Source organism: Eleginops maclovinus, chromosome 7 (assembly GCF_036324505.1).
Source record: "Eleginops maclovinus isolate JMC-PN-2008 ecotype Puerto Natales chromosome 7, JC_Emac_rtc_rv5, whole genome shotgun sequence".
Taxonomy (NCBI): domain Eukaryota; kingdom Metazoa; phylum Chordata; class Actinopteri; order Perciformes; family Eleginopidae; genus Eleginops; species Eleginops maclovinus.
The window spans coordinates 26,453,238-26,574,570 of record NC_086355.1 but is presented as its reverse complement, the minus strand read 5'-3'; the positions used below and the strand labels follow the sequence as shown (position 1 = coordinate 26,574,570).

Below are 121,333 nucleotides of genomic sequence, written 5' to 3'. Positions count from 1 at the left end.
TTACATTTAGCTGTTCATCCCTCAACACTTTTGTCATTTCAATCTCCCCACACGCCTTCTTCAGTCCGGTAGTTAGAGCCACCAGACCAATAGCCCTAATATCCTGCCCTTCCTTAAACGTAATGATTACCTTTAAATCAGTACCAGGATCCTGGGCAACCTTCCTTCTCACATCTCTACCTCTCTCAATCGATTCACCCTTTTTTCCCTAAAACCACCAACAGCTACACGCTGCTCACTACTCATTCTGCTTTCTCTACCTCCTCCTTGCCCAGATCTTTGATAATTGTACACCTTCCATGCTTCATCTACAAGCTCATCCTCCTCTATATCGCTATTGTTAGAAATAATCAATATATTGGAGCGGAACTTTAAAAGATAATTCACTGTTTCTGGACGGATCATATTTGTCCACTTCCGGTAGTAATACCGGATGCTGTTTTTAGCCTCGGTTAGCATAAAGCTAATATTGTATTGTATATATGAGTAGCGGGAGAAGGACCAGTGGAGTCACATACTAAACACACCACCTCTACCTCTCACTCATTGATGCTGCAATGATACTATTGCCTGTTTAATACCTGATAAACCTCAGAAGAATTGCATAATATAATATTGTAGTTGAGAGCTCAGGACTTCGCTAACAAGATGGCGACGGTGACGTCACAAGAGCACCCGCCCCCGACGACGTCAGCCTATAGAAGAGTCCGGAGAACCCCATGTGACAAGCGGCCAACAGGATCAGCCCCCCACTACCAACCAATGAGAGCACGAGAGCACGTCTTATTTTGAAGTTGTTTATTGTATGGTCGGAAAGGGGTGGTTCTATAAAACATGTTTGTATTGTAGAACCGAACTCTCTTTTGTTCCGGACCGCCAGACAGTAACTACTGATGAGCTCCACTCAGTCAGTGGCCTGTGGACGCGTGTCCCGGGCTATTGAGCCACAGCTGTGAAACTTTTGTAAAACCTACTACTGCATCCAGTGACGTGCGGTGAAGTTCATGGCTGGTGAGGCACTGACGTCATCACAATCAGATTTGAACCTTAGAGCATCTTATTAAATGTTCATCTTATGAAAATTGTTTTAGTTTGGATATGCAATCCTCCATTCTAAAAGTAGGGTCAGGCGAGACGAAAAAATAAGCAAACGACTGCACTTGACTCAACTGTAAATTTTAGCTCGCTGTCACTTATTCTGCAGCGCACGAAGAATCACTGGACTCACTAGCACCCACTGCCATGAGGCAGGAGAACTGCGTGCCTCACCTAGTCTCTCTTCGCAGCGGTTTTGCTCAGCACAAGAGACACGTTACAGACATACAGTTGACAAAAAACACTGTATATTATATACACCAGCTAAAGTATGGAAATTAGTTAATATAGCCAGAGTGTTTGAACATTTTAATAGCGACATACAGACAGACAGCAGTTACAGTCTCACTGTATAGCATGTCAGCAGGTTGGTGCCTCACCGAGCAGCCGTTCTCAGTGTTTGAACGTGAATATGAAAATTCAGCGATTTTGGATCAAAATAATGTAAAACTGGTGAAATTAAAAGGAAAATAACTTTATAATACAAACAAATGGATAAATATGATCATTAAATTTATTTCTTCATTATTTCTTGCCTCACCTGCCTCCCCTCACCGCACGTCACTGACTGCATCCATTATTAAACACTCCTTTTATAACTTTTAAGGGAGGTTTGCTTTCTTTCTTTTAAACCGACTCCTGGGCTTCGAATAAACGAACATTTCTTACACTATACATGCCTTAAACTAATCCAGACCCAGTCCCAATTCGGTTTATGCCAACCGCCCTAACCACAAGTTCGGGTCCCTCACTCCTCGCTTAACTCCCCGTTCAGCGCTTTGCGTCACTGAAGCCACTCTCACACCTACGGAAGCCGCCAGCGAAGTGTTCATCTTCTACTATTGTTATTAACGGAAACTTGCATCCATAACGTTGCATTACTGCCACCTAACGGTTCTATGCACTACCTACAACTTCCAGAGTTCATATTTTTCACCAGTCCCGTTCCTCTCAGGTAGTCCACCTGTCCTTCTCTGCTCCACGTTCCCCACAGTCCAGTATGTCTTTAATGTTTGCTACAGAAATCCCCAGCCTCCTCATAAGATAAGATAAGATAAGATGTACCTTTATTAATCCCCATGGGGAAATTCAGTAGTTAAAGCAGCAACAGAATAAGAATGAAAAACAGTGCAGTGTGGTTCACACAGGATAATAAAACAACAATAAAATGATTAAAATGATGTACAGGTAAGTATCTGTTAAGACAAAAAACGGAATTAAGGACTTCAATGAACATATATACATTTTGTATCCGGATTGTTAAATATATTTACATTGATTGATAGGGGTAAAAGTTATTGTGCAAAAGTGCAGGCTTGATGTGCAGTCCGGGTTATTGTCAGTGAGTGACATGGTTAACCCCTTGTTGTGCAGCCTGATGGCTACAGGCATAAAGGAGTTTCCCAGGCGCTTAGTGCTGTGCCGAGGTGGGATGAGTCTGTGGCTGAACGTACTCCTCATCTTCACTAGCTCTGCATGGAGGGGTTGGGAGGGGTTATCCAGGGTATTGTCCAGTTTCCTCCACATCCTCCCCTCAGCCACCTCCTCCAGATTGTCCAGTTTAACTCCAACAACAGAGCTAGCCTTCCTCACGAGCTTGTTCAGCCTGTCAGCATCCCTTTTGTTGATGTTTCCCCCCAAGCTCACCATGGCAAAGAAAAGCACACTGGCTCCCACAGACAGGTAGAACGTCTGCAGCAGCCTCGTGCACACGTTGAAGAACGAACAGCTTGCTCTGTCCCTTCCTGAATAGAACATCAGTGTTGTCACTCCAGTCCAGTTTATTGTTCATATCCTCCCTCATAGTTCTCCTCTCTCCTTTTTCTCCTAATCCCCACTCGTTCCTGAGCTGGATAAAGTGTCCTCCCTCTTTGTCTCCGATCCCATTATGTGCTGCCATGGTGATTCTCCTGAAATACTCTTTCCCACTCAGGGGCGGATCTAGAAAAATATGCATGGGGTGGCAAGAGGGTGGCAGGAGATTTTGAGGGTTGGCATCGCCCGTCAGAAGTATATGCCTATAACAGCTGAATGCGGCAATTACCATGTTGTTCAGCAAAACACCTCGCAAATATATTTAGATCCAAAGCGTTTTGATTCAATGCTGAGTACAGCCAAACTTGACAGTCTCTTCTCTGTCATTGTAGATGCAAATATCTCTTAATGATCCTGAGAGTTGAGAAACTTCTTTCACAGGATGCACTGCTCACAGGTAAAACTACTGCTATTTTACACAATCAGACAACTCATAAAAAACATCTTGGGCAAACTCCATCAGAGTGGTAGGACTTTTCCTTCTTCTTTCTTTCTAGTACTCTCCTTGTCTGATGTAACTTGTGTTTAAGATCCTCAAAATTTGAATCATCGACGGATTTAGTGCCTGGACATCCTGCATTATGTTGCAATTTGTGTTAGAAAATCGTCTTTCTATGTCTCCAATCATCTTAGCCATAACTGGATAGTACACATTGACGCAAAAAGAGTGTTTGCTATCTGGAACTACATGCTGTCCCAAAGTGGAAGGGATAACACTACCTTGAAGGGTCCTTGTCATCTGTCTTGACCTCTTTGGCTTTTGCTGAGCTGTATCAGTGCTACTTCTTTCACACAAATCGAGCGTTTCACTCCACACTTCATCAAAAGAGGCTTCACTACGATATTGTACCAATGTCTCTTTAAGTGCTTCAGCTAGTTCAAATGCCTTAGCATAGTCCAATGGTTTAGAGTGGAGCATGTCTGACAAAAATGTATAGTCACTCAAGACCTTTCGGAACAGTACAAGGTATCCAACAAAATTCAGATCAATCTGTGCCAATATCCCCCTAGCTTCAACAGCTCTTTGTGGATGGTTCTCAGAGGCAATCTCTCCAAGCAGCTGTACTATCGCAGGTAACCTATCCATAACATCGCGACATGCTACATGCCTGCAGGCCCAACGTGTATCACTAAGCCTTTGGAATTCCCTTGGTGCACCGTCAAACATCTCCCGCTGCACTTCCAGCCATTTGTTGTGTACATAAGAACCAGATATGAACACATACATTCGTTCCAACAATGAGAAGACGTTTCCCGCATCTGTTACACTTTTGACAGAGTCTACTATGACTAAGTTTAAGCAGTGTGCACTGCAATGCACATAGAAAGCATTTTTGGCTATTTCTTTTATTTTCGCTTGGACACCAGCATGTGCCCCGCTCATCACTGCAGCGCCATCATAGCCCTGGCCTACAAGGTTTTGTTTATACTCCAGCCCATGTTTCTCAAGAAAACTTATAATCTTACCACTTAATGCAGCAGCATCCAGGCCTTCTACCACTTCAAACTCCAGAAAGCTCTTGTGAACTACACCATTGTAATAGTATCTCAGAACCAATGAAATTAGCTCTTTATTTTGGACATCTTTAGTTTCGTCTACAATAACTGCAAACTGCCTGCTTTTTTGCAACCAAACATTCCAGTATCTCGTTCTGGATTGTTTTACTGGTGTATGTTGCATTTTTAGCTTGCTGTTCAAGTCTTTTTTTTAAATCAGTGGATCATGGTTTCCCAGCAAATCTAACATAGCTTAAAAACTCCCTTTTTATCTGAGTCAGGCGTCTCCCTGTGACCCCACTGGGCTGTGTTTTCTGTGGCAGTTAGAATCAGAATCTCAGCTACTGTTTTAATGTAATTTTGATTTTCAATCACCTTTTTCTTATTTTGCTCATCCATTATTCCCATCATTGAGGTATTTTTGTCCCTCATTCTCTTGTTTCTGCCCATGCAAACATTGCATTTACATGGCTTTCAGATCGGGCATGAGAACAGAAACCACTGTCTTTCATTGTGGCCTTTTTCCAGTTACGATACCCGTCAATTGAGGTTTAAAACAGTCTTGGGGGCATCAGGTAAAGAGAAATGTCTATAGGGGAAAGAATATGCGGAGTCTTTGGACTGTGAGTACTCAAGCCATGAATGAGTTTTGAACCAGTCAGTTCTGAAGCTCCTTCTGGCTCCTCCCTGAAGGGTCTTGGGGAAACTCCCCTGTTTCAGCTGGCTCCTCACACCTGGACTTGGATATGTCTAGAAGATGGGAGTAAAACATATTCAAGCTGTAATAGAGCTTAACTGATTACACATTATATCAACTAATTATAACACAATTTGGAGCTGTCATTTATTCAATGTGTTTAACCTACAGGCTGTGTTAATGGCCTGGGTGTGTATTTTTTGTGGGTTAATTTTAGAATTTCAACCTCAGCTGCTATAGTAGGTCTAAAATACACCGTACACAAAATACTCACTATCTACCCTTTTCCTCATACTCAAAAATATCTAGTTAAAGCAAACATATTTATTTATTAATAATATATTTATTAGACTGAGGCCAGCCATGTCTCTTAAATAAACTGTTTTGCGAAATGTCCTTGTGTGTGATTTGTGCGTCTTATTCAGATGAAATATACTTTGTATTAACAATGTTCATACCATGTGGACCAACTCGACAGCCGATTGGTTGCAATGGCTTAGGAATATTCATTTCCCCCTCACTGTCTGAGCTCTGCATGCCGTCTTGTTGTCTCTCGCTCTTTCTCTCTTGCACCTTGTCTATGTGATGCTCTCCCTCTTCCATCTCTTCTTCTCTGTTGTGTTCTCCTTCCTCCTCATGTCCCTGTTCTTCTTCTCTGTTGTGTTCTCCTTCCTCCTCATGTCCCTGGTCATATACCTTGTCACTTCCCTGTCTTTCAGCTTCAATTTATTTCCTCTTTGGTGAGAAAAATTTCCTCTTCCTCTTCATTTCTATAAGATTCAAAGTTAATTTATTATGTTTTCTTTTAAATTATTGGTTATCATTACGAATAATGGTGTTCAACTTAAAATTGAATGCTGTTTGAGCAAATGCGTGTTGTTTTCCCACTTACTGTGTGCTTCAAATGCCTGCAGATTGAGGCCCAATCTTTCCCAATCCAAACTGATTCCTGAAGTAAGATCCCAAGTTATTATTGAAAGGCAGAATCGGTGTGTTTAGCCTTGACCAGGTTGTACATGTGTAGAAGTGTTCTTTTAGTGTCATCAGTGTAGTATACATCCGGTTACAAAAATAAACAGTTTCAAAATAAAATGGTTTTCAAAAAAGACAGTGTTGTAGTTACACATAATATTGATTTTTATTCCTTACAACATCCTGCTAAATGACTGATAATATAACATTTTTTCATGAATTACATTTGTTTTTTAAACAAAAGCTGCTAGCCTTACTACGTTGCACAGATCCAACCCCAGACCTAGCTAACATTACACGCACAGTAAGTTAAGTTACTGATAATAACGTTACTCAACCGGATTTGTATCGTTTCAAAATCAGCATTAACGTTATGATTCACATGGACATAATCTAACTTCTGTCTTTTCTGCAACTGGAACACATTAAGCTTTGCTTACATATATTTCACAGGAGAGACCTCTGAGCTTCTCGTCGCACTCCCAGAAAAGCACACGTAAAGTTAGCGTTATTGTTGTAGTTCCAAAGCATTGAGGAGTTCTGAGAAGTTATTATTGATTATTTTTCATTTTTTCATAGATAGTTGATCAGTCTTACCTCATTCCTTCCATCTTCTTGGGTCCGAATGCTTCCCGTTTCGCACCGTCTTCTGCTGCAATCACTTGCATTCGGATATTAGAGATTCTCTCGAATAAATGTCCAATGAGCCACAACTTTTCTTTCAAATCAACGCTGCCCTCTGGGGTGGCAAGGCTATTATTAGGGTGGCAGTTGCCACCCCATGCCACCCCGGTAGATCCGCCCCTGCTTGGTCTGTACATATCCAGAAGATGATTGAAAAGTGTAAGGTTTTAAATGTGATGCGTTGCTTGCGTGGGGTGGATTGGGGTGCAAATAGGTCAGCTATGAGAACTATCTATATTAGTCTCATTAGATCAGTGTTTGAGTATGGGTGCGTGGCTTACAGGTTTGCAGCTAAGTCACTGTTGGTGAAACTGGATGTAATCCAACACAAAGCATTGAGATTATGCTGTGGAGCAATGATGAGTACCCCAGTTAATGCAATCCAGGTGAAGATGGGTGAAACGCCACTTCATATCAGGAGGGACCAGCTAACCCTGGTATATTGGGCTAATCTGAGAGGGCATCAGCAGGACCATATTACTCATTCCTCTTCGCTACATTGTCAAGAAAGAGATCAACGTCAAGGTATAAGCTTTGGATGGATTATTGATCAGAAAGCAGCAGAAATGGAGCTCCAGTTGCTGAATGTGTGTCCTACAGTGTCCTTGTCAGTAGTTCCATTATGGTTACTGGAAAATCCAGTTATAGATTTCAGAATTAAAAAAGTGTGAGGAAATCAATAGTTTTATAGTAGAGTGTCATATTAGAGATATGTATGGGGACAAAATGGTGATATTTACAGATGCATCAAAATTAGAAGATGGAAAAGTTGGAGCTGCCATTGTAATTCCTAGTCTCAAGATCTGTAAAAGAAAAAGACTGAATAATGATCTTGCTGTTTATACTGCAGAGTTAGTTGCGATCCTCATGGCTCTGGCCTGGATTGAGAGTAACATTCAGTGGCATGGGGTGCTAATTGCTTCAGATTCTGCATCTGCACTGATGAGTATTCAACACAGAAGTTCTCAATCCAGACAGGACATTGTTCTAGAAATTGCACAGATGATAAGTAGGTTACAGTCTGATATCAACGTCAGTTTCCTATGGGTTCCTGCTCAGTTAGGAGTCAGAGGAAATGAGCAAGCAGATAAAAACGCTAAGAAAGCATGTGAGTCATCTGAATTCACCATGAATATAAGTTTTATTAAGGCTGAAATTAAGACCATAGTTAAGGCCAAGTCTAAGAGGAAATGACAAAATGATTGGATTAATGCTATCACCGGGAGGAAGTACTATAGTGTACAAAGGTATGTTGGTGAAGCAAGGTCAACATCTAGAACTACTCGAGAGGAAAACATAATCTCTAGGATGAGATTTGGGCATACTGGGTTAAGTAGTTCTCTATTTATTTTAAAGAAACATGCTGATGGTAATTGTAGTGTATGTAACAGTGCAGAGAATGTGGAACATGCAGTAGAATACTGACAACCACTCATCCAGGAGCTGGAGTCAGAAAGTGAGCCTTAAACATAAATACAATCCTGCAGAAAAAATCAAGTGAGGTTTGCTTCAGTTTAGTGTTTAATGTCTTGAGAAGAACTGGTCTGATCAGTCGAATTTAGAATTAATATTATTATTGTTATTATTTTTGTATTATTATTATTCCTAAATTTTTATTATTTTATAGGTATTATTATTTTGTTTGTTTTGGTATTACTAGTATCCAGACTCACACTCCATATCGGTAGGTGGCGGTAATGCCTCCAAACGTTGTTTGCCAACCGCCAAGAAGAACAACAACAAGAACACTTCGCTTCATGACTCTGTAGTTTATGTGGTTACCAGCTTCACAAACCAGTGACAGAAACAGATCATTAAAATGCTTTGGTTTGAGGGCTCCATTCCTGATGCTATTAACTTGGCTAAACAGCGGAGTTCCGTCTTTGTCGTTGTCATTACAGGTATGTGTGTGTTTGTCTACTAGCCAGATAGCTAATGCTAGCTGCATAGGTAAAGATTCATCTAGAAACGCTAGCCAGCTAACGGTGGTAGCTGATAGTGCTAAGCTGCCTCTTAAAGTAGCATAGTGAACCAGCTGTCACACAGTGAGTAGTGTATTTACGCATGTTGGAGGAACATAAGCCAAGAAGATAGACATGTACACAGTAAATGTCACGAGATGTGCCATATATACATATATAGTTCATAAGAACCTAACCGAAACTAGCCAAGCGAACAGTTTTGGCAGACTGGGTTGCAGTCGAATGATTAACAATCAGCTCTTGTGTTTTTTTCTCTAACCACTATTCCTTAAAATCATGGAAAGATGTCACGGGGTTAAGTAAAGAGGATTCATTACGACTTGGGAAATGACAACTGCAGAGCTTTGAGACTCTGACTGCACGGACTGCACTGACATTATCAAACGTGTTTATGATGAGCCAGCGGATGTTATTCTTGTGGCACTACGGTGGGGAGCCAATCCTCCGAACAGTCGACTACTATAAGAACACATAGATACATGCACCCTGTGATGTTATGGAGTTGTATTATGCGGGCTATATGAACTTGGACAACAGTGAAAAATCTATTATGTATTACCAAGGTCAGAATTGAAATTTAAAGTGAAACTTATTGTTGATCACACTCACCTTTAAACTCTGGTCCACATCATGTGGCGTTAAGTAGATTTACTCAAGTACTGTAGTTAAGTACGATTTTGAGGTACTTGTAATTTACTTAAGTATTTCAATATTGTGCTACATTGTACTTTTACTCCACTACAGTTCAGAGGTACATTGTGTACTTTTAATCCACTACATTTATTTAATCCCTTTAGTTACTTTACAGATTTGGATTAATGATGTGAAATATAATCAACCCTTAAATCAGACTTTAGTTCCACTTGGAGTAAATTCAGCAGCTACCCTGCAGTATACAAAGCCATTAAAACTAGCTGCACCTTTACCAGCTTTGAGAACACTTTAATGATCAATAATTATAAAACATATCAGATATATTATTCTGAAATGGACCAACCTGCAGGCCTGCGTTAGGCCTACACACTATGACTATGTGTATCAAAACATGTTTTCAAAAGTTTAAGAAACCCCACACAACTTGATTTACACTATGGAATGTTGACTTTATTTGATCCATTTTACAATAATAAATATTCATATATTGCATCTGACTCCCTAGCTGACAGCATGGCTACAGTTGCTCTCATTAAATGATAACTTGGAAATGTTATCCTATAAGTTGAAACGTCACCAGTGTGAGTGGACTCATCATAGCCTCCAGGCACTAGCATAAGCATTGGCGGTGTTCTGACAGGATCGTTGATATACTGAATGACTTGTGTGTCCTCAGGGGGAGATGAGCAGTCAGCACAGCTGATGTCCAGCTGGGAGGATGACAGAGTCTCAGAGGCAGCCCACAACAGTTGTGTGGCTATCAAAGTCAATGCCAAAAGGTACTGATGTGTTCACTTAAATGCATTACATTTAATTTTAGTTGCAAGAGAATTGAGCAAGACATTTCCATAGGTGAACACATAGCATTCTTGTCCCCCATTAGTAGAATATGATGACCTATTACTTTAAGGGACTTTGCTGTAACTTTTGTAAATTTCCCCTCTTTGGAATAAAGGCTTTGTGATTCTGAAGTGCTTACCACCTCAACTTTCCAATGTTCTGGAGACACTGTTGTTTCTAAATAGTTTTGAAGTGGACATGGTCAGTGTACATAATTAAATAAAACATGTCTTGTGTGTATTAAAACTATGCATATCTGCTACATTTCTTCCACAGTGAGCCATGTGTGCAGTTCTCTCAGATCTGTATCTTTTTGTTGTCGTAAGTATTGGTGGAGCTACTACAGAAGCCCATGTTTGATACTGACTGATCCCTGTGGGACGCTCATAGTTGCACTACCCATTTCATCACTGTTTTCAAACAAATAGGTACTGTTAGTTTAAGCCAACATTACGTTGACTAATTTACTGTGGTTTGGTTATGACGTTACGTTCTTTTTACAGGGCATTTCAGATTTGTCTTGACCACCACTTTCATTGTTTCTTTAAAGATTTTTTCTTTCACATGTGTGTGATTAGTGAAGAATAATATTTATACTGATTATGCTACTGCTACAAACGTATCATTTGCTGGGAGCTTCTTCCTTAACCCCTCCATTTGAAGATCCAGTGGTGTGCATACCCTCAAGCTTCTTTATTGGGGAGAATGGGATCCCTTTGGAGGTGATCGCTGGCAGTGTGTCCGCTGAAGAACTGATGATAAGAATCAACAGAGTGAAGCAGGTACGGCCGCAGGGAGGGGGTTGTAAGTAATGTTGCAGGGAGCTCACTGCTGGTTTTTCAAACCTTTGTTTATGTTTTCTGTAGTTATCCAAAACAACTAAACGATGAAGAATCACATACATGCCTTTTAGCCATTTCAGCGGCTCTAGGGAGGGCAATTTTGTTCACCGCTTGTTGAATCATAAAAACTGTATTTTAAGTATTTTACAACCCCGAGATATATGAATACTACATGCAAATACTGCTTATGAACTGCCACTGAAGCTACTAAATCTAATACCAAATTATTTTCTGACATAATCTTTTTCCATTTTGACAAAGATGCATGCCCAGCAGATGGCAGGTGGAACAGTACTCCCAGAGGGCAGTGGTCCTGTGGAGATGAGCTTGTTCGATAGCAGACCTCCTCACGCAGCTTCAGCTCCAGGATTGCTGGTCAGGCCGGCAGCAGCCTCACAACCTGCAGCAGCATCTGGGACTGCAGAAGGTGGGTATGCCTGGATAGCACAGTCATTGAAGTTGAAAGAGAGAGTTTTGTTAATTTAGGGCAGGGGTGGCCAACCCGCGGCTCTCGAGCCGCATGCGGCTCTTTGCCCAGTCTCATGCGGCTCCTCAGTTCATATGGAATTTTAATTGTGTGTTGTTTTTTTTTGCGCATATGTATTCAAGTTCAAAAAGGGTTAACGACACACAAATTCCAGGCCAATCGTTACACAGAGTTTTCGACACAGAAGTGCTTTAGCCAATCAGAATGCAGATCCTGCAGTACAGGAGGCCGCTTCAACTGAACTCACGATGTGACAGGGAAGGGAGAGATCTGCTTCTGAACGGCCAAAATAAAACTCAGATAAAACCGTAATAACTCAATACAAAGTTGTCAAATCAAAACGGTATCACTTTGCAGTTGTAGATGTGTGTGAGAGGGCCTGCTCACGGAAAGGTGGCCACCGACACAGAAGGACTCCCGAGTTGCTGAATCGCGATAACGAAATAAACAAGAGAGAAAGTGCATCTCTGTCAGCAGAGCTTCTGCCAGTCGCAGGGTAAAAGTTGAGATAGTTATCATGCGAGGATAATTAACTTAAATACACTTCATTTATTTTTAAATAACTGTCATGAAGCAGTATTTGAACCAACCTTAGTCATGGGTTTGTTTTAAATACAAACATTTAAATATTGTAAGCCAGATTTGCAAAGGAGTGTTCAACGCAATGAATGCCAACTTAGTTCAAAGAAGCAACATGCAGTAATATAAAAATAGTTTTCACATGATTAAGTGAGAGTGTGTGGGAGACAGTGCACACAATCTTAATGGCTGAAAATAACTGGCCTCTGGTCTTAATACTTTCTGCCAATATCATGGTGTGTGACATTTACAAGAGCAGAGGTATGTGTGTCTGTCTGTGTGACAGAGTGTGTCTCTATTGGCGTGTGTGTCTTTGAGTGTGTGTGTCTGTGTGTCAATTATTGTACATTTTTAGATTTTCATTTTCTATGTGTGAGAGATAGAGAGGGGCACTAAGAAATAGAGTGAGGGAGCACACCAGTGGTGTAGCTATACCTATTTTAGGTGAACTTCATCCCACCTAAAAAAAATTAAATCCCACCCAAATGAACATTTTTGAAATTGAAAAGAAAAATGTATATATATATTTTTTTTATGTCTCACATTAGTGTTGAGAGTTGTGCCCCCTCCCCTTACCAAGACCACACAATTCTATTGTGTAGCCTCTTCATTTTGCTCTCAAAGTGCACCAGAGTCATGCAATTCACTTTAAAATGTTTTAAATCTTCCCTGGGAAGCATGCCCCCAGACCCCCCTAGAGGATGTGAAGTCCACCCCACTCAAACTTCAAAACTAGCTATGCCCCTGGAGCACACAGAAAGGGTGAGAGCAAAAGAGAAAGGGCACGAGAGAAGTGGGGGGACATACATCCACGATGTGTGTATGATGTGGCTCTTTGCAGTAACACAGTCAAATAATTGTCTCTTCGTCTCTGACTGGTAGATCGTCCCTGATCTAGGGCATGTGTCATCTGGTGGCTTTACTGTGCAGGGCTGTTTCTTGAGGAGACTGCATGCACTCTCTCCTCATTGAAAACAATCAAAACATCCCCTGGTGATTTAAAAAAAAAAAAGCTGCTATGTGGATACTAGCCCTAAACAATCCCCTTTATCACCTCCACACAACTGGCCAATCAAGCGTTGAAATGAATGCTGGGTGCGTTAGTTTGGAAAAGTTACAGGCCCCTATTATCCAGCTTTCCAAAGCTGTTGGACAAGCTGACAAGAAGGAGTATAGTGAAACTGTTTAGTTTTTCAACCTGTAGCCAACAACGACTGTCAATCCATACATCTCAGTGGACAACAGTTGTTGAAATGGGTCTAGTGGTTAGATATGCTGCAGATGGCAGCTGCTAAATGGTTTGACACTGACTACTGACTGTTCAGGTCAGTGAAAACAACATGGGAAGGACCCCAAGTGAGAACAGCTCTCATAAAGACTGGACCAATTTCAAAACAAATGTGCCACTTAACGACAAAAACAAAGGCGCTAGGTTAAAAAACACCAAAGTTACCTTTGAAATCGGGTCGGTCAGTTCCCGGATGTCTACTTTTGTGCTGACTTCAGAAACAGAATACTTTTGTTCTGGGAAATGTACAGAGCTGTAACAAGGCTGCCACTCGAGCAGCGCTGGAACTGGAAGACCTGCCTCTTACGTTGCTAAGCCACTAGCTTAACTTCTTTAGGTTGTCGTTTTTTAAAGTTGTATTAAACTATTGTGCGGGGGACAGCAGTGTTTGCCCTGAACAACTGAGTTTCTTTCTCCCTCTTCATGAGGGGAGGCTATTGATGATCTTGTGACATTTTTGCAGCGTTGCTCATGAATATATAGGTGACCAGTGTTGGGCAAGTTACTTCCAAAATGTAATACAGTACATATTACTTCTTACTGTTTTTTTAAAGTAATAAGTTACATACCATTATTACTGTCTCTGAACTGTAATGCGTTACACTACTTTTGTGTTACTTTGAGTTACTTTCACCAAAGTAACTGAAAAAGTATGGCTTTAAATGCTAAAATGTAGTTTATTGCAGCTCATTAATTAAAGCTATCTAAGGCAGTATGTTGAAATTAAACTCATGCTCCGTTCAAGTGGGATGAATAATATGTGATACCGGAAACATTACGTCGCTGTTTGTTATTAATAACATGTCAGTGGAGCCTCTGCACGGCCTTGTAACCTGCTGTATATGAACGAGTCTCTTTGGCAACGTTAGCTCACCTTGTCATTGGTGTGTTAACGGGGATTTGGATGACAAGCTTTCTAAAAGCTGGCGATTCCACAGCTGACAGAGGCTGCATATCTTCAACACTCAGCCACGAGTGTTTGAACTTCTCGGGGTTCAACCAGCATAGCAGACCAATCGCAAATCTGTTTCTGCAGCCCTCTGCACGTATAGTAAACAGCCCTCTGCACGTATAGTATACTGAGTTACTATTCTACCTGCACAATTATTTATCTGGTGTCGGAATGTCTCGCGATGTTTGGGATTTCTTAAAAACAAAACACCACATCATTTTGGGATAAACTGTGTTGTAACTGCATTACTGAGAATTGTAACAGGTATTATATTACCCAAATTTCAAAAGTAATGCGTTATATTACTGCGTTACAGCAAAAAGTAATACATTACTGTAACTCTGTTACTTTTGTAACGCGTTACACCCAACTCTGTAGGTGACACACCGGACGGATCTTAACGTTAGGGTCCTGATAAACCCTAATATCAACTTACAATAACTTCTCCATATTTGGCGTACGCTTTTATTTACGGCTGTGAGATGGTGGGTGCTACCCCATTCTAAAATGTCTCTGGGACCCATGGCTGCGCCCTGGTTGCACCTGACCGCGCCCTGTGAAAAAGGTACTTGGCATGTGAACGGCACATATGGGTGCAACCCCGATTCAATAAACCCTCCCGGATTCTGAGTCAGTAACGTGCATTTATGGGACAGCAATATGACTATGATACAAATAGGAGAGGAGGAGAAATTAGGTGAGTGTAACAACAGAATAGACAACTCCAAACTCCAACTTACAACTCTTATCTTCTCCCGGATAAGCGGGAGAAGATGGAGTTGTAAGCCCCCCTTAAAAATAATCATCGTTTTGTGCTGGATGAACCCGCAGTAGGATTAAGTGTTGAGAACGAGTTTGAAGTGTAGATAAACCTGTCAATAAGGGAGTTAATGTACTGCTTTCTGTTTGTACCACGAAGCATCCCTCTCAAGAACAGAAGATGATGGTAGCATTTCAGCCTCCGTAGCTGCAGAGAATGCCCCTTCAGACCATGCAACGCAGAGTGAAGAACACCTGGATGATAAGGTGGAAAGGTAAGTAAGTCAAATGACAGGCCAAGGCAAAACACAGTTCATTTACTTGGTGGCATTATTGATGGACAGAAAACTTAGAATAGAGAGCTTCATTAATATCTGCAGCCTTTCTCTAGAAGGGAGTTTACTATTTGTCCAGAGTTTATTCACCTTAACATGAGCAGCTCCACAAACATGAAGTCATTATCTATGATTACCATTTTTTAAAATAAAATAGGTTTGATGATAACTAGCCCCTGAAAGCATCAATAAACGGTTGTTGGCTAAAAAAAGCCTTGGTCGAGCAGTTATTTGTTTAGGCCATTAGTCAATGAAAAAAGAAGAAGAACTCATAATAGTTACATCAACCTATATGTAACCTGAAATCTAACCAACCATCAGTCATGTCAACAAACCCAAGATCTTTTAACCGCTTACATTGAAATGAATTCAAAGATAAGGGACTACATGCCATGCATTGTCATGTTTTGACTTTAAATTGTCCTGTCAGGTTAACCAAGAAACTGGAAGAGAGACGGGAGAACAGGAAGAGAGGAGAAGAAGAGGTAAGGAGCCTGTTCAGATCTCTGTGCTGTATTTCTTTCATGTGGCATGTCCCCGTAATGAATGAAATATGGAAATATTAATAATATATGTTGTTGACTACACAAATTCGATTTGTCCTAAAGCTGAAAGAGTGCTAATTAAAACTTTTATTTAGAAAATTAATCATAGTATTGAAAACGCACTACTATTGTACAAAAGGCTCTAGGCATTTAATATGTTGACTTCTCCGTTTCAGGTTATAGACTTTTACTTTGTTAGTTACCGGACCTACGTCACACTGAGCGCGACGTCCATTGTTTACGTATTATTCCGGCGCCCTCTGGTAGTAGCACATGTCTTCCCGTATTGCTGTAAGAAACCCTGTTTGTTGAAGTGTGCGTCCATGCGACACACACACACACACACATACACACACACACACACACACACACACACACACACACACACACACACACACACAAAGATATATCAACCCCCTGTAACCATACGTCTGTTGCCCATTGGTGGCTTGAATATACATCAATACAAGTGGTTAAAACATCCTGTCGTCGTCTCCTTGCCTTCTCCAACGTACACCTCATACCCTGAACATCCTGGCCGTGAAGCAGTGTTCTGGCTGACACTCCAGAGTGTGTGCGATGACAAAACTTGAATAGCCCCTTTACTCTCCTACACATCCACTAACCCTCACCCACATTAATGGTCCTTCGAGCCGGATATACATCGCACTCAATCTAGAACGAGATGGATCCTCAAGGGTTTGAAGCCTATGGTGCGCGCCCCAGACGCCCTCCTCTTCGTTTTGATGACTATGAGGTCAACCTCCAAGGCCTTGGATCTCACTGGCGCGGACATGAAAGAGACCAGATGATTCACATGACGGGAGCGGCCGAGAAGGCCACCCTCACCCCTCAGTGCTCCACTCCACTACGCCCGTGGCTGAACTGGGATGCTGCCCTCCACGGAAGTGATGCATGCTACCCACCCAAACGTCTGCTGCATGACCAGGAGGAACAGCTAGCCCACCAGCCACATCAAGACAGAGGAGAAGAGAAGTCACGTGATCATCTTACCCCCAGTTATGGCCCGCGCCACGAAACCCAGCAAGCCGCAGTCTGCAGAAAAGAGTTAGAGGAGATCCAGCGTTAGCGGCGCCTGCTCCAGCAGTCTCATCAGCGCATGTCGGCCGACCTGGAAGAACTAAAGGAAGTCCGTGCAGACATGCAACAGTTGGTCAGCACGGTGCGCAGTCTCCAACAGTTACAAGAGTTATCTGACAACCACCTGAACCCAGTGAACGCCGACGAGGATGATGACTGACCCCCACCGCCACCGCCACTGTGTGCCAAGGATGCAACTGGCAACCAGCCTGTGACTGAACGCCTCCACAGACTTATGAGCTGCTAGCCATCAAAGATGAGACTTTAGCAGCCAAGCAGAACCAGTCAAAACCAGAGCAGCTGCTGCCTGCAGGCCCAGTCCAGAGACACACCAGGGCTAGCCATCCTATTTATGCTCCTGCGGTTACACCGCTACAGCCGCCCGCCTGGGCCCGTGTGGCTCCGGCGCCACTCAGGTACACCTTCACACCATATGAAGTGCTTGTAAACCTACCTGCGCACCACCAACAGCTTGCTCAGCACCCACCACCTCCTCCACACCCTCTCTACACGCCAAGACAGTCGTCCATGTACTCGAGGCCATCTTACCAGATCCAGTCACTGGTGGGAATGTTAAAGACGCTTGGCGCCGATGGGGAAGTAGAGCTGCAGTGTGGTTCCCATGTTGCTCGCCTGCCCAGCAAGTTACCCCCCGAGCAGCGAGCTGAGTTCCTCCGATGCACGTTCTACCCAGTGGCCTGCCGATCCTACTAACCCGAGCAGCGAGCTGAGTTCCGCCGATGCACGTTCTACCCAGTGGCCTGCCGATCCTACTAAGGCAGGGGGAGACCCTCCCGACGCTACTGAGCTGCGCAAGTCAACTGTCTGTGGTGTATCATCCGTGGCTGCAAAGCAAACAGACGCAGACCTACACCGATCGATACAGCACATGGAAGGAAGTGCTTCAAGCCACTGTCCAGGAGCTGCATGGGGCGGCTACAGAGGAGAGCTGCGCTACTGCAGAGGATTACTGCCAGGTTGAGAAACTTCTTCTTAGCAGGGATCAGCGTGACAGCTTCCCTGAAGAACTCTGTCTCCTTAAAGCAGGGAAACCCGTGCAACGCAGCAGCCGCCTCCTGAACCTGTGTCCAGAGCTGGACAACACTGGAGAGCTCATCAAGGTCGGTGGTCGTCTCCGCCGGGTCTGAAGATCTGGTCTACACCAGCCTACACCCTGTTGTCCTGGATCCCTCACATCCGGTGAGCTGCCTCCTCATACAGGACTTTGACAGCCATCTGAGGCACCCAGGACCAGAACGTGTCTTTGCTGAAATCTGACGCACGTACTGGATTCTGCAGGAAAGAGAGGCAGTCCGTCGCTTCCAAAGAAGTTGCACAGAGTGCCGCCGTTGGAAAGCAAAGCCAACAGTACCCAGAATGCCTGACTTACCGGTGGCCCGTCTCCGTCTCTTTAAGCCTGTTTTCTACTCGACAGGCATCGACGGCTTTGGGCCGTTTGAGGTCAAAGTGGGGCGGCGCACAGAGAAGAGGTGGGGAATAATATTTAAATGCCTCACGTCAGGGTTGTACACCTGGATGTCCTGACTTCAATTGACACCGACTCCTTTCTAATGGCCCTGCGTAGGTTTATAGCTAGAAGGGGAACACCCGCCGAGCTCTATTCAGACCAAGGCACCGACTTGAGAGAGCTGAGTGAGGCATTTGCAGCAATGTCCGCTGACCTTAAGCGACTCCTTGCCCCACAGAAAATCCGCTTCCGCTTCAATCCTCCGGCTGCCCTTCACTTCGGAGGTGTGTGGGAGCGGGAGATTCGATCAGTGAAGACTGCCCTGTACACCACAGTCGGTGCGCAGCCCCTGCAGGAGGAGGTCCTTCGCACCGTCCTCATTGAAGTGGAAGGGATCCTGAACTCCAAACCGCTGGGCTACGTTCCATCTGATGTCAGCGATCCAGACCCGGCCACACCCAACTGCCTGCTGATGGGGCGCCCTGATGGCTCTGTGCCTCAGGTCGTATACCCCAAGGAGGGGCTCCTCAGTCGCCGGAGGTGGAAGCATGCACAGGTGCTTGCTGATCACTTCAGGGCTCGTTTCATCCGACTGTACCTACCTGGGCTGCAGGCTCGAACGAAGTGGCAGTCCTCTCCGGCCAACCTCACAGAGGGCTCTGTGGCAATGATCGTGGACCCCCAGCTGCCTAGGGCCTTGTGGCCTACTGGGCGCATTGTCAAGGTTCACCCAAGTCCTGATGGTCACATCAGGTCAGCAGATGTGAAGGTAAAGGACAGAACGTACACCAGGCCGGTTGCCCGGTTGGTTATCCTGCCTGTTCTCCCGACCGAAGAGGACAGTCACCCCCCTTGAGTATTGTTTAGAGTAGTACAGTATTGCCTTTTGCGTGGTGCAAATGTACCATGTACATTCAGGGGCGGCTGTACAAAAGGCTCTAGGCACATATGTTGACTTCTCCGTTTCAGGTTATGGACTGTTACTTTGTTAGTTACCGGACCTACGTCACACTGAGCGCGACGCGCATTGTTTACGTATTATTCCGGCGCCCTCTGGTAGTAGCACATGTCTTCCCGTGTTGCTGTAAGAAACCCTGTTTGTTGAAGTGTGCTTCCATGCGAGAAAGACCACATGAACACACAAACATATTAACCCCCTGTAACTATACGTCTGTTGCCCATTGGTGGCTTGAATATACTGTAGCTTTCCTATGAATGAAGCCTTAGCTTGACGCTCGTAACAATTTCCCTCGTCGTAATCCACATCAAAAAATCCACAGGACAACTCGGTAAATTCAACCGTTTACTTCGATTCAAGAAAAAACAAGCACAGCAAATAATGTGTTTTTACAAAGTTATAAAGTTATTCCAAAGATCGAGAGAGAGTGAGAGAGGTCAAAAAACTGTGTGGCTCCACTCTTGCATTTCCTGACTGACCCCAGATTAACCCCGAAAACTCCTCCCATGAGTGTATAAAAATAAATAAATTAAAAGGCACAGTTACCAAGATGCCACAATCAAAGTACCCATTTCCAAATATTACAGAAGTAATATAAATGAGACATTATGCATGTAAATTATTCACACACCTTTGTAACATGAATAAGTAATTAAATTAACACATTACTGTAAATATGAACTGTAACAACTTAAACCTGTAAATATTCCTTCTTATTCCTTTTAACTCAATGACACATTTATTCATTACTGTCATTTTGAATATGAACTGAATTATTGAAGTCAAAACATCAACAAACTGCATTTAGGCTCCTACATATACATCAATACAAGTGGTTAAAACATCCTGTCGTTGTCTCATAGCCTCACAGTCCATGTAGCATCTGACATAATAACAGAACTCTGAGAGGCACACACACTGAGGAGGAAGATACCTCTGTGTGTCTAGTAACTAAAATACTACTTTTTTTGTAATCGTTTGACTTCCAAAATAACTAAAATCCGCAGTATTAATAATACATATTTCTTTAACCCCAATTCTGCTGCTTTGACTATACTGCTCAGATGCAAGAAATGACTTGCAAAAAAATGACAGGTGAAGTATTTCCCACAGTCTGTAATTGAACAAATTGAACAATAAACTGAAAACAGAAGGCACCTATAAAAAAAAAAAGGAAATGGTGCCTACTCCTGTTTTTCACCGATAGTCTCTTAATTACAAACACCCCTGAACAAGGGGGTTGACCATGTAACTCAGTGACAATAACCCGGACTGCACATAAAACCTGCACTTTTGCACTTTTTGCTTAGCAAGATGTTTCCCAAAGAATTTATTGTTTAAAGAACAACAACTTTGAGGTGTGTGCACGCCTGGATGCAGATATGAGGATGGTAGAGTGGTCAGTAGTTATCATTGCCTTACTGACTGAGTGTCTACATAACGTGTTGAGTGGACTTCTTCATCAATGTGGCTATGACCACTTTTGGCGCCACACGGAATGGCAGCCTGTTACAGCAGCTCTTACTCATCACTGAGTAGTTTCCTTATATTTTGGGCGGTGGTGGCAAAGTGGTTAGGGGCTTGGCGTGGAAACTGGAAGGTCACCAGTTCAACTACCGTGGTGTCCATGAGCAAGGCACCGTTCCCTACACTGCTCCCCGGGCGCCATACATATGGCAGCCCACTGCCCCTAACACTAGGATGGGTCAAATGCAGAACACACATTTCCCCATGGGGATTAATAAAAGTACATCTCTTTTTTTGTATATTTTTTTTTTACCTTATTTATGTTCTCTTTTTTTTTTTGCAAGAGCAAAAAAAATAGCATGGTGATGCTAACCGGCAATACATCCGTTTTTCCCCGCGAGCTGAGGTGAAAGAAAGTCCCCTGGCTGTGTGCCTAACTTTTTTTTTAGGTGCACAAGCAAAATATGTAGGTGCACCCAAATGTTTCAACGTGTCACCTTTAACGCCATAAGGTCACCTATTATTGCTGTGAATGATTTTTAGATAAGAATAAGGTGTAGAGAAATGCTTGTCTTTATTTGAAGCACAATTATTAATAAAAAGAAAAATAAAGTGTTTCACTGAGCTGAAATTTAACATTTCAAACTAAAACATTAAGCAAAATAAAACATTTCCAAATAAAAGTGCTTGAGCTTAAAGTGCTTCACTGAGCTGTGACCTAACATCATGTCTCAAAGTCTTATAGCAGCTCTCCACTTGCTGTCACATGCCCCTCAGATGGCCAACACCTGTAATTTGGCCTTATTGCCCTTTGGCCTTGGCTAAACCAGCTTCCCACACTCTCCCTAGCATCAAAATCTTCCAAGCTGGGCCCCTCCACACTGATTCTTATCAGGTCTTCCACTGTGTCTGTGTGAAGTGAAGCTCTAGCATCTGACTTGATTCTCTTCTGTGAAGAGAATCCTCTCTCACAAACAGCAGATGACACTGGGAGGACCAGCAGAATGTGGACAAGGTGCAGTATGTTCTGAAAAATATACAAAACACATTCTCATTGGGATGTACAAGCTGTCAAAGTTGTTTTTGATGTCAAAGTTGACATTGATATTGATGCAAAGATGTCATTAAAAAGAAAATGAGTAAAACCTTGTACTCTGAACAGTATGGCTCTCTGATTAATATCAGCTCCCAAAGGCTGAGGTAGGTCTTGTCCTTGAACATCCTGGCGATTAATAGCTTCAGGCCCACAAACTCTTTGTGATCAGGATCGCTCAGGTTGAAGGCAAGAGACGGAAGGGTTCGGGGTTGGGCAAAAATAATACCGTTTATTTCGTTACAAGCGTGCACACAAAAGACAGCTCCCGGACACTTCCAGGACGGGGTGTGTCGGCTTCCCAGGACCCAGCCTACTGTAAGACAGACCAGAACCAGGTTACCAACATGCTTTATATTAACTGCCTGATCACCTGATTCCGATCAGCTGTCTGGTCTCCGGCCGAGCCACTCTCCTCACCCAAGCAGCCGGCGCTCTAACCACACCCGGCTGCCACATACCCCCACCGCCCGACTCAGGCCGGGATCCCGCCGGCCGACAGCTGACTCCCCCCACCCCTCCGCCGAGCGGGAGAGGAAATCAGCCACGACCATCCGGTTACCCGGCCTGTGGATCACCTTGAAGTTAAACGGCTGTAACGCCAGATACCAACGAGTGATCTGGGCGTTTGCATCCTTCATGCGGTGGAGCCACTGGAGCGGGGCATGGTCTGAATAGAGGGTGAAAGGGCGCCCCAGGAGGTAGTAACGCAGGGCGCCGACCGCCCACCGTATGGCGAGGCACTCCTTTTCCACCGTACTGTAGTTCACCTCCCTCTGAGCCAGCTTACGGCTAATGTACAGTACGGGGCGGTCGACCCCCTCTACCTGCTGGGACAAAACGGCCCCCACCCCACTGTTCGAGGAGTCGGTCTGCAAAACAAAAGGTAGAGAGAAATTAGGGGTGAACAGAAGCGGCTTTCCACAGAGGGCTTTCTTAACCCTCTCAAACGCCAGCTGACATTGCTCCGTCCACTGGACCGGATCTGAAGCACCCTTTCGGGTCAGGTCGGTCAGAGGGCTGGTCAGCTCCGAAAAGGCGGGGATGAACCGCCTGTAGTAACCGGCCAGCCCCACGAACCTCCTGACCTCTTTTTTCGTCTTGGGCACCAGACAGGCAGAAATGGCGACAGTTTTCTCTATCTGTGGCCGCACCTGCCCGCCGCCCAAGTGGTACCCCAGATACCGTACCTCCCTCCGCCCAACCACACACTTCTTTGGGTTGGCCGTGAGCCCCGCCTGCCTCAGGGACTCGAGCACTGCCCCCACCTGCTGCATATGCTGCTCCCATGTCCCACTGTGGATGATGACATCATCCAAGTAAGCAGCAGCATAATGCAGAGTGGGGACGCAGCACTCGGTCCATGAGCCGTTGGAAGGTGGCTGGAGCCCCGACCAACCCGAAAGGAAGTGTGACAAATTGGTACAAACCGTACGGAGTGGAGAAGGCCGTTTTTTCCTTCGACTCTGGAGAAAGGGGAATCTGCCAGTAGCCCTTGGTTAAATCCAGTGTCGTATAAAAACAAGCAGTGCCTAGCCGATCCAGGAGTTCGTCGACCCGGGGCATTGGATAAGCATCGAATTTGGACACCTCGTTAACCCTGCGGTAGTCCACACAGAACCGGATTGACCCGTCAGGCTTATGTACCAGCACGACAGGGCAACACCAGTCACTGGTGGACTCTTCTATTACTCAACAAGCCGCTCTCGTCCGAGTTACTCCTGCATCCTGGGTTTTTCATCTGGAAGTGGTTCATCAACGCCAGAGCCTCCATGGCATCATTGATGGACTCCCACTCTAGCAGCCCTAAAGCACTGCAGTCCAAACGGGATGAGCCACTCAATCCTCTGAAGATAATGACTTTGACGGGATTCTTGACACCGAGCTCCTCACAAATAGTGTCTATCGGTGGTTTATGAGAGAGGTGCGCCCTGGCAGCGGGGAAAACACATCGGCAAACCGCCCTTGCAACGCGGCAACGTCTGCCATCTGACCGGGTGAGAGATGGTCACCACAACAGACCGGGGCTAATTCTGTGTTAATAATGACCTCCGGTCCCAACTCATCTCTCTCTATCACCGTGGTGGCCAGAGAAGCAGACGCCACTTCCCTCCATGTTTTAAGGAGGTTTACGTGGTAGATCTGTGTTGCTCCCCCCCTGTCAGAACGCACCAGCTCATAATCTACGTCCCCCACTCGTCGTGTGACCACGAAGGGCCCTTGCCACTTGGCGAGTAATTTGGAGCTAGAAGTCGGGAGTAACACAAGTACTTTATCTCCCGGTGAAAATTGTCTCAGTTTCGACCCTCTGTTGTAGAGGCGCTGCTGACGTTCCTGAGCCTGCAGCAAATTCTCCCGTGATAACTGCCCCAGTGAATGGAGTTTTGCTCGCAGGTCCATAACGTACTGAATTTCGTTTTTACTTGTGCTCGGACCCTCCTCCCAGTTTTCTTTAAATAGGTCCAAAACACCCCGTGGCTTCCTGCCAAACAGCAGTTCAAAGGGAGAAAATCCCGTGGAGGACTGAGGCACCTCCCGCACTGCAAACAACAGAGGGTCTAGCCATTTATCCCAATTACGGCTATCCTCGTGAACGAACTTACGAACCATGTTCTTTAGCGTTTTGTTAAACCGCTCCACCAGGCCATCGGTCTGTGGATGGTAAACGCTAGTCCGGATCGATCGGACGCCCAACAGTTCATACAGCTCGCGTAGTGTGCGTGACATAAATGACGTTGCCCTGGTCAGTCAGGATCTCTTTCGGGATCCCGACTCGGGAGATTATATGAAACAGTGCCTGTGCAACGCTCTTTGCAGAGATATTGCGCAACGGCACTGCCTCGGGATATCGTGTTGCATAATCCACTAGGACGAGTACAAAGCGATATCCCCGTGCACTCCGGTCTAATGGCCCGATGAGGTCCATACCAACTCTCTCAAAAGGCACCTCAATTAATGGGAGTGAGCGCAGAGGCGCTTTTGGGGTGGCCGGCGGATTAACCAGCTGACATTCGCTGCAGGATGCACACCACTGCTTCACATCCGCGCGAATGCCCGGCCAATAAAATCGGGCCATGATCCGGTGTAGTGTCTTATCGTACCCTAGGTGACCTGACATGGGGTTGTGATGAGCCGCCTGGAAAATCATTTCCCGACGGCTTTGTGGTACCAACAACTGGGTATTGATCTCGCCTGTCTGTGTGTCACGGCTCACACGATACAGCCTGTCCCTAATAACAACAAAATGTGGGTGTGTGAGTGCTGTGTTTGGGTGTAGCTGGGAGCCATCAATACTCACCACCTGATCGAAAGCGTGCTGAAGGGTCCCGTCCCTAGACTGTTCGAGGGGGAAATCCTCAACCGGGAACACTGGCGGGGGCAGAGGGGCCTCCCCGGCACCCTCCGGTGGTAGAGGGACCTCCCCGGCCCCCTCCGTGTCTGTTCCCCCTTCGTCGCCGTCAGCCGCTTCCGATTCGCCACTAAACACAGCACACCACTCACATTTCCCTGACTCCCGTGAACGCACCCCCATAGCCCCCGCTAGCTTAGCAAACCCCGGCCAATTTGTTCCCAAGATCAGAGGGTGCGTGAGGCGAGTACTAACTCCAGCCCTGACTCTATGCTTTTTACCCCTAAAAGATATTTCCAGAGTCACCTCCGGGTACTGGTGAATATCCCCATGCACACACCTCACCTTCACCCACGATGCTTCAACCAATGCCCCCGGCCGAACCAAGCGCTGATGGATCATCGTCTGATTACAGCCCGTGTCCATCAGAACCTGGTGGGTACCCCCCTGTATACATACCGGTATACGGTACGTCCCTTCTAAACCGGGGGAGGCAACTGGCGGTCCCGCAACCCGGACCAACTGTCCGACCTCCATCATGGGACACTCCCGCCGGAAGTGGCCGGGCTGCCTGCACCGCCAGCACTCCTGCCCTGGCGCCTGAGGAGCCCCCCGTGGTGCCGGACGACCAGAGGCGGAGGCTGGATCCTGGGGAGAGAGAGAGAGAGATGAGGTAGGGCTTAGGTGGGAAGGGGCCGGGTCGTGGGTTGAGGGGAAGGCGGTGCAGCGGCTGCTGTCGGGAACCTCCTCCTCGGGGCTGGAACGGGTCGGCCCGCGGGGACGACAGGTTGTCGGGGCTCCTCCTTCATGCTCCGCCGGGGAAGCGAAAGGTGGTCCTCCGCGAGGACGACGGCTGCCTCCAGGCTGGCAGGGCGGTGACACTGGACCCAATTCGCCGTTGACGATGGCAGCCCGGCGACAAACTGCTCCAGTGCCACCTGCTCCATGACGTCCTCGGCGGAGCGCATCCCCGGCTGAAGCCAGCGCCTCGCCGCATCGAGGAGCTGCTTCGCGTAGGAGAAGGGGCGGCCAGCGTCCTCGAAGGGAAGGGCCCTGAGCCGGCGGCGGTGTCCCTCTGGCGTGCTGCCGAGCCGGTCCAGGATGGCCCTCCGCAGCTGCTTGTACTCATGTCGATCGGACGCTGGCAGGCTGTGGGCGGCTAGCTGCGCTCCCCCGGCCAGCAGGGGAAGAAGCCGCACAGCCCACTCCTCCGGCCACCCGCACGCCGCCGCAGTGCCCTCAAATATGTCCAGATATGCCTCTGGGTCGTCGTCGGCTGACATCTTCTGGAGGGCAATCTCCTGCATGAGGGCGAGACGCTGGAGGGCCTGGCCCAGCGGGCTTTCTCCTTCCGTCATCTGAGGGTCCAGGGTTCAGGTCCCTGTTCGGGCGCCACTGTGATCAGGATCGCTCAGGTTGAAGGCAAGAGACGGAAGGGTTCGGGGTTGGGCAAAAATAATACTGTTTATTTCGTTACAAACGTGCACACAAAATACAGCTCCCCGGCACTTCCAGGACGGCAAGGCCAGGACGGGGTGTGTCGGCTTCCCAGGACCCAGCCTACTGTAAGACAGACCAGAACCAGGTTACCAACATGCTTTATATTAACTGCCTGATTACCTGATTCCGATCAGCTGTCTGGTCTCCGGCCGAGCCACTCCCCTCACCCCAGCAGCCGGTGCTCTAACCACACCCGGCTGCCACACTCTTCTTTTGCCAACTCAGTGTTAACACCATTTCTGAAATTGACATGGAATAAACAGCCAATCAGTGTTTAAATGAACATGATTGCTACCAGCACTACTACATACTATTGTGTAGTGGTCCACTATGCTAACTTGTGAGGACAGGAGAGGAGTGATCCAAGAGGAATGCTAGGTCCTCAGCACCACAGTCCACTGAGTCCTCTTGGTCTTCTGGCCAGCTATCATGATTGAAGATGTTGCAGCATTTGACAGCCTTGGTTGTGGCAGATTCTGTAGCATCCTCTCCTATTGGAAGGATAAAGACATCTTAATGAAATGATTACCATCATTCCTGATCTATCAACGTGTTCATAAGACAGAGAACACTTGCCTAGGAGGCTACAGAATCTTGCTTTCAGATGTTTGACAGTAGATTTGATTGTTGCCTCCATTTCTCTTTGTAGTTTAGTGATAGCACCACCATCCTCTGCCAGCTTATAGACTTCCCCTTTGAGTGTAACTGTCTGTGTGGGACATAAGCATAAACACAAATTGTGAGTTAGATATTATAAATATATTTACATGTATATTTTCCTATATCAGAAACAAAACCACAAATGTACCTGGAATTTGTAGAGTGGCATTTCACTCTGCTCATCCTGCTGCCTCTGCAGCCGAAGGTCCGCCATGAACTGTGACAGTCTGCACCCAGGCTTAGGTCTTGCAGCCATCACCTCTGTGGTCACCAGCAGATTTTCAAGAGCACAAACTGCCTGTTTAGACATATCAAGCACTTTTATAAATACAGATGAAGCTAATAACAAACATAAATAAAATAAATCCCATTTCACCTTCCTTACCTGAGGTAGGATGGTCTCATTTTTCTGAAGTAGGAGACTAAACTTGGTTATTCCAGCAAAAACATCAGCCAGAAAGTGACAAAAAGCCACAAAAGTGCCATCTTCCATTGATTTCTTGGCCTGTATCATACAACCACAGCAACTATTCATATAGCCTTCAACATGAATAAACAAATTCTGGGCAGGGAAAATGACTATAGTTAAAATGGCACTAATTTAGTAAATACCCCGTGGAAATCCACTGACCTTTCTGGCTCTGCCTGCAATATCTGCATTGGCAGAAGACCCTGCCAAATGGTCCATATGACAGTAGACTGCAGTGAGGAATGTCTCCAGGGCCCAGTTCTGAGGAATGTCTCCAGGGCCCTGGAGACATGTGGAAGCCATCGTGTTCCTTTAACCCCATTTTATTGGGCTATTACCCCAATGAATTGGACACATGCCGTATCATTGCTATACGTCGGGTTGACGTTTAATCCATTTTTCTTCATGAGAATAATTTCTGATTTAAATTTGGTGAACGGCAACTCCTCTTTGGCAATGTTGTATGTGACATTACATTTGATTATCATTTCTGATTCCTCGGAGGACCTGGTTATTACTGCCTGCCGCTGAAATGCAGCTGGGAGAGGGGCCACTTTCTCTACACACTTATCACGGCATATAGTATGTTTTTTAGACATGTGTTTTTTCGATACGAAACGTTGTTGACCCGCTTACGAATGCACTATTACCGGCCATATTCTGACCGCACTCCTGACAGTAAACGCAGTGCATTGCGTTCCGTCCTTTGTCGTACCATTGTTTTAGCCGTCCTTTCTGAAAGAATACATTTTGGGCTTTTTAATTTGAGTCTCGGGGCCGGGCTCTATCTCAGACTCGGTTGTCTCCTCTGGTACCGAGTCTGATGCTATCGCCGAAGGACCAGGGCTTGGCATCCGACCAGGGACCGACGGCTCCGTGTCTTGGCTGGATGGACTTTCAGTAGTGGAGATGGATGGAATGACAGTAGTAGGACTTGTTGTAGGCTTAGTTTTCTTAAGGAAAAAACGTTCAATGTTTCTACCTCTCTTCATTTTCCCTTGTTCTGTCGGGTTTATTTTCTTTTTCCGTTTCGGTTAGGCTACTCTGGCACTCAGGTCGCTTGCAATTTTTAAACACACACAATTTAAAGCAGTGACAGGACCACAGCCAATCAGAGGCAAAGACCCGTCCGAGCTCTGTCTCTTATTGGTTTAGACCACGATATGATCCTACGTTGAGTGTGAGTTCGGTCACAGAGAGATCATGCGCTTGGGAAAGAAAATGAGCTTTCTACCCGGGCAGCATCAGGTGCACCAGTGCGACCTAGAAAAATTATTAGTGGTTTGTGAACTATAGATGGTTTAACCCTGGGCACATTAATATTAAAGAACAGGTCTACAACAGAGACATTGAGTTGTTAGCAGTTAGCATGCGGCCACACTATTTGCCCCGGGAATTCTCACATGTTATCGCGATAGCGGCATATATTCCCCCCTCTGCTAATTCTGAAGAGGCATGTCATATTATCAGCTCTACTGTAAGCAGACTGCAAACACAGCGCCCAACTCCCCTCATCCTGATCTCTGGGGACTGCAATCATGCCTCTCTCTCAAAAACTCTGCCCACATTCAAACAATATATCACCTGCACCACCAGAGACAATAAAACACTGGACTTACTGTACACCAACACCAAGGAGGCGTACAGCTCATCACCCCTTCCTCCCCTGGGCAGATCTGACCACAACCTGGTCCACCTCCTGCCTGTGTATCAATCTCTGGTCTACAGACAGCCCACACGCAGCGTAAAGAAGTGGTCTGAGGCTTCTGAAGAGGCCCTTAAAGACTGTTTCAAAACTACTGCGTGGGATATGCTCACTGACTCTCACGAGGAGGATATTGACAGCCTTTCTGACTGCATAACGGACTATATCAACTTCTGTGAGGAAAACGTCATACCCACCAGGACTGTATGGAGTTTTCCAAACAACAAACCCGGGATTACCCCTGAGATAAAGGCTCTCCCGAAGGACAAAAAGAGGGCCTTTTGATCAGGCAACAGAGAGGAGCTGAAGGTGGTACAGAGGTGAAACTGAGGTGGAAAATCAGAGAGGGCAAAAACAGCTACAGGAAGAGGATGGAGGCTGAACAGCTGCAACAGAGGAACGTCAGCTGAGTCTGGAGAGGCCTAAAAATAATCTCTGGCTACAAAGGGCCAGACTCTCAGGTCTGGCCCTTTGACCATCAGTGGACAAACGACTTGAACATTTTGTGTGGTACCTGTGCCAAAAACCCCTCACCCCAAGGACTTCAACAGTTACCGGCCGGTGGCGCTAACATCGCAGCTGATGAAGATCCTGGAGAGGCTGGTCCTTGAACACCTCCGGCCTCTTGTGAGACCATCAATGGACCCGCTGCTGTTCGCCTACCAGCCTGTCATCGGGGTGGATGATCCGATCATCTGCCTGTTGCAGATGTCCCTCTCCCACTTGAAGAAGGCTGGGGGCACTGTGAGGATCATGTTCTTTGATTTCTCCAGTGCCTTCAACACCATCCAGCCCCTGCTCTGGGGAGACAAGCTGCAGCACTCGGGGATGGATCACCACCTCACCTCCTTGATCCTGGACTACCTCACCAACCGTCCACAGTACATGAGGACCAGGGAGTGTCAATCAGACACCATCATCAGCAGTACGGGGGCCCCCAAGGGGACGGTGCTGGCAAAGTTTCTCTTCACCCTCTACATTGCAGACTTCACCCACAACACGCCGACCTGTCACCTGCAAAAGTTCTCTGACGACTCCGCCATAGTCGACCTCATCTCCAACAGGGGAGAAAAAGACAGGGAGTAAAGAGAACTGAAGCAGGACTTCATCCTCTGGTGCCGGAGGAACCACCTCCAGCTCAACACAGGGAAAACCAAGGAGCTGGTGGTGGATTTCAGACGGCGCCCCCCCCCACACCAGTGAACATCCAGGGTGTGGACATAGAGATTGTGAAATCCTACAAGTACCTGGATGTTCATCTGAACAATAAACTGGACTGGTCCGACAACTCTGCTGCTCTCTACAAGAAGGGATAGAGCAGACTCTTTCTACTGGGGAGACTGAGGTCTTTTGGGGTGCAGGGAGGACTCCTTCAGACCTTCTTTGACTCTGTGGTGGCATCAGCCATTTTCTATGGTGTGGCCTGCTGGGGCTGCAGCATCTCGGCTGCTGACAGGAAGCGACTGAACAGACTAATAAAGAAGGCCAGCTCTGTCCTGGGGAGTCCTCTGGACACTGTGGGGGTAGTGGGAGACAGGAGAATGACAGCCAAGCTGTCGTCCCTGCTGGACAATGTGTCCCACCCCCTCTAGGACAACCTGTCCGCACTGTGCAGCTCCTTCAGTTTCAGCTGCACCCGCGGTGTCTCACGGAGAGATATTCAGGTCTTTCCATCCTGCAGCGGTCAGACTGTACAACCATCAGGTAGACCTCCACGGGTAACAACACAGACTATAACACCCCACACCATGTGCAATATAATGTGCAATATATATATATATATATATATATATATATATATATATATATATGTATGTATATATACAGTTAATTAACTGTGCAATATTTACCTGGCTTCTCTACCTCAGAACGGTTTGTGAGGTCTATTTTTAGGTCTCTGTAAAATTGTGTAATTTCTGTATATATTTTTTGTATCTTTTTGAAACATTAAGCTGTCTGTGGCTCTTTCTTTGCTGTAACAACTGAAAATGTCCCCTCTGTGGGATGAGTAAAGCAGAGCTGCCAACATACACGATTTTGGCGTAGCAGATACGATTTCCAGGCCCTAATTACGCCGCTACGCTTGATTTGAATATCCTACGCATTACCCAACAAATCGAAAAATGAATCGTGTAGCTGGCAGCCTCGTGCCTGTGTTGACATCCAACCAGCCCTAAAGCTCACATATAAGCCGTTTTATGATTCGTCCCTTGCGTTGACAAAGAGCCAATAGGATCGGCTGTACTTCTTTTTTGTAATACCCTCACTACTGTTACCAGGATGCTATGCTGTTTTGGCTCCCGCTGTTGATGAAGAATTCTATTCATGTAGACCAGTGCCGTGCGGTGAAAAATATGTGAAGTCAATAGAGTTTATTAAAACATAATTCAATTGGCAGCTTGCACATTGACTACTGGTTGTTTTTCATATTTTATCTCAGCATTCTTCACACACACCTATGATAGGTACAACGAGTTGGCAGTTGGTAGCTAGAGAACTCGTGTTAATAACTGGTAGGCTAATATATTATTTCATGCGAAGATGCACAGGCACCCTGAGGATTTTTACCTTTACCCATTGAAATACAATGAGTTAAATCGGGGAAACTATAACATCAGCTCGATAACTAGCTATCATTACATGCGAATTGAACGCTTCCATTTAAATCGTTTAGGTTATTTAAGTCTCTTGAGCTAGCTAGCATAGCAACTAGATAACTATAGCAACCAAAAAACACAACTTTAGCTGCACAGTTTAATTTCTCAAACTCAGCTCACCAATACATTAAAAAAAAAGATCGTTGGGTTCAAAGTGATCACAACGACGTTGTATGATGTTAAATGGATGACAGACATTAAACAATCCCCTCGGAAACACTCGGATATCAATGTAATCTTGGCTAATAATTAAACGTACTGGTGGCTTTCCATTCGTCTGCATTTGCATTGTTGTATTTTGTGGCAGATTCATCGGGGTAAATCATTATGGTTACATACTGTTACATATATATATCGGGGTAAAATCCATCAAGCATCTTTGTAACACAGCAGGGAGGCATTATACAGGAGGGAATATTTCCTCACTTGCATCTTTGTTACAGAGCAGGGAGGCATTATACAGGAGGTGCTAATTTCTCACTAGCTCCGCTTTGTGAGGGATTGCTCAATCTGACGTGAGGCGCCGCTCTTTGCCTTACCCCGCTTGTCTCCTCTGCTCAGGTCACGAGCAAATTCAGCTATTTTGGTTATAAAATTATTTAAGATCATTGGAATCATACAAAAATTACATTTATAGCACAGATAAGTAGAACATTGTGGAGATCGTAATGAAACGCAGGAGACGTTCATTACAGTTCAGCACACGAATGCGTGTCTCGTTAATCACAGTCAAAGTTAACAAAACAAGATGGCGCTGTCCTGTAAACCAACAAGCATGGGGCTCCACGTCATCGTAAACACAGATTAATTAAAGGGACCACGATCCCTTTTTACAGTTGTACTTTCAAGCATAAACCAACGGTCATACTTACAGGCATGAAACAACAGTGTGTAGAACCACACTTTAGAAGGAGGTGAATTATGTGTATTACAGTCACTACAACATATTAATATCTGGGTTTTTTTCATTATATAATTTAACATATGTGTTGTGTTTTTATTATCTTAATTTCTAATGGACCAATGATAATTCGTGAATACACTATGCCCGCGAAATCGCGGAGCAAGCTGTCAGTTGAAGTCTATCAAAAATGGATGGTGAACGTACTTGTCCTCCGCTGAAAAAGCGGCGAATTTCTGAACAGCGCTTCAAGCTAGAATATAACGCAGAATGGCCGACCATCACCCGGTCGAAGCTGGACGACTTCCACGCTTACTGTATGTTGTGTAAGACAGATTTTAGCGTGAGGCATGGGGGCCGACACGACGTTGAAAAGCACATCAGGACTGCTAAACACACGTCATACAAGGCGGCAGTGGAAGCTACAAGGCCCATCGCGGGCTTCTTTACGGTTGACAGTGACACCAGTGTCATAAATGCCGAAGTGCTCGCTGTGGACTTTCTGGTGGAACACAACATCCCGATCGCGGTGGCCGACCACATCGGGCCACTGGTGAAAAAGATGTTTCCGGACTCGAAAATCGCTGGTAAGGCTCAAATGACAAATAGCCTCAATTCATCTCAAGCATTCATAGGCATAGATTTATATCTGTATACTGTCACAATACACTCTACAATCTGTACAGACTATATAAAACAGTTACAGTACTGCCCTGGTTGATAATCTGATTTAAATCTTGCAAATTAATCATTGCTAATTTATAGCCTACTGATACTGTATCATTCTAATAAACATTTTTCATTTTATGTAAAGGTGAAAAAAAAATAGCCTAGGCCAACTTACTCTACAGAGGATTAATATCATGATTGTAATTCTGCAATTCTGTGTAATCTAGAGTATAATCATGATAATACAATGCAATATTTTTGTGATTGCAATTGCAGGAAAGTATGGGTCTGGTCGCACAAAGAGCAGCGCCATTGTTGGAGCTCTTGCCAAGGAGGATGCGTCTGTGATCACGGAGGCAATGAGGACAGCTCCATACTCCCTAGCCACGGATGGGAGCACTGACTATGGAGACTGTAAGCTGTATCCTCTTGTTGTGAAGTACTTTGATCGAGGACTTGGGCGTGTTCTGACAGTACTCCTATCTTTGCCAGAGTGTCATGAGGCATCTACTGGGCAGAACATATTCAAACTCATTGACAATGAACTTGAGAAACGTAGCATATCCTGGGACAACTGCATGAGTTTTGGGGCAGATAATGCCATGGTGATGCAGGGACTCAAAGCTGGCACGGCAGGCTACATCAACAAAAAAAACAGTGCAGTATATGTGCTGGGATGCCCGTGCCATCTAATTCATCTAGCTGCAGAAAAAGCTGCTGCTCAGCTTCCAGTGTCCATTGAAGAGCTGCTGGTGGACATATACTTCTACCTAGACAAATCCAGCAAGAGGAAACAGGGACTGAAGAAATTTCAGGATCTGTGTGGAGTGGAAATGAGAAAGATTGTTAAACATGTAAGTACGAGGTGGCTCTCTTTAGATAAATGCATCGCCAGGTTGTTGCAGCAGTGGCCTGCATTGCTGCAATACTTTGAGTCAGAACAGTCTGGGCACAGCAGCAAGGACAAGACCACGCAGAGCAGCAGCAAGGACAAGACCACGCAGAGCAGCAGCAAGGACAAGACCACGCAGAGCAGCAGCAAGGACAAGTCCACCCACAGTGTTAGCAAGGACACATCAACCCACAGTAGCAGCAGCAAGGACAATTCTCAGTTTGATTTGGCAGGCTATCTCTTTCGCCAACAAAACCTAGCCAAATTCTGTCAGGGAAAGAAAACACCAGCAGCTGCAACCACACAGCCCAAGACTGCAACGGCAAAGCCCAACACATCTAGCGCTGCACCCACTCGGCCCAAGACATCTAGCACTGCACCCACTCGGCCCAAGACATCTAGCACTGCACCCACTCAGCCCAAGACATCTAGCACTGCACACACTCAGCCCAAGACATCTACCACTACACCCACTCAGCCCAAAACATCTAGCACTGCACCCACTCAGCCCAAGACATCTAGCACTGCACCCACTCAGCCCAATACATCTAGCACTGGAACCACTCAGCCCAAGACAGGGGCACAACAGAGAGTGCAGAGGGCATGTCAACATCTGCAGGACCCAACATTCCATCTTTACTGCTACTTTCTAAGTGCGGTCCTGCCGATATTTGATGAGGCCAACACTCTGCTGCAGCTAGACAAACCCTGCATACAAATACTACACAGGACTTTGACCACACAGCTGAAGAATCTCTTGAACCGATTTGTGAAGCCTCAGGTGATCAATGCAGCTGCTAAGGTTCACCAGGTACCATTCAGGGAACCAAGCAACCAGAAGAGCAATGAGACCTTGTTCATTGGGCAAAACACCAGAGACTTCATAAGAGATCACCCTGAGCTTGAGGAGCTGCAGCTTGCCCAGGTCTTCAGCGCTGTGCGGGCATTCTACATGAAGGCTGTTGAGTACATGGTGAAGAAGTTTCCCTATGATGACCCAGTGATAAGGAATGCTTCTGTGGCTGACATGTCTGCACGGGACAGCGCAGACTTCAATTCTGTGAGGTACTTCACAGGCAGATTCCCCTGCTTGAAGATGAGTGCTGAGGAGATGGACAAGCTTGAGGGTCAATTCATGACCTACCAAACCGATGCTCTGCCAGAAAGCATCACCAGCTGTGACAGACCAGACACACAGTGGCACCTGATGAGTCAGCTGAAGGATGGAAATGGCCATCTCAAGTACCCTTTACTCTGCAAGGTAATGCTGGCTATCCTCTGCATCTTCCATTCCAATGCAGACTGCGAACGCATCTTCAGTCTTGTCACAAAAAACAGAACGGAGTTCAGACCTAGTATGGGAATGGAGACCCTGAGTAACCTCATTACCCACAAACAATTCATGGTGGCAAAGGGGTCTGTCTGCTACAAGCAGGCGTACTCCAAGACAACTCTTGCCAAGGCCAAGTCAGCAACCTATGACCATCTAAAGTGAGAGGTTGATGAGATGGTCATGTCACAGCCAAAGGTTCCCTTGAGTTGAACTCTGTTCTAAAAAAAGGCTGTGTAAAGGTTTTTCATGTGTTATTGTTCAGTATTGTTTCATGATGAATTCTGTTCGGTTAATAAAAATATTTTTTTGTGTATGTTGGTGTTTAATTCTGTGCAACAGTACAGGGAAAAGGAGAAATTATACACGAAAAACATGTCCTAATATGACCTAGATTGCATCTCAGAGCATGTAAAGTCTCTGGCTTCTGATAAGATAAGATAACTTTTATTAATCCTGTAAGGGAATTGCACATGTTATAGCAGCAGGGTGATAGGAAAAGGAATAGGGAACTATATATACATACAATTTACAGTAAAATAATAACAGTTGAATACAAAAGATAAATAGAAATAAGTAAAGTAAAAATGAAATAAGGGGGCATTCAGGGGGCTTCGGCGGACCTCGGACCCCCGGCTTTGAAAAAAAATTTGCCTCGCTCCGCTCGGCTTGCTACTATTTTCTAAAACACAATGTTGGCAGCTCTGGTAAAGGGATTCTGATTCTGATTCTAACCTACTTTTGTGTTGCCTGGGATTCAGAATGAGATTAAGAAGGAAATGGAGCGGCGGAAGATGGGGAAAGATGTGCTGGACTTAAAGAGGCAACAGGAAGATGAGAAGACCAAGCAACTCCTGAAGGAGAGGAACAGGGAAAAGGCTGAGGAGAAGGCAGCCAGGGAGCGAGTCAAACAGCAGATTGCCTTGGTAAGCATATCTTTCCTTCCATCACAGTTTGCAGGATTAAATTGAAAATGACATTCTAAGGTCAGAGAGGACAGTAATGGAAGCCAACACGGCACACATGTATGTAAAATCAGACTCAGCAGGCATTTAGTGATACTGTTTTTTATTTACCTGAGTTTAAATGACCACTTCGCTATTATTGACTGTTTTGAAGAGCAGCACACTGCTTCATGGCAGGGTAACAGGGTGCTGCGCCCTCTTGCTTTCGGTGTGCACCCTCAAACCAAAATGCATATTTTCCCCTCAAATGTTAAAGTGATGCCAGAAAACAATATGCCTCTTCATCTAAAACTGTATAATTACTCCAAAAATATGAAAATCGTGTCGAATAGAGCGTTCACACGATAGAGACAGCTTTGTTTTTAGAGCTCCGACACCGGGTTGTTGTTTGCATCCGCGGCGCCATCTTGATTACCGCCGTCACGTCACCCCTGAGCGTCATAGGTTTTCCTGTTTGTTTGTCTTTTTATTATGGCAGGTATCGGGTGTATTCAATACAAGGGCTACACAGGTTGCCATGTCAGAGTATCACAAATAAGATAATAAAGAGAAATACGGCTGTAAAATATGCCAGTAGAAAACAGCTTACTCCACAATATGACACAAACAAACAAACAAACAGTGAAAATAGTCAGACAAGCATGGGTTCAGGTTCAGGTTATTTATTTGTATCCATAGGCAGATTTGGCTTGCAGGTGAAAGACAAGGGATCCATTATGAAACACATTCCAAAACAACATAGACAACACACACATCTGCTAAAAGTACCCTCTGCTCCATCACATCTAAAAACTATTAAACAATTCTGGGGATGGGGGATATGCATCAGCTACTTATGTGACAGTCAGACCAAGAGTTACTCCGTCCGCTGCCGTGTTAGTAAACCGGAGGCTAAACACCGTTGGATTTGTTTTCAACATAACATTTCTGTGTTTTTAAGCCTAATGATAATCAATACATCAAACAAATAAATCAGATCACCGACCCATTACCAAAAAAGCACGGTTGGCACATAAAAAGATGCGCAAACTAGATCAACGTGTTTGGCAGATTCTTTTCTCTCACATAATAATATTTTATTGTTGGAAACAATGCATACATACGGTTACAGTCCAGCTGTGTCCCCTCTGCTGCAGGACCGAGCTGACAGAGCAGCCCGCTATGCCAGATCCCAGGTGGAGGAGAAGAGTGCCAAGCAGAACCTCCTGCAGGCCCAGCAGGCAGAGCAAGAGGCCAGGAAGGAGGCCTCCGTCAGGGAGAGGAGGTAAAGAGATGGAGACAGAGGGATACACACACACACACACACACACACACACACACACACACACACACACACACACACACACACACACACACACACACACACACACACACACACACTTTAAACCTTGTCACAACACAAATCACTCCAGAACAATTTATCATCCTGAAGTGGCTATATCAACATAACACTAACTCAACTACTTAAACACACCAACTGAAAACAAGTTTTTTATCCTCAGTTTTGTTTCTGTACATTGGGCATATCTGTCTTTGCGCACGAACCGGTGGCTGTTTATACATATTTTGGTTGAAATCTGAATTGGCAGAAACACCCCAAAATACATTTTCTTTTCTCCACCACTGGGTACTGCTTCACCCGGCGGCAGTTGTGTAATAGAATATATGTGGCATACATATATACATGCATATTTAAAAGGTTGTGTGTGTGGGTGTGTTCGTTCAGTACCAGAGCGAGGATCCAGTTCCGGCTCCCAGACGGCTCGTCCCTCAGCAGCCAATTCCCCTCCCAGAGCAGACTGCAGGAGGGCATGCTCTTTGTGGCTCAGGTCTGTCTGTTGCAGCTCTTTAGTTTTTTGCTTTCTTAGACACAATGATTTGTGGTGGTTCCTGTATAAGCAAGTCCAATTATTAATGATTATTCATATTAATATGTATAAAATCATAAATAGGGTCGATAATAACAGGCACTTCAGCTGAGAAGGTGCAATAGCTAAACAATACATAAAAATGGCTATCGAAGGAATGATTAATTAAGAGAATTATGATATTTAATATAATTTGTACTTATAGGAAAGAATATAACTTGGTTTACACTGAGCAGGGGGGAGGTTCCTTCTTTGCATGTTCCATAGCAGTTACAATCAGGTGATGATGTTTTTCAATTAAATTGCACTAACAGATAACCAGCTATAGTTGAATGTCAGAATACAGTTTCAAACAACCAGTTTTCTACCCAGGATTAGGTCGACTAGCATATTATAGCTACTCGAGAAGCAAGGTGATGGAGCAATGTTGAAGTTATACCATTAATCCCTGACAACCCGTTACTATGTCTGTTTACACATCCCACAGTCACATCTTAACAATGATAGCACTTTGAATACAAACCGTGTGAAACGTAAATAAACCTGGATACAATGATTTGCAAAACATTTTTGACCTCTATTCAATTTGAATATAATACATTTGAATATAGGTCGAACAACTGAGCCTTTCGTGGATGCTCCTTTAATACCCAATCATGACACTCGCCTGTTTCCAGTTAACCTGTTCACCTGGGGGTGTAATTCCATGTAGAACCGCCACTGATTCCAGTGTCTGTTGAATTCCAACACAGAGAAATGCTTTCAGTAGTTTATAGAATACAATCATTTACCTCAAAGACATACCTATAATAGTAAAACCAGAGAAACTGATAATGCTGCAGTGGTCTCTTCATTTTTTCTGGAGCTGTATCTTGTCTTTGTAGGGTATTCAGTTGAATATACAGTGGGGAGAACAAGTATTTGATACACTGCAGATTTTGCAGGTTTTCCCACTTACAAATCACGCAGAGGTCTGTATTTTTCATCATAGGTACTCTTCAACTGTGAGAGACGGAATCTAAAACAAAAATCCAGAAAATCTCATTGTATGGTTTTTAAATAATTCATTTGCATTTTATTGCATGACATAATTATTTGATCACCTACCAACCAGTAAGAATTCCGGCTCTAACAGACCTGTTAGTTTTTCTTTAAGAAGCCCTCCTGTTCTCCACTCATTACTTGTATTAACTGCACCTGTTTGAACTTGTTACCTGTATAAAAGACATCTGTCCACACACTCAATCAAACAGACTCCAACCTCTCCACATTGGCCAAGACCAGAGAGCTGTGTAAGGACAACAGGGATAAAAATGTAGACCTGCACAAGGCTGGGATGGGCTACAGGACAATAGGCAAGCAGCTTGGTGAGAAGGCAACAACTGTTGGTGCATTTATTAGAAAATGGAAGAAGTTCAAGATGACAGTCAATCTCCCTCGGTCTGGGGCTCCATGCAAGATCTCACCTCATGGGGCATCAATGATCATGAGGAAAGTGAGGGATCAGCCCAGAACTACAAGGCAGGACCTGGTCAATGACCTGAAGAGAGCTGGGACCACAGTCTCAAAGAAAACCATTAGTAACACACTACGCCGTCATGGATTAAAATCCTGCAGCGCACGCAAGGTCCCCCTGCTTAAGCCAGCGCATGTCCTGGCCCGTCTGAAGTTTGCCAATGACTATCTGGATGATCCAGAGGAGGAATGGGAGAAGGTAATGTGGTCTGATGAGACAAAAATAGAGCTTTTTGGTCTAAACTACACTCGCCGTGTTTGGAGGAAGAACAAGGATGAGTACAACCCCAAGAACACCATCCCAACCGTGAAGCATGGAGGTGGAAACATCATTCTTTGGGGATGCTTTTCTGCAAAGGGGACAGGACGACTGCACCCTGTTGAGGGGAGGATGAATGGGGCCATGTATCGCGAGATGTTGGCCAACAACCTCTTTCCCTCAGTAAGAGCATTGAAGATGGCTCGTGGCTGGGCCTTCCAGCATGACAACGACCCAAAACCCAAAGGTTTCTGTACCAAATATTAAGATCTGTTTTTCTGATGTATTAAATACTTATGTCACGCAGTAAAATGCTAATTAATTTTTAAAAAATCATAAAATGTGATTTTCTGGATTTTTGTTTCAGATTCCGTCACTCACAGTTGAAGAGTAGCTATGATAAAAAAAATACAGACCTCTGCATGCTTTGTAAGTGGGAAAACCTGCAAAATCGGCAGTGTATCAAATACTTGTTCTCCCCACTGTAGGTCGAAAAGGCTTTGCAAATCATGGTATTCTGTATTTATTTACGTTTTACACAACGTCCAAACTTTATTGGAATTAGGCTTTGTACTTTCATGCAAAATCACTGTGAAATATTCAGTGCTATTCCTGTCTCAGAAAGTGGGAAACCATTACGGCAACTTCTCGCTGGCAACCATGTTCCCTCGGCGGGAGTTCACCAGCGAAGACCTGAACAAGACCTTTCTAGAGCTGGAGCTGACCCCAAGTGCTTCCATCGTGCTTCTGCCAGTGAGTAGGCTCAGTGATGATCACAACAGTCTCTTTGATTTTGCACTACTTTTAAAGGCATGATTCAACATTTGGGAAATTATCTGGTGTAGGTATCAGTGTCTCAGGGTGTGAAGTGCAGAGTTGGGTTATCTCAGCCTCTGTTGAACCTGTTTGAACTTTATGTTGCAGCACTCCAGCAGGCCTGCTAACACGGTGGTGCAGTCCTCAGGGGGGGATGTCTGGGCCATCCTGGGCACAATCCTATACCCACTGCTTGCCGTTTGGAGATTCCTCAGCTCCTTCCTGTTTGCAACCCCGCCACCTCCAGCAGCAACACAGAGAGGCCCCGGCCCCCAGCCCAACTCTTACACCACCGCTACACCAGCCTCTGACAGGTGAGGCCAGTCAGAAATGACTGCATCATTTCACACAGAGATATAACTATATGTACAAGCCCCACTTCTCTGCAGCCGGAGGAGCATGTTCTGGTGTAAATTCCCGCAAAACACCCTGCTCACTGAGACACAACCATAGACCCAAAACCAATGTTTTGTCAAACTCAACTTAAAAGTATTATAACAAGTGCTCAGAGCTGTTACTACTGCAAGCAGCAAATTCAACTGGCAAATTCTTTATTTTTACTCACTAGGTAATACCATAACAAAAACATACTCTATTTAAAACGTAACATCCATCCATTCATCTCCATCTGTGTTCTCCCGCTTATCTGGGTTATCAGGGTTGCTGAGATAACAGCTCCAACAATGAGCCCAAAACTTTCCTTTCCTTGGCCACATCCACCAGCTCTGACTGGGGGATTCCAAGGCGCTCCCAGGCCAGTGAAGAGATATAACCCCTCCACCTGGTCCTAGGTCTACCCCTTGGTCTCTTCCCAGCTGGACGTGCCTGGAACACCTCCCTAGGGAGGCGCCCAGGTGGCATCCTTACTAGGTGCCCGAACCACCTCAACTGACTCCTTTCAACACGAAGGAGCAGCGGTTCTACTCCGAGTTCCTCCCAGATGACTGAACTTCTCACTTTATCCCTAAGGGAGATGCCAGTCACCCTGCGGAGAAATCCCATTTCGGCCGCTTGTATCCGCAATCTCGTTCTTTCGGTCATGACCCATCCTTCATGACCATAGGTAAGGGTAGGAACAAAAATGGCCTGGTAGACAGAGAGTTTTGCCTTCTGGCTCAACTCTCTTTTCGTCACAACGGTGCAGTAAAGTGACTGCAGTACCGCTCCCGCTGCTCCGGCAAGACAACAAGACCCAGAGATACTTGAACTCCTTCACTTGGGGTAAGGCCTCATTCCCTACTGGGAGTGGACAGTCCATCGGTTTTCTGCTAAGAACCATGGCCTCAGATTTGGAGGTGCTGATCCTCATTCCAGCCGCTTCACACTCGGTCGCGAACCGATCCAGCGAGTGCTGAAGGTCACAGACCGATGAAGCCATTAAGACCACATCATCTGCAAAAAGCAGTGGTGCAATCCTTAGCCCATCGAACTGCAAACCCCTTCCCCAAAGACTACTCTTCGAAATCCTGTCCATGAATATCACAAACAGGATTGGTGACAAAGCGCAACCCTGGTGGAGGCCAACCTTCAACGGAAATCGGTCCGACGTGCTACCGAGGACCCGGACACGGCTCTTGCTTTGAGAGTACAGATATGGGATGGCCCTGAGTAGAGACCCCCTAACCCCATACTCCTGCAGCACCTCCCACAGTGTCTCCTAGGGAACCCGGTCTTACGCCTTCTCCAAATCTACAAAGCACATGCAGATGGGATGAGCGTACTCCCAGGCCCCCTCCAGGATCCCTGCGACAGTCAAAAGCTGGTTGGTCGTTCCACGACCAGAACGGAATCCGCATTGTTCCTCCTCAATCTCAGGTTCGACAATCGGCCGCACCCTCCTTTCCAGCACCTGAGAGTAAACTTTCCCAGGGGGGCCGAGTAATGTGATGCCTCTGTAATTGGCACACACCCTCTGATCCCCCTTTTTAAAAAGGGAAACCACCACCCCGGTCTGCCGCTCCTTTGGTACTGTTTCCGACTTCCACGCAATGTTGATGAGACGTGTCAACCATGACAGTCCTTCAACACCCAAAGCCTTCAGCATTTGTGGGCGGATCTCATCCACCCCCAGGGCTTTGCCACTGTGGAGCTGTTTGACTACCTCATTGACTTCCCCCCATGAGATTGGAGTTGATCCCCCTTCATACTCCAGCTCCGCCTCTAACATAGAGAGCGGAGTTGTCGGGTTCAGGAGTTCCTCAAAGTGTTCCTTCCACCGCCCTAACACTATCAGTTGAGGTCAACAGCGTCCCATCCTTACTGTACACAGCTTGGATGGTTCCCTGCTTCCCCCTCCTGAGGTGTCGGACGGTTTTCCAGAACAACTTTGGTGCCGACCGAAAGTCCTTCTCCATGGCTTCTCCGAACTTCTCCCACACCCGCTGCTTTGCATCGGCCACAGCTGAGGCTGCTGCCCTTCGGGCCTGTCGATACCTTGCAACTGCTTCAGCAGTACCCAGGGATAACATATCCTGGAAAGCCTCCTTCTTCAGTCGGACGGCTTCCCTGACCACCGGTGTCCCCCAGGAGGTTCGAGGGTTACCGCCCCTTGAGGCAACTAAGACCTCTATTGCGCGGCAATAGAGGCTTTGAACACTGCCTCCACAGGGATGCCTGAAAAGCTCAGCTGGAGGTGTGAGTTGAAGGCCTCCTGGACTTGGGATTCCTCCAGACGTTCCCAGTTCACCCGCACTACACGTTGGGGCTTACCAGGTCTGTCCATAGGCTTCCCCTGCCACTCAACCCAACTCACCACCAGATGGTGATCAGTTGACAATTCCGCCCCTCTGTTCACCCGAGTGTCCAAAACATGCGGCCTCAGGTCCGATGATACGATAATAAAACCGATCATGGACCTTCTGCCTAGGGGGCTTTGGTACCACGTATACTTTTGAGCATCCTTTTGTTCGGACATGGTGTTTGTTATGGCCAATCCATGACTAGCACAGAAGTCCAGTAACAAACAACCACTCTGGTTCAGATCAGGGGGGCCATTCCTCACAATCACGCCCCTCCAAGTGCCTCCATCATTGCCCACGTGTGCGTTGAAGTCTCCCAGCAAAACTAAGGAGTCCCCTTCAGCAGCCCCATAAAGGACTCTTTTCAGGGTCTCCAAGAAGGCCGAATACTCTGAACTGCTCTTTGGTGCATAAGCACACACAACAGTCAGAGTTCCCCCCCCCCCCCCATAATCAGCAGGCGTAAGGAGGCAACCCTCTCGTCCACTGGGGTAAACTCCAATAAAGCAGCACTCAACCAGGGGCTTAATGAGTATCCCCACACCCGCTCGGCCCCTCAAACCTTGGGCAACTCCGGAGAAGAATAGAGTCCAACCCCTATCAAGAAGTAAGCTTCCAGAGCCAACACTTTGCGTAGAGGTGAGCCCCACCAGATCCAACTAGTAACGCTCCACCTCCCACACAAGCTCAGACTCCCCCCCCCCCCCCCCCAGAGAGGTGACATTCCACGTCCCCAAAGCCAGCTTCTGCTGACCAGGCTCTGGTCCGTCGAGACAGCGCACCCGACCCCATGGGTAGGTGGTGGGCACGCGGGATGGGGAAGCGGAACTTGCCCATGTTGCTTTTGCCTGCCGACGAGTCCTCCTTCTGGGCCTGTCTCCAGAAGGGGACCCCGGGCTTCCTCCGGACCGGGTATCCTCGCTTTTCTGTTTGTTTTTCATGAGGTCTTTTGAACCAATCTTAGTCTGGCCCCTTAACTGATACCAATTTGCCACGGGAGACCCTACCAGAAACACAAGGTTCCAGACAACACAACACAGCCCCCAGGTTCATTGTTGCACACCACGATAAGGTGCTGGTTCTCAGAAAGGGTAAAACGTCACATATACAACAAAAACAGCTCGAATTTTCGTACATACGTAGGAGGTTAGGAGGTCATTTCAGGAAGTACCTTTTACAGTATTAGCTGATAAATCAGGCCCAAGAAAAATTCAAGAAAGACGCCAGACTTTAAAGAACCGGTCAGATTTGGCATGCAGAAAAATGTGTAACATATTCCAAAGGAAACAACTCAATTATATCTTTGCACCAGCCTTAAAGAGATGGGCCCTTATAGTCCAGTGCAGTTCACACTTCATAAAACAAACTGAGGCACAACCTTCTTGGTTGGTGGTACAGCATTCTCCTCAGGTTGATCTATAAGTGTGTGTGTGTGTGTGTGTGTTCATCTTCCACTCAGAGAAACTCTCCCCAAGCACACTGCGGAGAAGCGGCCCAAAGACTTCAGGAAAGATGGTAAGATCTGCAGGCTGAGGAACCAGGAGGACAGCGAGGATGAGAACAACACCTGGAACGGGAACTCCACCCAGCAGATGTAGCGCCGCAGCAGCTGTTTGACATCTTAAAATGTTGCTTTTGCACTTGGGGCTGATCTTTCTGTTCTCTCCTGCTCTCCCTGTGTACCTGGCCTACGCCCCAACCCCCCCCCAATAATAATAATAATCAGCAGTGTTGTGTGTTGATTATGACATGATTGTGTCTCTTAACCCGGCTCAGGCTACAGCAGCACCTTCCGATGTTTGTAGAGGACAGACCAGTTCTGTGAAGAGTGAACAAACAAGAACATGTGAACTGAGCCAGCTTTCACATTATGTCATGGCGTGGAATGAAGACATGTTTGTTTGAGATGTATAACATATTTCCTCGTTCAACCTGCAAAAAATAAAATGAAAGCAGTCTGTTTTCCCATGATCCATTACATTGTTGTTTTTTTTGTTAAAGATTTTTTACACGTGTGAACTTATCCAGGTCAACGTGATGTCATCGTCATTCAAACCTGGAGATTCTTTGATCTAGCATTGTTACTAGATATTACAATTTGAGCCAATGGAAATGGTCATGTGAAGCTACGTCCGTTTGTGATGATTCCGACACAGCTGGATCGTCCGACAGCAGCCAGCTCTGCCCCCGTTTCATTCACACAAAATGCCACCCCCCACCTGCTGCTTATGTTATTACACATTTACTGACATAACATTTGTAGTAGACCCAGATAAATAAAATAAGAAGTCATTTTCAAAAAAAGATAAAAGCCATTGTTAAAAATGTATAAACGAACAATAGTTTGATTAGTATGGCACATTAGAAGAAAAAGAGATGTTATCTAAAAAAAAAACAGTTTGATTGACATTCCCTGGATTACAAAGTGTGTGTGTGTGTGTGTGTGTGTGTGTGTGTGTGTGTGTGTGTGTGTGTGTGTGTGTGTGTGTGTGTGTGTGTGTGTGTGTGTGTGTGTGTGTGTGTGTGTGTGTGGCAAATGAGCATTTTAAATTCTACTTTATCACTGCATTTTGGCAGCTGAATTAAGGGCTAATCAGGTCAGTGACAAACTAACAGCTGAAACCCATGAAGGTCATTTAGGAAGAAGGTACCAGGGCTATATACGTTTCGGATAGAAAGAGGTTTAACTTCACCAAAGACAAGATGTCCAAGGATTGTTTGTGCAACTGCAGTATATAATATGCTTCTGCAAGAGCAGGAGCGCTCAAGGCGCATTTAAGATCAAAAAATGGGCAGAGCTTAGTAAAAGTTTGGTGCTTAAGGTAACAGTCATCTTTATTTTGCAGATGAATGTCGATCTGATCATGCTTTTTTAAATCCTCATGTGCCGCACCTTACTGTGTTCTTTGATGGCCAGAAGGACCTCATGCAGGACTACAGACTGGGGCGCCAGTGCCCGGAGGCCCTGCTGAGGATCCTGCCATCAAAGAGCACACAGGGCTGGTCACATGAGGTACATTTTTTAATCACTATTTATTGGTTGGCACTCAGCTTGTCCTACACTGTGGTGTCCCGTGCCTTTGGTGTCCCCAAGTCTACAGTCTGCAGACTGGTGCACACTGGAGTGGAAAAGATTGCAGCCTTTTTTCAGTAAGTCATCAAACTGCCCCCCCCTGGAGAACTGGAGGAGGTTGACCAAGCATTTGCAAGGCTGGCCAACAGCATAGTATTCTCCAGGTGTGTGGGGGGCATTGATGGCTGCCATGTTCGTATAAAGACCCCCCCAGGACCTCACGACCAGGATTACCTCAACAGAAAGCTCTTCCCATCCATACAATTGAAGGCAGTGTGTGAAGGGCTTCTTTATCAACACCTTTGTTGGGGATCCTGGCTCAGTCCATGACACCAGTGTCATGAAGATCAGTAGAATCTGCAGAGGCTCTGTATCCTCCCCCAGGTAAGGCTAAAGATTCTTGGTAATACATCAAAATCCAGCAATGACTTTCCGTATAATAAATATTTTCTCTTTTTTTTTTAAGGATTCTTCATTTTGGGTGATAGTGGCTACCCTTTGGCATGATGAAAACTAGGTTGAGATCGCTGTTCTTCAAGTCTCTGGAGGTCCACCACACCTTTTTCCCCTTAGTCATCACCACTTGTGCAGTCCTGCATATTATCTGCCTTGCAGCGGGCGACATCCTGGAGTCTGCAGAGGATGTTGGGGACATTGGTGTGGTCTGTAAAACTTGGGGACACGAACGCCTTGGGCACCACACTGTAGGAAAAGCTGTGTGCCTTCAAGAGACTGTTGTTGTTGTGTTTGTCATAAAGATTTTTGTGTATATAATATCATAGAAAGGCTTTTATCAAGCAGATTTTCAACATATTTTTATAAAAAAAGAACAATTTTGACAAACTGAAACTGAAAAGGAAAGATTAAAAAATCTTAGCAAAAACTTATGATAAAAACCAAATCATTTGTTTACACATTTTTCAAAAAGATCTAAAATCTTTAGCGCTCAAAGCGCTCATGCTCCTTCTCTGCCTCCTCTTTTAAAAATTCAAGGAGGGCCCCCCTACATGCCCTTTTCTTCTTGGCAGGCGGGGGACAGAGAGAGGTGGATGGCTCTTCATTCAGTGTAGTGCCAGGCTGCCCAGGATGCTTCTCTTCCTCACCTGCCTGGCCACAAGGAAAGGCCCCAACTCCACTGGATGAATAGCCAGTCCCACTGGGGGCCACGCCAGCCATAGGCTCATTTTCCTTGACACATGAGTCCATCGGACTGGAGGCTCCATCGAGGGCTGACTCCTGAGGGCCTCATGCATCAGGGAAAACCACGGCCATGTGGCTGCCGTGGCCTCTCCCTCATCTGTCACCGTCCCTGTAGGGGGGGGTTTTCAGCTCCTGGGAGAGAACAAGGGATGCATCAGTCAGATGAAGACACAATAGAAATAGCTGCATTGTATGTATCTAGAAATACAATATCTCACCTTTTATTTTTTATTTTTAAGTTGTCCCACTGTTTGGAGACTTGGTTGGGAGTAGGCAATTCAACCATCCCCATCTTCTACAGAACCTCTCTGGAGTAAAAAACGTGTAAACTTACAGCATCCTGCATGCAAAGTGTGATTACTGACAATAAGCTTCATGCATAATAATGACATTACACACTCAGGGTCACTTTGGTTTGTTCTCAACAGTGGTAACATTGATTATCATACCATGCAGCAAAACAGCATTGTCAAAAAACTGATGTAAAACTGAAGCTCACCCCCAGGCCTTCCTGGCTGTGAATCTCTTGCCCGTGAACAGGTGGTCTTTTTCTGCCCTGTGATTGATCAGGGCTTTTGTTTGGGCCTCTGTCCCTGTTTATTGAGACATATTTTATATGTCAGCAGAAAATATAAAGTGTTAAATAACAGAAATATATAATACAGTCAAGACTGCCCTCCATGATGATTCAGGGAGAGCAGTTGCAAATGATAAGGGAGAGATTCTACTGGCTAAGAATGTTTCAAGAAATCAAGGTGTGGTGTGAGCAGTGTGAAAGAGGCTGTCTCAGGAAGACCCCTACTGCAGGCTTCAGGGCTGCCCTGGTCAGTATTCACAGGAGTGCCCCCATGGAGCTGGTGTGTGTGGACTTCCTGACTCTGGAGAAGTCCAAAGGTGGCATAGAAAAGGTGCTTGTGATTACAGACCACTTTTATGGCTATACCCAGGCCTACCCGACAAAAAGCCTCTACATTGGCTAAAACACTGTGGAAAACCTTTTTCTACCGGTTTGGGTTACCTGCAAAGCTGCATCCGGACCAAGGGCGCAACTTCGAAAGTACTGTCCTGAAGGAGCTGTGTAAGTTCACTGGCTTCACAAAGACTCATACGACACCTTACCACCCCCAAGGCACCACCGAAAAGTTAAACCGGACCCACATGAACATGCTGGAGTCCTTGTCACAGTGTGTCATGTGGAGGGACGGCAGAAACTGGGAGAAAGATGGCAGGCATGTCCATACATTGTGGTGAAGACACGACTCAACTCACCCGTGTACGTTGTACGATTAGAGGACAGTGAAATAGAGAGGGTGGTGCACCGCAACCTCCTGACACAGTGTATGTTCCTTCCAGGGGAACAGGCTGGTGAAGTGATGGGAGAACAAGTTGAAGCGGATGCAGCAAACGACTGTGAGATTGATCACACAGAGGAAGTTGGGGAGAGTGTTGGACCTGGGACGCCAGAGGTACATGATGAGCACACACAAATGGAGGAAGTTGATGTGGATGAAGAACAAATGGATGAAGAACATGAGGAAAGTACGACTGTGAGTGACGCCAAAACACCTGACAAGTCCAAGGCTCCTAGGAAAAATCCACCGACAAATCGATGTCCCCCGAAGAGTCCTGTGAGTTACAAGTCCTGACATCGGAAGGGGACCAGAAGAGGACAGAAACGGGATGGAAGTTGTGGCAAAGGCTAAAGCGAGAAGAGCAGCAGGATATGTGTGATACAATCAAGCCACAACATTCTGATGGATAGAACTTTTGACACGCACACACTTATAATAAATATATATCTATATCTAGATATATATATATATAGATCTATATATATATATAGATATATATATACAGTGGTATGCAAAAGTTTGGGCACCCCTTAGGAAAACCACTGCATCAGTTTGTCACTTGCTGAGCTTTTGAAGCAGCAACTTCATTTTAACATATGTTATACCTTATGGTAACAGAAACATCTCAGTAGTGAAATAACTTTTATTGGTCAAACAGAAACATGTTTATGTGCATTCAAACAAAAATAGGCATGTGCATAAATTTGGGCACCCCTAAGAAATAATTCCATTAATATTTAGTATTGCCTCCTTTTGCTGCAATAACGGCCTGTAGACGCCTCCTGTAGCCACAGACAAGTCCCTTAAGCCTGGCAGGTGGTATTTTGGCCCATTCTTCCACACAAAACGTCTCCAGTTCAGTCAGGTTTCTTGGCCTCCGTGCATGGACAGCCTTCTTCAAATAAATCCATACATTTTCAATGATGTTAAGGTCTGGGGACTGGGATGGCCATTCCAGAACATTGTACCTGTGCTTCTGCATGAATTCCTTGGTGGATTTTGATCGGTGCTTAGGATCATTGTCCTGCTGAAAAATCCAACCCCGGCGTAGCTTCAACTTTGTGACTGACTCTAGAACATTCTTGTCAAGAATCTCCTGGTACTGTAAGGAATTCATGTGGCCCTCAACTTTAACAAGTTTTCCAGTACCTGTGCTAGCCACACAGCCCCATAACATGATAGATCCTCCACCAAATTTTACAGTGGGCAACAAGTTCTTTTCATTGAATGCAGTGTGTTTTTTTTGCCATGCATACCTGTTCATGTTATGACCAAATAACTCAATCTTGGTCTCATCTGACCACAGTATTTTGTTCCAAAATGCTTCTGGCTTGTCCAGATGTGCTTTTGCATACCTCATGCGACTCTTCTTGTGATTAACACTCAGGAAAGGCTTTTTGCACATCACCCTTCCAATGAGCTCTTCCTGGTGCAAAGTACGCTGGATTGTGGAACGGTGAACAACTACACCATCAGCAGCCAGATGTTGTTGTAGTTCTCTGGAGGTGGTCTGTGGCTTCTCTGTGACCATTTTCACCATCCTTCGCCTGTGCCTTTCCCCTATTTTTGTCGGCCTACCACATCTTTCCTTCACACGGACTGTTCCTGTGGCCTTCCATTTCACAACTACGTTTCTGACTGTGGAGACAGACAGTTTAAACCTGTCAGATAATTTTTTGTACCCTTCTCCTAATTTATAATGTTGGATTATCTTAGCTTTCAGGTCAGTGGAGAGTTGTTTTGAGGTCCCCATCTTGCCACTCCCTAAGAAAGAACCTAGGCCAGGCACAGCCAGCTATTACCTATGTTAAATAGCCTTTTTCATGATTGGTTCCACCTGTCTTTGTAATTGAAGGTCTAATGAGCTAATCAAAGCAATTTTGTGCAGCAACCTGTCAGCTATAAATCCGTACAGGTGTTGAAATGAATGCTATTTATAAGGGTGCCCAAACTTTTGCACATCCCATTTTTTGCATTTTATTTTATTATAATAAAACTATGTAATGCTACCCTAAGAATTTTGGTCTGGAAAACACTAAAACGTCTACATCTTTGTAGGAAAACAAATGTTGTTGCTGTGATCTTCTATTATAAAGGAAAAGCAAATTGTCATGAAATCTCAGAGGGGTGCCCAAACTTTTGCATGCCACTGTATATAGATCTATATATATACAGTGGGGAGAACAAGCATTTGATACACTGCTGATTTTGCAGGTTTTCCCACTTACAAAGCATGTAGAAGTCTGTATTTTTTATCATAGGTAATCTTCAACTGTGAGAGACGGAATCTAAAACAAAAATCCAGAAAATCACATCGTATGATTTTTAAGTAATTATTTTGCATTTTACTGCATGACATACAGTGGGGCAAAAAAGTATTTAGTCAGCCACCAATTGTGCAAGTTCTCCCATTTAAAAAGATGAGAGAGGCCTGTAATTTTTATCATAGGTATACCTCAACTATGAGAGACAGAATGGGGAAAAAAATCCAGAAAATCACATTGTCTGATTTTCAAAGAATTAATTTCAAATGATTGTGGAAAATAAGTATTTGGTCAATAACAAAAGTTCATCTCAATACTTTGTTATATACCCTTTGTTGGCAATGACAGAGGTCAAACGTTTTCTGTAAGTCTGTAAGGTTTCCACACACTGTTGCTGGTATTTTGGCCCATTCCTTCATGCAGATCTCCTCTAAAGCAGTGATGTTTTGGGGCTGTCGCTGGGCAACACAGACTTTCAACTCCCTCCAAAGATTTTCTATGGGGTTGAGATCTGGAGACTGGCTAGGCCACTCCAGGACCTTGAAATGCTTCTTACGAAGCCACTCCTTCGTTGCCCTGGCGGTGTGTTTGGGATCATTGTCATGCTGAAAGACCCAGCCACGCTTCATCTTCAGTGCCCTTGCTGATGGAAGGAGGTTTTCACTCAAAATCTCACGATACATGGCCCCATTCATTCTTTCCTTTACACGGATCAGTCGTCCTGGTCCCTTTGCAGAAAAGCAGCCCCAAAGCATGATGTTTCCACCCCCATGCTTCACAGTAGGTATGGTGTTCTTTGGATGCAACTCTGCATTCTTTCTCCTCCAAACACGACGAGTTGAGTTTTTACCAAAAAGTTCTATTTTGGTTTCATCTGACCATATGACATTCTCCCAATCCTCTTCTGGATCATACAAATGCCCTCTAGCAAACTTCAGACGGGCCTGGACATGTACTGGCTTAAGCAGGGGGACACGTCTGGAACTGCAGGATTTAAGTCCCTGGCGGCGTAGTGTGTTACTGATGGTAGCCTCTGTTACTTTGGTCCCAGCTCTCTGCAGGTCATTCACTAGGTCCCCCCGTGTGGTTCTGGGATTTTTTCTCACCGTTCTTGTGATCATTTTGACCCCACGGGGTGAGATCTTGCGTGGAGCCCCAGATCGAGGGAGATTAGCAGTGGTCTTGTATGTCTTCCATTTTCTAATAATTGCTCCCACAGTTGATTTCTTCACACCAAGCTGCTTACCTATTGCAGATTCAGTTTTCCCAGCCTGGTGCAGGTCTACAATTTTGTCTCTGGTCTCCTTTGACAGCTCTTTGGTCTTGGCCATAGTGGAGTTTGGAGTATGACTGTTTGAGGTTGTGGACAGGTGTCTTTTGTACTGATAACGAGTTCAAAAAGGTGCCATTAATACAGGTAACGAGTGGAGGACAGAGGAGCCTCTTAAAGAAGAAGTTACAGGTCTGTGAGAGCCAGAAATCTTGCTTGTTTGTAGGTGACCAAATACTTATTTTACCGAGGAATTTACCAATTAATTCATTAAAAATCAGACAATGTGATTTCCTGGATTTTTTTTTCTCATTCTGTCTCTCATAGTTGAAGTGTACCTATGATAAAAATGACAGGCCTCTCTCATCTTCTTAAATGGGAGAACTTGCACAATTGGTGGCTGACTAAATACTTTTTTGCCCCACTGTAAGTATCTGATACATCAGAAAAACAGAACTTAATATTTGGTACAGAGACCTTTGTTTGCAATTACTGAGATCAGATGTTTCCTGTAGTTCTTGACCAGGTATGCACACACTGCAGCAGGGATTTGGGCCCACTCCTCCATACAGATCTTCTCCAGATCCTTCAGGTTTCGGGGCTGTCACTGGGCAATACGGACTTTCAGCTCCCTCCAAAGATTTTCTATTGGGTTCAGGTCTGGAGACTGGCTAGGCCACTCCAGGACCTTGAGATGCTTCTTACGGAGCCACTCCTTAGTTGCCCTGGCTGTGTGTTTTGGGTCGTTGTCCTGCCGGAAGACCCAGCCACGACCCATCTTCAATGCTCTTACTGAGGGAAAGAGGTTGTTGGCCAACATCTCGCGATACATGGCCCCATCCATCTTCCCCTCAATACGGGGCAGTCGTCCTGTCCCCTTTGCAGAAAAGCATCCCCAAAGAATGATGTTTCCACCTCCATGCTTCACGGTTGGGATGGTGTTCTTTGGGTTGTACTCATCCTTGTTCTTCCTCCAAACACGGCGAGTGGAGTTTAGACCAAAAAGCGCTATTTTTGTCTCATCAGACCACATGACCTTCTCCCATTCCCCCTCTGGATCATCCAGATAGTCATCGGCAAACTTCAGACGGGCCAGGACATGCGCTGGCTTGAGCAGGGGGACCTTGCGTGCGCTGCAGGATTTTAATCCATGACGGTGTAATGTGTTACTAATGGTTTTCTTTGAGACTGTGGTCCCAGCTCTCTTCAGGTCATTGACCAGGTCCTGCCTTGTAGTTCTGGTGCTGATCCCTCACTTTCCTCATGATCATTGATGCCCCACGAGGTGAGATCTTGCATGGAGCCCCAGACCGAGGGAGATTGACCGTCATCTTGAATTTCTTCCATTTTCTAATAATTGTGCCAACAATTGTTGCCTTCTCACCACGCTGCTTGCCTATTGTCCTGTAGCCCATCCCAGGTCTACAATGTTATCCCTGATGTCCTTACACAGCTCTTTGGTCTTGGCCACTATTGAGAGTGTGGAGTCTGTTTGATTGAGTGTGTGGACAGGTCTCTTTTATACAGGTAACAAGTTCTAACAGGTGCAGTTAATACAAGTAATGAGTGGAGAGCAGGAGCGCTTCTTAAAGAAACACACTAACAGGTCTGTGAGAGCCGGAATTCTTACTGGTTGGTAGGTGATCAAATACTTATGTCATGCAATAAAATGCAAATTAATTATTCAAAAAATTATACACTGAGATTTTCTGGATTTTTGTTTTAGATTCCATCTCTCACAGTTGAAGAGTACCTATGATGAAAAATACAGACCTCTGCGTGATTTGTTTGATAAATATATAACAGTCATACACCAAGTTTATTTATTTTAAGTGTTTAAATGTTTTGCCTTTAATGGCCTTTGTTGTTTTATGTTTGGTATGATGGCTGGGACTCCATCAATAAAAGAAGTGGTTGAATCCTTGACAGGCCACTAAGTGTTGCTGTTGTGCAGCTAATGATTGTTGTCTGGACCCGTCTTGTTCTAAAAAAGTTTGAACCGGAAACCAAGCTGCAGCGAGAGGGTCAGTGGTGGTGGGCAGGTGTGCCTTCTTTTAAAAGAGTGGAGGAGGTTAGTGGTTTTAATGTTTGCATTCACTCCATGCAAGGTGAGGGATGTTAGTTGTTGCGGTACATTTCATACATTGTGGAGTTAAAAGCGCCCAAACAATGAATTTGTGTTGCTAATGGGTTGGTTGAGATGTTTATTTACCTGTTTGTGTATGTTTGGCAAGGGGATGTTTCTGTTTTGTTTGTTAATTTAGTTGCTTTTAATTTTCTAGCATGTAGCTAATGTTTGCTTTCACTCTATGCAAGGTGGATGAAGAAGAGCTGCCGTTGTGAATGAATAAATCACAGCTAAGCCTTAGCGTCCTAACCGGAATCCCGATCTGCTGTGTCTTTGTTGTTCAGATATGTGACCCTTGTGAGATGTCTTCTGTCTAAAACAGTGGTTCTTAACCTGGCTTCGATCGAACCCCAGGGGTTCGGTGAGTCAGTCTCAGGGGTTCGGCGGAGGTCAAGACACACACCCGACTCATATGATTCGTGATGACACGCCCCGCTTGGCCATCACTGGCTGCAGGTGATCACACTACATCGCTTGGCCTATCTGTGCTGCAGGGAATTTGGTGCGCTCAGTAGTCGACTTGTGACTGTCGTGATGGTACGTTGTGTGATTTCTTTCTTAATATTTGAATCCCTTCATACTAATTATGTCGAGCAAAAAAAGAAAGTGGTCGGACGAATATGTACAATATGGATTCACATGTATAACGGAACGTGATGGGAGTCAGCTTCCTAACTACATGATTTGCATCTGATTTGCATGATCTGGTTTTGGTGCGCTAGTGAAAGCCGATGCACCACACATCATTGTTACGCATTGTATTCTGCACAGGCATGCGTTGGCAACAAAAACCTCGCCTCCAAAACTGGCAGAAGTATTAAAAATTGTAGTGGAATGGGTGAACTATGTGCAAAATAGTGCTCTGAGGCACCGCATCTTCAGTGAGCTGTGTAAAGAAATGGGCTCTGAATTCGAGGTACTTCTGTACCATTCTAGCGTTCGTGGGTATCCCGGGGACAGGTGCTGAATCGTGTTTTTGCGATGCGTGTGGAATTAGCCCTGTTTTTGCAAGAGCACCAACATTGTCATGCAGATTGCTTCAAATATTCTGAGTTCATTCTCATTTTAGCGTACATGGCTGATATCTTCGCAGCTCTCAATCGTCTCAATCAGCAGATGCAGGGCGGTGGAGTCAACATCATCGAAGCGGAAGAGAACCTGAAGGCTTTTCAAAAAAAGCTTTCGTTATGGAAACGACGACCAGAGAACGATAACTTCGCAAACTTTCCCCTGCTGGACGACTGTGTAAGTAAGATCGAAGATGTGTCTGGAATTGGAGACATTTCTGTACCCGCGGAACTGAAGCAAGCAATTGCCACGCACTTGGATGAGCTTGCAAAGTCTCTCAACGGATACTTCCCTACAAGAGAGTCATATCCAGCATGGGGGAGACAGCCGTTCACGTTTGGTGTTGAGACAGCAGATGTCAATGATGAATACCTCGACGAAATCATTGAAATTCAACAGAGCCAGGTTCAACAGCAACTCTTCAGAACAACTATTCTTTGCGAGCAATCCTTTTCGAGGATGCTGGACATAAAAACGAAGAAAAGGAAGAGACTTTGTTGCGAAAATGACATGAGAGTGGCACTTGCCAAGGTGAAGCCGCGCATTTCTGAACTGGTCTCTCAAAGGCAACAGCAGAAGTCACACTGATTTGCAGTAAGTATTCATTATTGTGTTTTTGTGTGAAAATCATGTTTTGCTGGTTTTGTTCTTTGAACACAGTGATGTTGATGCATGGTTCATTTTGTGCACCAGTAAAACATATACCTATGTTTTGAATTTGAAAAAATTATATTTTATTTTTCCAATAAAGAAGGGTTCGGTGAACGCGCATATGAAACTGGTGGGGTTCAGTACCTCCAACAAGGTTAAGAACCACTGGTGTAAAACGACTTCAGGAGCTGATCAGGGTTGTGGTAACAGCAGGTTTATTCCGCATCTGCATTCATAACAAAAAATAGGGTAGAACCTTCATCACGTGGGCAACAGCGCATGGTCTGTCTCAACGTAAATCCTCCGTTGCTTTTTTATTACCCATCCCTACGTCTTTTACACTAAGTACAATACAAATGGTGATCGTATAGTGGATTAAACTCAGTCAACTCAATAAAATAAATGAAAGAAAACAGAACTTGTCCCCCTCTTAATTAGGTAAGGATAAGATTCAAGATTCAAGAAGCTTTATTTATCCCGAGCGAAATTGAGGTGCAACAGTTCAATACAATACAAAGAAGGAAGGAGAAATATACACTCAATATAACTAAACTACTAAATATACACTAAATATACATCAAATATTACTAAATATAAACTAAAATAACTAAGTATAAACTAAGTATAACTAAATATAAACTAAATGTATCAACAATAAGAGCAGCTTTGCAAATATGAAATAGTGAAATAGTTACAGTAACTACGTAGGTATATACAATATACAACAATACGTATAGTGCAAATGGCAGTACAGTAATAAGATAACTAATAAAACTAAGCTGAATACTAAATACTAAATAAAGTGACATGTGATACAAGACAATATTACAATAATGCAATTTCACACTAGATTGTTACCTTTTCCTTAGTATTTCACTTATTTAAAAATAACACAATACAAAACACAGTCAGCAAATAACCGGCAAACGTAACTAATTTGCATAATTCACATTATAGAGCAACATACCTGCATTCATAACAAAATAGGGTAGAAACTTCATCACGTGGGCAACAGCGCATGGTCTGTCTGGAAAGACGGCATCGCGTTAACAATTGCTAGCTACACAGTGGGGATTTTTACTAACACTAAAACACCTAAAACGTATGTTCAATCTTCACTAAAACGTGGCAAAATCATTCTGGGATTCACAATATCCAACCATGTGCAGCCAGCTGAACTTATACACTGTTATCAAGCAAGTTAACATCGTTTTGCCCACGGACATACGGACACGTTCCCTCAACGTAAATCCTCCGTTGCTTTGAAGATTACCCATCATCCTTTGCTATTTGTAATCATGCAGTTAAATCTTTATGACATCAGGTGGCGTAGTTGTCCCATTTAGCCGGATTTAAACTGAATCTTTTTAACTATGTGATGTATCACATATTTTTAACTAGATGATACATTGATAAATAAACAAACAGTATAAAACTGAGGAGTGAGTCCCTTGAGTTTAATGTGTTATCTTTACTTCACAAACTTTAGCCCTTGTGGGGGGTTCTCGCTCTGCAGTGGTCTGGTCTGATCAACCACGTTTTCATTTACAGTACATCATGTGGATGGCCGGGTGCATGTGCGTGGCTTACCTGGGGAAGATATGGCTCCAGGATGCACTATGGGAAGAAGGCAAGCTGGCAGAGGCAGTGTGATGCTCTGGGCAATATTCTGCTGGGATACCTTGGGTCCTGCCCAGGGGCGTCTCTGCATTAGGGACCGGTGGGGCCGGGCCCCACACCTAGTGGCCGCTGTGGCACAGTTCAAGACATGATCAATAATTCGATTTCCACTAACAACAAGTTATATATATGTATTTTATTTCGTAATTAACATTATTGCGTGTTTATCACATGATATGACATAATATGACAATGGTAGCGCTGTAACTCTCTGGTACATTCCAAATCACTTTCTGTACGTGTTGAGTAATGGTCGCGCTTCTCCTAGCAGTCTTCCTCAATGGGCATGGGGCTGGCCCCTCAGCCCCTGTTTAACTAGGTTAGCAGTCAAAAACACAGTGTGCTTGCGCAACGCCATTTCGATGATGAGCTGTGGGGCCAAATGAAAAATAATAGGAAATACGTCACATATTACCATCCACCGTTGATGCAGAATTCTGTACAGTTAGACCAATCAGAGTTATTTCTTTGATGAATTTTAATTTAAATGTTATAATTCAATAGTAATTTGTTAATTAACTTGGCCCGTGATAGGCAGAGACATTTTGTCAGTCCAAGTTTCTGTTCTGAAGTGGCAGGTGCCATTTTGTTCTTTGCTATTGAGTCAGACCTTTATAGTTGTATATTACTTACATTTCTTTTTTTGTGAGTTAGTTAAGTAATGTTAGTGAGTGTAGCTGAATTACCTAATCTTAGCAAACACTGCTCAACTTTACGGCTTGTTCGTCGTTGAGGCTGAGTGGGGTTTTTGCTAGTGGCTGCTGTTAGCCTAACCTAGTTAACATTAGCTGCGCTCCACTGGCACCTAGCCGTTCCCATTCTCATTGAGCTTGAAGGCGACGGAGGAGTTGTTCTGCCAGGTGCTAGGCGCACCGGAGAACCGGGAGCTGCCACTACCTCACCAGTCTCTGCTAGTGCGGCTGTTAACGTTCCATCTCCCATCTTGCTTGAGGACGAAGGAGTTGTGTCTGCCAGGTACTAGGCCCACCGGAAAACTGCCACTGGAGTCTTGTGGACTGAGTGCAATCGTGGTGAGTGAAGCTGCCTTGAGTTTCGGTAAGCAGTTTATTGGCAGTTGTTAAGTGCACACTATAACTGAGCAACTAAGGCTAAATCATCATTGGCTTTCTTTTTTTTAAAAACATGCCTGGAGGATTTTAGAGAAAGAGAACACAAGACACTTTTGGATAACGATGACATTATCAACCTCGCTCTTCTTCAATTCAAAACTCCGCCTTGTGTGTGGAACCGGTAATAATAAGGTAGGCCTATACCAGGGTGGGGATTTCATGGCGGCCTCGACGGCCGTGGCCATCATTGCCCCTCGGTCTGGCCGTGATTCCCCGAAAATAATTGTATGTCCTACGGCCATCATGGCCTTTGTGGCCCTGATACTGTTAAAATGTCGAAGTTGCTTTAAAAGCATTAGTGCAGTGGTCTGGTCTCTGAACTGCATTAGTCATTGTAGCTTGGATTGGTTGCATGCACATCATACGTAGCATCATTCAAGTCCATCTGCATCAGACGACATTGAACTTGAAAACGGGAGCGCAACTGAGAAAAACCGAGAAGAACAGACAACGAATATTCAGGAGCTAGAAAAGCTAGCTAGATATCGATAGACATATAGCTGACTTATTTAGTGTTTAACTTAATCAAATAATCTCTGTTTTACCAGTACCACAAACATCTCTGTTTTGTAGTACCACTTAACGTTAACGTAAGACAGGAAGCTGACTAACGTTAGCTGACTAGCTTGGTAGTTAGAAACTTATTAACTGGTTTGTGCTTTAGTATTGCCTAAGCTAATTACCTATAGCGTAGCTAGCTAGCTAGCTAGCCATCTCACTTTTTAACACTGCACCATCACCTTTTCAGAACAATGCCATGAATTAAGAGGTTGCAGCAACTGAACGAAAAACGTTTACGAGATGCGGCAGCAAAGTGCATGAGACTGGATGACTTCGTCAAACTGTGAGTTTTTAAAGTTGCCATTTCCATGGTTCAGCTACGGTTAGCTTAGCTAAATTCTCTCTCAGAGTGGGATTGAGTGAGTGAGTGTGAGAGCGAGAGGGTGAGTTGTATATTCCTTTGTACTGACGTATTTCTATAAATTTTCAATGAGTAAGGCTAGGCTAAATAAAATAAACACATTTGTATATATGTCTTAATGCTTTGCAGTAAGGCCAGTCAGGCTCAAGGATGTGCACAAGGACTGAGACAACAGGGGACAGAAGGAGAGGCACAGAGAGACATGCAGGGAAAAAGACAACAAGAGCCACAAGGAGAGACACAACGAGAAGCACAGTTGGAAAGTATGGAGAGACAACAAGAAGCAAAACGAGAGGCACAGTTGGAGAGTAGCTATTTGATATAGCATATACTGTGGCCTACTGTGAGCAGCCTTTCAGGCTGTTTAAAACCTTAGTGTCCATGGAAAGGAAGCATGGTGTGGAGCTGGGGGTGACATATCTTAACTCAAAAGCCTGTCACATCTTCATAGAGCACATTGCGGGGATCATGAGAGACCATCTTCATGCTTTGGTTAAACGTAAGCCATTCTACTGCTCCTTGTTCTTTGATGGAAGCATCGATAAAGACACATCAGAAAAAGAGGTGGTCAGCATCAAGTTAATTGAAAATGGCACACCAGGAATCAGACTATTCGGGTAAGATTTTTATTCTTCATATTCATGTGTTTGGATCATTTGTTTTGGTATGTCTTTGATATCAATCAAAAATTCTTGTATTTCTGTAGTCTACTCCCGTTTCAATTGAAGACAATAAGAGCTGCCAGTGCCACACAGTATGAAACTATTTAAATAACTAATTTAAATACTATGTATTTTTCTGCTTTTGCTTTTCAGTATTACAGAGCCAGACTCATGTGATGCTGCAGGAATACTGATGGCCATTAGAGAAAAAGTGTAAGGAGAACCGTCTACCTCAGTAACTGCTTGACTGCAACAGCAGCTGATGGTGCTTCTGTCAATTTTGGGATGACAAACGGTGTCCTTACCCATCTCCAGCAGGAATCCGCTTCGTGGATGATCAAGGTGCACTGCATCGCCCACAGGCTTGAGCTGTGCCTGAAGGGTGCTTTTAAAGATTCTTACTTCCCACAAATTGTAAAATCTCAAATACTTTCAGTACACTTATTTCAAATTTGTAATATATTTGTGACCCTCATTTTGTCGTTATCAAATCAAATCAAACTTTATTTATAAAGCCATTTTTTTATTTTTTGCAATTATCTTTTTATTGAAATAGCAGATTGTCAGAAAGACAGCTAAACCCTGAAATTCTGCTGTCTTTTTTTGTTTTTATAAACAGGTAAATGAACAACAACAGAGAAGAAAAACAAAAAGATACAAAATACAATTAAAAAAAAAAAGGGTCTTTGTGTCATCAGGGAGGCAGGTCACAATGTAAATAAATAAAATCGGTTCTATAGGGGCTGATAAACTTGATCCATCCTTTCCAACATTTATCATATACTTCCGCCTTCAGTCTTAAAGCAAATGTCAGTTTTTTTTGGCAACCAACATTTATTTAAAATTATACAATTTTGGTGGAGACATGCCCAGGTACAAAACTTGAAAACAAAAACCCAACTTCACCTTCAAAACTTTTTCCCCATGCTGCCTCTGATCATCGTCCAGTAAGTCAGAGTCCCAGAATAGGCCCAAAAAACATGGTAATGATTCTCTTTTGCGTTCCCGCAGCTTCTCCAGCAGGTTGTCTGTCTCTTCCTTGTCTGCCTCAGAGCACGGCTTATGAAGTATCTAACTATATCTTTCCAATTGTACTCCCTTCAACACAGTGAATTACTGGACCTCCATTGTTTTTCAATTACATTTTCCCACATTTCAAAATGTCCCTCACTCTCTCATTTGTCTTTTGTGTAAGAGGTACTCGCTCCACTTAGTCCTTGAAGCCCTTTATATAATTTAGAAATGGTTTTGATGCCTGGGTGTCCTCTATACGCTGATATAAAGATATTTAATATCCCTGGTTGTGATCTTAATTTTTCAAGATCTTCTTTACAAAGTATTTTATCAACATGGTGTCTCAGCTGCAAGAATCTTAAAAAAAACATGTCTGGAGAAGGCAAATAGCTCTTTCAGGTCCAGGAAACCTTTAAGAGAACATTTCTAATATAGATCCAAGTAGATGTTCAGGCCTCCCTCTTGCCACTTTTTTAAAGTTGCGTCAAGTCTATTTGGAGTCAATTCTGGGTTGAAGGCCATCCAGCGTAGCAAAGAATAAGGCTCTTTTCCCCAAGATGACATTTCAATTCACTGTCTCCAATGATAGCCTGCAGCGGGACATTTGCTACAAACTGGCGATCAGTCGTCTTCCAAATTGCTATATAGTCAGAATTACAAATATCCACCAATCTGAGCTGCTTCAAAATAAGTTTTAGAAGTGAGGCCTCCTTTATTCCTGGGAATTTGTAGTGTCTTGTATCAAACTCTAGGTTTCTCTCCCTGCCATGGGAATCTTGATATAAATGTGTCCCCTTCTACAAAGTTGAATGTGGTCATGCATTTTGAAAGTTGGAAATTAGTTTATTTATTAAACCCTGGTTCAATTTTGATTACACAAAGGAATCATTTAAAAAATCATTACAAGCATAATGGCACATGAACAGAGAAACTGCTTTAGACTATAAAATGAGCCGCTGCTCTAATGTATTACACCTCAATAGATCCTGCCCTACTCTCCTACTGTTTATGATTTTGAGCAGCAAACTCTAACACCATAAATATTTTAAACAAAAAGCCAAAATGCAGATACTTTTTGGACAATAAGTAAATAAATATAATCCAACTGCAATCACAGAGACAGTGAATAAAGCAATTAATAATCAAAGAGGACATATTCTGCTGATTTTCAGGTTGATATTAGTATTTTGTTCTATTGTGTTGTGACATGTTTCCATGCTATGATGTTAAAAAAAATTGATTGGTTAGCTGGCCGGCTCTATTGTGATTGGACAACTGCTGAGAGATGTCCTGTCCCTTAGCATAACACGTACAATGTGTTGGAGCGCAGGCCAATAGGAGTGCTAGTGTTACATGGTTATGTCACTTTGTGTCGGGAGTAAACAAAGGAGTTTAATGGAGGCATTTCAGGCGGGTGGGGGCAGGGAAGTGGGAGAGAAACACAGGGTTTTTAATTATACAAAAACATTAGAACACAAAACAGGAAAGGGAAAAACCCAAAAGCAGAATAGGGCCTCTTTAGGAAATACAGCGTGTCAACATTGACGAAAGTTAATAAATCAAAATGTTTGCAAAGGGCATTACAAATGACCCTGACCTCCGAGTGTCTCACTCTCCGGTGAAAGTAGGGTTGCTCACCGTGGTGGTGGCCTTCTCGAACAGAGGGTTGTCAGCCTGGCAACACACAAATCAAAATGCTTAGTTACTTTCATCTATGTTGTTTTTTATGTCGGAGTCATTATGTTTTCAGGTATTCTGTGTGTCTCTGAGACATTTATCAAGAATTAATACCTTAGGGGGTGGACCTTACATCCTCTAGGGGGGGTTTTGGGGCATGCTCCCCGGGATGATTTTAAAATGTATTCTGAAGTTAAATGTATCAATCTGGTGCACTTTCAGGGGCAACATTAAGAGACTAGATCTATGGATACATCTCTCAACACCCATAGGAAACAGAACTGTATACAGATGATCTTTTTCTTTATGCAAATCATTACCATGTTAAACTGTATTTTAGTTGTTATGTCCTATAGTATGAATTGGAATTATTTCATACACATTTTTCGTTAATTCTCTTATTTCTTAATAACCATAATGATCACATTTTGGTGTGCCTTTGGAAATACTTGTTCACATAAATTGTGACTTAGCCATTAGAGACCCACTGAGATAAATTAGACTAAAGTGAACTATCCAAACACTCAGAGAGTCCTTTATCTCTCCTCACCTCACTGAGGTTATTAGAGCCTCTCAGTCTGACAGGAGAGGACTCTCCTCCACCTTGTTGCAGAAAAAGCTTTTTATATCCGTTAGCGCAGCTAGCACCAGATGCTAACAACAACAACAATCCCCGTAATCGTGACATCTCTGTCTCTGACTCGCACACTCACAAAATGTGCTCTGCCTCACACACAAACACACACACGCGCTTTGAGAGGCCCCCGGCTGTGGAGGCACAGAAGGCCCAGGATCCCTGCTCACTGGTTTTAACCAGTGCAGATGTGTGTAGATCTCTGAAAAGGATCAACACACACAGGGCTCCTGGACCTGATGGCATCCCTGGCCGTGCTCTCAAGGTGTGTGCAGTTCAGCTGGCAGATGTGTTCACAGACATTTTCAATAGGTCACTGCTCCAGTCTGTAGTCCCCACATGTTTTAAAGAGTCCATCATTGTCCCTGTCCCCAAAAAGACAAAACCCATCTGCCTCAATGACTACCGCCCAGTTGCACTCACCTCCATCATCATGATTTATTGTTGTTATTGTAAATATTCTTCTCTCTTTTTGCACTATTTTATTTATCTTATTTGCACCATGTATGTTGAGTTGTTGGAGGAGCATGGGACATAAGATTTTCATTGCCAACATATACGTTGTATATGCTGTGCATATGACCAATAAAAGCTTGAAACCTTGATGAAGTGCTTTGAGCGGTTAGTCAAAACTTTTATCACCTCCTCCCTCCCTGACTCACTGGACCCCCTGCAGTTTGCCTACAGGGCAAACAGGTCCACGGATGATGCCATCTCCCTCACCCTCCACACTGCCCTCTCCCACCTGGACCAGAGGAACACTTATGTGAGAATGCTGTTCATTGACTACAGTTCAGCATTCAACACCATTGTGCCCTCCAAGCTCATCATTAAGCTCAGGGACCTCGGGCTCAACAGCGCCCTCTGTGACTGGATCCTGAACTTCCTGACGGGCAGATCCCAGGCAGTGCGGATGGGGAACATCACATCCTCCACCTTGACCCTCAACACCGGAGCCCCTCAGGGTTGTGTGCTCAGCCCTCTCCATCTACTCCCTGTTCACGCACGACTGCGTGGCCACACACAGCTCAAACACCATCATCAAGTTTGCTGACGACACGACCGTCATCGGCCTGATGACAGACGGCGACGAGACGGCGTACAGAGAGGAGGTCAGAGCCCTGAGATCTTGGTGCCAGGACAACAACCTTCATCTCAACGTCAGCAAAACAAAGGAGCTGATTGTGGACTACAGGAAGAGGCAGAGAAAGGCACACACACCCATCACCATCGACGGGACTCCTGTGGAGAGAGTCAGCAGCTTCAGGTTCCTCGGGGTAAACATCAGTGAGGACCTGACATGGACACATCACAGCAGCGTCATATCCAAGACGGCTCAACAGCGGCTCTTTTTCCTCCGCAGGCTGCGGAAGTTCAACATGGACTCCAGGATACTCTGCAACTTCTACAGGTGCACCATCGAGAGTATCCTGACTGGCTGCATCACCGCCTGGTATGGAAGTTGCACCACCCTCAACCGTAAGACTCTACAGACGGTGGTGAAAACTGCTCAGCACATCACCAGGACGGAGCTGCCATCCATGGAGGACCTCTACACCCAGCGGTGTAGGAAGAAGTCCGGTAGGATATTAAAGGACCCCCATCACCCCAGCAACAATCTGTTCTGTCTCCTGCCGTCTGGTAGACGGTACCACAGCATCCGGACCAAGACCACCAGACTCAGGGACAGTTTTATACCACAGGCTATAAGACTGCTGAACTCCTGAGCTCTGTGAATGTCTACTCACATCTGTTTATAGTACACATGTATGTAGTATATGTGTGTATGTGTATATATATAAATATATATATATATTATACACATCTGCCATACATATCTGTTTATAATACACATATCTATATATTATACATATCTGCCATATACATCTGTTAATACGTAATATATGCATCTGTCCATACCTCCTCATTCAACAGTATACAGTATTTAAATTAATGTACAGTGTATTTAAATACTTTCAATGTATTCCACATATGTATATATTTCACATCCTCAAATCTTTAGTGTTGTTATTGTAAATATTCTTCTCTCTTTTTGCACTATTTTATTTATCTTATTTGCACCATGTATGTTGAGTTGTTGGAGGAGCATGGGATATTAGATTTTCATTGCCAACATATACGTTGTATATGCTGTGCATATGACCAATAAAACCTTGAAACCTTGAAACAGTCGCGCATGAATGACCCAGAGACCCAGAAGTACTTGTACTGTGCATGCTCAATTGGGTTGAGATCAGGTGACTGACTTGGCCATTCAAGAATATTCCACTTCTTTGCTTTAATAAACTCCAAGGTTGCTTTGGCTGTATGTTTCGGGTCATTGTCCATCTGTATTATGAAACGCCGGCCAATCAATTTGGCTGCATTTGAGCAGACAGTATGTCTCTGAACACCTCATAATTCATCCGGTTGTTTTCTCCTGAGTCACATCATCAAAAAACACTAGTGCCCCAGTGCCACTGGCAGCCATGCATGCCCAAGCCATCACACTGCCTCTGCCGTGTTTTACAGATGATGTGGTATGCTTTGGATCATGAGCTGTACCACGCCTGCTCCATACTTTATTCTTGTCATCATTCTGGTAGAGGTTGATTTTGGTTTCATCTGTCCAAAGAATGTTCTTCCAGAACTGTGCTGTCTTTTTTAGATGTTTTTTTAGCTAAGTCCAATCTAGCCTTTCTACTCTTGAGGCTTATGAGTGGCTTGCACTGTGCAGTGAACCCTCTGTATTTACTTTCATGCAGTTCTCTCTTTATGGTAGACTTGGACATTGACACGCCTACCTCCTGGAGAGTGTTGTTCACTTGGCTGGCTGTTGTAAAGGGGATTGTCTTCACCATGGAAAGGATTCTGCGATCATCCACCATTGTTGTCTTCCGTGGACGTCCAGGTCTTTTTGCGTTGTTGAGTTCAGTGCTTTCTTTCTTTCTTTCTTTCTTTCTCAGGATGTACCAAACTGTAGATTTTGCCACTCCTAATATTGTAGCAGTTTCTCGGCTGGGGTTTTTTCTGTTTTCGCATGCCTTGTTTCACCTGCAAGGAGAGCTCCTTTGTCCGCATGTTGTCTTCACAGCAAAATCTTCCAAATGCAAGCACCACACCTCAAATCAAATCCAGGCCTTTTATCTGATTAATTGATAATGATATAACGAAGGAATTGCCCACACCTGCCCATGAAATAGCCTTTGAGTCAATTGTCCAATTACTTTTGGTCCCTTTTAAAAGAGGGTGGCACATGTTAAGGAGCTGAAACTCCTAAACATTTCATCCAATCTGAATGTGGATACCCTCGAATGAACGCTGGGAGTCTGCACTTTATGTCCATGTCCATTGTATAACTGGAATATTTTTTGGTAAACAGGTAAAAAAACAAAACTTGTGTCAGTGTCCAAATATATATGGACCTAACTGTAAGTATTTGATCCCCTGCCAATTTAGTTAAGTTTACCCACTTACAAAGAAATGAACAGTCTGTCATTTTTATGGTAGGTTTACTTTAACAGTGAGAGACAGAATATCAAAAAAGAAATCCAGAAATGTGCATAAAAAAAAGATATAAAGGAATATGAATTGAATTGGGGAAAATAAGTATTTGATCCCCTGGCAAAACAATCCTTAGGGGAAGGAGGTCATCAGGCAATATTTTATCATACATGGCCCCCTCCATCCTCCCCTTGATGCGGTGAATCGCCCTGTTCCCTTAGAACAGAAACCCCCCCAAAGCATAATGTTTCCACCTCCATGCTTGACGCTGGTGATGGTGTTCTTGGGGTAATAGTCAGCATTTCTCTTCCTCCAAAAACGTCATGTCGAGTTGATGCCAAAGATCTTGATTCTGGTTTCAGCTGACCACATCACGTTCTCATAAGCCTCCTCTGAATCCTTCAGAGATTCATTGGCAGACTTCAGATGGCCTGTACATGTGGTGGGTTAGGGTTAACCCTTTTTGAGCAGGGGGACCCTTGCGGGCGCTGCAGGATTTTAATCCATTACAGCGCAGTGTGTACCCAATTATTTTCTTGGTGACTACCCAGCTGCCTTCAGATCATTAACAGGTCCCTCCTGTGTAGTTATTGGCTGACCCATCACCTTCCTCATGATCATTGATGCCCCAAGAGGTGATCTGATTTATTGACCGTAGACAGGTCTCTTTTATCCAGGTAAAGAGTTGATATTAGGAGTACTTTCTTAAAGCAAGAGGAATTATTGAAAATGAACGTACCATAAACAATAAAGACAGTTCATTTATTTGTAAGTGGGTAAAACTAACTAAATTGGCAGGGGATCAAATACTTATTTCCTCCACTGCATATACATGCGCGTAAGAAATTAAGAGACCACTTCAGCATTATCATTTTCTCCATTTCAACACAGGGAAAATCAAGGAGCTGGTGTTGGATTTCAGAGGGCGCCAGCACTCCCTAATAATGTTGAAGTGGTCTCTCAATTTTTTCCACGGCTGTATATATATATATATATATATAGTATAAATTGTCTCACCTCTGCCCACTTGGATTTCTTCTTTTCATTTTCAAATTTTTTGAATTCTTTTACGTCCTTCATGTAGATCAGTAGCTTGATGAGCATCAGCAGCAGGATGCCAATGAGAGCAACAGATGCAATGGAGCCCCCGATGATAGCTATGACGCTGGGGGGCTCCGGACAGTCTGGAGGAACAGGGAGAAATTAGGCTACAGAAACATTTACTGATATCAAAAAGGACAGCCTATATCAAAAATAAGTAATTGAACAATAGAGTATGTCTGCTGACATTTATCTTTGTGTCGGCATACCACTTTGGACTATTTGAACTATTGTGTGTTGACATGAATGGTTCAAAAGACCTCATGAAAAACACACTTGAAAGCGAGGATACCCAGCCTGGAGGAAGCCTGGGGTCCCCTTCTGGAGCCAGGCCCAGAAGGAGGACTCGTCGGTGAGTGTCTGGTGGTCGGGCACAGCCCGAAATAGCCATGTGGGCAACACCTCTGCTTCCCCGTCCCGCGGGCCCACCGCCTACGGGAAACAGCGATGGGGTCGGGTGAGCTGCCAGAAGGGTGGCAGTGAAAGCAGAGGGTCTCGACGGACCAGACTCAGGCGGCAGAAGCTGGCTTTGGGGACGTAGAACGTCACCTCTCTGGGGGGAAGGAGCCGGAGCTTGTCCGGGAGGTGGAGCGTTACCAGTTGGATCTGGTGGGGCTCACCTCTACTCGGCTCTGGAACCTTACTTCTTGATAGGGGTTGGACTCTATTCTTCTCCGGAATTGCCCAAGGTTTGAGGCACCGAGCGGGTGTGGGGATACTCACAAGCCCCCGGTTGAGTGCCGCTTTGTTGGAGTTTACCCCAGTGGACGAAAGGGTCGCCTCCCTACGCCTGCGGGTCATGGGGGGGAACACTCTGACTGTTGTGTGTGCTCATGCACCAAACAGCAGTTCAGAGTATTCACCTTCTTGGAGACCCTGAAAGAAGTCCTGTATGGGGCTCCTGAAGGGGACTCCTTAGTCTTGCTGGGAGACTTCAACGCACACGTGAGCAATGATAGAGACACTTGGAGGGGCGTGATTGGGAGGAACGGCCCCCCTGATCTGAACCGGAGTGGTGGTTTGTTACTGGACTTCTGTGCTAGTCATGGATTGGCCATAACAAACACCATGTTCGAACATAAGGATGCTCATAAGTGTACGTGGTACCAGAGCACCCTAGGCAGAAGGTCCATGATCGATTTTGTTATCGTATCATCGGACCTGAGGCCGCGTGTTTTGGACACTCGGGTGAAGAGAGGGGCAGAGTTTTTCAGGCATCCCTATGGAGGCTGGGGACATTGAACCAGAGTAGGCGGTGTTCAAAGCCTCCATTGCCGAAGCTGCGGGGGGGAGCTGTGATCTCAAGGTCTTAGGTGCCTCAAGGGGTGGTAACCCTCCAACCTCCTGGTGGACACTGGTGGTCAGGGAAGCCATCCAACTGAAGAAGGAGGCCTTCCGGGATATGTTATCCCTGGGTACTCCTGACGTAATTGCAAGGTATCGACAGGCCCGAAGGGCAGCAGCCTCGACGGCGTCGAGGATGGCTGCCGTGTCTCGAGCTCCTCACCAACTCCACATCTTAGTGTTTTTATTGTTTTACTTTGTTGGTTGTTTTTAACTTTTTTTTGCAACATGCAAACCGCCCAAGCGAGCCCTATCATCCAATATGATAGAGAACAACTTTTACACATCAGGTCGCTGGTGGACAGCAACAATCCACGACGACCTGCAAACAATGGAGAGTCTCCGTGTTTACCTGCTGGAGCTCTACCTGTGGAGCGCAGGAGGAAGAGACCACGAGGTTCCCGGGCCGGGGTCCTGGTCAGGCTGAGGAAACGTGAAAACAGGCCTCCTCTACCGAGTTTACTTCTGGCAAATGTCCAATCCCTGGATAATAAGCTGGACGAACTCCGTAGCAGGGTGGCATTTCAACGGGACATTAAGACCTGTAATGTTTTGGTTTTCACGGAGACTTGGCTCGACCCCACGATACCGGACGCCGCCATTGCTCCACACGGATTCTCCATTCATCGCCAGGACCGGACAATAAACTCAGGGAAGAGCAAGGGAGGAGGTGTCTGCTTCATGATTAACAACAACTGGTGCTCAGATGTGGAGATCATTTCTTCGGACTGTTCTCCCAGCCTAGAGCACATCATGATCGGATGCCGGCCTTTTTATCTGCCGAGGGAGTTCACATCTGTTGTTCTAACAGCAGTGTATGTTCCGCCGCACGCTGACAACAACACAGCGCTGGAGGAGCTGTATGGGATTATCGACAGGACAGAGACTTCTCGGCCAGAGGCCGCATTTATTGTGGCCGGGGATTTTAACAGAGCCAACATGAAGAAAGTCCTGCCGAAATACTATCAGCACGTCAGCTGCCCCACGCGCGGTGGAAATACACTGGACCATGTTTACACTCCTTTCCGGCATGGATATAAAGCCCTCCCCCGCCCCCCCTTCAGCAAGTCAGACAACATATCTCTTCTTCTGCTCCCCGTTTACCGGCAGAGACTGAAGAGGGACCGACCTGTGACAAAGACAGTGCAGCGTTGGTCCGAGCAGTCTGACTCTGCTCTCCGCCACTGCTTTGGCATCACGGAGTGGTGTGTGTTTGAGGAGGACGATATAAACACACACACTGACGCGGTCATTTGCTACATCGGCAAATGCATAGATGACGTCGTGCCACGGATTACTGTACGGACATTCCCAAATGAGAAGCCCTGGATAAACGGCGAGGTCTGAGCTAAACTTAAAGCACGGGCCATCGCGCACAGCGGCGGTGATTTGGATGAGTACAGGAATTCCAGGTATGCACTACGGAGAGCTATTAGCAGTGCGAAAAGACAATACAGGGACAAGGTGGAGTCGAACTACAAGGGCTCCAACGCCAGAAATATGTGGTCTGGACTAAAAACAATAACAGACTACAAAAGGACAACGAGTGGTGTTGAGGAAGTGTCTGCATCTCTGCCAGATGAACTGAACACATTTTATGCACGCTTTGAGAAGCCCCCGGCTGTGGAGGCACAAAAGGCCCAGGATCCCTGCTCACTGGTTCTAACCAGTGCAGATGTGTGTAGATCTCTGAAAAGGATCAACGCACACAGGGCTCCTGGACCTGATGGCATCCCTGGCCGTGCTCTCAAGGTGTGTGCAGTTCAGCTGGCAGATGTGTTCACAGACATTTTCAATAGGTCACTGCTCCAGTCTGTAGTCCCCACATGTTTTAAAGAGTCCATCATTGTCCCTGTCCCAAAAAGACAAAACCCATCTGCCTCAATGACTACCGCCCAGTTGCACTCACCTCCATCATCATGAAGTGCTTTGAGCGGTTAGTCAAAACTTTTATCACCTCCTCCCTCCCTGACTCACTGGACCCCCTGCAGTTTGCCTACAGAGCAAACAGGTCCACGGATGATGCCATCTCCCTCACCCTCCACACTGCCCTCTCCCACCTGGACCAGAGGAACACTTATGTGAGAATGCTGTTCATTGACTACAGTTCAGCATTCAACACCATTGTGCCCTCCAAGCTCATCATTAAGCTCAGGGACCTTGGGCTCAACAGCGCCCTCTGTGACTGGATCATGAGCTTCCTGACGGGCAGATCCCAGGCAGTGCGGATGGGGAACATCACATCCTCCACCTTGACCCTCAACACCGGAGCCCCTCAGGGTTGTGTGCTCAGCCCTCTCCTCTACTCCCTGTTCACGCACGACTGCGTGGCCACACACAGCTCCAACACCATCATCAAGTTTGCTGACGACACGACCGTCATCGGCCTGATCACAGACGGCGACGAGATGGCGTACAGAGAGGAGGTCAGAGCCCTGACATCTTGGTGCCAGGACAACAACCTCCATCTCAACGTCAGCAAAACAAAGGAGCTGATTGTGGACTACAGGAAGAGGCAGAGAGAGGCACACACACCCATCACCATCGACGGGACTCCTGTGGAGAGAGTCAGCAGCTTCAGGTTCCTCGGGGTAAACATCAGTGAGGATCTGACATGGACACATCACACCAGGGTCATATCCAAGACGGCTCGACAGCGGCTCTTCTTCCTCCGCAGGCTGCGGAAGTTCAACATGGACTCCAGGATACTCTGCAACTTCTACAGGTGCACCATCGAGAGTATCCTGACTGGCTGCATCACCGCCTGGTATGGCAGTTGCACCGCCCTCAACCGTAAGACTCTACAGAGGGTGGTGAAAACTGCTCAGCACATCACCAGGACGGAGCTGCCATCCATGGAGGACCTCTACACCCAGCGGTGTAGGAAGAAGGCCGGTAGGATATTAAAGGACCCCCATCACCCCAGCAACAATCTGTTCTGTCTGCTGCCGTCTGGCAGACGGTACCGCAGCATCCGGACCAAGACTACCAGACTCAGAGACAGTTTTATACCACAGGCTATAAGACTGCTGAACTCCTGACCTCTGTGAATGTCTACTCACTCTTTTTACACACATACATATATATATATATATATATATATATTATACACATCTGCCATACATATCTGTTTATAGTACACATATCTATATATTATACATATCTGCCATATACATCTGCTATACATAATATATGCATCTGCCCATACCTCCTCATTCCACAAGTATTTAAATACTCTCAATGTATTCCACATATGTATATGTTTCACATCCTCAAATCTTTATTGTTGTTACTGTAAATATTCTTCTCTCTTTTTGTACTATTTTATTTATGTTATTCGCACCATGTATGTGGAGATGTTGGAGGAGCACGCGACATAAGATTTTCATTGCCAACATATACGTTGTATCTGCTGTGCATATGACAAATAAAACCTTGAAACCTTGAAACCTTGAAACCTTGACCGTGACCAAGGCAAAGCAGCAGGTGTGGGAGAAGTTCAGAGAAGCCATGGAGAAGGACTTTCGGTCGGCACCAAAGTTGTTCTGGAAAACTGTCCGACACCTCAGGAGGGGGAAGCAGGGAACCATCCAAGCTGTGTACAGTAAGGATGGGATGCTGTTGATTTCAACTGATAGAGTGTTAGGGCGGTGGAAGGAACACTTTGAGGAACTCCTGAACCCGACAACTCCGCTCTTTATGTTAGAGGCGGAGCTGGAGTATGAAGGGGGATCAACTCCAATCTCATGGGGGGAAGTCACTGAGGTAGTTAAAGAGCTCCACAGTGGCAAAGCCTCGGGGGTGGATGAGATCCACCCAGAAATGCTGAAGGCTCTGGGTGTTGAGGGACTTTCATGGTTGACACGTCTCATCAACATTGCGTCTTAGTCGGAAACAGTACCGAAGGAGTGGCAGACCGGGGTGGTGGTTCCCCTTTTTAAAAAGGGGGATCAGAGGGTGTGTGCCAATTACAGAGGCATCACATCACTCAGCCTCCCCAGGAAAGTTTATTCTAAGGTGCTGGAAAGGAGGTGCTGAACCTGAGATTGAGGAGGGACAATGCGGTTTTCGTCCTGGTCGTGGAACGACGGACCAGCTTTTGGGATACGCTCATCCGGTCAACATGTGCTTTGTGGATTTGGAGAAAGCGTATGACTCTGGGTTCCCAGGGAGATACTGTGGGAGGTGCTGCAGGAGTATAGGGTGAGGGGGTCTCTACTCAGGGCCATCCAATCTCTGTATTCCCAAAGCAAGAGCTGTGTCCGGGTCCTGGGTAGTATGTCGGACCGATTTCCGTTGAAGGTTGGCCTCCACCAGGGTTGCGCTTTGTCACCAATCCTGTTTGTGATATTCATGGACAGGATTTCGAGGCGTAGTCGTGGGGGAGGGGGTCTGCAGTTCGGTGGGCTATGGATTGCACCTCTGCTTTTTGCAGATGATGTGGTCCTAATGGCTTCATCGGTCTGTGACCTTCAGCACTCACTGGATTGGTTCGCGGCTGAGTGTGAAGCGGCTGGGATGAGGATCAGCCCCTCCAAATCTGAGGCCATGGTTCTCAGCAGGAAACCGATGGACTCCAGGTAGGGAATGCAGCCTTACTCCAACTGAAGGAGTTCAAGTATCTCGGGGTCTTGTTCTCGAGTGAGGGAACAATCGAGCGTGAGATGGGCCGGAGAATCGAAGCAGCGGGAGCGGTACTGCAGTCGCTTTACCGCACCGTTGTGACGAAAAGAGAGCTGAGCCAGAAGGCAAAGCTCTCTGTCTACCGGGCCATTTTCGTTCCTACCCTCACCTATGGTCATGAAGGATGGGTCATGACCGAAAGAACGAGATTGCGGATACAAGCGGCCGAAATGGGATTTCTCCGCAGGGTGGCTGGCATCTCCCTTATGGATAAAGTGAGAAGTTCAGTCATCTGGGAGGGACTCGGAGTAGAACCGCTGCTCCTTCGCGTTGAAAGGAGCCAGTTGAGGTGGTTCGGGCACTTAGTGAGGATGCCACATGGGCGCCTCTCTAGGGAGGTGTTCCAGGCACGTCCCGCTGGGAAGAGACCGAGGGGTAGACCTAGGACTAGGTGGAGGGATTATATCTTTTCGCTGCCGTGGGAGCGCCTTGGAATCCCCCAGTCAGAGCTGGTTGATGTGACAAGGGAAAGGAAAGTTTGGGGCTCTCTGCTGGAGCTGTTACCTCCGCGACCCTGACGGAAAAGCGGGAGAAGATGGATGGATGGATGGATATCCAAAAGGACAGCCTATATCAAAAATAAGTAATTGAAGAATAGAGTATGTCTGCTGACATTTATCTTTGTGTCGGCATACCACTTTGGACTACTTGAACTATTGTGTGTTGACATGAATGGTCCCAGGAGACTGACTCCTCACAGTAGTAACAATTATGGTAATCCTCTGACTAACAGCTTTAGATGTTAAATGTTTCCTAATAGCATCTCGCTAAAACAGACGTAAACAATAGTTCTTAAATTTAAGAGTTTGATAGAAGAATTTTCTATAAATGATCAGCAGCTTACCTCTCTGTTTGAGAATTTCAGCCTTGTAGTTATCCTCTCCGACCAACTGGTCCAGCTTGAACCTGATCCAGCATCCGCCCGTGTCCTTCTGGTTGCACTTCTTGCTTTGTATGGTGAACTGATCCACCATCTCGTGATGAATGCTTTTGCTGCATGCCACACTGCAGTTTTTTTTAAAGGGACCGGACTCAAAGCCAAGGCATTCAATGCAGTTCCTGAAAACAATATAATTACTGAATTCATTCATACAATTGTTCCCATTGTTTAAACATGGCATCATATAAAAACTGATTATGAATCTACAAATAATGCATTGATGCAAGTATTGTATTAGCATAGGAGAATTTAGAGAAATATTACCTATGTTGGCTAAACTTACATTGATTGGATAAGAAATACAAATTTGATTTGTTTACATCCTTACAGTTTGGTCAGGCAGGGGTCTGGGCAGCCGAGGCATGTCTGGCATCGTGGTTGCTGGTATCCCCCCTTACACTCGCAGCGGTTACACTTGCAGGTCCCTCTGCCGAAGCACACAGTGTTGTTGAGGATCTGACAGCCCTCCTCAGACACCTTACACTGACAGGCTGAGCCTTTGTAGCCTGAAAAGCATTCACATCTGCCACAGTTGCATTTACCGTTTCCTACAAGTAGAGAAATGGAGATGAGAGTTAAAGTTAATTTGGAGTATATGAATTGAAATGCTACCCTGCATTGCACTGCATGCATATTGAATGATATAATTAAAACACTTTTACTGTAAGGAACATAATTAAAAGAGTCTAGAGCACACATAACCAGAAACCTCTACATGTCCTGGATCATAAGGCAAGCTGCAAGAAAAAAAAAAGTTTAATTGGCCGGCCTATTGCTCAGAGTCTTTCTACATGAGAAACAGCACATCCCTAAAAAGAATAAACTGTGAGCTGGGATAAGTTGCATGATAACCTCTCAAACCTTGGGGCTGCCTTTTATGAGCTTATTATTAGTATACTATATAACTACAAAAGAAGAAGCTGAAATTATCTGTGTCACTCTAAGCCTAATTACATAACATTTTGAGTGACAGTTAGATCCCATTGAACAGAATGTGGGAGGTGTTGGTACTTCTCTCACTGCACATCTTGTTTTCTTACAAAAAAAGTTTGTGAATGTTATATCTTTATGTTAAAACAAATATTGGGGTTATCCTGGTACATTGCTTTATGCTTTACAAATAATTTATGAGAAAGAAAATGCAATTTACTCATATGTTAGGTCTTAGAGATACAAAGTGTTTTGTTAAAAATCTGTTAAAATACATAATGAAAAAAGTTATACTTTTGGAAAATTACTAAAATTCTACCTCCGCATTGTTTATTCTGGAACTTCTCACAGTGTTCATCGTCACACTCGCAGAAGTCACCATGGTAACTGTTTCCACTCTCTGTGGTGTGGCACTGGCACCTGCCGCATACACAATCTCCTCGGCCCTCACACTCAGTGCCGTTGTGCCTCTGACATGACGCTCGCAGCGTGCGCTCGTCTTTATCGCCAATGGAACACTCGCAGAACTGACCAATGGAGCCTTCACTGCAGCTGAATGAGGACAATTCGGAGAGAGATAAATTCCTACAGTTTATGATGTTCACAACATTTGCCTATTAGCACTGAACACAAATATATGTAGCTGAGGCTATTGGGAACATCTGCAGGACTGGTCATGTAGTTTACAATTTTGAAATCAACATCATCCCTTGAAACGGCACACTGAAATGTTCCTTTAAGTTTCAGTGATTATGAAGGGATACTAATGCATTGTGGGTGACTGCTGTTCTGTGGGTCTTCACATTGACACTCAGAGTTTGTAGATCGGGTCCCTGTCAATATGTATTTAATTCCTAGTAGTCTTTAAGTGAATAAAGTGTCCTCCATCCTCTACTGTCAATGTGACATCAAAATTAATCTGGGGGGATAAACTAGGGTTGAAGAGTCTGAGGTGAAGTACAGGCTATCTTATGACATTTACTGGCCTGAAGTTTGTGGGCCTATTCATATAAACCCCTTAAGTGTTGAATCTGGATAGTACATTTCTCAGTTTATTTTAACATCTGTTTTTTCAATTCCAAGTTCCTGTAGCACATTATGATCATATTTTTGGTGGCTGACAGGGGAAATCGCGATGCATGTGCTGTGGAACAAAAATGTGCACACAAACGTGCCAAAACACAGCAGATCTGCAATATGATCGGAAAAATCATCTGATGAAATTGTTGAAATAAGCCGATAAAACATTAGAGGTAACTTTCAGCAACAGAGACAATTGTCCAGCTTTATAATCCAGAACGTCACCCAGCGCTCTGGTCCCAGCTGTGTGCGTCACTTTTTAGTGTTCCCTGGTCTCCGTTGTGTTTGGAGCTTCTGGCAAGTGTTTTCTTATTTGCAGGGTTTGGTTTATACAGCTTTTAGTAAACGTTTCATGTTTCCTCAAGTTGCTGAATGTTTTTCTAAATGCTGCATGTGTTGTCAAGTTGGTGAATAGCTTTTATTCATTTGAACGTGTGTAAGCATATTTTTCTATCTCTCAATATCTCGCAATGTTGGGCTGTTTTAACATATTTGCCCCTATCAGCCACCATACGTATCATATTGAACATAGTCATGGTGTAGGGAAGGACTCTGCACAAACCGCTCGTCATTACTGATTATCCTGACCACCCTCTCCACAAGCTGCTGGACACACAGCGGAGAGTCTTCCCCACACACTGACAGGACAGATACAGGAAATCTTTCCTGCATCTGTAATAACCCTCCACAACGCCTTCTCCTATGACCAGCAGAGATCTCACAGCTTCATAGTGTCTCATTTATTTTTACCTTTATTTTCCACTTTTTTTCGTTGCAATAACCCTAAACAACTTGTACATACTTACTCACACTGCCTCACTGCATTTAATTAAATACATGCCAATTTACAGTCATTGTTTAGGAGTTGCAAAGCTTACCTGCAAATACCACAGTTAACTTTTCCCTTGCCTTTGCAGTGTGGGTGACTGCTGTGCTGTGGGTCTTCACATTGACACTCACAGTTTGTAGATAGGGTCACTGTCAATGTGTCTTTAATTCCCAGTGGTCTTATGGTGAAAGAATTGTCTTTAATACATGAGTCTACCGTCACTGTGACATTAAAATAAATCTGTGGAGGAAAAGCAGGGTCAATGAGGTGTAAAATATGTATTGTGACACAAATGTATATAAAAAACACAAACTGGTTTTAATGGTCAACTTGTGAAAGTCAAATTCTTGATCCCCTCTTGTAATTATATTCATTTCAATGGGCCTCTCATTTCCAGCTCTTCCTGAATCTGATGTTCTACAATCATTACACCTTACACTTACTCACAGGGATAGATGGAAGTAAAGACGGAGAGACACATTGATGCCACATTAGATGACAAAAATTCAAAAGGCAGCTCTGCCTAAAGGTCTTAATTTCCTGCTCAATAGGTTTCTGCAAGGGGATACTGTTAGGGGCTTAGACGCTCTTATGTCATCAGCCTCACGTCTTCAAAAATCTAAATGTATAAAACAAATGTGTTTAAAATGCGTGCTCATAGAAAAAGTAGCTGCAATTCAAGCGCACCCTAAACTAACAGCCGAACACTAGCCAGCAGAGAAGTTTTGACTTAACTTTTGGGGAGCTGTTATCTCAGCCCTGCGACTAGCTATACTTTTTGGCTTGGTGAAGTTGTCCCTCTGCTCTGTTGCACCCCTGACCCTCACGACCTTGCTGCTTCAAGAAGCGTTTCCTTTGAAATGTTTTAAATATCAGGGAGCAATTAAGGCTGCAAGAGTAAAATACTTTTCCAACCTAATTTCAAACAACTTCCAAAATCCTAAGGTGCTATTCAGTACTATTAACTCATCCAACGCCCCCCCCCCCCCCCCCCCCCCCAGTACCAGTTTAGAGGTGTCTCCTGCTAAGTGTGAAGAATTTTTACATTTATTCGCTAGCAAGGTTAAGGATATTAGAATGAACATTAGCACCACCAGCTGTTTCGCTAATTCTTCTGTGTTGTGTCTTGCTGCCATCTCTCCCCCATTCTCATTGAGTATTTTACAAAGAGCAAAACAGCACCCCTCCAGATGTTATGGTGAAACAGTATATTGCACTCACTTTAAACTAATGTCATGGTCGAAAGGAGGCCAGCCAAAATTGGCATCCCATGGTGAAAAAAAATTGAGGGATTGAACAATCAGATGAGGCTACCGTCATGCCGCTGCTAACCTGGGATTAGTCAGGGCCATGCCAAGGGAAGCCACCTGCCCTTTGGCTTCACACCAATCAAATCCCATCAACTTCGTACTGTCATCACAGCCGTTAGCAAGTAGCAACATTAGCAAGTGCAGTTTTGGAGGGTGGAGATTTAGAGTATTTAGTAACACGTAATTTTACTAAACTTTCGCTACAGCAGCAACTAAATATGTAATCTGACGACAGGCTAATGCCCAAACTAGAGCTGTGAAAAGGAGGGATTCGGACGTTCAATGAGGAAAATGATGTCCGCACTGAGTAGCTAACTGGAAGCTCTAGACTTGAGCTGTAGGTGTTCGTCAGCCTGAAGTAGTTGTTTTATTGCAGTTGCTTACACACAGAAAAGCAGCATCACGGATAGCACCCATATAGGGCCTGATCACCTGAATAGATGAGATTGTTTATCTTTTTTCAATACTTTTTTACTTTTGGACTAAGGACTGAGCTGAAAGACCTGTTCCATGCTGCTTGCAGCTTTAATCACTACTATTTTTCTGATTAATTTGAACTGTTTTGTAATTTCAAGTTTTCCCATTTTTATAGTAATCTGTCTGATGTCTGAAGTGCCTTTGCACATGCTTCTTTACCAAAGTCCGCCCTGTTGGCTTCAAATGGGAAGTGCTATTTTATTGCTAGTAAAAACCCTAGATATATTTGAAGCAGCATGGACACATTTCTTTCCTCTAGTAAATCGTGACTGGTGGTGAATATATTTCAGGTGAAAGATGCTGCAGTAAGTTTCTCAACCAGCTATGCTCACTTCCCCAATTGTGACTGCACTGGACATTTTACGTGTTTTTGTGAGTGGACAACTAATTATAGTTTATGTGAAAGATTCATAATAAATTATACATTATGTTTATAATAAATAAACAATGTTTCTTTTACTCAATCATAGTGGGTTGGTACAGCTATAATATTTAATTTAAATGTAAAGTTCAAACTCACTTTCTACTGATAAACTTCTTTCATTCGTGTCGTCAAATCACCAGTTTTGACATCTATTTATTTCATAGTTTAGTTTTTCCATGTTGGTTTTCAAAAAGCTGACTTTTCTAAACGAAAAAGATCCCTTTTGAGTGATTTATTCACACAAATAAATACTGACAATATTTTAATTGGCGCAACTGTTAAGGGCACATTTAGGAGAAATTAATCCTCATGCTTTCATATTATCATGATCCTGTTTTCCAGCTTTGGAATCACAGTATCTTTTAGACAAAACATTCTTATGTTATACAGGTGACACCTCCATGAGGCAAAAACACTTGTGATACCAGACCTTGAATCACAGTCATCAACGCATTATGAAGTACAGGTTCAGTTATGTACCTAAGTTTGAAAATTAAGGTTTGAATTCTGAGGGGAAAAGTGAAAATATATCAAGTTTTTAAACGTCACATTGCATCGTGTTTTTTTATTTTTGTATGTATGTTTGTTTGGATGTTGGTATGAAATGTTCATACGTCTTTGAATAATGAGAAAAAAAGTGCTATGATAAATTAAATTGATTTATTATTTATATAATGTATTATTACCCTACTATATCTAGTGCCACAAGAACCTCACATTAATAAAGCAGGAATTATAATGAGCATAATATATAATAAACATCACATTACACACGTTTCACGTTTAACACAAAAGTTTAAAAATACTAGAGAAAGAACTGACCTCCTGTCCCACTCGTACATTATCACAAATCCCTTTGCTGTCCCCTGCTGTTCCTGCAGCATCGCAGTCAGGGGTGTAGACAACTCTCACATGCTCAGGCAAATTGTCATGGGTCATGGTCACTTTGGACGACAACCTCTGCCATGGAGTGCAAGACAAGGCAAAAAAACTTGTGAGGAAAAAACAGATGCGCACACAACAAAAAACAGAATGTGATAAATGGACAACTTACATTGTATGCGCTCTTAATCAATTCAACCACATTTTTAGAATCTGATGACAGAACTCCCACCTCTGATTTTGGAATCATTTTAGTGAGTTGCTGGGATAAAACACAAGGTTAAACGACAAATCAATTAGCATTAGAATTAAATGTGTGAACAATGAATAAATAAAACCAGGCACAAAAACAAATGGTACATTTATTTTACCTTGTACACATTCGCCACATTTTCTGTCACTGCAAATATCATCTGAATATTGTTTTTTTCCAACTGCATGGCTAGTTGTCCAACAGATGGGTAGTCCTGCACGAAGAAGAAGACATACTTTATTAATCCCTTACAGGGAAATTGCTTAAACCATGTCACTGCAACCAATTCATTTAGAAATCAGAATCAGAAATCCTTTATTAGTCCCACAACGGGGACATTTACATTGTTACAGCAAAAGTAGCATGGCAACTTACCATTTCATTGCTGTTGGTGTACAAGCTATTTTCTATGTGGCACTGTTCATCATTGGGTTCCAGTATGCCAGCTAATTTTCCATCTCCGGCCATGTGGAATCCGGCATCAGTGGTCAGCACAATCAGCCGAGTGCTGCTGTTGCTCCAACCTATTCTGTCCTAAACATTACATTACATGTCACTTGTTAGATGCTTTTATCCAAAGCGACTCACATACATTCAATACTGGGGTCAATCCCCACAGCAGCAGTTTGGGGGGGAAGTGTCTTGCCCAGGGACACAACAACATGCTGACTGCAGTGACGCTGGAACCTGCTCTCCCCTGATCTTTGTATCACTATCCCACTGTGCCACAGCCTCCCTAACCAACAATACATGTGTAAGGGACTCTTTAAGTAAGAACACTTTAAAGGCCCATTTATTTGAAATGTTAACTTTTTGCCTTAAACTAAATCAGTCTCCTTGAAAGTACCTTTTTACCCAAGTAAGATGCATTGTGAAAAACGTGTGGGGGTAACTAGAATGAGGATCCTTTTGCATCCCATGTCCTATGTTTAGGCTACCAGAACTCTTGGTTAAGGCTAGGGAAAGATTGTATTTTAAGTTTGGATAGAAAACCTTTTTTGGCCCCAGGATTTTTTGATGGTTAGCTTTTGTTGGGCTGGATTTTATATCTGTGAGTGGAAAAACTTGATGTATGCACCATGTAGATGGTGGATATCTAGATGGTGGATAAAAAGACATCATGTACTCATGTACTCTTGTGCTCTGGGAGGCTCCTCCTTTGTACAGAAACTGAATACATTCTCTTGTCAACTTTCTTCTATGTCTATACTTGCCTCCTCAGGACTCAGACCCTTTGATTACATTTTTTTTTTAAAAGCATGAATTCTTAATTGAAATGTGTCAGGCCACATTAAATATATTTCAAAGTTTTGACAAGATCATTAGGTGTACTTCAGAACTCAGTTGCAATTCATAGCGGGTACGGCTGAACTGTTCAACCATGTTAATGATGACTTGTTATAGTACTTCTACTTGAAACGGCCAAAACTGTTTTTTTTGTTCTTGTTTACTGTTAATCTTTGTCTAATGATGAACCCATTCTTGCTTTCCTTGTCTAACTAACAGTGCATAGTTACTTCATTGGTTGATTCCTTACCCCACACACGGCTGCCTGCATCATAGCATCCAGACTACCTTCTGGAGAGTCCAAGTTTCCAGAAATGAACTCTTGTGTTACTTTTGTTTTGAACGTATTTTTGTCTGGCGTCATACTAAGCACATGTCTGTAGCCGAAGGCCGCCTGGCACTGTTGGTCATTCTCATCACATGGCTTCAGCAGTTTCTCCTTATTGGTGTTAGTGTAAGGAAGAACTGTCTTATCAACAAACGCACCAAACCCTGAAGTTAAAGAAAGGGCAATTGGATTGTTATTTATTATTTTCCTTTTCAGAAAGCATTTACTGAAATTGATTTCATTTTGATTTCATTTTTCACGAGATGTTTGAATGGTGAAATGCACAGTGATATCTGACAGATTAACATTTGCATCTTATTACCTATACGAGCATTTTCAGTGATTTCATTCAGAGCTGCAAAAAGATCTTGTCCCAGTTCTTTGACATTTGCCAAGTCATCTTTCATGGAGTAGGACAGGTCCATCAGGTAGTAGAGATCAACAGGATAACCCTGAACTCTTTTGAAAGAAACCCTGAATGTGGTAGGAAGCCCTGTAAACATAAAAAAAGATACACACAAACAGAAAAGTAAGAAAAGTGCTCAATCTTATTTGATGATAGAAGCTATTTAAGAACTTTTTTTTTACCAGCCCACACAGGCAACAACACACTGTATGTTTTCAGCTCTCAAATGTCTGCATCAACTGATTCCACTCACCAGGTCGCAGTTTCAAATTAATTTCCTGTGGACTCAGCTGAACGGGCTCTTGTTGGATGAAGGACACAGACAAAGGAACGTTCTTCACAATCTCTAGAGTGTTATTCGGGGAGATGATTTCTTCCCTCTTGCAGCCTTTCTTCATCAACTGAGCTTTGGTGTCACAGCGCACTGCTTCCTGCTCACCTGCTTTTGTAAAATTCTGTAGGATGAACAACACACAAAAGATATACTATGATCACTCATCTGTGTCTGCCTATTATGTTGTTTCTATTACTTCTTGCATAGTATTTTTTTTAGCAAACTATAGTCTACGTAGGCTTGGGTAGTTACATAATACATGGAATGCCGTAAGGTTACTGGTATTCCAAAAATCCTAGCATTAAGGATTTGAATTAGAAATAATTATTTTGGCTTCATTTGTGCCTTTGTTTTTATTTGAGATTGTATGTTGGTAAAGTAGCTTCAAGTACTATTGTTATTCTTTATTATCAGGCTGTAACAAAATGTTTGTTAAGATGCTTCAGTTGGTTTAAACCGCTGCAGCATGCGTATTGACAAGAACAAGGAAAGTGGTTCGCACTCTGAAATGAAGTATATCAAGTTTTTAAACGTAACATTGCACCGTGTTTTTTATTTTTGTATGTATGTTTGTTTGGATGTTGGTATGAAATGTTCATCTGAAGTGTCTGAAAGTACTATGGCATATTGCTATCCTTCTTCTCTTCTGTGGAACCAGCTTCCAGTTTGTGTTCAGGTGGCAGAAACCCTCCCCACTTTTAAGAGTACACTTAACATATAGCATAATAGGAGACCTTTAAAGTAAATAAATAGCCAGCAACCTGAGCAAAGATGTATCAGAAGAAGTATGCTCTTATGAATGAGGATTAAATGGATTCCAATTATGTTTATGTCATGAATGAATATATATATATATCTTTATTATTATTGTAGAATAAATTCTGATTCTGATCCTGAGATATAATAATAGATAGGAATTAGCTAAAAAAAAAAACAACCTAAAACTAGTCAATGAGTAGAATATCTGGTTCAGGAAATTCAACTAGACAAAGGGAAGGTAATGCAAATTTGAATACAATTATTTGGCGGAGGATGGAAATGCAAATAGTGAGCATATGAATCAGTAGAACATATATCTTAATGAAATGCTAACATTGGCTGCAGATGAGTTAATACCAAAAACACAAGGTCCAAAGAAAGACAGATTGTATCATGCTGGAATTAAGCATGCCATCTAGTTGAACAGTTCACTTGAAAACCATTTAATTACATATATAGGACACTCAGGGCAGACATGAGGATTTGGACATGAACAGGGAGTTAATCCCTCTGAGACCCACGGGAGCGTATATGCTCCCAAATATCATCGCCGTTGTTTTCCTCTTAAACTAGAGAAACAGCGCTAAACAACGATATCAGGTTTGTCATCGTGAGCCGTTTACTTGCGTTGGTAAAACGGATGCGTACAGTTTGAAAATATGGGGATAGTCTCACATTTTTTCCTGTCACTTTTTTATCCTTTTCTGTATGTTTTATCACTATGTTCTCATCCACCATCTTTGCTGGTGATGTATAGAGTGCAGGGTTATGGTCGAATAGACTGTTTAGCTTAGGAAGGTTCCTAACGGAGCGAAATGACCCGGAAGTACTTCAGTGGCAGCCATGATAAGAGCTGTTCGAATTCTCTATATGATAGGAAAGGAGCTCTGAAACTTCCTTTATAACCTTCTTTAGCTTAGGGAATACTGGACCTTCCTTTACGAAAGGAAAGGAGAAAATGCTGTCCCACAATGCCTTGCAGCCGCAATATTTACCGTGACACAGCATTCGGCCGTTCACGGAATCAGCAGATCGTGACGAGAAATGCGTTTCATGAAAGTTACGGTGCTTATTAAGCAATTTAAAACGTATGCTGTAGCTTGCTTAAGTGCTTTGTTTCAAACGTTCAGCACTATATTAATCAAAAGGAGAAATATGAACGTTATTTTTTACTGAAATGATCAAATAAAGTCCACATTTCAGTGTTTACTGAGCTGTGTGGGGTTTCTTAAACGTTTTAAAACATGTTTGAATTGTGATACACAAAGTGATAGGTTAAGGCATAACTAGTTTATTATAAACATATTTGTATTTTTAAATATTTTTCATATAATCGTACGTATATAATCTCAAAGCACTGCAGTCTCTTTTCCTAAATCCTTTGAATTCTCCTATCCATTATTCCTTAACAACATGAAGTTTCACGCAAAGGTCAAGGAATAGTAGATAGGAATAGACGATAGGAGCAGATTTTTTTACCATTCAACTGTACCCCAGGAGTCATGTTTTTGAATTGGACGATCTGATTGGATGCCTTCACAGCCAATTGGAGTGACTGTTTCAGCAGCTACATTCTCCACAGGGAAATGTGTACTGTGAGACACAATAGTCCCACGAATACCCCATTCTGGTTCAAAGCATGGCAGGTGCCACTGTGTGTGACTGTGGACAGGAAGTGCCATGATATACATCATGTTTAGACATAAAAATGAGCAGCAGAAAAATTCCTGGCAAAAAAACGGTGTTCATGAGAATGGGCAGAAACACAAACAGAAGAAGTTAGAACAGGGATGCCAGGGTGAAATTGGACAGGGGGTCAGATTTTTTTCAAGTGACACCTCAGGGGGCCGGATTACACTTTCAGACTGAAAAGGCCAAACACTGACTCAACACATGGATAGGCTATTTGAAATGATTCATGAAGGCCTACACATCAAAATGAAATTGCATTGGCACCAAAATAGCCTCACAATGAGGCCTACAATTACATACATTACAATTACAGCCTAAACCAGGAGACAGTTACCCACGTAACATTTTCCTATCCATGCATCCAAGTAGCCTACATTTATAAATTACAAATGCAACAAAATAGACACTAGGTGCCAAAAAACACACATTTCCTATAAATAACACAAGTGTAAACTGTTAATTATTTTTGTTATATTTATTGAAGGCTTGCACATGAAAAAACGTCAATGCAGAATGAGGCCAATTAAAAAAAACAAAACAGATGAGGCACACTTTGCCAGTCATCACAAGTCAACCCCTACCCCTTTTATTCCCACCCACCCATATCACCCTGGATTATGACAAATGGGGAGACCAGCCTACTTCAGCTACATTTTACTTGTCGAAGCCAGGCACCTTTTAACTTTGACCAGCTTGTCCATATCGGGTGACCGTTTCTGAGCAATGGCTATTTTCATAACATCATTCAGATGTCCGTGCGTCAGGCGATTGCGCACTTTCGATTTATTAATATTCATAACGGAAAAGGCCTGCTTACATAAATATGTTGTCCCAAACATACAAAGTATTTTACCTGCAAAGGCCGTGAGCATTGGGTACTGTGGTGGCAAGGATTGATAGGATGAATCGATTGCAACAGATGCGTAGTCATCCATAAACGGTGCGCACCACTGCAGTTCTATCAGTTCCCTTTGGATTGCCTCTGGGACCTCGGAAGCGTCAATCGTGAATGGAGAGTGAAAAAGCGCAAATTCCTTTTCCAGTTCAGTAAAAACCGTGATTCGATTGTCAAACTCATGCTTGAGTCCGGAAAGCAAGTTTGCGAACTTGTCCATACTCTGATGATTGACAGGCTGAGACTTTAGACAGGGGAAGTGGGCTGCATTGCGCTTGGAGAGCTGCGTCTTCCATAACGCCAGTTTACTTTGAAAAGCACGAACACTATCATAATACTCTGTGACGACTTTGTTGCGGCCCTGCATAGTAACATTCAACACATTTAGGTGTTCGGTAATGTCCACTAAAAAGGCAAGATCCCTGGTCCATTCTGGGTCGTCCAATTCCACCACAGGCTTCCCTTTACCCTGCATGAACTCGGCTATCTCTGTGCGTAATTTGTAGAAATGTTTGAGCACTGCGCCTTGGCTCAACCAACGCACATCGGTGTGATAGGGAAGGCCATGATCAATGTCGTTTTCCAATAAAAAAAGCATCGAATTGCCTGTGGTTAAGTCCTCTGGCTCTGATAAAATTCACAGTGTTAAAAACAACACGCATGACATGGTCCATTTTCAGACTTTAGCAGCACAAAGCCTCTTGATGGAGTATACAGTGAAAGTTCCAGAATACTTGCTCTGGATTAGCTGCATTTACCTTTTCTCTCAACTTCACAACTACTCCTGCCTTTCTTCCTATCATAGAAGACGCACCGTCGGTAGCCACACTGACAGCGCGACTCCAGTCCACCTCCAGATTGTCCAGGGCCCTAACAAGACTAACAAACACGTTGTTAGCTGTGGTGGTGTCTGTCATTGGCACGACTGACACAAACTCCTCCGTGACATTCAGGGAAGCATCCACTCCGCGAATAAATATCGCTAATTGGGCTACATCAGTCACGTCAGTGCTCTCATCGAGACCAATAGAGAATGCGTTGAAGGACTTATCATTGTCTTTAAGTTGACTCTTCAAATCACCAGAAAGTTCTCCAACTCTCTCCGTCACTGTAGGCCTTGATAAGCTTATGTTAGCTAGAGCTTGTCGCTTGTCAGGACACACTAGCTCGGCTCCCTTTAGCATGCAGGTCTTGACAAATGCACCCTCCAAGAAAGGCTTGGATGCCTTAGCAATTTCCCAAGCGATGATGTAGCTTGCCTTCACTGCCCCTTGAAATGAAATGAAATGTATAAGTTTAATGAAATTGACCCAGTCCTCTTTCAGAAACGGTGGAGTCAAAAATAAAAAATAATTATAAGCGTTGAAGAAGATATGTATAAAAATAAAACGAACCTTCGTGTGTATCTCGACATTTGGAGAATACGGCTTGCTGTCTCTGTTGCGATGATGCTAGTTTGTTTAGCTTTTGAGTCCGAGGTTGCCCTGTGTACTCGCAGTATTTCTCGGCGTGTCGTTTGATGTTATACTCCTTTGCTACAGCCACTTGTTGAGAACAAATAAGACACACGGGTTTGCCTCCTACTTCCCAAAAGAAATACTTTTCTTTCCATTTATCCTGAAAGATGCGACATTCAGTGTCGAGCTTCCTCTTTTTTGACAACATCTTGATAGCGACTAGTCTACCGTCAGCACTACCGGCGCAGCTGCAGCTAAGGTGAGCAGCAGCAACAGACCAACTGACGGATTCCACCGTAAATGAAATAATTAAAATAATAGTAATAATTTGATTAAAACCAACAGATGAACTGAAATTATAATAAAAAATTGAAAAAAAAATGTGTGTTCACCAACACGATTTCCCCTTTTTTTGTGTCACACAGAACAATTTTTAAAAGCAGTGTATTTCTATGGGTAGTATATTTCATGCCTGCACCACGTCTTTTTGTCAGGGTAACAGTCATTCTTGGGAGACAGGAAACTGTGTGGTTTATCAACTTTTGTCTTATTCAATATCAAGCCAATATTATTGTTTTTCATTAAAAAAAAATTATTGTATAATGTCAGACTTTCTACCATCAGTGAGGAAGATTGGGGGCTCAGAATACTGAAATCTGTATGGTTTCATCGTCTTATCCTTCTAATTTGTTATTCTTTTCTAAACCACACACTGTTATTTACTCAACAACAAGACACAACTATGCTTGTTTTTATTTATTTGGTTAATTATATAATATCAGACTTTTTGCCATCTGTCATGACTCAGAGCTCCTCGGAACACCGGAAACTTTATTTTTTTCAAGCTGCTGGCTCTGAGGGTAGACGTGTCCACCATCTCCTGGATTACCAACTACCTCACAGACAGACCAAAGTATGTCCGGCTGTGCAGTGTTCTGTCTGATGTGGTGGTTGGTAGTACAGGAGCCCCACAGTGGACTGTGCTGCAGTGGCGAACCATGTCTATCACAACTGGACCTTATTTAGACCCCCTGTAGAGTTAGTCTCACATTTTTTTATAAACCGGTCATAAAGCTGATTACTGCTTTTCAGATCCAAAAGAAGCTGCCTTTCAATAGCCATGGAAGCTAATTTAGAGAGTCGGGATTGTCCTGTTCTGTTTCTCACATATGTTTTTATCTGTTTAAGGGCGGAAAATGTCCTTTCACAGATGCAGTGTTGACGGAATCGTTAAAACTAAACATACCAGTGGATATAGCTGATGCATGCTGTCACATGTCATTTGCGTTGAAAAAACAAAAGGAGGTCAGATGGGTTTTTTCCTTGAAAGTCTTTCATACAATACATCACAGACAGTTCTATTTTCAGCCGAGGAAAGTCAAAGTGCGGCCCATACAGTAGCTATTTGGGAGCTTCTTGCATTGTGAGCGAGAATCTCCGTGGGCTCTCCGTCCAGTTGGCACGCCGGTGGTCTCATCATATATTTGATCAAAAATGATCCCTCGGCCCTTCAATGCAAATGCAAAACTCTTCCACCCTGGTCAAACATAACTGCATGTCAAATGACTTATTATGTAAGATGTTGAAGATCACATCTGCATGCATAAATATTTTGTTAAAAGTTTAAAGGAAAAAGCCTCAAAGTTGCCCAGGTTTGATAGGTAGCCAGCACTTAGCATAGCAGCATCATCAAATTCCTCGTGGTCGTCAACTTTGTAATCAAATAGATCCTTAAGAGCATCCTTCTTTTCAAATACAGTGCACACCAATCTTGATGCAAAATTCCATCTGGCTGGTGGCGGTCGCTTCTGACATATTTCATTTGTTTTGAGGATTTAGAAAAGAATGCAGCCAAGCCAGAAAGATGTGAAAAGAAAATGTTCACATCTTTCATTCTTTAATTTTAACTACACCTTGAGATAAAACCAAATTAAGGGCATGTGCATAACAGTGTAAGAAAAGTGCCTGTGGGATATTTTCCTAGAGTTTGGCTTGGACTCCATCAGTCCCGATGCCATAATGGCAGCACCGTCATAGAACTAGGCTACAAGTCTGTCAATGCATCTGGTTTCCTCGGAGAACCCAAGGGCCAGGGCTGCTACATCTTCTGCCCGTTTCTTCCCTGTCACATCGTCAAATTTGACCAACCTCTCTTTTACGCCACTGTCCGTTACAAACCAACTAACAAACAATAACAAAGCAAAGGGTGCCTTACTTATTTCTTCTTTGATGGTCTCACCCATCACTTCAGCAACAGTACTTATCAAGTCGTTCTTGATAAGTGCTGTTAACAGCTCCAGTTAATTACCACGATTGGCTTATTCTCTGCCCTCATCATGGCCCCTGAAAGGTAACTCCTGTTTCCCGTGGTGGTTTCTCTACATCACTGTTCGTCCAAATCCACATCAATCCTTGTGTCTTAAAACCATAACCCATATGTTCTCTCAGCACTTGACGGGATGGCAACATGACTATGTTTCATATTAAGGACAACAAATCAGGATAGGTCTACTCCAAGAGGACAAAGGAGAGCAAAGACTGGTGACCCTTAATTTAAAATAAGGGAGAAGAAAAAAAATGAATAATCAATAACGATTAGATGCCAACCCATAGAACACACATTTTGTTTTAAAAGTACATAGCTCCTTTATTATTTATGAGTTGTTTTTGTTTCACACTAAAGCCAATTAGGGGCCGGTGTGTAGTGGCCATTTTGTGTGTTGTTGGCATGTCAGTTTATTTAATTTATACAGCCCCGGAAAAAATTAAGAGAGCACTTCAGCATTATCATTTTCTCTTGTTTTATTATTTATAAGTTTGTCGTTAGCTCACCTTGTCATTGGTGTGTTAACGGGGGTTTTGCTGACAAGCTTTCTAAAAGCCAGCAATTCCACAGCTGACATAGGCTGCATATCTTCAACACTCTGTCACAAGTCTCTAAACCCAGAGAAAGATACCTTCTGTTGCTTCGGCCTATGCGCATCTGCATTGTGAGCCTGCAGCTCTCAATTGCGAATCTGTTTCTGCAGCCCTCTTAACCAACAGTAAACAGGCTTACTGAGTTACTATTCTACCTGCACAATTATTTCTCTGGTGTTGGAATGTCTCGCGATGTTGGTGAATTCTTAAAAACAAAACATCAAATCATTTCAGGTTAAAATGTGTTTGTGTAACGGGTATTATATTACCCAAATTTCACAAGTAATGCGTAACAACCAATACATTACAGTAACGTGTTACTTCCAACACTGCGAACGAGGAGATCAGGTGGGGAAACTATTAGCCTGGCAAATCAAAAAGGAGGAGGGGTTAGGACTGTTACACTTTAAAAAGATAAAGCACGCTCACATCTTTGGTACGGTCGTTAGGAAACTGGCCAGGAAAAAATTTGCATTCAACTCTGTTCGTAGGAGTGAATTTCTTCCTCTATGAAGACTCAAAGTGTCGAAGGAGAAGGCTTATTTTATAATCTGGCCCTAAACTCGATTTAGTCTTTACTCTTCGACAAGTGCCATCATTTTAGCTACATCTGTTAGAGATGAATAAGAGCGGTAGACATGACAGTAGCTAATTCTATTGTGTTTTGGGGGGATATTATGAAAAGAATATTCTTTTTAATAGTTACATTTAACTGCAATTATTACAATGTATTACAATATAACATTATACACAAACTGTTTTAGATGTCCAAACTTTTCCATGACCTTTAAATGCTACTTTCAACTACCGGATCCTTGCAATCTTGCTCGAGAAAATTGAAACCATGTGTACTCTGTACGATTGGCCAAAATGAAAACCAATATTACTGTGATAATATTGACATATAAAATGAATGACACATTTTTTTCAAAGAAAAATAAACAGAGCACATCTTTCACTCCCATGTTGTTCTGCAACCCAGCTAATGTACAAATTACTCCAAATTTACAAGTTATAGCTCACTATCGAGGAGAGAGACACCTTCATCTAGCTGACCAACTAAAGCTGGTCACAGAGTTGGGGTGACGGCTCCCCAAAAGTGAAGTCAAAACCTCTTGACTGCTGGCTGGTGTCTAGTTTGGAAAGCGCTTGTTTCGATTTGTTACCATTTGCTTCACGAGAAAAGCAGGCATTATACACTGTTTTTTCGTAAACATATCCATTGTTGAAGATGTGCAAGGCTGATAAGGTGAGCACGTAGGCCTATGTGCTCAGGCCTGGCCCAGATTAAACCCTGTGTGTAACCCCTGCCGACCATCAGTCAGTTCCCCACCTCAGTCAGAAAAGTCAAGTCATACCTCCTGAGTAGAAAAGGTTTCATAAAGTGTGTTACTCACAAGCTGTTTGCACCACACACAGTATTGCCCAGATCTGATACAGTCACCACATGAGTTGATCATCGACTTGAAGCAAACTTCCTCCTGTTGACACAGTCCTGCAAAGAAAAGCACAAACTTTGTGCAACATCAACTCAAGAGATTGCATCATATTCTTAATTCTAATTATTATCATTATTATTTATAAAGATTGGCTGTTTCGTTTTTGCTTTATTACATTTGTTAGCCTCTTACTACGCAATGAGTGGATAAAATGCTCCGAAGAACTGCAGGGCTTGCAAGGCTACACACATATCTAATTTGGCATTGCAATGCTCACTCATTAATATACAGGGTTTGTATGGGTGCTGGATATCCTTGAAAATGCTGGAAATGAAATGTGGTGTTTTAAAGGTTTGAAAAGTGCTTGGATTTTGGTTAAACTGCTTTGATTTTGGATTAAGTGCTTGAAATTGTAATTGCTTTACTTTTATAATAAATTGCTGTCTGACTGAAGTGTGACTAGTGAAATAATGATTTGAGTATAAGTATGTACATATACAATGTAATTTACCATAGCTGTAAGCTGCTTGAAAAGCTTGAAAATCCTTGAAAAGTTCTTGAATTGACTTTGAAAAAGGTGTAAGAGCCCTGAATATAAAACATGTTAACGTTTTCAAAACTTACCATGCTGATGGGTAGCCATCAGCATGAGCAGAAGAAACAGCAAACAATTCTCCATTTCCTGTAAACCAATAAACATTTTCAGTATATCAGGATAAGAAACATTGTTACCCTTAAATGACACTCATCATTCTATTAACATGAAATTGGCTTTGTTACTTGTACCAGACGGTGATTGGATCTCATTAATTAATAATCATTTAGTGACAACCCTACCACAAAGATAAATATATCTCACCAACCACAAGTTTGATTTCAAATACATTTTTTCAATAACAGGGGCAAAATGTAATTTAAGTTGTTACCGAGGTATGCCACCTCCTCTTTGATTGGAATACCATTTAAATTCAATAGATTACAAGTTTGAATTGTAAATTAAGCAGATCATTCCAAAATCCTCTTTAAACATGAAAGTTAGTAAACTCATTTATGCAAGCCATTACTTTTGATAATTGTCTTTGATCTTTTAGAAAAATGGCTGTTTCATTTGCTAATTCATTTACAGTGTGAAATCCCTCCCCACTGCGTTTATGCCTAAGAATGGAGATTTTTTATATTTATCTTATCTTTTATGGTTTGACCTGGCACATTACTTTCTTTGGTTTTATTAGGTTTGGGTATATAAAAGTGTGAGGTTCAGGGGAAATTCATTATTTTAAATAAATATTTTTGTTATGATACAGTTAACATTGTTGTAAGGTAAAACAGTTAAAATGATAAACCTGTGGTTAAGTTTAGTTCATTTCACAGCTCTAAAAAGAAAGTAAGGCTCTATAATGGTAACTTATTTCTTTATTTACTGTATACTTGTTTTTTATTGAAATCAGGATATAAATGACCGTCGTGAAGCATCAATGTCAGAGCTCATGGCTCATTCCCACACCCAATGAATTGACACTGTCAACACTGTCAAAAATATTGTCAACAATTGAAAAGTAAAACTAATCAATAAAGTGTTGCATCAACTATACATTTCTGATTGGCAAAATCAGGGTGAAAATTTCTCATAAGAAAGCAAAATGCTTATTTTTTTCCAGCATAATATACTGTTGGTTATTTTCCATCTTCATTAGTTTTTCTACCAATCCCCTTTCACAAAGTCAGTTATTGTGTCTTTGCCTAGCATAGAAATTAATGTCATGTTGAGAATGGAAAATGTATCCTCATAAAGGTCGTGTGTATCTTACAAAAAGTAATTCCTCATTTTATTACCCAATATGCATACAGTCTTTTTAAAATAAACTATTGGAGTGATCTTGTTGCACTTAAGACCTGCTGGTTGAATATATCTTAGATTGCATACAAGTTGATGTTAAGGGATATAAGCAATGCAATGTTTTATTTTTGTTATTTAACTAATAACAATGTATGTGAACAGCCTGATATAAAAAATCAATCCACGTTCAGAGCCCTGGCTTTTAAGTGTAACACTGACATGGTTTCCTGTTCACAAAGGCTTGTCTCATTGTCCACACTTTTGACACCATAAAAGGTAAAAGAGAACATTAAAGTGTCATCAGTACATTTCCTCTTTCACCGAGGCTGAAAATGGTCTCAGAACAAAGCAGAATGTGACTTGTATGCATCAGTTTATCATTTCTACAGAAAACCTATGATGTTGGAGACATGAGTTGAAAAATACCTTACTTATAACTCACTCAACTTAATATGATAGTTAAGCAGTTATGGTTTCAGAATTCAGATAATGAACTACAACACTACAATACTTGGTCACTTATGTCTGTCAGTTTTAGTTAGTCAACTTCCTCTTAGAAAACAGGAAGTTTGTCTTATGTTGATAATCTAAATTTACAAAACAACGGTGCTACATGCTATTTTTTCATATTAGATTGTGACTTTATGAAAACAATTATTTGACTTAATGTTTGATCATGTAAATTAAAATTAACATTAGATTTGGCTTGGAACAAAACATCAGTAGCTTTTCACATAAGAATGTCAAAAAAGAGTAAAGAGAGTCAAAAAACTATTTTGTTATAAAAGCAAACTTACCAGTAACAGCAGTTAAAGCAGAATTTGACACCCTCGCACTCCGTGATGGAGGGAACTGTGTCCGTAGTCACACTCACAGCTGTATGAAGCTCCTTCTTTAAGATGTTCCTTGTAAATACAGCAGCTAACCCACCCACATAACAGGAAGTGTGACGCAACCACAGAGTATGTTTAAGAGAACAGGAAGGGTGGTGTCAGTGTTCACACATCAAGATATTAACATCAATTTCCCAATACACAGCAAGGTAAAAAAATCCACTCGATTCAAGTTTGGTTAAAGCACGATTTTTGAGAACAGGGCTTATTTTCTCAAAACCCTTAACATAATTCACAAAAACACACACCCAAAGTGCAAAATGCCTTATACTGTATATCATGCAGAATGATACATTGCACCAAACACTAAAAAGAACATTTACCAAAACCAAGAATGCATAGTAGTACAGTTTACATGGATCTCAATACATGCCTTGTTATCTTAGGTAAAAATATATTTCCAGATGTGCTACAAACTATGCAATTTGTCCTAGCTCACTCCTTAAATACAGTACAAAGTGTCTCCACCCATCCTCAGTTCTGCAAAATAAAATTTTGAAATAGCTTAATCATTACATTTCCTATTTTTTAATAAGTTATAATAACTGAAGTTATTTGTTTAGTATTTGGCGGTGTATTAAGCAGGATAATGTGCAGCGAGGTCATTATTGAAAACAAAAATACCCCCGACAGGGTGACAGTAGGAGACCTCCCTAAGGGGGCCCCACCTGATCCGTCTCACTACTGTCAGTGTCACAAGTCGTGTGCATGATTCTGTGTTTACAAACAATCATGATGACAAGGAAAGCCACTCAAAAATGAAGAGAAATGATTCTTCTGGAAACAAAAAAAATGAAGAATAAAAAGAGGAAGAGGAGAAAAAAAACAAAGACTGTTCTGGCCGTGACTTTATTATTATTTTTTTGGGGATCAAATTTTTATTGAGCTGAATACACAACATGTACAACCAAAAACACAATACGTTTTTGAATAAAATAACTAAAAGTACATAAGAAAAAGAAAAATGAGGTAACAGCAATTACCCACAAAATATACAAAATGCAGAATACATATGTAAGCTAAAAATTAGGGATGCACCGATTGCACAAATGTTGGCCGATACCGCTGAAGAATAAAACAAATTGCCGATAACGTGCCGATGGCCGATGTTTTACTATGTAAACTGCAGTAGTAGTATAATGCAGATAAGGCAGCCTATCCCTTAAAGAGAGAGAGTGGGGGATTCGTGTGCATGTGTAAGAGCGAGTGTAGGAGCCCTGAAACTTAAACTGTTATATTTAGTTTTTTTTTTCAAATTAGGTTTGTACTAGTTTATATTTGGTTATTGGTTTGTATTATTATTATTATTATTATTATTATTATTATTATTATTATTATTATTATTATTATTATTATTATTAATAATAATAATAATAATAATAATAATAATAATAACATATTATTGTGTGTATGTGTGCGTGTGTGTGTGTGCGAGCGCAATGGGTTGGTTCGTTTGGGTCACATGGATAAAAATGATGCCCTGACTTCAGATTTGGTCCGTCAGATTTAAAAACGACTTCTCCCCGTCACTTAGCAAAACATAAACATCGGCGACTGCCATCGGTGATGTCACCTTATTTTACTGATGTGCCGATTGTGGTAAATAGGACTAACATCGGCCAATGCTGAGGAGGCTTCCATCAAATCGCAACCATCTTTTTAGCATCTGTTAGGCCAGCTAGTAAAATGCGCATCTTAAGCTTGGAAATATCGAGCTTGGACAAATCATTTAACAGGAGGAGGGGCACAGTCACCGGCACTGTCACTGAAAGCACACGTGACAGACCAGAAGCCACTTTAGTCCAGAACAATGTGACTGGAGGACAGTCCCACATCATGTGAATAAACGTGCCAGGGGCCTTCATAGTGCATAAACTACATGAGGGATCATCTATCACTTTCATGCAGTGAAGTTTACGCGGGGTTAGATATATTCTGTGGACATAGTTAAAGTGGATCTGTTGGTGATCAGGATTCCGAGAGGCCTCTTTTATGCTTGACCAAACACCCTCCCAACTGAAATCAGGGTCCAAAACTGGACAATCACGTCTCCATACTCTGTCCAGCGATAGGGTATCGTAGGAAGTCTCCAGAAAGAAATTATACAGTGTGGACACCATACCCCTGTTTTTTCCTTTTCCTTGTACAGTAAACAATTTATAAAGAGGATGAACCGGCAAGGGTTGTTACCATGGGACACCCTGTCCCTTGAGAGCAGATCTGAGCTGCAAATAAAAGAAAAACGAGCTACCTGGCAGATTGAACGCGCTCTTAATTTCTTGAAAGGCGTGCAAACCCCTGTCATCATAAATGTCGCTCAAGTGGTGAATGCTGCTGTTGCTCCAATGAGAGGATGAAACAGGTCATCCACCAATTAGCAGACCTTTATTGTCAAATATAGGAGAATGAAGAGTTTATCGCAGAGAAAGCGTGTGCCACTTGCAGGAAATCTTACATTGTGATTCAGCTGTGCGCCAGATCTGGACGAGATGTGAAACTATAGGGCCAAAGTGTAGTTGACATTGCTTATTTGTTAAATTGGCAAAAAGGATATCGTGCAGGGTTCGTATCTCACAGCGGCTATTTTCGTAGCGTTTGATATGTGCTTTATAATGGTCACTATATGCATTTGTTAAGGCTAAAAAACAAAGCAATATCCTTTAAGATGGCCATGCTTGTGTTTTGTCCGTAACACATGGCTTTTGCGTTCGTTTTTGAGGCTTGCGTTGGCAGCGTCTGCCTGTGTCATATTGTGAATATCACCAGTTAACATTGGTGGGGCTTATTTCATCCATGTTAAACGGTGATTTGTAAACAGCTGACAAGAGCTGCTGACAAGATGTATATAGTTCAAGCACAGTCGCTTGAGCCGATCGGCGGCGTAATGAGTAACGATCATGGCTGAGATTTATATTTTCAGATTTACGGGTTCGAATCCCGTCAGTGGAGTTGGAATACTGTATATATATTTTCTATTTCTTGGCCAGACATATTTTGTGTTGTTGTCTTTAGGTCAGCAGTCCCCAACCACCGGGCCGCGGGCCATTAGGTACCGGGTCACGACCAGGTAACGGGCCGCACAAAACGTTTGAATTTTCTTTTTTTTAATTGATTATCAGTCTAAAAATGTTTTATTTTGAAAAGTGACTTCTGGCGGAATGGCGCATGCGTCTATGCCTCTTGACAGGTCTCCTGGCGATGCGTCATTAACGATTATCGAGCAAATGTAGGCCGGAGAAAATGAAGGCCGGTCCGTGAAAATATTGTCTTAGATGAAACCGGTCCGTGGTGCAAAAAAGGTTGGGGACCGCTGCTGTAGGTGATTTCCACATGCACATTCACATGAAGTGATGCATACGTTTTTTCGCCGAGTTTTCTTTTTTAATATTGTCTGGTCACACTTCAGACACACATTTTAGATGAAATTGAAGAACCTGGCAACCACATATGATTCGGCCCGTACAGCGTCATATGACGCTCAAGGAGTGGAAAACGTAAACAAACGCCACCAGTTGAACCGGAATCCAGTTCAACTGGAACACCGGAACCGGCCAGAAACCACGTAGCCGCTCAGGCTGTAAACAACAACCATCCCCCATTGCAATGCGCAGAGGAGTGTGTGAAGATGTCTGTCAATGAGCGCTGCAGGTTTTGTTCGTCGAATTTAAGATTTAACGGAACAATTGGAAATTCTAAATTGATATTTGACAGTGTTAGCAGGAGTACTGCCAACACACAGCAGGAGTCCAATAGTGCAACATTAGAAAGGTAGACGAGACGAATTCTTCCTTAAGCCTTTAGGGCATATTTATTATATAGCAAACCAAGGAACTGCTCTTCCAGCCTTCATCATATTGGGAGCGGGCCAAGAGAAAAATCACGCGCAGAACATTCATATATATAGGGGGTGTGACGTCACCAATCATATTCATCTCATATAATACCAATAGCACCCCCTTATGGTGTGGAGCAGGTAAGTAGTACAGAATACATCTCAGTCAATCATACACACATATGTCAACACTCCCACTTATGAGTGACTTGTATCCTGTACAGCTTTTAACAATCAGAATAAACCCAGAAATAAATCAAAACATTTTACAGTACATAGAGTACTTAACATATTTACAGCTCATCAGACGCTTACACCAAACATGGCTCCTGAAAATTTCATCAGTTTAGTCAACCTTTTGTTCACATGGTGTCTCGCGTGTTCTGCACTCCTGCATATCAAAACGGTTGAGAATCTTGTCAACATACCTCTGTTGTGACATTGTTACACAATCATCAGTCTGACTGAAGTCTATGCCTAGAAAATGCTTCAACCTGCCTAGGTCCTTCATCTTAAACCTGGTGGAAAGCATTGCCTTCACTTGCTCTAGACTTCTCATGTTATTCGCTGCGATGATAAGATCATCCACCCAAATGACTATAATCACCTTCCCTGCCTGCTTAGACTCTTTTGAGTATACACAATGATCCGCTGGGTTCTGTGTGAAGTTGTCATTTATCAAGCATTTGTGTAGCATCTCATTCCAGTTACGCCCCGATTGCTTCAGACCATAAATAGACTTCTCTAATTTACACACTAGGTTTCCTCCCACTTTTTCGTAACCTTCAGGTTGATCCATGTAAATGTCTCGGTCTATGGGTGCATGTAGATACGCCATCTTTACGTCCATTTGGTGTAGTACCAAGTTTTCTTGGGCTGCCTTTTGCATGACTACACGCACACTGGTCATATTGGCCGTGGGGGAGAATGTCTCACCATAATCTATCCCCGCTCTCTGGCTATATCCCTTCGCCACAAATCTGGCCTTGTACTGCTCATGTCCATCACTATCCTCCTTAATAGAGTATACCCACCTACCTCCCACTGTCTTTCTGCCCTCTGGCAATTTGGTCAGGGTAAAGGTCTGGTTTTCCTCGAGTGACTGCATCTCGTCGTCCATTGCCCACTTCCATTTACCTGCCTGTGGTGATGCCATAGCCTGTTTAAAGGTCAGTGGCACACCACACACTGCTCGATAGCAATAGTCAATACTGGTGAGCGTACTATCATCATCACCACTATCTTCCTGAGTAGCATAATCACAAAGATAACTCGGGGGCTTACGCTCTCTAGTGGGGTATCTCCCACTGCTTGGGGCCTGTGGCGTCACCCTGTGGTGCTCCTCACCATCATCTCTTGGGGATTGTGGACTGTCAGTCTGTACGTCTGTGCTCGTAGCACTGGGCTGTGATGTGTCTGTCTTCTCACTATTTTCAATGGGGTCAAATCCTAAGTCCTGAGTCTGAGTCTCACTGTCACATGTGGTCTTTGTGATAAATTTGACCAATCTGTGCTTCTGCACTTTTCCCTTGGTGGGGTGGTAAACTAGAAAAGCGGGGCTGCCTTTGTCGTGCCCTACGAAGAGCCCCTTCTTACACCTCGGATCTAGTTTACCCTTGTCTTGTTGGTACGCGTAACACTCTGACCCGAATTTGTGCATCTTAGCTAGATCACATTTCTTCCCTGTCAATGCTGTGTACGGTGTTGTACCAATGTGCTTGTTAAAGCATCGGTTTCTGGTGTAGGCTGCTTCCTGAACAGCATAATGCCATAGGGTCTTAGGTAATTTGCTGTCAATAAGATTACACCTAGCCATCTCGAAGAGAGTGCGCCCCTCCCTCTCAGCTATCCTGTTCTGGTGTGGGGAGTAAGGACAGGACGTCTCATGTCTTATTCTGTTCTTACTTAGTAGTGACTTAAACTCTCTGCTAGTAAACTCGGTCCCGTGGTCCCGTTGTCTGACCGGATGCACTTCACACTGCCATAAGGCGCTACGTCAGCCAGAAACTTTTCAGTAGCCTGTACGGCATCACTCTTCGCTTTCAGAAAGTAAGTGAAAACTACTCCTGTGCACACATCTGTAAAAGATTGCATATACCTGTAACCATCAATTGAACCATTTGTCACTGGACCAGCTAGATCAGTGTTTACCAACTCAAGTGGTGTTTGCACCTTGTCAGTTGCATTTCTGTTTCTCGTCTGAGTAAACTTCCCCTCTATGCACACATGACATTCTTTGTCAGGCTTACGCTTTGCACCTTTAATGTGCATGCCTACGGTTACATCCTGCAGTTTCAGTATGTCATCATAGTTACAATGCCCCATAATTTCGTGCCAGGTTTGGATATCATGGCTAACATTGCACACATCATCTTCATCACACTCTGTTTGCAAGTAATACATTCTGTTACACACTTGAATGTTAAACCTTGCGCCGTTAGACGCCACAAGAACATTGTTACCTTCCTCGAAGAGTACCTTGGCACCATGTGCAGTGGCACATTTCACGGAGAAGAGTTCTTGTGGGAATGAAGGGATGTACAGGGCGTTCTTAAGAGTCACTGTACATCTGCCTCCTTCGCTGTCGATGAGACACACCTGCGCATTCCCTCTGCCTTCAGCCAACCCGAACGTCAGCCTCCCGTCGGCCAGCTCCATGCTGTGGCCCTCTGGTTTGAATGTGCTGTCGAAGGTCTTGAACCGGCTTCTGTCGTTCAGCATGTGGGATGTCGCGCCTGTGTCGACGACCAACCCTTTTCCCTCGATCTGCCGCTGCTGCGCTGGCTTGCAGGTGTCCTCGGTCTCTGCCCGTAATGTGACGTCGTCTCCCGCGGGTCCCCGCGCGCCGATCCGTCCTCCACCACTCGCTGCACGACCGCCGACTCTGCCATCTTCAGCGCGAGCGCACCTAGAGGTTTGTGCACGCTCTTTCTTCCTGCAGGCTTTGTCGCTGTGGCTTGTGCTTTTGCAGGAACCGCACCAAACTTTCCTCGTGCATTCATCTTTTCGATGTCCCTTTTCTCCGCACCGCCAACACGCCATGTCTGTCGAAGATCCGCCGCCCCTTTTCTTCAGTGCTGAGCGGGCTTTCAGCACCCTTTCTCCCGCCATCTCGGCTACTGGCTCTGCATCCTCCGACGCCTCGAAGTTTCGCAGCTTAGCCTTGAACTCCGCCAGTTTCATTTCCGCTGAACCATGGGTTACCATCAGCGTAAACGGCTTGTAATTTTCTGGAAGTCCCCTCATAATCATTGCCATCATCAGTCCCTCACTCGGTGCCTCGCCAGCACCTCTGAGCGCTGTAAAGATCTGCTCTGCCCGGATAATGTACTCAGTTACAGTCTCTGTATCCGCTTTCTTCAGCGAGGTCAATGTAATGTACATAGAAACAATCCGTGGCCTACCTTTGCCAATGTAGTGCTCTCTCAGCGAGTAGCCTTTCGCTGCAGCCCGCGGGATGTCCAAGTCGGCCATTTTGAAAATATCCAAGTCGGCCATTTTGAAAATGTCCAAGTCGACCATATTGATTACGTCACATGCTCAAATGTGAGAACAGCAGTTTTTACAGCGTGTGTGCAAAATGTAGGTGGATTCCGGAAGATCATGAATATTAATGAGGGGCTCGTCCAATCACGTTCCAGGGTTAGGGTTAGTGCTAGGTTTAGATTACATTGAGCCTTCCGGAATCCACCTACGACAGTCGCGTTTTTACAGACAGAAGACTAACGTTATGGCGGTAAGTGAAAAATACATACTTTTATGCTCATAACGACATTACTTCGTTGACCCTGTCGCACAATGATGCACTGGTTAAAATATCTATGACATTTGATGTTACTTGCATGTCGTATAACGTAAGATAGATAGATACGGTAGATAAAAGCAGTGTTATCTTGTCAATTTAACTTTAGCTGGCGATAGCTTTTTCCAACCGCATGCAAAGATGTATCTTGTGAAATTGAGTTCATGCTGTATTTGTCCTGCTGTACAAAACTACACATATATTTCCCGTTTTAAACATTTATGCAAGATTAGTGTGAGCTTGACTGTTGATAGCGCGAAGCACGTGTTCAACTTGACAAGCTTCAGTTTCAGTGTTGGACTAGCTACATAACGTTAGCTAAGTAGTCGTTTTATCATTTCACTTTCATACAATTATGATAATTCTCTCTGCATAGTTTTAGTCATTGCAAGAGATACTGCTAATGTTCAAAGTAATACTTGTATTGCACCAGTAGCACAGAAATGGCATGCGCAGAAAACTGTATGTCTTGTATTCTTAATGGTGAGGTGCAAATACATGCATAAGCCCATTTACCATCATATTAAATAACATGTATAATGTTTAAATGTTTTCAGCACCCAACACACTTTAAAGATTGTCCTGCAACCAAGGAATATCTAGAGGAGGGGATCTACAGATGCCCGTGCTGCCCATTTTCAACAGACCATGAGCATAAATTCAAGGGCCATATCACTAACCATATTCAACATGCTGTACATCATGGAGGTAGGATTTTAAACATTGTTTTACACCAGTATATTCTATAGAGTAGAGTTGTTGATGTGTGGTTTTGTTTCTGTTTCACAGAATACTACATCTGTAAGTGCAACTGACCGTGTAGGTCAATTGCACACTTCCACTGTTTGTACTGCACACAAACAGTAATCAAGAAAAACCAGCTTACAAAACACGTTAATCATTGTTTCAACCAACTGCCTCAATGTTCGCCTGCCTCCTCCCTCCATCACCTGTCCTCTGCCGCTGGAGCCACCACCACTCCAACACCATCTCCTGCCTCCTCCTCCTCCCTCCATCACCTGGCCTCTGCCGCTGGAGCCACCACCACTCCAACACCATCTCCTGCCTTCTCCTCCTCACTGCATCACCTGGCCACCACCACTCCAACACCATCTCCTGCCTTCTCCTCCTCCTCCTCACTGCATCACCTGGCCACCACCACTCCAACACCATCTCCTGCCTCCTCCTCTCTCCATCACCTGGCCTCTGCTGCTGGAGCCACCACCACTCCAACACCATCTCCTGCCTCCTCCTCCTCACTGCATCACCTGGCCTCTGCCGCTGGAGCCACCACCACTCCAACACCATCTCCTGCCTTCTCCTCCTCACTGCATCACCTTGGCCACCACCACTCCAACACCATCTCCTGCCTCCTCCTCCTCACTGCATCACCTGGCCTCTGCCGCTGGAGCCACCACCACTCCAACACCATCTCCTGCCTTCTCCTCCTCACTGCATCACCTGGCCTCTGCCGCTGGAGCCACCACCACTCCAACACCATCTCCTGCCTCCTCCTCCTCCTCCTCTCTCCATCACCTGACCTCTAATGCACCACCACCCCGGCGAAAGAAAAATCCATCTGTGATGTGTCCGCATTGTGGTATCGTAATAAGCCGGAGAAATGTGAAACTTCACATTCAAAGAAAACATACACCTACATCCCTGGACATCACTGCAAAAAAACACTTGGAATCACAGTCAGTCGACAAAAAGAAAGGGATTTTTGCAGTGGTCAAATCCTTTTCTGGCCACTGCACACCAATTCACGTTATAAAAAGGACCAGGGGGAAGGATCAGATGACCAAGTGTGAGCTGGATATTTGCAGAATTAATGCCGAATTCGCGGAGCGCTCAAATTGTCGCCCTTTTGAGTGTCATCACATCCAGTCTCTTGCTTATTGCCCACCAGCTGGGAATGAAAACCCCTCCCTGACAGAGGATGTGCTGCAGGAGATGGTGACTCAAAAATGGTTTGGAGAGGACAAGAAGGACAGATGTCTGAAACGGCAGAGGGAGGCCGCAGATGCAGGAGCACCCCTGTCCTGCAAACTGAATATCTGTGGTCCATCTTTCAAGAGATACATTTCGGTTTTTGAGCCTACTGTATCCTATTACAGTAGGCTTGGTAGAGTCATTGTTGCATATGACTGCAATCAAATATCATGGCACTGTCCATGTGCAAGACCAAGGCAGTCATGCCTGCACAAGTACATTGCGAAATGGCACTTGTATGACTCTGAACCAGAGCTCTTTAGAAGGACAAGGAGTGTGGAGCAAGAGGAAGCTTCAAACAGTTTCTCTACCGAGGTTGAAGGTTCTGAAGAAGAAGGCCATTACCCACCAGAGGGAAATGCTGCAGAGAGAATGGTTCGATACATTTACAGTTATAAGAAAATGCCATCGGTCCTTAACAGAGATGTCATCACAGAGCATTTTCACAGAAATTTTACCCCGACAGAAACATTCTGTACTGAATGTTCAAATTCAGCTGTTCTTGGAGAACCAGAGCTCATTACAGCCAAGGCCAAAATAATTTCGGTGACGGATGTAATTGAAGGTTTGTAAAATTTCATGTAAGCCTGCCATTTCACACTGCTTTCTGCAATGCTTGTTTTCAGATAACCATTTCTATTGTCTTTAATTTGCCTTCCATCAGGAATTTCACTGTACAGAAAAAGATGCTACACATGTGGTATGGTATACCGTTATCAGGAGTGGTCAGATGGTGTATACAATTTTGATGACCACACCCTACTGTCATTGCACCTCTGTCTGTTTCTGCGCAATAATCTGCAGGTAAGATATATCATTTCTTCTATCATCTAATCAACTTGAGAGTATAGGATGAACATATTTTCTGTATGTGTATCATAAACAAAATCACTTACAGCAACTGTTTTTTATGAAGTTAATGGTTTAATTCAGTCTATGCTGATTTTACAGACCCACCAGGCTATTAGTAGAGCCATTGAGGTTCTAGAAAGAACGTCTGGCAAGACCTATCCTTCCAAAAATAAGATTCTGCAAGCCTACCTGGCATTTGAAGCGCTCTCTGACCACAAATACACATATGCCTGTGTGTCATGTGGCCATAACCCTGTAACGGTGGTGATGGACCTTCACAAGAAGGGCGTCTTCAGTATGCCTGGTAAGCCCATGTCTGTCTGACTTATCTTTCTATCCATCATTCCCTTGTGGGTGTAATTTGCTGCCCTTGTTTGAAGCACCACCTTTTTTTTCCCCCAAGTGAGCAACATTGAGGAGCCACCAGAGGACTTTGATGGCAATATAAATATTGAGCAGTTTTGGGATAGGGTGTGCATGGAAATCATTTCCCGTGGGTTAGTGTCTTGTGAGTATGCAGGCAATTAATTATATTCTTATTCAGTAGTATAGTTGCTCTTTTGGGTTTTAGTTATGGAATTATGCACTGTAATTCAATATCAATAGTACCAGTATATAATTATTTCTTCTTATTTATAGGCAACAAGGAAAATCCATTCATTGTTCGGCCGAGTTATCATTTCTGGGCTCCTTGGATAGGGCCTTACACAAGGAGGGGTAGTGTGGTCCTTAACACAGAGTTTCGGAAGGTCCATTCTCCGCGCACTCCACAGGAGGAGGTGGAGTTGACCGTGACGGAGGACCGTCTCACAGATGAGCTTGTGAAGCTCAAGGTATTGATACCAAATTCTTATGTGTGCCCCCATATCAGTTAGGATTGAAGAAATGTACCTACATATGTGCTGCTACTTAAATAAGAAATAACCCACGAGAGGCCATGAGTTATGCTAATTTTTCCAACGTGAAGTGGACTGCCGGTAGACGCCCTTAACCATGGTAAATCAAGCATAACTCATGGACTTGGTTATGTTATTGCTTTTCTGAAACGGTTACCACATTAACCTGACATGGTTTCATTTATGAAAGACACAACAATGAGAAATGTATTGAATGTAGCAAATAATTCATAGATAACAATGTCATTTGTGGGGGGAAACATTTTACTTGGAAGTGCCAGTATTCTCAGTATTCTTTAATTTTGTCCTGCTTGTCACCCAGAACTGTGCAGGGCATATACTATACTATACTATTATAGTATACTACTGTATGGCCGGTGGGAATAACACTTCCTATTACATAGTGCCATGCAAATTCATATGAAGATGATACCAGGCTCTGATAACAAGGATACCACTTAGTGCAACAAAGTGACATAGTGCCATGTTACTATATAAAACAAATTGCCAATGTTCATTGTAGATGGAGGATGTGCGTGCCTTGTGTAGGCAGTGTGGGGTTGACCCCAAAGGCTCACGCATGGACCTCATCATGAGACTGCAGACAGAAATGAAAAACAGAGCATCATATGACAAGGTGTTTCAAAAAATCTGGGGTGCTTCTGGTAAGTTTACTTATACGAAATGCTTAGATTTTTTTTTAATGTTTTTTCTTTTGGTGATGACAATTACTTGGAGGACTTAAGTTATTGCATGTTCTGTTTCCTCTGTCAGGTGGCTGGGCAGTAGTCACATGCCCATGTGCTGTGGTATATGCGGTGAAATTTAACCTAAGAGCAGAGAGCCCAAGGGACTTCACAGACCTGTTGTTGTCAATGAAGCACTTTCCCAATGTCACGTTGTATGACTTTGCACGAGGGCTGGCAACCCATGCGAACAATAGAGAGCCAGGAACTTTCAGCCCGAATGACGGAAGGCTGCTGGAGCCCACCCTAACCAACATATCGCTTGCCAGTTCAGGGCAAGTGAAGGTTGAATTGCCATGGCTAGCCGTAAAGAAAGATGTTCCAGATAGCAATGGGCACCCTATTACTGGGTCATCTGAGCATTATGCTCTGTATGACAGATTCCACGAAGACAACACAAAGGATGCCAGAGATGTGTTGAGGAAGATAGAACTGGTCCCAGAGATATGTGGCTGGGTTAACAGTCAGACTGCAGAACAACTATTCTCTGGGATGAGAAAAAATAATTATTTCCTCAATATGATGACCCCTTCGTCACATGTTTTTTTGATGAGGAATATCTTGCACCATTACAACAACATAAAGAATTCGGCGACCCTTGAAACAATGAAAAAGACGCTTGGTGGAGTACAAATTCAGTTAAATTCTGTTGGACAGACAGTGCTTGGTATGTATTACAGTGACATCACATTTTCATGCTACTGGACACTTATAGTTGTCACGTGCACCTTAATTTACATTTTTGTTGATGTTGGATTAAAATTGTGTAGATTTTTGTGTTAATTCACTGTATTCCCCTTTTCCCTACCAGCTGAAACCACTGGGGCCAGAGACACCACCACTGCAGATGAGGGCCAAGATCAGGCTCCAAACACTGCTGCGGCAGACACACCTGACCTTGGTATTACAACAATAAGTTGGCCTGCGCTGGGCTGCACATACTTACAAGTTTTTACTTTGCATATGTACATCAATCTTCTCCGCAATGGAGCATCCACTAAAAGACCGTGCACAAGGTTAAGCTTTGTTTTTGTTTTGTTTTTCAGATCTGTCAGTTTGCGGACCAGGCTGTTGGGGACTATCACATTTGAGACATCTGCTTGCCAGATCAGGCATTACAGGGTCACAGGTGCATGTTGAAAAAGCATTCTCCCTATTTTCTGAATTTCAATTAAATGTAATAAATATGAAGGTGTTTGCTCCAATTATGACGTCTGCCCGTGTGTGTGTGTGTGTGTATATATATATATATATATATATATATGATGATGATTTTTTTTTTTTAAGGTTGACTATGCCCTTGATGGTGGAAGATCTGTGGATGAGATCATAGGAACAATGGGCGATACAAACCTGACACGACGGGACTTCCAGTCACTGGGTTTGCAACAAAACTTGGAAGCAACTGTAAGTAGGATATAGCGGTTCTACGTAAATATTTGTTTTACTCTTGATTACTACGTCTGAAATTAACCTCTGCTTTTCTCTGCAAAGATTGCTAACAGCTGCTTTGAGCTCATTTGTCACCTGGCATGGTGGAAGGTGTGTAAAGTTATTTGGTGACATTGAAATTGAACATCAAGTGTATCTAATGTGTCATCTCTTTCATGGGCGCTTTGTTTGTCTCTGACTTCCGTGTTTGCAGAAAAAGGATGTGTATGCAGCGGATGCCTATGTTGTTGCCACTTGGCATGCACCAAATCTCCAGGACCCATTTCTCAACCTACCGGTAAGCTCATTTACTTTTTCCTATTCATTTTTTCCCTCTGTAATATATTTCATGTACAGGAGTGGGGGAAGGGGATACTTATTTGCTTGATCATCTACAGGCTGATGCTGCAGAAAAAGATCTTCTGATTTTTCCCGTGTGGAAACCAGGACACTGGTTCCTCTGTGTAAGTCTTTACTAGCTCAAGTATAGCTGGAAATGGTTGGTGGAAATGTTTTTTTACCCTAATTAGAAATATAACCTTTTCAGCTACAACAGTATGCTTTGACATGTTACTTAATTTACATTTAAAGCAGAAACATCTTTTCAACCAAAAATGTGAAAATGATATACAATGATTCATCTAGGTTCTTATTAACACCTCACTTGACAGCTCCTTATGCCAAAAGCTTTCAAGATATATCAGCTTGACTCGGCTGATCCTTGTGGCTTTGGTGACGAACAGTATTTAGGCATATTCAGGTTTAATGTCTCATTAATTGGAACTGTTTCATGTTCCCTCTGGAATGCTGTTCATGAGAAAACAAAATCCTTCACGTTCTGAAGGTTTGTTCTGACTTTCAAAAGCCTTCACGTTCTGAAGGTCTGTTCTGACATTGAAAAGCCTTCATGTTCTGAAGGTCTGTTCTGTTCTCTTGTTGTTTTACATGTTCTGAAAGTCATAGACAACAGTTATGAATGAATTATCAGTAAATACATATGGGGCCAGTAGTTATTTGGCAAGGAGACCAAAGCCTTGCTTCACATACTCAGAATTCATTAAATTCATTACATCTTTCTCTTTCTCCTGTAGCACTATAATTCAGTGTCTTACAAGTTAAGCATTTGCTGTTGTCTATGGCTTTTGGGATATGTGTGTTAGGGGTTTCATCAATTCACTAGTTGTGAAACTCCTGTTTTGTGTGAGTAATGGGGCAGTGATGTGTTTCAAAACCAAACTCCAATCAGAAGAGATCTGTATTTTACACTTCACTTACTTTGAGTCAGCTTTCATTTTCGAAGTTGTCCACCTTTTCATGGTGGGTTGGCATACGGAAAATGTGGTTATTTCAGCACCTAGTTGACCTGCTCATTCTGGATTAGAGTTTTGTGCTACACTTCTTTGCCTGAATTACTCTCAAGTTTCACAAGATACTCGACTAATGTTTTGTTCACCTCTGTAGCTCGATTGCCATACGTTTGGCCACTGGCCACTGGAAAGTCATCAAAAACAAGGTACAGTAGTACTTGGGACTTTTGTTGTGTGACTGCTAGTAATGGTCTTAGGTGGGATTATGGGTAAGATGGACAATGGATGGTTCCACATTTTGTAACCCACTCTCCCACCACTACAAAGGTTGACAAAAAAATTGGGGGAGTGTGTTTTAAGTGTATGTTACAACATCTCATGTCACATTTTGCAGGACATTCCAGGCCAGTTTGCATCAAATGACTGTGGAGTGTTCATGCTTATGGTCAGTTATGAGTAGGCATTTTTTCTGTTGGTTATGCAATGTTGTATGACCACTAAGAGGTCCAATCCGAGTCAATTGAGTAAATTAAATATTCATTTGAATGTTGTAGTGGTTATGTCTACCCATACAAAATGTGTATTGCTTTTATTTTCTCTTTTTTTACAGTACGCTCTTTACATGGCCTTGGGGTGGACATTTGACTTCAGTCAGGTATGATTTTGTAGGGAGTCGCCTTGTACAAATTACACATACATAAAGAACACAAGTTGACACCTCTTATGAACACACACACTAGGGTGGTCCAAATTGATTGTCTTGTCAATTTGTTGAATATTATGAGGAATTTCAGTGATCCTATATCACTCAATTTAATAATTATTCGCAATTTACACTCTAACACTCTGATATTTTCACACAGCCATCGTCATACTGACAAAGCACACTTTTGTTAGGACTGTACCCTGAACCTGTTGTTCTTTTTGTGGATAGGATGACATCCCTTGGTTACGAAGGTGGTGGTGTCATTTGATACTTCATAACCTGACGCTTGCTACAAAGTATGCAATTCATATTTTCCTTAATGTAATGATTCCATGAACAGCAAGCCTGTTCCTAACACTTTGTATATACTGGTTTGTTGTGACAGCGCTGATGAGCCAACATTGACATCCGATGACTGGGCAATTGAAGAACCAGCAAGGTATGATGGAATTGAAAACTCTAAATCCAATGTAAAATCAAATAGAAGCCTTTGTATTTGTTCTGTAGCCTTTTTTTATCTTTCTTAGGAAAATTCAACGTGTGGATGATGTGGCGTGTGGCGCAGAAGATTCCTTTCTCAAAGATTCGGAGGAATCCATTGTACAGGTGTGTGTGTGTGTGTGTGTGGGGGGGGGGGGGGGGGCTGTAAGTCTGGTACAAGGGTACATTGTAACGTGATGGGTTGTGGACGTGTGTGTGTTTTTGAAAGAGTTGTTATCCTCAGGCCATCCAAAGTTTACAGGACCTATGCGTAATTTTGACCTCAGTGGTTTTAACAGTGTTATTAGGATGAGAATATGTTTACTGATACAATATATTTTACTAACTGCCTACTGTCTCCTATCACAGTCAACCATGAAGAATGTTCAGGCAGCGGAATCCTGGATCCAGGAGAACATGTCTCTGTTCCAGGGGCATGTGGACATGCCCCCCGTTTTGTCCATGAACAAAGAGGACAGACAGCAGGTGTTGCGTAGGAAACTTAATGGGGACGAGGAGGCAAGAGACAGCTTTTTGTTCATGTTTGAGTTCCAAAAAGACTATAATGTTTTTGTTGACCAGTGTGAGGCTTCAGGGATTGTCTTCTACGCCGCCGGGTTCCGCAAATCCTCCTATCTTCACACTGGGTCTCACTGAAGTTGTGCACCCTGGCCCACACCCCCACCCTCTTTATTAAGATTTTGATGTGTGTATATATCTGTATATATTTTTTCAATAAATGTTAAATATTGCTGTTCATTTTGTGTATATACTGTATCTGTATATATTTTTTCAATAAATGTTAAATATTGCTGTTCATTTTGTTTGTGGACATTAAATATTTTTTTGTGTAGAAATCTTTTGACTCATGGAACACACCTAATAGGCTATAAGCTTTTGTAATTACTTGCTGTTTGCAAGATTAATTAATAGTGTGAAATGTAAACAACTAGAATTGCTATTGGAGTGATAAATAATTGATAACGCATGTTTATTGCTGAATTTTAGTGTTTAGGGGAGTATTTTAGTGGCATCTAGCCACTCCAACAAAATCTCAACTTGAAAGGAAAATAAAAATAACATTCACTTTATTCACCGATATTTTACTCTGGATTCGACCCCTAGACTTGCTGAAAATGTTAAGTATATTCGGTAGATAATTCTGCCGACGGCAGCAAAATAAAAACACTTAAATGTAAACTAGAGTTATCACACAATTCTAATGTAATAGTTCATTAATAGAGCGAAAATAAACATCATGAACGCAAGGTTTACCCTTCTTTCAGTTCGCTAAAACGGGAAGAGGGATACCTAATGTTTGAGCATTTGACGTAATCAATATGGCCGACTTGGACATTTTCAAAATGGCCGACTTGGATATTTTCAAAATGGCCGACTTGGACATCCCGCAGGCTGCAGCGACAAGTACTTGCTCTCAGCACTTGCAGACTCTCACGTCCCTTGTTTTTAGTGTCTCTGAATATCAGTCCCAAACTCACGTTATCCAGCAATGGCGCCAACGCGCAGTATGCGTCCACATTCAGTTCATTATCCTTGCCTCGTTCCTCAACGGTCAGCGGTCCACCAGGCTCATTCAGAATAGTCTCTTTTAATCCAACACGGTGCATGCAACACAGCATCCGTTCTTCCTAGAGCTCATATTCTTCGGCCCTACCGTCGAACGTCGGCCACTTTGCCTTTTGGTTTGCCATTCTTCTCAGCTTTAGCTTAGCTCCCCGGTTCTACCGCACTAAACTAGCTACCACACTTTTAGCTAGCTAGCTAACGTGTTCGTCGCCACACTTTCCGTTGTTGCAACTACTGTCGTCGTTACTGGGCCCATAACCTGTTAGCAGGAGTACTGCCAACACACAGCAGGAGTCCAATAGTGCAACACTAGAAAGGTAGACGAGACGAATTCTTCCTTCAGCCTTTAGGGCATATTTATTATATAGCAAACCAAGGAACTGCTCTTCCAGCCTTCATCATATTGGGAGCGGGCCAAGAGAAAAATCACGCGCAGAACATTCATATATATAGGGGGTGTGACGTCACCAATCATATTCATCTCATATAAAATCAATAGCACCCCCTTATGGTGTGGAGCAGGTAAGTAGTACAGAATACATCTCAGTCAATCATACACACATATGTCAACAGACAGTAAGGACAGTGTGGAGGACACAGTGCGTGCAAAGTTCTGATTGTGCTGCAGCTTGATTTCCTATCCTCTGTAAGAAGGGGTCGAACGACTTGTGAAGAAGAACGGCTGTGCACAGGCAGTTCCAACTTTAACAGACTTTATTGCAGGGTGATGAACTGAACATTGATGTAGGTTTGGTAGGGGTTAGCGTGTTATACCGGGTGTGTTCTTTCGTATGGTTTTGTGTGTGTAAATGTGTGTCAATGTGTGTGTGGTCTCTGTAACATAAAGAGGAAGCAGAAATCAGTAAACAGGTCATGTAGAGCAGGGCTATTCAATTACAAATTTAGTTGGGCCAAATTTTCAAACCAAGATATTGAGCTGGGCCAGACATTCTCGGCAGCCAATAAGCAGCAGGTAATAACACATTTTAAAACAACACAAATGAATGTATTGAAAAACAAGTAATATTTATTCATTGTTTCCTTCTTAAATGTGGTCACATCTAACACAGGAACATCAAAAGTACATACAAAAATAAAAAAGCTATAACTACGCAAAATCTTTGGCAGTAGCAACACTTTTTTTCCACTTTTGAAATAAAAAAATAAACATTTTTGTCATACCTGACCGAGGAACATCTCAAAGTGCATAAAAACAAACTAGTGCACATTCGCAGTAACGTTTGTTTCCCTTTAGGAATAAAATTTAAAAATTGCTCACATCTTACCCAGGAACATGTCAAGGTACAATACAATTAAATAGTGCAAAGTATTACAAATAACACCAGTATCCATTTTGAAACAAAAAAATATATTTTGGTCATATATGACCCAGGCACATCACAAAGTGCATGTAACAGAATTAAAAGGAACCATCAATTTTATCAAAGCTATCAGTGCATAAACCCACACAAGTGATAACAGTAACTAACAGTAAATAACACATGAATACAACGTCTACTACTTGCACACTGAGGGAACACGTGTGATTAGGCATGGCTTTGTTACACATCCCACATACACCGATCAGCCATAACATTATGACCAAATTAAATTATATTAATTTGGTGATTACTATTGTCTCTTTTAGGCCACCCTACTAAGATTCAGAGGGCCAAAAATATGGAGACACCTCTCAAGATATTGCACTCCAGTTTAACACCAGTTCAAAATACAACTTAAATAATCACCATGTAGTTTAATTAATTATTATTATCTTTGCAAAGGCAGAATTAATGGCAGAGCTGTTGTATTGATCACATTAGATTGTACAAGTGGTCATGATGTTATGGCTGATCGGTGTATGTTGATATGTAATCTATAATCTGATGACCTTCTTAATGGGAGAAGTGACATTTTTTGTTCTGAACAAGAGCATTGACTTTTGGTTCATATGATGTTAATGCAATCCGAAGGCATTGGTGAAGAGTGCTGTCAGTCAGAGAGCAGCGAGAGCTGCTTTATATTGTGTTCATGTGTGAAAAGCTTGATTCACAGGTGTATGTTGATCCAAACATACTGATCATGATAACTGCTACTTTCCTAACATTAGGGAACTGATGGACATTGACATCAGTCCAAAACGTTGCAGGCCCGTGAGTGTGAAGCTCCCGTGCCATGGTTATGGAGGACTGCATGTCAACTAGCTCGAGAATGAATTTCCCCTCGTCAATGGAAGGGACCACGTCCTTTGCTCTGGTGGATAAGTCCCCTCCTGTTGCAGCGGTGAACGGGTCTCTGGCAAAGTCCATCACCTCTGTGGGCAGAGGAAGTCCATCGAATCGACCGACAAAGTTCTCTTTCAACCTCGCAATAAACTCTTTCATCGTATCCGCGATTTGTGCCGGGGATGAGATGCCGTTGCGGAGTGTCGGGAAATGCAGCATCCGGCCTGTGGTCAAGTCAGTCGCGAAAAGGTCCAGTTTGACTTGGAATGCGAGCGTCTGTTCCACAAGTTCAGTGACAGTTTTGTCTCTGCCAGTCATGCTTTCAAAAGGTATCAATCCACTGCCTTACCGCTAATTGCCTGAGCTACCGTTCAGACGTTGAAAAAACCAGGTGAATATTTATTATTGACTATTTGCTTGTAGCTGTTCCCAATTGAGAAACACTGTCATAATTGGCTACAACTTCATCAATGGATGAATAGAGGCATGGTTTGGCAAGGGACTTTATTTTTTGGCCGTCAAATACATGCAGTACAGTAATAATCTTTGTCCACAGGTGGTTCCCCCACACAAAGGCTGTGATACCAGCGTTTACAAAGCGTGGACTACGTCTGGAAGAAAAGGGCAAAAAAAAAAAAAAAAAAGAAATGCTTTAGGACAGTTGTACAATAAAAATATAACAGTAATCAACTTCAAGTGCTCCAAACTTGCCTGACCCATTCGTCATGGGTGTCATGTTCGCCACGCACCCGACATAGCTCCGACAAATCATTTGTTGATTACAGATAGCCAAGTCATTGGCTGGAATAAATAGCACTTGCATGACAATAACAACTGAAATCAAATTAGAACCGAACCCGTTTCCTTGATGAGCTGTTGGGCTATGTCCATTCGCAGATGACTGATCCCCTGCTCATCAAAGGGACCCGCCATCAGTTTCATCAACAATCGACAAAATAAGTCCATAATTACCAGCTTCCAGAGTGTCTGCTTGTATTTCTTTTACTTGTGGAAATGTAGGGCTGGACTGAGGTGGGGATCGGGACTGAGGTGAGGATGGGTCAGTCATTGCGGATCGGGAACCAGTTTGCCATTTGTGCGGCACACGTGGTGTTGGCTCTATGGCCGAGTTGGTCTATATACTTTATGCAAGGTCTTGCCCTTCTTTGAAATTATGTCAGCACTTTTTCCATCCATGCTGATGATTATAAATGGCCTGTCTAAACAGCTATATATATATCCTTTGCCACCTAATTTGCTAATTGACTTCATCCAGTGATCAATTTCAATGTCATTGTTACTGTTTTTCCCAGAGCCGGTTCAGACCTCCATGGGGCCCTAGGCAAAATTCTGCTAAGGGGCCCTCTTAACTGAACAGTCGCACCTGACACCCAGCGCTTCCACTCATCCCCCCTTTAAAAATAATGCACTAGTGTCGCCACCTGTTCGTTTAACTCAAAATAAATACAGACCAAATCAGATCGAACTAAATGTGTAACAAATTACTCACCATTAAAAGTGTCCCTTTATGCACTTTCTGGATGCAAAATCATCAATAATGTGATATATGATATTTGCTTCCCCACATCATGGTTGATGCTCATGATGGCCGAAACCACTCAGACGTTCCTGGGACATGGAAGATCTCAGATAGTTTTTGATCATTTTTAACTTGCTGAAGCCCCTCTCAGCTGAGGCAAATGTCACAGGCAGAGTGACAGCAATTCTCAGGGCTATCCAAAGGTTAGGATAGAGTTCCTCCAGATTTTTCTCACAAAGGAAAGAAAGCAACTCAAAGGCAGTCATATTAGCTGATGGTAGGTCAGGTAAATTCTTGATTACGTTTGCTAGATCAACTCCACTGATGTCACAGTCTTGGTTGAAGGTCAGAGTTTTCTCAAGTTCCATACACTGAGCCTTTAAGGAGTCACTGGACATCTGACATGCAGTGCTGAAGTTCAGCACTACTCCATATTTCGTCTTCACCTGGTTCAGAGTTTCAAATCATTCATCAATGGATGCTATTGTGGAGTCAACCACAATGTTGAAGAATTTGACCTCAAGATTCCGCAGTGCATCAGCCACTGGTCATCAGGTGCTTCGTAGCTAAAATGCTTTTTGCTGGTTCTTAGCCTCTTGTCCTTCAAAACAGCTTCTACATTCATTTCCTCACAAATGCTTCTGGTTATTGTCTGGGCATCTGAGAATCCAGTGTCCCGGTATTGAGTGAGAGAGGCTTTTGCATTTGAGATTAACTGCACAGCTACGTCAAGCTGCATTGAAGCAGATTGGAGGAGCTTGTTCACTGTATTTGTTCTTGACAGTATCTCACACCACACTACACAGCAAATCAAGAAGCGGTAAGAACCTAACCTAAAGTAACTGCCTCTGCAAGTGACTGTGCCTCCACTTTCACCACAGGATCATTAATCTTCTGTCTGGCTTCCAGTAAGGCTTCTCGAATCTCAGAGGCCTGATACCTGACTGCGTGGACGCTTTGAAGCCTGCTCTCCCATCTTGTGTCAGTCCATGACTTCACTGTTATGTTCACATGTTGTTTCAAGATATTCCACCTTTGTGTGCCAGCAGAAAAAAAGGTGAACAGTTTTTGTACATAGCCAAAAAAAACAACAGCATCTTTGGAGGATTTTGCAGCATCTGCAATGACGAGGGTTAATGTGTGTGCACCACATGGAACAAACACAGCTCTAGGATTCATTCTCAACAGTCTGGCTTGTACTCCTTGGTGTTTAGATAGAATAGATAGAATCGGAGGATGACACCCTCTTTATTTGTCACATACATGCACACAGCAGAGCACACACAGTGAAATTAGTCCTCTGCATTTAACCCATCCTAGTACTAGGAGCAGTTTACCTTTCATATTGGCCCATTTGTCATAGGCTTGCCCTCTGCAATTGTCAAATGGAATTTTCAGATCAGTCAGCTTGTCCAAGATGACTGTAGACAGACTTAAGCCAGTTGTAGCCTCAAAATTCACAAAGCCGAGGAAGTGCTCCTTTATATTTGGTTGTCCCTTTAAGGCCAAACTTCTGAAGATAATGCACATCTGCTCCTGGTGACTAATGTCAGGTGTACAATCTAAGATAATGGAGAAGTATTTTGAGTCTCTCACTTGAGTCACAATAGTTGTGAGAATCCTGTCACTCACAAGCTGTATCAGCTCAATCTGTATGTCCTTACTAAGATAATGAGCATGTTTCTCTCCGTCTTTAATTCTGCTGACATGATTTGCCAAAACAGAGTCAAATTTAGCTAATAATTCAACCTCTTTTAGAAAGTTTCAATTATCTGGTTGGAAGAGCTTATCTGATGAACCTCTGAATGCTAGGTTTCTTTCAGCTAGAGATTGTGTGATACTTATGAGGCGTGTAAGGAGATCTCTTTCTTTCAGTCTCCAAAGCTGTCATTTCTATGTGGTGTAGTGTTTTTCCACGACTTAAGCGCGGATCATGTTCTCTCCACTTAATCATATTGCTTGTGTGTTCAGGACTACCCTCATGCTGCTTCAGAATGGCGTTGATATTTGACCAGTCATTAACACCTTCTCCTATTATTTTGTGTTTTTTTGTGGAAAAGAGTTTACAGCAAAAACAATACACAGCGTTGTTTTTCACTGAGTATGAAAGCCAGCTCCTGGTAATCTGTTCACCATTTGACAGCCGTCTCTGTAATATCCTGGATGGAACCCTCTACTGGACTCCACTCAAACACAAATTGACTTAATGTTCACAAACAGACCTGAAAGGATAACAAAATCACATAATCTATTAACAGGTTTATCCGACCATAATATTACACTACTGGGAAGGAAACTCACCCAAAAACGTTTTGAAAATACAATCACTGTGAAGCAGGATCACCTGAGAATTCCAAAACAGGATATGGACCTGTTTAAATCTGCTCTAAAAGATATCAACTGGACTGATCTTTTGTCCATTGAGGACATAGAAAATAGCTCCAACCTTTTCTTAACCACTGTTAATAATATAATATCCTCCTATAGTAGAAGAATGCCACACAGACCAAGACAAAAAAATACTCTACCTTGGCTAAATGAGTTTCTCTGGAAACAAATGAAAGACCGAGATTCCTCACTAAAGACTGCTTGTAAGTCAGGTCTTAGAAGTGACTGGTATAGCTATACATCTTTCCGAAATACAGTAGTAAGAAACATAAGGAAAGCCAAAGCTGATTTCTATATAAAAGTAATTGATGATGCAAAGGGAAATGGGAAATTAATCTGGAAAAATCTCAACAAATTAATTGGAAAAGACACTCAACATTGCGTAAAGGCACTTGAACTCAAATTGAATGGAATCATA

The 121,333-nt window shown here is 43.5% G+C and overlaps 3 protein-coding genes across 6 annotated transcripts; 2 read left to right on the top strand and 1 right to left on the bottom strand.

The window, feature by feature from the left end:
• The first annotated feature begins 8,474 nt into the window (after positions 1-8,474).
• ubxn4 (UBX domain protein 4) lies at positions 8,475-46,381 on the top strand. Its single transcript, XM_063887231.1, has 13 exons — positions 8,475-8,661; positions 10,073-10,175; positions 10,513-10,541; positions 10,900-11,018; positions 11,340-11,505; positions 15,304-15,418; positions 15,909-15,963; positions 37,004-37,168; positions 38,344-38,471; positions 38,934-39,036; positions 41,471-41,602; positions 41,774-41,979; positions 45,863-46,381. The coding sequence occupies exons 1-13, from the start codon at positions 8,580-8,582 to the stop codon at positions 45,999-46,001; spliced, it is 1,542 nt and encodes a 513-aa protein (XP_063743301.1). The 5' UTR covers positions 8,475-8,579; the 3' UTR covers positions 46,002-46,381.
• LOC134866984 (uncharacterized) lies at positions 31,590-36,558 on the top strand. The gene is made up of 2 exons (XM_063887229.1): positions 31,590-33,938; positions 34,297-36,558. Exons 1-2 carry the CDS (start codon positions 33,542-33,544, stop codon positions 36,405-36,407), a joined length of 2,508 nt encoding a protein of 835 aa, XP_063743299.1. The 5' UTR covers positions 31,590-33,541; the 3' UTR covers positions 36,408-36,558.
• Positions 46,382-63,639: 17,258 nt separating the features above from the next.
• On the bottom strand, positions 63,640-97,174 carry itgb2 (integrin, beta 2). 4 transcript variants are annotated; one of them, XM_063887444.1, is made up of 16 exons: positions 97,036-97,174; positions 95,026-95,083; positions 94,360-94,457; positions 85,160-85,361; positions 84,823-84,993; positions 84,423-84,664; positions 83,261-83,419; positions 83,004-83,099; positions 82,805-82,894; positions 82,573-82,710; positions 79,589-79,779; positions 77,950-78,182; positions 77,029-77,248; positions 76,605-76,819; positions 69,650-69,816; positions 63,640-64,491 (listed from the first exon to the last, which is right to left on the bottom strand). In XM_063887444.1, exons 2-16 carry the CDS (start codon positions 95,078-95,080, stop codon positions 64,426-64,428), a joined length of 2,343 nt encoding a protein of 780 aa, XP_063743514.1. In that variant the 5' UTR covers positions 95,081-95,083; positions 97,036-97,174; the 3' UTR covers positions 63,640-64,425. The 4 variants fall into 4 exon arrangements, with proteins under 4 accessions (XP_063743514.1, XP_063743517.1, XP_063743515.1 ...); XM_063887447.1 differs by lacking the exon at positions 69,650-69,816; XM_063887445.1 differs by lacking the exon at positions 95,026-95,083 and having other exon boundaries at positions 97,036-97,123.
• Between the last annotated feature and the right edge of the window lie 24,159 nt (positions 97,175-121,333).

Coding starts and splice junctions, on each gene's coding strand:
- ubxn4 (XM_063887231.1), top strand. CDS start 8,580: ATGCTTTGGTTTGAGGGCTCCATTCCTGATGCTATTAACTTGGCTAAA. Junction 38,472..38,933: donor GCCTCCGTCAGGGAGAGGAG/GTAAAGAGATGG, acceptor GTGTTCGTTCAG/TACCAGAGCGAGGATCCAGT. Junction 39,037..41,470: donor GCATGCTCTTTGTGGCTCAG/GTCTGTCTGTTG, acceptor TTCCTGTCTCAG/AAAGTGGGAAACCATTACGG.
- LOC134866984 (XM_063887229.1), top strand. CDS start 33,542: ATGGATGGTGAACGTACTTGTCCTCCGCTGAAAAAGCGGCGAATTTCT. Junction 33,939..34,296: donor TCCGGACTCGAAAATCGCTG/GTAAGGCTCAAA, acceptor TTGCAATTGCAG/GAAAGTATGGGTCTGGTCGC.
- itgb2 (XM_063887444.1), bottom strand. CDS start 95,080: ATGGAGAATTGTTTGCTGTTTCTTCTGCTCATGCTGATGGCTACCCAT. Junction 94,458..95,025: donor GATGGCTACCCATCAGCATG/GTAAGTTTTGAA, acceptor TTTTCTTTGCAG/GACTGTGTCAACAGGAGGAA. Junction 82,895..83,003: donor ATGTGGCGAATGTGTACAAG/GTAAAATAAATG, acceptor GTTTTATCCCAG/CAACTCACTAAAATGATTCC.